This window comes from Mus musculus, chromosome 17 (genome assembly GCF_000001635.26).
Source record: "Mus musculus strain C57BL/6J chromosome 17, GRCm38.p6 C57BL/6J".
NCBI classification, from domain to species: domain Eukaryota; kingdom Metazoa; phylum Chordata; class Mammalia; order Rodentia; family Muridae; genus Mus; species Mus musculus.
The window spans coordinates 15,445,595-15,589,299 of NC_000083.6; the positions used below are offsets into that span (position 1 = coordinate 15,445,595).

Below are 143,705 nucleotides of genomic sequence, written 5' to 3' on the forward strand. Positions count from 1 at the left end.
AGAAGCATCTCTGATGCCCTGGCAGCGGTGGCCAGGTGGTGAAGGGATGGGGGTGGGGGAGGGGGGAGACTCTCAGTATCTTAGTGCTGCTGATGGCTTTGAAGTACATTTGCTCTTTCACAGCATGTATCTTAACTATTCTCACGCTTAGTTCTGAGGCGCCATTTCTTCCCTGACATCATGTCCTTTGGCCAGGCCATGTTTGAATCTCACAGGCAGGATGGTGGTACCACTCGCTGGGTCCAAGTGGCAGCATCTGTATAAACAGCAAGGAAGGTTGGTTATTGACCTTTGTTGTGTTTTTTAAAAAAAATTCAAGGGTATATTTTTTAGAGCCCAGGTATGGTGTGGTGGGTGGGGATACCTCAGTGGGCCAGTACTGAGGTAGCAGCCAAACAACAGGTGGAGTATAGAATAAAGTTTATGTGGGGGCATGAGAAGGAGAGTTGAGAAGGGAGTAGAGACAGAGAGGGGACAGAGAAGGACACACAGAGACAGAGATACAGAGACACAGAGAAGGGAAGGAGGAGAGAAGAGAAGAGAAGAGAAGAGAAGAGAAGAGAAGAGAAGAGAAGAGAAGAGAAGAGAAGAGAAGAGAAGAGAAGAGAGTGTGGTGAGCCAAGGATTAGTTAACAGAGAGCCTCCTCACTCTCCCACAAACTCCTTCAGAGTGCAGCATGAACACTTCAACTTTCCCTCTTTCGTGACAATGGGAGACCTGCCCAACTTGCCTCAGAAGCAAAAGGGGCAAGCCTCGTTAAACCTGCATTCTCCGCACCTATAATGAACAGCCTGTGAAGCTGCCTGCGAATACTTTATGTGAGGGGCAGCAGGTGCTCCTCTATTCTAGATTTCTATGCAGTATGAGCATTCTGTGGGCATTCCCTTTGAAATGCACAGTACAAAGAACTCCCCAGAACTCTCTCAGCTTTGTGAAAAACGACACAAAAATATTTGACCACAATGTTTCAGAACACAACAAAAGGAGGAGACAAGACATTGTGCACATTGTTCCACAAGAGGCAGCACTTGTGTCTCTCATAGATGGGAGAAATGTCAGGACACTGGCCACTCTGTCCACCCCCTACCTCCAGAAAAGCCACCAGAGGATGGAATATATGTCTGGTTTGACTGCTTGTGAGAGCCCTGGCATCTACACACATTTTCTCCAAGCATGGAAACAGGAAATAGTTTTGTGTCCCCCCAGATGCCAAAAGTCAGAAATGGATGTAACCTGGACCACACGGGCTCACAGCTACACTCTAAGCTTGTTCCACGGTTGTGCTGCTCTGTCACTAATAAATTAGTGGCCCCTTGGAGTGCCACCCAGTAAACCAATTTGCTCAGGGGCTTAGCATGTTGTGGACATGTGCTGTCTGCCCACACTCTAAAGAGTACTATTATACTGCCTGTTCCTCCTGTAGAATGGGATGCAACAGCTCAATGACTCCATGACATATTTCATATTAGTGGAGACCCAGCATCCAGTGGCATCTCCATCTCTGAGTGCCACACTCTTTCAAGCTGACGCCGAGCCACGAGCACGTGCATGAATGAATGTGAGTCAGTTTTCAGATAGGTAAAGACTCTGGCGTCCACTACCATATTTAGTGTCCAGATTCATGGTCCTGGTTGAAGCAAAGCACTGAAATACAGAGGCCAAGATACAGTCGTGCCATGGCCAAAGTGCTCATTGGAGAACGAAGGCTGCAGGCTTCGGGAAAGTCTCCTGGATTTTGGACCAGGGCTGGGGGAAGAAGCAGTTCTTGGTGGAGCCTGGTGACTTCAAGTTAAGCGAAAAGTCCTGGAAAGGCCCCTGTTTGCCCATCTGAGTGCCCCAAGCACCAGTGGAGTAGAAGGATCTCCTGTGATAATAAATACCCTCCCTGTTGAGCCTCTGCGTCCTGGGTAGCCCAGCTTTTCTGTGCAGCCCTTGGACAGAACAACAATATAGGGGAAATCTGTGTTTCCTGCTTGGTTTTTTTCCCCCCAGTGTTTTCAGTTTTTCCGTCTCTTGTTGTCTCGCTTGCTTCTTCTTCTTCTTCTTCTTCTTCTTCTTCTTCTTCTTCTTCTTCTTCTTCTTCTTCTTCTTCTTCTTCTTCTTCTTCTTCTTCTTCTTCTTTTTTGGTTTTTTTTTCGAGACAGGGTTTCTCTGTATAGCCCTGGCTGTCCTGGAACTCACTCTGTAGACCAGGCTGGCCTCGAACTCAGAAATCCACCTGCCTCTGCCTCCCGAGTGCTGGGATTAAAGGCGTGCGCCACCACCACCCGGCTTCACTTGCTTCTTAAAGCCAGGAACAGAAGAGGACTGGTGCTACTGTGCTCCTTAGGTGGTAGAGGAAGGTAGAGGAAACTGACTGCAGTTTCCTCTGCCCTCTTGGCACACACAGCTGTGCCTGTGCATTTCTGAAGCACCTGCACAGAGCCTGAGCCCAGGGAGTCCTCTCTTCTGAAGATCATGAACCCCCCTCAGAAGCAAAACTCAGAAATAATTGTCAAAGCATTAGCATTCCTTCTAGGCTCCGCCCCACAGTTTCCCCACAACAGCCGGGTATGCCTGACTCACTATAAAAGGGGCTGCTTGCCCCCTCCTTAAGCTCTTACTCTCTTACCCTCTTCCCTCTCTATCCTTTCTCTCCCCATTCCCCTTTCCCCTCTCCCCATGTGTTCCCCTCCTCCTCCTCTTCATCCTCCTCCTCTTCCTCCTCTTCCTCCTCCTCCTCCTCCTCCTCTCCTCCTCTCCTCCTCCTCCTGTTTCTTCTTCTTCTTCTTCTTCTTCTTCTTCTTCTTCTTCTCTCTCTCTCTCTCTCTCTCTCTCTCCCCCCCTCCCTCCCTCCCTCCCACCTTCCCTCCCTCCTCAACTCCCCTCCTCACGCCTTAAATAAACTCTATTCTATATTATATCTGTCCTATGGCTGGTACTTCGGGGGGAAGGATGGCCCAGCACTCACTCCCTTCCCCCACACCACATGCCACGCCTCCACAAAACATATTCCTGGTTCTTTCTTTCTTATAAAACACAGCAACGGGACCTCCGAATAATACTGTGGAAAGCTTTAGAGAATGAGAGCCCCACACAGCACCCTGCAAACACACCGGCTGCCACCCACTACACCCTGTGTTACCATATGGGCTGGGTCCTCACTGAGGTATAAGGGTGCTGGAATTCAGCCTTCAAGCCGCGCAAACAAAAACAAAGAATGAAAAAAACAAACAAAAAACCAAGTAGGGAGTCTAGCAGTTAAAATTTAAAGTTCAGTTAAAGAAAAAAAAATCTGCTAGGCGTGGTGGCACACGCCTTTAATCCCAGCACTCGGGAGACAGAGGCAGGCAGATTTCTGAGTTTGAGATCAGCCTGGTCTACAAGGTGAGTTCCAGGACAGCCAGGGCTATGCAGAGAAACCCTGTCTCAAACAAACAAACAAAAAACAAAAACAAAAAAAAGAGTAAAAAAGAAAAAAAACTTTACTGTGCATATCTGAATACAATATGTAAAACATGCTTGTCCAAAAAAAAAAAAAAAAAAAAAGATGCTTATTTAAAATTCAAGCTTAGCCGGGCAGTGGTTGCACATGCCTTAATCCCAGCACTTGGGAGGCAGAGGCAGACGGATTTCTGAGTTCAAGGCCAGTCTGGTCTACAGAGTGAGTTCCAGGACAGCCAAGACTACACAGAGAAACCCTGTCTCGAAAAAAAAAAAAAAAAAAAAAAAAAAAAAAGAAGAAGAAGAAGAAGAAAAAAAAAATTCAAGCTTAGCAGGAAATTGGTAGGTGTTTTACCTGGTCCTGCCCTTCCCAGAGCTTGCGGCTGACCCTTGGGATCAGAGGTCCTCTCTAACCCAGACCACAGGGCGCTTTTGACCCCTTCCTCACCCCCAGCCTTGTCTGACTCTATTGAATGCTCATCATTTCCCAGTAATCTACTAACGTCTCTTGTTCCTTCACACTGTATGGGAAGCATTCATGGTAGAATTTAATTCAGGAGCGAGGACTCAGGTTGGGGTGCAGATGGGTCTGTATAATAAGGGTGTCTGGAATTTCTCAAGGCTTTTTCAGAAGGAAAGGTCTTCAGGGCCAGGAAGTAAGGTTACCCTGGCAGCAGCTTCAATAGAGTCAAAATCTCTGGCAGTGGCAAACATACAGAGACCGGATATAAGCAGACACAGCTGTGACATTGTCCCTTATTCCACCCACGCACTGTCCTTGAGGTGAAGGCCACCTTTTGGTTTTTGATGCAAGCTGCAGTGGTGGCAAGCCAGAAGTCACAGCAGCCTGAAGGGTTCATTTAATCCCTTGGTGACTTTGACGCAGATGAAACCAGAGCTGATATTTCTCTTCAGGGAAGAATTTCAAGACAAGCTTCATGAAGCAATAAGCTTTAATTATAATGAAGACAATCACACACATTCTGTCTTTCTTACGTTTTATCTTTCATATTTTTTTGTAATTTCCTTACATCATCTGTAACATGGTTATGTTTTCTAGTTTTGCCCCCACGCCTTCTTATTTCCATTTTGAAACAATCTTTAAAACAAAATTGTCATCTAAAATCTTTTTAAATCTAAAAGCATTCTCTTTAACCTTCTTTACTAAAAAAAAAAAATCTCATTTTTATAACTTTTAATATTCATTTTTCCTATTTGATAGCTATTTTCTTACAAAATTTAAAAATTGTTTTCTTCTTTAAATTTTCTTATTAATTTTACATTTTGCTGTGTGTGTTTGTGTGCATGTGTATTTTTGCTGTGTGTGTTTATGTGCCTGTGTGCGTGTGTATATTACTTGCTTACAACACTGTGCATATAGCGCTCAGAGGACAATTTTGGAAGCTGATTCTCTCCTTCCTCATATGGATTCTGGGAACTGAATTTAAGGCATCAGGCTTAGTGTCATGTGACTTACCTGTACTCAGCCATCTTATTACCCAAAATAAATTTAATCATAATAAAATAATGATATTGTACTATAGACAGAGGTTCTTCCTTTTGCCATGACTTAGACAAAAAAAAATCCTATTTTTGCCACAGTTTGAGGCAAAATCATTTGAGTTTCTAGTAATTTCTAACATTAGGAACAAGGGGCAACGAGTCACAGGGCTGTTTGGCTGTTATATCAGGATCTTAGCTTGCTCTAAAAGCTTCTTACCTTTATTTCAATCCTACAAGGCACCCCCATTTAACAAGTTATGCCAAGGACTGGCAAATTGAGCAGATTAGAGTATGAAAATCCACCTACCAGTACTCCAGGACCCCCATGACTATCTGAAGTTCTTTTACATTTACAGGCATAGGACTGTTGTAAAATATTTTCAATAACTTTGTAAGTTATCATACATGTCTTACCAGACCATAATGCTTTCAAGAATTTTACAGCTGTGTTTGACTCTTGAACCTTGTGTGGACTGATCACCCACCCTTTAGGCATGTTGTATGCCTTTTAGATGCTTTTCCAAATGTGTGAAGACATGCGAGGTTAGTATTATGTTACTTGTGTAATGAAACTTTCCCACAGAAGGTGGCAAGGATATGAAGCAAGAACTCGGGCTACTATCTCATGACAAATGGTGAGACTGTGAAGGTAACCCGGAGGTAGTACTCTGAAGATTCACTGTTGACTATTTCAAGTGACTGAAAATTGGTCTCGAGGTCCAGCAGCCCAAGGGATATGAAAAATGTTCTATCAGAATCTAATGAAGTATAGAAAGTCACCCATTACTTGGATCTGTAGTTCAGTCAAAAGAACATCATTGGGAACAGTGGTATAAATGATCGATCGGCCTGATTGAGCTCTCTAATCCATGATTATTCTTCAAGAGCCACCTGACTTCTTCACAAACTGCACTGGGATTTTGAAAGGGCCTTTGGCTGGGTAAATAATCTCCACTTTTTCTAGCTCTTCAGTAGTTTCACCATAGACTCTGTACTGCTTGATATTCACCACCTACTCAGGCAATTTTACAAGCTGCCATTTTGTTCAACCATTACCTTTACAGTTCAAGCCCTCGGGAGAAAATTAACGTTTCAGGTGTACTCTAGCAATACATCCACTTCCAGAATGCTCTTCACAATGGAGAACCATTGTACTTTATGGTTTATGTTTTGTAATGTGGTGGCATGATGTGGCAGGGGTCTAATATAAAATGAAGTTTATTTTGGGGTGAGAAGGGTGGTTAAGAAGGGAGTAGACACAGAGAAAGAAAAGGGACTGAGAGGGACAGAAAGAGAACACACAAAGACAGAAGAAGAGGACAGAGAGAGTAAGAACACACACACACACACACACACACACACACACAAACTCATAAGAGAGAGAGAGAGAGAGAGAGAGAGAGAGAGAGAGAGAGAGAGAGAGATCAAACAGTCCTTTTATAGCAAGATGCTGTACCTGGCTGTTGCTAGGTAATTGTTGGGTGGAGCCTAGAAGAACTGCTAACAATGTTAGAAGTGCTGACCCTTAAGACAAGCTTGGTCATTTTTGCCTTTACTGTTTTGTCTCCATACGCATTGCAGCTGCCCATTGTCCTAGGTACTCTCTGGGTTGCTATACATTATGATAAACTTGGCTTCAGTATCCACCAAAACCCAAGAAATTTGAACATCAGTAGCAGACCAATTCTTTCATAATTCTAACTGAGGACAATCACCTCCAGGGCTTCATTGAGGGTTGATGGGACGGGGAGAAGGAATTTGGCTCTCCTACTGTCTTGTCACCCTGGACCAGGCAGTTATGTGGATTTGGGGAGTGGGAGGCACCTGGGACCCTTTTAAGAAAGATTTTATGACTCTAGTAAAAATTTATGAAGGCATGGATCAAGCGTGATCCTTGGTCAGCAGCCCAAAGCCTGGATGTCTATAAGGCAGAGGACATGAGCAGGCAGTGGCTTACCCCCAACCCCCATCATCTCATGTTGATCAAATGAAACCTCCTTAAGCAACAATGACTTTGGGTCACTTGTGGTGGCCTTTGGAACCAAGGTTCCCTTTGAGATGGGAGCATGTAGATTTGAAAATCTGTTGTAAATGGGAAGGGCTATGTAGGATTTGTGTTCTAGACACACCTCATGGCCTTTCAGTCTAAACAGATGGCATTCACTGTCTAACCTTAGGGTCTCTTCTGGAATCTTATAGTTCCTGGAGAAGGTCTTCTCTGACCTGGCACAGCAGGGTGTAATGAGAAGGATTGGAAGACTACATATTCTATAGTATCTACTCTTCAAACAGACCAGAAAGCATATTGTCTTCAGAGAGGCCTGTGCTTGTAATGGACAGACCTATTTGGAATATAAGTGCCAGGGAGTGGTATTAAGATGAGCCATGGAACAAGTCTTGCCTGGAATGTTCTGTGCAGACACTGAATTGCTCTGATAGAAGAACACACTTCTCAGTTCAAGAGGCAGGATACATTCTGCTCCCCACTCCCTGGATCCCCTGGGAGTCAAATGTCTCCTGCAGAAGGACCAAAACCAGCAACTGCCACGTGGGTCATAAGAGCACTCCCTAACTTCCAGGATGCTCAGCCTTGGTGAAATGTCTAACAACCCAATGTCTCGTTTGTGTGCTGCAAAGAAAACCAGAAAAGCATGTCTCCAGGCCTGTCAAATAGGAATATGAAGTCGTAGTAAACACTGAAATTTCTTAGACATTCTGCAGGGAAATCCAACCATTAGCCTGTAAAGAGGAAGGCATTCCTACAGGAAGCAGTACATTTTGAATTCTTTCTCATGCCTATCCCCTCCTGGACAAAGCTGCTAGGTTTCCCTGGCCAATTCTTACTTCCAAGAACAGCCACAGGGACCCACCTGAACTTCAAGCCCCTTTGTGAATTCAAGGGTCTGATAAAATTAAACCATTCGCGCTTGCCTGAGAAGTAGAGTTACCTCACCTCCTTTCTTTCCCTCTGCTTACAAACAGCCCTGTGGATAAGATCAAAAGCCTGTTCTCACATAGCCCTAAGGAACTCACAACTGCCCAGGTGTGGAGGATTGTGTGGCTGAGGCATCCCTGAAAGGGGTGAGGAAGGGAGAGGTGCTGGGTAGCCACCACCAGGAGGGCAGCAAGATGCAAGGTAAGAACTTCTTTCCTGATTTAGATGATGGTTTGGGGGGGAGCTAATTTGCAGGAATCCTGTTGTCCTCAAAGTGGCCTTTGTGGGGTATGGGAGTCTTAGAGGTCCCACCATGCTCCCCACTTGACATTTTCCAGCCACAGCCCTAGCAGAGCTTGCAGCTGGGGCTGGTGTGCAGAGCTTTCTTACTAGAGAAAGCCAGGACAATAAGTAAATAATAGAGGAAAATGTGACCGGAAGTCTGTGTGTGAAAACCCTAAATCAGGAGCTGGGGTGGCAAACATGAATTTCCTCAGGCAGCTAGTTCTCCTGGGCTTTTCTCACAGAGTTGTCTTGGTTTTGGTAGGAGCTGATAGAGCAGCTATTTGAGCAAGTAGCTGTGAGGTGAAAGTGTGGTCACTCTGGTTAGTCTCTGAAATGGCCCAGAGGCCGGGCCAGGTACCTGGCTCCCCATGATCTGCCTCTGCACACTCTGATAACTTTTTCTTACTGAGTCTGATTCACAACAGACTGAATCCTATGGCTTTTATACTGTCAACTAATGATTTACTTAAAACTTTTCAAATGATGTCTTGCTAGTTATTTCTACTAATTTGGGATAGATATGATTTTAAGGTAATAATTCCAAAAACCTTGGCCTTTGTTGTGTGTCTACAACTCTTTTGCTTGGTTGTGGGAACTTCTGCTTTGGCTTTTAAATTGCTTTTCTTAAACAAGTAGCTTTCAGGTAACTTTTGGCTACAAAGGCTTGAAACCCACATCCAAAAGGCAATAGGGCTAAGAGTTTGGTTTTCTGATAGTCAGACACATAAGGAAAGGGACCATGGCTAGATAATGAAGATGGTGAACTTTCAAAATGGCTGGCTGCTTCTGCACCCTCCTGACCTGAGACAAAGGCATGTGGGGTCCCCTGCCTGTGGCTTGTAGGGAAAGTGACCTCTTTGCATAAATATACACCAAGAGGATGTAAAAGCATCCGCAGCTCTAAGAGAGCTTCATCCGGAGTCAGACAGATGGCATCCTCATCGGAGACCTCCAGCCTCTCTATCTGGGAAAGAATAAGTTCCCGTGGTTTAAGCTGTCCAGCTGTGGTAACTTGCTGTGGCAGCTTCACTTTTCCTGTCTAGCTACTAGATCCCGAGATTCCACGTAACTGTGGAAATCCCACACAAGAGATGCTGATGCTGCTACCGGCTGACCCTGAGTGAATGCAAAATGGAACCTGTAGTGGCACATAATTCGCCCATTGGTTTCCTCTTAGAGCTCTAAGGACAAGAAACATTCATATAACGGCACAAAGCAAAGACTCACTGTAGTTGGTGTCTAATGACTCACGTGTATGCACTTCAGTGGCTTTGTATTAGTTCAGAGGTGTGCAGACTGACATAGGAACTCAAGCCTGATAGGCTCTGCTCTGCTCTGCTCTAGTTCAACTCTCTGATGTTTCGGAATCAGTGACACCTACTTGACCCAGGCTTCTACTAAGAATTGTGATCTGAGCTGCTGTGGCTCTCAGCTGTCTTTGATGTCATTTAACTGCTGTTGATCACAAAGTGGGAAAACTTCCTACTCAGGGAACTCCCTACACTTGCTGGGTCAAAGGAGAGGGAAGTGCAAGTCATCAGTTCCAGACAAGACCTCCTGTGTATCCGAATAGCATTGATCTTGTTCTTTCCACATATAGGGCCTGCGATTCTTGCTGATGTAGGAAGCCATACATTCCTCCAGCTCAGAGCAGTTACGTGTACCACCATGGACAGCAGCAAATGTCTAGCACAGCAGTCTAAAAGCAAGGACTGAAAGAATGAGTTTCAGGCTCTTTTGGCTTTGTTTAAAGAGTAGTAAATGAAGTCAAAGTGCCTGAAACTTATTCTTTCAGAACTTGCTTAGCGGGTAAGAGCACTGACTGCTCTTCTGAAGGTCCTGAGTTCAAATCCCAGCAACTACATGGTGGTTCTCAACCACCCGTAATGAGATCTGACGCCCTCTTCTGGTGCGTCTGAAGACAGCTACGGTGTATTTATTTACAATTAAAAAAAAAAAAGAGTAGTAAATGACAAGCCTACCTCAAAAGAGTGCTGTGAAATCTTTGTCAGAGATCGTGGACACAGAGCAGACTTCCCAACATGTAATTCCACCACCTTGTGCCCAGGAGCACACAGTCAATGCGGTAGTCATCACTGTCCTCCAGGGACAAAGAAACCCAGGTTCTGGAGAAGGTCTTGTGCCCCTTTCCTATTTCCTGAAGGAGACATGAGCTGCCTTCAGCTTGGTGCTGTAGGAGCCTAGCATTAGCTATGGTCTCTTCTTCCAATAGAATCGTTACATCTACTGAGTGATCAATCACACCCACTGAGCTCCTGCCTCTGCTTTGCACTTGCAATGTCTGTCAGCTTCCTGACTCTTAGGATACATTCTGAGGCCCTACTCTTTCCCTTCCACCAAGCTTCCTGTAGAAAGTAGACCTCAGCGGCCCACACATAGGGCACATGCACTGTTAGAAGGTGTGGTGGTTTGAGTAAGAATGCCCCCCATAGGCTCAGATGTTTCAATGCTTAGTTATAAGGGAGTTGCACCATTTTAAAGGATTAGAAGGCACTGGATGGGGTTTAAGGTGTCAAAAGCTCAAGCCAGGCCTACAGTCTCTGTCTTCCTATAATCTACAGTTCTGCAAGCAGAACCCTCAGCTATTTCTATAGCACCATGTCTGACCTCATGTGGCCATGTTTTCTGACATGATAATAATGAACTAAACTTCAGAAACTATAAGGCAGCCCCCCCCCCCAAAGAAAAAAAACTTTTGCTAAATATCAGGCTTGCACATTGTAAGTCCAAAGCAGGGTTAGGAGGTTTGTAGTTTTGATTGATCACTCAGTAGATGAAACGATTCTGTTGAAAGAAGAGATGATAGCATAAGCTATGCTGAAGGGGAGCCCATGTCTCCTTCAGGAAATAAGAAAGGGACATGAGACTTTCTCCAGAACCTGGACTCCTTTGTTCTTCTATTAAATGGTGTCTCTTCACATTAATAGAACACTGACTAAGAAAGAAGTTGGTACCAGAGAGTGGAGTATTGCTGTAATAGGCCTGGAGAGGCTGCTTGTCAACAGAATGTGGACTTTGGGACTTTAGATTAGGAAAGAAGTTGAATGTGTACAGCAGAGCTAAATGAGCCAGACTCGTAGGAAAATGGAAGACAGTGGTGCTTAGAGCACTGTAGATAATGACAGCTCTGCTCAATGAGAGCTTTCAGAAGAGAGGAATATTAGTAAGTGGCCTAGGGACCACTCGTGTAATATTTTGGTGAGGAATGTACTTTCTGCCCTTGCCCCCCCAAAAATCTGCCTGAGGCTGTATTCAAGAGTTTGGCAAGAGAGATTTCAAGGCAGCCTAAGATTGACTCTGTCATGTGGTTACTAGTGGTCACTCTTTTGCGTATCTATGATGAAAAGAAGGAAGCTGGACAAGAAAAAAATATAATGTACAGTTTGCAGAGAACAGGGGCACAAGGAAGTATAATGGAGCTAAGTCCTGTACTCAAGAAGATATTCAGATTAAAGAAAAATCTAATGCAATAAAGGAAGTGGTGACCTCAGGGCAAAACCCCACCTAGCTAAGCTTCCAACTTGTGGAAAGGAATTAAAGAAAAGTTTAAAGAATGAAGGAAATCCTGGAAAACAGAAGGCTGGATAAGGGGTCCATGATCCACTTCAACAAGCAGAAGAACTTGGTAGCTTTGGCCACGTGGTTCTTCCTTTAGAGTCAAGGATACAAGAAAGAGGTTGTGGGATCTCCCTCCTTGGCCAAGAAATGGCACTTCAGCTAGACATGTGTCAGGGGTATCCCTGATTGGAGGGGCCACTGTATGAAGCTGTAAAGATGAAGCCTGGATTGTGCTGGAGACCCCAAGATAATGGAGATGCCAGAGCTGTGGTATATCTGCTGAGAAAAGCTGCTAACAGGATATGGAATCAGCCCAAGGGAAAGAAGTCTATTTTAGTCAACAAACCTGAAAGGAATTGGAGATATGAAGAGCTCAGACATGGAGTTGCAGAATTAGGAGTTTCCCTGCTGGTTTTTGGTCTTGCTTTAGTCTGGTATTTCCTCAGTATGCTCTCTTTCCTCCAGTTTAGAATGATAAGGTATATTCTGTGCCATTGTGTGTTGGAAGTATGTGATCTGTTTTTGGTTGTTTGTGTGTGTGTGTGTGTGTGTGTGTGTGTGTGTGTGTGTGTGTGTGTCTTTCCTAGGTGGCCCCGGTCTGCGTCTACTAGGACACTGAGCTCCTTAAAGTTTTAATCCCCTATAACTAAGGCTTCACTTTATGTCCCAACTGCAGCAGAACACCCGTATACCTGCCCCCACCAACAGGGGGCAGAGAATGGCACTGCCTGCAGCCCACAGGGAAGCCCAGAACCTCAGATTAGGTTACCCTTGCCATCTTCTTCTTTGTAGATGAATACCTGTGGTATAACATGCTCAAAGCCACAAAGGACTGGGCCCTCCTCTGGTGTACACAATTTTAGGATTATGAAGGGATCAGTGTGCTCCCCAGACCATAATGGTATTCAGCTGGCTTCTGGCGGCTTAGGGGGCTATTAGCTGGGCAGGCATAGTACCGGGTAGACCGAACCCCCTCCTCTTCACTAGAGGACCTACATCCCCAGGGACATGCTCCTCCTCAAGTGAACTAACTCCCAGGAGACTCTGAATGTTTTACAGAAATCTACCTGGAAGGTGAGTTGGGTCTTGGTTTAGCTATAAGCTCCCCAGTTTTTATCTTTCTTAAATTTTATACTCAAGGTCCTAGCTTGTGGGGACTTGGGGTCTTTCCCATGGTGAGACAAAAAAAGGCTAAATGGGACAAGTATAATTATAGAACCATTGTCAGTTTTACCTTTAGGGAACTGGAGGACCTGATGACAACCCATTTGTCCCTACCTTTTGGCAGTGCAGTTGCCACTCCACAGGGTGGCACTGACAACCTTCATGGCTGTAGGGGTGAGGACCACAAAGTATGGGCCATGTTGGCTCTAGGCTCTGGGTTGGGACCCTCTTTACCCATACAAGGTGGCCAGGCTGGAACTTGTGGGCAGGCTCAGACACAGGCAGGGCATGGCCTCTCAAACCATCTGATGAATAGTGCACTGGAACTGTTGCAGGGCCTGTAAGGACTTGAGGAGGGATACACTTGGCCCTTGGGAGAACAAAAGATAGAAGGTTGGCCCAATTTTGCTGGCCTCAAGGACATATTTAATTACCTGTCCTAAGTTTTGTGGCCTCTAGACACAATGTAGTTTCCAATCATATTTAGGATTGTTGCCAGATTTAGGGATAGTTCAGCTGTGAAGTCAGGCCTCACGAAGCTCAACCCAAATCTAGGATTTTTTTTTAACCCTGGACTGTCAGAGCCTGAGTAACTCAGCAGCTTTGGTTGCCTCAAGATGGGTGACCTGGTGGAGTTTGGTTACCATCTGTCTTCCAATAATGGCAGGGAGTACAGGTCTCTTGTCCAGCAAGTATCACTACCCACTTGCCTCCTGTTTGGCGTCTTCTTTTTGTCCACTTGGTTTCTTTGGGCATAGGCTGGGTTCTGAAGAAATTCAGGTTCAGGCAGGGTAACCAGGATTTGGAACGATCCAATTGGTTCTACGGCCTCTTTCTGGGTGGCTAAGTCTGTTTCCCTGTTCCCTTGGGTCTCTGGGATTCCTTTTGATGCCTTTGCAGTAGGTAATGGCTTCCTCTCTTGGCATCCATAGGGGCTCTAGTAGGGCACAATGGACATGTGCTATGGCAAATTCATACCTCCATGTATAGAGTGATGGCTTTGCCCTTCCCCCAGCAAAGTGCCTGAGTTAACCCCAGAAGTTCGGTCCTTTGTGCTGAAGTCCCTTGGCTGAAGGACTGGGCCCACACCATTTTGTCCAAGGTGACAATGAGGGCCCCAGCATACCTAATTTCATCTTATACAAAGCTGCTCTCCTACAGTCCCTCTTCAGGTGTGACAGATTGGACCATATCAATCACCTTCAGGAATTTTCGACTGACTCCTCTGGAGGTGGAGCAGAGGCCAGAGGCTCCTGGCCCACCAGTTCCAGAGAGGAGTGGCGGGTATAGTAGCCACAGCAACAAGGGAAGCAGCAGGCAGGGCCAGAGCCCTGCCTGAGGTGAAAGCTGAAGCTGTTTTAGTCCGTCTTTCACAGTAGCTACAAGGGCTTCTGCATCGCCAGCTCCTGACTGAACCAGATGAGCTGTGAGCTCCATCTGGCTGGATCCAGAGAGGTCTAGCCAAGACAGCACCTGGACCTGGACCAAATTTCCCTCATGGCGTCAGTGCCAGGGGACCTCATCTGCATCCACTGCAACATCATGAACTCATACCCTGCCATACCCCCATCTGGTCAGTGGAGTCTGATGACCCTAACTTGGCTGCTATCTTGGAGAATCTCTAATGTCTGGCAGCAGGCTGGCTGGACTAGTAGCTGAAATTTTACAGAATTGGATATGAAGTTGATCCAAGAGAAGTGTCTGATAATAAATTATTTGGAAATTGTACATTCAGCTCTCTGGAGTCCACCAGAGGAGGGTCTGTAAAGATTAGGAACAGTCCTTTGCCTGTCTTAGTCTGAGTTTCTATGGCTGTGATGAAATACTATGACCGAAGCGACACGGAGGAAAGGATTTACTTGGCTTATACTTTCACATTGCTGTTCATCATGGAAGGAAGTCAGGACAGGAATGCAAACAGGGCAGGAACATGGAAGCAGGAACAGATGCAGAGGCCATGGAGGCATGCTGCTTACTGCCTTGATCCTCATGGTTTGCTTAGCCTTGTTGTTTTTTTTTTTTTTTTGTAGAACCCAGTATCACCAGCCCAGGGATGGCACTACTCACAATGGGCTGAGCCCTTCTCTATTGATCACTAATTAAGAAAATGCCTTGCAGGCTTGCCTACAGCCCAGTCTTGAGGAGGTATTTTCTCAACTGAGGTTTCTTTCAATGTCTTCAGCCTATACAAGTTGACATAAAACTAGGCAAAATACTGTCTAAAGTCAGTTTCTTCAACCCAGTCCTGTAATATATTTAAAAAGGCTTTTCCCACAAAGAAAGCACTCTTCAAGAATCAGACATTTTATAATGATCAGTCTTAGTTTAATTCATACACAAGTTTGAATTAATTACCTAGTATTATTTTTTATTATTATTAATGCAGTATCTTGCTCTAGCTCAGACTGGCCTCGGATTCATGGGGATAGTTTTGCTTCAGTTTCCTGAGTGCTAAGATTATGAATATGAGCCACCATGTCCAATTTAATTATTTAAGTAAATAATTAAGCAAAGAGAGTAGGCATGGAGTTGGAGCCAATGCAGAGTGCTGGGGGCCCTGGCGTTTTAAAGACAGTATTATAGAGTAGACATGGAGTCTTGGAGTCAGCACAGAAGCAGAAGGAAGAAACAAGGATATTTCAAGACTTCATAAAGAAGCACAGTGACACCAGCATTTGAAAGTGACTCTGAGCTGGGCAGTGGTGGTGCACGTCTTTAATCCCAGCACTTGGGAGGCAGAGGCAGGCAGATTTCTGAATTTGAGGCCAGCCTGGTCTTCAGAGTGAGTTCCAGGACAGCCAGTTTTTTCAGAAGAAGAAGGAGGAGGAGGAAGAGGAGGAGGAGGAGGAGGAGGAGGAGGAGGAGGAGGAGGAGGAGGAGGAGGAGGAGGAGGAGGAGGAAAAAGAAAGAAAAAAGAAAAGAGAAGAAAAGGAAAGGAAAGGAAAGCAAAGCGACTCTAAGTTCCAGGTAGATGGCCTGTGGGTTTTGTTCTTTCCAGGGGGCTGAAATAGTGTATGGGACTTCATAGGAACAACTGATTCACACAAGAACTACTGAATGTTGACCCCAAGAAGGCCTCTCCCATATTTCCCTTTGAGCCTTTCACTGTTTATCACAGGCAGGGAGCTCAGGCAGATGAACATCTAGTTGTATGTGTATTAGATCTTAGATCCTGCACTCATAGCCTCTGAGAATATTTGGTCAATAATAAGCAGTAGGGTCAGAAGAGGAGGAAAGGGAATGTGACCAGTCCTGGGTCACATGATCTAAGTTTAACAGTATCCATGACCTGGAGAAACAGAGTACTCTAACCATCAGCAAAGGGGACATCAGAGCCACTTCTGACCCTGGCCATGGTGGTCACAAGTTTAAAGAGAAGGCCCTAGCCAAGACCACCAGCCACAGGGCCGAATGAGTTTCCCTGGGTGGTGTTGCCTTTCCTCGTTGGGTTCCAGCCTGATATCAACACCTGCGGCTCTTCCAGACTCCTAAGCCCACCTGGCTGTGCTTCCATGGCTTCATGTTCCAGGACAAGCTGCTGGCTTGTGCTGCATGCTGGCATGCTGGCTCAGTGTGACATCCCTCCCGGAGGTCTGAGTCACAGACAGGGAGCTAGCCAGGCAAGCAGTGTGTGCAGGAGTCACCGCTCCACATAGCCTGAATCATGGGCTCTTAAAAGGGAGCCTGGACCACCTGAGCCTCCCAGAGATGCCCAAGACACTTTGACCCTGTTGCTGCTATTGGTACCAGGGAAAACTGTGTGCATGAGGTGAACTTTGTGAGCTCAGCTGTGTGAGTTAAATGTAGCCTACAGCTGTTGTGGGTCGATCCAGAAATAGTCCGCAGTAATAAAGATAATGGCAGAGGTGGTAAGGAGACTGTGGGTAGAGCACATGACTGCTGTCCCTCAAAATAGACTCAGAGGGGACTAGCAGAGAGCACAGAAGACAGAATGATAAACTGTAAATGGAATCACAGGACTGAGGAAAGTTATTAGGCCAAGGGTCTAGTTTCTTTTCTGTTGCTGAGATAAACTGTTCTGACAAAAGGCAACTTGTGAGAGATAGGGGAACGGATTTATTTTGACTCACAATTCTGCGGTATAGCCCATCATTTCAGAGAACCCATGGTGGCAGGAAGTTAAAGCAGCATATTATACCACACTCATAGTCAAGAGCCGAGAGATAGCTAAGCAGGTAAAGGCACTTGCTGATAAGCCAAAGGAGCCTAATTCCTCCCCAGGGCCCCACCCGGCAGGAGAGAATCTACTCCTGTTAAGTTCTCTGACTTCCGCACCAGCCCCCAGACCCACAAAAGAAACATACAAATCTAAAAAATACTTTCAAAAACGACCACAGAGAGATGATTGCACGCATGCAGAAAGCACACGAGTCTCCTCTGCTCTTATAGAGCCCAAGCACGCCAAAAACACGGTATGGTGCTGCCTACACTTAGAACAGGTCTTCTCCTATCAACCAAGGAACAAGATAGTCCCCATGGACACACCCAAAGGCCGAACTGAGCCACAATCCCTCACTAGGATGCTCTTCTCCAGTGGTCTCATCTTGTTTCCAGTCGACAAAAGTAACCATCATTGCCATCACCATCAAGAAGTGGCTTAGCAGTTAAAAGCACTAATTTCTCTTGCAGAGTACCTACATCTGTTACTAGCACCTATTCTAGAGGTTTATAAGTGTCTATGGCTAAGTTCCAGGTAATCTAATCCAATATTCTTTTGGCATGCTTGGGTACATAAACATGTAACTAAAAAAAAAAAACAAAAAACAAAAATAGGGCTGATGGGATGGCTTAGTGGGTAAAACAGCTGTCTACAAGCCTAACAACCTGAGTTTGATGCTCAGGGTACACACGGTGGAGAGAAAGGACCAGCTACTATAGGCTGTCTGCTGATCTCCACACACGTGTCATGGCACACTCGTCCTTCACCAAATAAATAAAAAAGAAGGCACAAAACAAAACAACAACAAAAAACCACCACCAAACCCTAAAATAACAAAAATAAATCTTTAAAAACCCTAACCGTCATAACCAATAAGTGTGGAAAACCTGTTACTTGAGAATTTGAGTGACATTTATATTAACACAGACTGAGGTAAGATGCCAAATACAAAAATAAAAATAGAAAAATAAAAGAGAAATGAATATCCTTGTAGAAGCTGAGATGAGATACATGACCCCCTCCAAACCTCACCCAGTACTGCCTAAGTTTATGCCAGGGGCTCTCAAGCCTCTTAGAGTTCCTCTTAGAGTGGGGGCCACCCTCCAGAGGGGCAGGAAGACCCTGTGAGAGAGCAGGCCAAGTGCTAGAAACTGCAGTAATCTCAGCAGAGGCAGGGGGCAGTGGGCAGGAGGGAGGTGGGAGGCGGGAGAGGGGAGGCAAAGGCAGACAGAGGCAGGCAGATCTCTCAGCACTCAGGTTAAGTTCTTAGCGGCCACTTGGTGGAACCATTTATAACTCCAGTTCCCAGGGATCTGATGCCTTCTCTGACCTCTGTGGGCACCAGGCACACATGTGGTACAAATACATACATTTAGGCAAAAGCACTCATGACACATAGAATAAATAAATATAATTTTGTTTTAAAGATTTCCATCCCATTACATTACTGTTCAACTAGTAGAAATGGGTCTAAACTGCTGTTCTAAGCAGTGAGACTTTACATGAATTTAAATTGTTCAGTTGGTGAAAAAAACTGAACAAACGTAATCAAGGCCCCAAATCTAGGCCTTTATAGGAAAAGAAGGACAAGAACTACGAGAATAAATTAGTGATAACCAGAACACGGGAACCTTGCAAGAAAAAACACCTTTTTCCTTAGTAAGTAAATTCCAAGGGCTGGTGAGATGGCTCAGTGGGTAAGAGCACCCGACTGCTCTTCCGAAGGTCCAGAGTTCAAATCCCAGCAACCACATGGTGGCTTACAACCATCCGTAACAAGATCTGACTCCCTCTTCTGGTGTGTCTGAAGACAGCTACAGTGTGTACTTACATATAATAATAAATAAATCTTTAAAAAAAAATTCCAAGTGAGTGAATGACTTGGCAGGGGTGGGGGTGGGATGGGGGGGTGGGGGGTGGGGTGAGGGGAGGGGAGGTGTCGGGGCTTCAAATCTGAACATACTGTTACAAACACTTATGAATCAATCAAGGGAATTTTAACAGATGGGATATTCAATACTGAGGAATTATAGTTAATTTTGGAGGTGTGATTATAACACTTTGATGTTTTTATAAAACATAGTCATGATCTTTTGAGGCATTAAAATGTTTACAAGATAAAATCATAGGTATTCTGAGATTGGTTTCAAAATAGTCTGGTGGGGATACAGTGGATAGTGACCCAAGCCTAGCTACGAGTCGTCAATGACGTGTGAGCGGTACCTGGGGGGTTACTGTGCTGGTCTATGCCATCTGTATGTATCTTATATGTTCCATGATAAAAGACGGTGAACAAATAAAGATTTAGAGAAATTCAAAGGAAAAGTCGCTTGTGCTTAGTGATGATTTAAATCAAGTACAGGGGCATTTTAGTGTTAAAGAGGAGATAATGTTGCTTGAATAACCTTCTAATGAAGGTTATATACCGGTTATATAAGTGGAATACTTATTCTTTAAAATGCATCTCCTATCAAGTCAAGCCAAGTGCCAGCTGTATTTTTCAAGCCGATTAATCGACAATAGCCACAATGATTATAAATATTTTATAAAATTTGGTTGGTTATTTTGGAATCATACAAGTTTGAACTTTTAAATATGAAATTCTAAACTTACGAACTTCTATTTTTTTAAAGATGTATTCATTTATTATATGTAAGTTCACTGTAGCTGTTTTCAAACACACCAGAAGAGGGCATCAGATCTCGTTACTGATGGCTGTGAGCCACCATGTGGTTGCTGGGAATTGAACTCAGGACCTTCGGAAGAGCAGTCAGTGCTCTTAATTGCTGAGCCATCTTACCAGCCCCCACTTATGAACTTCTATACTAAAATTTAAAAATAAGTAATAAAGACCTATCATGCAGTGCCTATAAAAGAAAAATCCATCCAGTATTAGGGCACTCTATTAATTCAAGTGGTCTTTTACTCCTATGTTAACACATTGATGTTTCCATACACTTGTGATCACTATTTACAATTTTGAATATTCTTATTCCTCTTGTGTCTTAATATTCTGTACTGTTGCTTTAAGGCCCTCAGAGCCTCTGCCTCAAATGGCTGCGCAATATTCCATGTAGTGAATATTAGTTACTCAGCCATTTCTATTGCCATTCTATTAGTTAGAGTCTCTAAGGGAACAGAACTGATAAAAGAATGAATATATATATTATTTATTAATAATCATATTACTACATTTATTTATGAGCTGTTCTAAAATTTAAAGACAGATGATATATGGACTATAAAATTGAAAAATTATCCAACATTTGGTCAGTATATCAGGCCTCTGTGTGTGTGTGTGTGTGTGTGTATGTACACCAGTTGTTGTTCTACATATCTTGGTAGTCCTAATCTGGTAGTTTTAACCTAGTCCCTGAGGATTCCTGGAGAGCTGCTGGTTTTCAGTCAGTGTTGGAATCAGGAAGAAGTAGGTGGTAAGCCAGGGAGAGTGGGGGCAAGCCAGGGAGAGTGGGGGCAAGCCTGGGAAAGGTTAAAGTTGCGGCCTTTTATGTGCACTGCCACCAGAAAGTATCGGACGGATTTACCATTGGTCTCCCCACCTCAAATGATCCAATCAAGAGTCTCTCACAGGTGCGCCCAGGAGCTTGGGTTTTAATTGATTCTAGATGCAGTTAACAACCCAAAATTAGCTATCACAAGTATACCCTGGGTCAACTTGACACACAAATTACATATCCTTCTGTTATGCTTAATTCCCAAAGGAAAGCTATAATCAGGTCATAATTCTACCTAATATGATATAACTTTCTCAAATACAACCGAAAATGTATTATGTATTTTAGAAAAGGTATCGCTGTCCCTTGAGGAACACCTGGTCTCTTTGTGACTGTAGGTTACATATGATAATGACCAGTGATGCCATCTCAGTTTATGTTTCATTACACGATAAAGAAATAGAGGAACGAGGGCTGGTGAGATGGCTTGGCGGTTAAGAGCACTGACTGCTCTTCCAGAGGTCCTGAGTTCAATTCCCAGCAACCACATGGTGGCTCACAACCACCTGTAATGAGATCTGAAGACAGCTACAGTGTACTTACATATAATAAATAAATAAATAAAATCTTTTTTAAAAATAAGAAAGAAATAGAGGAACGTTTTTAAAACCCAAGCATCTGCTTTATGTCTATATGCACGAACACATTCTTTACAGAATAGAACAGAAACATCGTGTCAACAGCTTTGCTGTTCACATGCGTTCCACAACCGCTGCTTAGAACCTCCTCCTAGTCTCTCCTTGTGGATCATAGTGGTTCATAGAGTCTCTGCAAACAGTAAGCAATCTTACTGAGAAGCTTTACAAAGAAAGTACAATTTCCAGGGGATGTTGTGCTAAGTCTAAAACATTTGAGCCCCACCTGGAGTGCAAAATGCTAGCAAGTCCTGTGTAGGCTTTGCCATGATGGGAGAAAATTCCAGACTATGAAAGCTGTACTCCCAAGGGCAGAAGAACAGGCTGGTATAGTTGCCACCTGGAGCTAGCCCATGTTTGGGCTCTGTAGATGTGTGTTCCTAATATTCTAAATGACGTGAAAATTTGGTAAGACTACCACAGCCCAGCCATGTCCTTACCTTCTAGGTGTCACAGTTGATTCTCAACAACCTACTCTAAAAAGCAGGTACAATACCAATAGGAGAGTTGAGAATGTAGAAGAAAAATAGGATCTGTCTATTGCTTTAGAAATAATTAAAATAAAAAATAAAAAACAATCACAGGGCCTGATGATACATGCCTTTAATCCCAGAACTTGGGGAGGCAGAAGCAGGAAGATCTCAGAGTTTGAAATTGGTACGTATAGAAAGTTCCAGGTCAGCGGGGGCTATATACCTAGTGAGACCCATCTTTTACAAGTATATAGCTCCAAATAAATCCAGTGTTCTGATATTTGTCTTTTTGTGTCAAAGTCAGTTCCCTTTCTCCTCCTCCTCTGTCTTCTTTTCTCTCCCCTCCAGATCAAACACACACCTCGCATGCATCCAGTACAGTGATGACCAGTTTATCTTCTTCTGTCCTCTGCAGTTTAATATGTACATGAACTGAGATTACAAGTTACCACAAAATGTCCTTTTGCCAAGTTAAGGAAGAACAGTATTTACTACCGGACTCAAGTTCTATTTCCTGCCTACCACAAACTAAACTCTATCCTAGGAAATGCTCGCCACAAAGTGGGGGCACCAGAGGTAAATCCACAGCGCCACCTGGTGGCCTCCTCCAGGAGCGTGACACAGAACCTGGCATTCATGAATGAGGAATAGCCACCATCCTTTGACAGGCCTCAGCCATCTTTGTGGCACATCTCAAAGCAGGAGTCAGGTCAGGGGTCTGCTTGAGGTGACAGTGGAGTCCCAGTTCAAAACAGTGGTGTTTACCAACAATCCGCCTTACAGTCATCAGCCCACACTCCAAATGAAGTTCTAAATACTTGCCTGTCATGGAAGAAAAATTTTCTAAAGATGATTCACAAGTTCTAGAGATCCACCCGAGAACAAATAGCGGTCCTAATAGGAAAGTGCGTATCTCTAAGCGCCCAAAATTTTAAAAATAAAAAAACAGAGAAAACTCAAATAACTTAATGATGCACCTTGAAGCCTTAGAAAAGTCAGAACAAATCAAACTCCAAATCAGTAGATAAGGAGACATACTTAAGGGCAGAAATTCATGAAATAGAAATAGTGAGTACAAGACAAACCAAAGAATCAGATGCAGAGTTCTTTCTTTAAAAAGGCAAATAAACCTTTTAAAAAGACAGACAAACCCTTAGCTAAGTTAACTAAAAGACAGAGAAGACTTGTAAGATCAGAAATGAAAAAAGAAGTTATTACAAGAGATACCAAGAGTAAGAAAAGCATAAAACATACCTTACAAACCTATATTCCACTAAATTTTTAAAATCTAAGAGAAATGGATGAAATTGATAGGTATATGACCTACCAAAATCAAATCAAAATGAAAAAAAATTAAATAGTCCTATATCCAGCAGCAAGACCGACATGGTCATAAAAATCTCCTGACTGAAGAACACCCAGGTTCAGATGTACTCACTGTATAGATCTCTACCCTTCACTCAAGAATGGAGACCAGTATTTTGCAAATCACCCTATAAAGTAGAAAAGGAAGGAAACTTCCAAACCGGTTTTGCTTTTTTTTTTCTTTTGCCAATATCATACTGATACCAAAACCAGGCAGAGACAACATTAAGAAAATTATAGACTGATCTCTCTGATCAATACAGATACAAACGTTCTCAGTAGGATACTAGCAAACTAATTCAAGATCTCGTCATTCAGCACCAAGTTGACTTCATTAAAGAGAAGATTCAACGTATAAATCAATAAATGTAACTTGTCATATAAATAGACTCAAGGACAGAAACCAAATAAATTCAGGAAAGGTCTTTGATTAGTCCAGTATCTCTTCATGAGATATTTGCTACAGAATCTATGGATATAGGGGACATAATTCAAAACATAATAAAGTCAATATACAACGAGGCCACAACAACATTATGGTAAAGGTAAAAAATATTTGAAGCATTTTTACTAAAATAAAAATAAAACTTTCTCCATTCCTGTTCAATACGGTGCTTGAGTCTCAGAGCAGTAAGAAAAAATAGATACAAATAGGAAAGTAAAAATATTCCTGTTTGTAGATGAAATAGTTTTAATATAAGAGATATTATCCACTCCACTCACACTATTTTGGTTGGAATAAACTTAACTAAGTAAACAACAGAACTTCTACAAGAAAACCTTTAAAGACACTGAAGAAAGGAACTAAGGGGGAAGTGAGAAGATAGAAAGACCGTCCATGTATATGGATTAGAAGAATTTAAAATTGTCAAGATAGCCATCTTACAAAAAGCAAAATACAGATGTGTGCTGGCTTGTCTCATGTCAACTTGACACAGAAACTAGATTTCTGAAAAGTGGGAACCTTAGCTAAGGAAATATCTCCATAAGACCCCGATATAAGCCATTTTCTTTCCTTTTCCTTTTCCTTCTTCTTTTTTTTTAAAAGAATTTTTTAAAAAAATGTATTTTATGAATGGAACACTGTAACTGTCTTCAGACAGAAGAGGCCTTCAGGTCCTATTACAGATGGTTGTGAGCTACCATGTGGTTGCTGGGACTTGAACTCAGGATCTCTGGAAGAACAGTCAGTGCTTTTAACCACTGAGCCATCTCTCTAGCCCTAGGCATTTTCTTAATTAGTGATTGATGTAGGAAAACCCAAGTCCTTGTGGGTGGTTCCATGCTTGGGTCGGTGGTCCTGGGTTGTATAAGGAAGCAGGCTGAGCAAGTCTTGAGGAACAAGTCAGTAAGCAGCACTCCCCATGTGGCTTCTGCATCAGTTCCCGCCTTTAGAACCTTGCCTTGTTTAGAGTTCCTGACTTCCTTCAATAATGAACAGTGCTGTAGGAGTGCAAACCGAATTAACTCTTTCCTCCCCAACTTGCTTTTTGGTAATGATGTTTCATGACAGTAATAGAAACTCTAACAACCTAAAACACAGATGCAATACAATTTCAGTAAAAATCCTAGAACGATTATTTAGGGATATAGAGGACAAAAAAAATCTTAAAATTAATATGGAAGCACAGAAGATTGCCAAACAACCAGAACAGTTGATGGCATCACCATACCTGACTTCAAGCTATGCTACAGAGCCACAGTAATAAAAACAGCATGGTACTGGCTCAAAACCAGACATCTAGATGGACAGAATAGAAAGCCCAGATCTAAGAACATGCATCTTCAGCCACCTGGTTTCAACAGTGATGGATGCCAAAAATGTACATTGCAGAAACGACAATCTCTTAGCAAGCACTGCTGGGAAATGTATATAGAATTAACACCTCACCATAGAATCTTGAGACTCTGAAGCATGTAGAGCAAAAAGTAGGCAGCATGGAGTCAGAGATGATTCAGTTGATTCAGATGATTAAGATCACTGACTGCTCTCCCCGAGGCTCTGCGCTCGATTCCCAGGATCCAGAAAGTGTCTCCCAATCTGTGCATATAAAATTCTACAGGGCCTGATGCCTTCTGGCTTCCGTGGTACACGGACAAACATGCAGACAAAATACCCATACACACAAAATAAAAAATTTTAAAGAGAGTACACGTCACCACATAGGCATAGAGAACTTTATGACTAGGACAGCAGTCGTACGGGAAATAAGACTAAATATTAACAAACGAGAGCTTGAGAAAACAAAAGGCTTCCGTACAACAAAGAAAAGTCAACCAAGTGAAGAGCAGCTCACGGTAGAAACTCTCTGCTATACAGTTGACAGAGGGTCATTAACTAGAACACAGTGACAACAAAAACACAGGGGAAGCAGGCAACCTACCATCTCCTCACCATCCAAAGGAAGCCCTCAGTAGACAAGTCCAACTTGGTGAACCAATGAATTTTATTGAGGATATTTACGAGAATATGGGTAAAGAGTTACTTATAGGAGGAGAAATGACTCAAAGACAGCTGCATAACCAAAGCCCACTCCAGCACAGATGACAGCTCATAGAAGCTGGAAACTTGTATCATACTGTACTGTAGAGCCTGCAGGCAGCTCAACAGGTGACTGGTCTAGTCTCACAGTCTTCTTTGTAGCTTGCTTTGTCTGAGAGTAACTCTCAACCGTCTGTATTATTTAATCATGGAGGGGGGATCTTAGTGAATCTGGTCAGTTCCAGGGACTCCCTTCAAGGATTTTAAGTTATTTGTTTACCTTCTGTCTTAAAGTACTTACTTACTTGCAGGGTGGAATGTATCAATAAGGAAATGGCCACACAACCCATGTTCCATCCCCAGGGTCCATCTAGTAGAAAGAGAGAACTGATATATTGTCCTCTGACCTCTACATTTGCACTATGGCGCAGGTGTGTGTGTACACAAACCCATTAAATTTTAAAATAACCCATTTTTTTACTTTTCTTGCTTATGTGTACAGGTGTTTTGCCTCTATGTGTGTCCATATACCACATACATGCCTGTTGCCCACATATCCCAAAAGAAGGTAGTATAGATCCGCTGGGTCTGAAGTTAGAGATGGTCTCGAGTTGCCATGCAGGGGCTGAGAACTAAACTCGGGTCTTCTGGAAAAGCAGGTGTTAACTGCTGATAAGTGTTCTTAACACCTCTTCAGCCCCATATCCTAATTTTAAAAAGTTGGTTATGGAAGTGTTTTAGTTTCATTCTGTTGCTTTCCTAAACATCACGACCAAAGGCTTGTGGAGGAAAGAACTTATCTGGCTTATACCTCCCGGTCAGTCTCTTGGAAGAAGTTAGGGCAGGAACTCAAGGAAGACCTGAAGGTAGGAATCATGGAAGAGTACTCCTTACTGGTTTGTTCTAAAGCTTGTTCTGGGCCTTATAGTTAGCTACGTTTCCTATATAGCTCAGGCCTACATACTTAGGGATGCTGCTGCCCACAGTGGGCTGAGCCCTTACATATGGATCTCTTACAGACATAGCCACAGCCCAGTCTGATCCAGGCAACTCTTCAGCTGGGAGTCCCTCTTCCCAGATGAGTCAGGCTGCTTCCCTCCTTGCCAACTTAGCACACAAACCAACCACTGCTAAACCATAACCTTCTACTTGTTTGTCACCATTTCCTCGTGTTAGTAAAATGCAATTTATAAAATGCAATTTTAAAAACCTGTCTAAAGTTTTTAACTGAGCTGCTTCAGCAGGTAAGAGCATTTCCAGAGGAACTGAGTTCAGTTCCTAGCACCCATGTCAGATGGAACTCCAGATCCAGGGAAGCTGATGCTTCCGGTCTCCAAGGGCACCTGGACTCATGTGCACACACCTCCCCCGCCTCCCTCTTACAAGTAAAACTAAAGTTTAAAATTCCAATGCTTTAAAAGTACAAAGTCTCAGGCTGGACGTGGTGGCGCACACCTTTAATCCCAGCACTCGGGAGGCAGAGGCAGGCGGATTTCTGAGTTCGAGGCCAGCCTGGTCTACAAAGTGAGCTCCAGGACAACCAGGGATACACAGAGAAACCCTGTCTCGAAAAACAAACAAACAAACAAAAACAAAAACAAAAACAGTACAAAGTCTCAGGCTTGAGAGATCGCTCAGTAGTTGAGAGCACTGACTGCTCTTCCAGAGGTCCTGAGTTCAATTCCCAGCAACCACACGGTGGCTCACAGCTATCCATAATGGGATCTGATGCCCTCTTCTGGTGAGTCAGTGACAGTGTACTCGTATACATTAAAAATAAATAACTCTTTAAAAAGTACAAGGTCTCTTTTAAATTTAAATCTAGTCTTGCTGGGAATGGCAGCACATGCCTTTAATCTCAACACTCAAGAGGCAGAGGCAGGTGGATCTCTGTGAGTTTGAGCCCAGCCTGGTCTACATAGTGAATTCCAGGTCAACTAAAGCTTCATAGAGAGACCTTGTCACAAAATTCATTCATTCATTCATAAACCCAAAGACCCTTAAATATGGGCTTCAGTGGAAAAAGATAAATTACATAAACAACACACTTAAGCAAAACCGAAGTCTAGCTGTATAGATCAATGTCTATCATGTCCACTTGTCCTTTTACAATACACTCTTCTGGGCTCTAAAGGGCTCTCCAACTCTGCTGTCCCCAGCACACATGGTGGTAGTACAGGCTCAGGTCAGATTCATCCCACACTTACCACTGTTCTTAGCAGATATCCCAGGTCCGAGCTGCTCCAATATCTGCTACAACTCATGTTCTGCCTTCACCAATAGCTTCTTGGGCCTCTCTGCAGGTACCCCAACCCTGCAACAGGGTGCCAGTCCTCAGCTTCTCTTTATGACCCCTTCAATCAAGAGCTTTCCTGCCTTTAAAACCAGTAACAGGTGGGTGACTCTTACAGATATTTTGCCAAATTCAGCTAACAGCTTGAGATAGACTTGACCCCACTAGATCAGTTTGTGTGCTTATCCTTAATAGATACTTTCCAGATTTTATTTCAATGATAACGATTTCTTATTAACCACAGCTGATTTTCAGCCCCAGATGACCAGAATCCAAGTCCTAGTAAAACTCAAAGCTTTCATCTAACGGGTGCTGCTTATCTTGTTAATCACAAATGATTCCTAACTAAAAAGCAACCACAGATTCTTAATCCAAATGGCCCCGATCATCTTTCTTCCTTCGAAGGCATCACAATCCACCTTCATAGCCTCCATGTTTTTCATAGCACTATCTTCCAAGTTACTACTGAACAACTCACCAAGTTCCTAGGACTCAATGGCTTTTCCAGCTCTAAGTTCCAAACATTTCCCCACTCCTCCAAATGAACACAGGTTCATCACAACGACGCTACTCTTGGTGCGAGTTTCTGTTCTACTTTCATTACAGTGCTGTGATACCGCAGCACCACAGGAAAGAACCCGTTGGCTTACACTCCAAGGTTACAACGCATCACTGAGAAAAGACCAGGTGGCAAGAGCCTGGGACAAGAATCCTGGAAAAATTCCACTTACTGCCTTGCTCACAGGCTCAAGCTCAGCTAGCTTTCTTTCCCTTTCTTTGCTGCAAGCACTTTTCAAAAATATTTTTTTAACTTATGTGTGCATGCATGTTCCTCTGTGTGTGCCATGTGTGTGCAGATTCTCACGGAAGCCAGAAAAGTGTTGCATCCACTGGAACTGACTGTTGTGAGCCACCTAATACGGGCTCTGAAAATCAAGTATAGAAACAGACTCTTAACAGTCAGACATTTCTCCAGCCCCAGATAGCTTTCTTATACAGACCAAGCCTCACCTCCCTAATGTTAGTGCTGTCCACAGTGGGCTAGGGCCTCCTCTATCAATCAAGATGATTTCTTACAGATATGACCACAGACCAATCTGGTTGCATAAAGTCTGTCATAATGGTTTCTTCTTCCCATGTTACTCCAGGCTGTTAATGTGACAAAACAAAACAAACAAAACAAAACAAAACTAACCAGGACAGAAATAAGCAAAGTTTCTCAAAAGAAATATAAACAGGTAGTAATCACTTTAAAAATTAGCATCCTTAGCATTCAGAGAAATACAGGTTAAAACCACTTTGAGATTCCATCTCCCACCAGTCAGAATGAACATCATCAAGAAGATAAAAGGACAGTGGCGGCACACATCTCTAATCCCAGCACTCGAAGGGAGACAGAGGGAAACAGATCTGGGTTTGAGGCCAACCTGGTCTACTGAATGAGTTCTAGGACTGCCAGAGGTTGTTACAAAGAGGAACCCTGTCTCAAAAAACCCAAACAAACAAAATGATCAAGAATACAAATGACAAGTACTGACACTGACTTGGGTAAAGTCACACATTGTTGGTGTGTCAACTAGTGCAGCCACTATGGAAATCAGAACAGAAGTTTATTAAAAAAAAGCAAAAACAGGTTTTATAGGACCCAGCTATACCATTCCTGGACACATACCCAAAGAAACTTATATCCCAGTAGAGATACTTGCATGTCCACATGTATTCAAAATAGTGTATGTAAGTGTGGATGTAAATGATATGTAAATGTATGTAAAATCCTAATGCTGAAGACATCCATATAGGGTTTCTCATTCCAATCCAGGAGTCAACACCATCCTCTGGCTTCTGTGTGCATACGGACACATGATTACACACATACACACACACACACACAAATCTTAAAAAACAAGATGTGTATGTATTAGCCAGAAAACAAATTAACCACAGAGATCCAAGGGTCAGAACTCAAGCTGTCAGGCTTGGTGGCAAACACCTTCACCCACTGAGCCACCTCCTTAGTCCCACTTTCCTTATTCTTAAAATACAAAAATATAGGGCTGGAGGGATGGCTCAATAGTTAAGTGTGTGGCTCTTCTAGATGACCCATTTGACAGCTCATAGCTCCTGTAACTCCAGCTCTAAGGGAACTGACGCCTGCTTCTGGCTTCCCTGGGCACCTGCATACCCTGTTCACATAAATATGCATGCACGTGGCACATGCTCACGGAAACACACACATGATGAAAAGTAAATCTCAAAATAAATAAATATATCCAGATAAAGAAAAAGAAATTATATTAGTGGTTTTATTTTTCATTACATACATTTGTATGTGGGTATTTGCATGTGCCTGTCGAGGCCAGAAGAGGACACTGTAGCCCCTGGAACTGGAGTTACAGGTGGGTGCTAGGAATCAAACTTAGGTCCTCTGCAAGAGCCATACTTTTTAAACTGAGAGTTGTCTCTCCGACCCCTAAGGAAGAAATTCTTCCCAATTTGCCATGCTTAGAGAAGACACAGTGTAAGAAAATGAGTACTTTACATTCTTTTTAATAAAACAAACTTGTGCCACAGCTCCAATATATGACCCGCATGTCAGTCTTTCCGCAGGGGAACAGTTTCCTCCCTGATGCCCTCTTTGGTCACGATGCAGATCCTGAGAGCATCTCCAGTATACACATCCCTCTCGGCTGCAGAAATGAAGACATCTTTCACCAGCCTCATGGCTCTGTCCAGCGTCAGGGGGACGTGCTCTACATTCTGCATATTTTTGAAGCCAACCTGGAGAGACAGAAACTCACATGGAGCATCACGTGTCCCCAAGACCTAAGGCCCCAACCTCCCACAGCATACAACATCCCCATGTCCCAGGATTTGAATTGGATGTATCAAGTCACATCAGGATGTCTTCCAGTTTAAGGATATTCTAGTCCCAGCTTAAATACAACAGAAATGGGGCAATGCTCCCAATTTCTCAAAAGCACAAACACATGGAGGCAGATACAGATAATGTAAAAAATTTAACAAGGAGGAAGAAGGGGCCTAGGCAGCTCCATCAGAAAAATTTAGGCAGGGTTATCTAGGAGCTGAGAACATGTCTCCACAAGACTGGCCTGCAGGCAAGTCTGTGGGATGTTTTCCAGATTAATGCTTGATGTAGGAGGCCCCAGCCCACTGTGGGCAGGTGAGTAAGGAAGCAGTTTGAGCCAGTTATTACAAGCTAGTAAGCAGCATTCCTTCAGGGTCTCTGCTTCAGTTCCTGCCTCAACTTCCCTCCATTACAGAGTACAAGCTCTTAAACTGAAATGAACTGAGTTTCTTCCCCAAGTTGCTTTTGGTCATGGTACTCTTATAATGGCAGTAGGATCAAAACTAGGAGAAGGCACTGAACTACAAGAGCATCAAACATTGCTAACTAAAGCGCGAGATCAGATAGGAGAAGGCAGAGTGTGGCACAGGTGAGATGAACACACAGCAGCAGAAAGCAAGGCACAGGAACCACAGGCAGCACGGATTGGGTTACTGAGCTTGGAGGCTGAAGGCCTCTGAGAAAACCCAATAAACGCAGGTCTGGATCAAGGTGGTATTAAAAAAAGGGGGGGGGGAGACAAATTAAAAGTTTGGGGAATCGACTATAACCCAGAAACAGTAAGGGTAATGAAGGAGGCATTGTGTGATGTAAGGTAAGATGGCATGGGATAAGCGAGACATGACCAATGGCTGCAGACAGAGCCTATAGAGCCATGGGCAGCTGAGGACTGAAGGGCACTGACAGAGCAGAGAAAAGAGCGGCGTCAGAAGACCTCAGCAGCATCTCAGCAGAATGAGAAACTGGAGGCTACCACAGCTGCCCACGCTGCCACAGGCAGAGCTCTGCTCAAGCACATTACCTGGTTGTCGAGCAGAGGCTGCAGCATGGCACTTGCTGAGCCTCCCGCCTTGAAAGAGTCTCTCTGGTAAGAGCCCACTGGGTCAAAGCTGTACACAGCTCCCTTTCCTTAAAGAAGAAAGAGTACAACAACACTGTCAAAAGGAAGTCAAAACATGATGCAGAGTGTTATCTAGCCACTTAGCTAAACTTCTGACAAAGGTCAGAACCCAGTTACTGTGGTGCAGTGGACCCCAGCAGACTATTCTTTATGGAATGAGGTCAGAGACAAGAGGTTCACATCTTAGTGACCTAACCCTGTGGTCAACTTGTCTAAAACTAATGTCATTGACAACTGTCCCATGGCCCTGGGCAGGCAGGCCATTCAGACACATTGGGTAATGATCACAGGCCTTACTTGAAGTTCTAACCAAAAGCTTCATGCTATCCCTAACAAATAAGCTTGTGGAGTTTTAGCATAAACCCAATAGTTTAAATTCTTCTTAGAGCTAAATCTAAGTAATAAAACCACAGACTTATTGTCTATCATTTTAGTATTCGATGAACATACCTTTTAACAATATACTGTAAAAAACCACCTGCATCAGCTAGTTTTATGTTGACCTGACACAAGCTAGAGTCATCAGAGAGGAGACAACTTCAACTGAAAAACTGCCTCCATAACACTAGGCTGAAGCCTGACCTGTAGTGCACTTTCTTACTTAGTGATTGATGCAGGAGGGCCCAGCCACTGTGGGTGATGCCGTCTCTGGGCCAGTGGTCCTGGGTTCTATGAGAAAGCAGGCTGATCAAGTTATGAGGAGCAAGCCAGTAAGCAGTGCTCCTCCATGGCTTCCAGGTTCCTACTGTTTCATCTTGACTTTCTTCAATGATGAACAACAGTATGAAAATGTAAGCCAAATAAACTTTCTTCCCAACTTGCTTTTTGGTCATGGTGTTTCATTGCAGCAATAGAAACCCGAACTAAGACACCATATTCTAGGCTAAGGCAGGAGGATAGTGAATCCTTGGTAGACTCAGGTAAAGAGCGAGAACCATCCCTGCCAAATACCACCAATTTCTAATTAATGGCAATATTTAATTTTTTATTTAATATTTAATAAAGAGTTTTAGCAAAACACAAATGCGTACTATTAAGCGCTTTGTTTTGCCCAAAATGTTACAGCTTGCCTTGAATTACTGGAATAAGGAATAACTTAAAAAATAGAGATTACTTTTATTTATGTGTATATCTATGTGAATGTCTACATCATATGTATAGGTATCCATGAGGGCCAAGAGATTTCCTGGGACTGAGTCACGGGCAACTGTAAGTTGCCCAGTGTGTGTGCTGGAATCCAAACGGGTCCTCTGAGGGCATGAAAGACTCTAAATGCTAAACCATCTCTCTAGGCCAAGAGTAATTTTTTTTTCCTGTAAGAGAAACATAACTCAATACAACAAACCAACCAGCAGTCCTTACAGACTCCACTGAAATCAAACTATGCCTTTTGGCAGGATTTATCCTAAAAGATAATTGTAAATATATACATTTATTACACATTTATAAGAAAAAGATGTAAATCAAAGCAGCCTGGTAAGGAATCACTTTTCTTGAATTTTCATGCCCATTAGCCAATTGTGCCAGTTAGTGACCCGGAGTTTTCACTAATGGGATGAGGTACTATCACCAAGGATGAAAAAAAAATCAGGATAACAACCCTGGTGTGTTGCCAGCCTGGTTTGATACTTTGACTTTGTGAATTCTTTGTGAAACACTGAAATTATTGTTTGTTTCTAACATAGGTAGATATTTCTGCAGTATTCAAAATAGAAAAAAAAGGCATCTTAAAAGTTATTAGAAAGGTGGCACTCATTCATAAAACCACATCACTGTCTAAAAGGTAAAGCAAGCAAACCTTGGAGCCAGCTGCTGCACTCTGCTGCACCTTGTGTGGTCAGGGTGTTGGTCACAGTTACTGAAGAGGTTAATATACTTAACCTCCTCAGAGCCTCAGAGTGCTCAGCATGAGTTAGCACACTGATGAGACTGGGCCAGGGCACTTGGTAATGGCACTTGCTGCAAAGCCTGTTGACTTGAACTTGATCCCCAGAACCTACCTTGTGACAGGCCAGAACCAGCTTTGGAAGGTTGTCCTCTGACTTTCATATCTGCACCAGGGCAAACACACCCCATCCAAGGAACTGACTTTAAAACAGAACTTTTAAAATTTCTACTATTGAGAAAAACTGGAAGGTACAAGTGATGGTTTGTATATTCTTGGGCCAGGGAGTGGCACCATTTAGAGGTGTGGCCTTGTTGGAATAGATGTGACCTGGTTGGAGTAGTTGTGTCACTGTGGGTGTGGGCTTAAGATCCTCACCCTAGTTGCCTGGAAGTCAGTCTTCCACTAGCAGCCTTTGGATGAAGATGTAGAAATCTCAGCTCTGCCTGTACCATGCCTGCCTGGATAATGCCATGCTCCCACCTTGATGATGATGGACTGAACCTCTGAACCTGTGAGCCAGCCCCAATTAAATAATGTTTTTATAAGACTTGCCTTGGTCATGGTGTCTGTTCACAGCAGTAAAACCCTAACTAAGACAGTACCATATGCGTATATAGACCTGGAATTTTTATCAAAGAACACATCACTACAATTTTAGACAGTCTTTAACAACTGTGTCTGAGTGTTTTGCCTGCCCGCCTGCCTGCCTGTAGGTATATGATGTGCATAGTGAGGCCAGAGGAGGGCGGGGTTCCCTTGGAACTTAAGTTACAGACCTTTGTGAGAAGCCATATGGGTCCTGGGAACTTAACCCCTGCAGTCTCTGAAAGAGTAGCAAGTACTAAGCCATCCCTCCGGCCCCTAGAAGAGGTCTTTTAAAAACAACTGTGCTAACAACAACAAAAAAGAAGAAAGAAAGAAAAAGAGAGAGGGGGGGAGAAAGAAAGAAAGAAGGAAGGAAGGAAGGAAGGAAGGAAGGAAGGAAGGAAAGAAGAAAGAAAGAAAGAAAAAAGAAGAAAAGAAAAGAAAAGAAAGGAAAGGAAAGGAAAGGAAAGGAAAGGAAAGGAAAAGAAAAGAAAAGAAAAGAAAAGAAAAGAAAAGAAAAGAAAAGAAAAGAAAAGGCTGGGCAGTGGTGGCGCACGCCTTTAATCCAAGCACTCGGGAGGCAGAGGCAGGCAGATTTTTGAGTTCGAGGCCAGCCTGGTCTACAGAGTGAGTTCCAGGACTGCCAGGACTACACAGAAAAACCCTGTCTCGAAAAACAAAAAAGAAAAAACAAAACAAAACAAAACCAACTGTGGAGTGTCTGTAATACTGTCAGTTGAGAAGCTGGAATAAGAGGATAATAGCAAACCTGGGCTATAGACTGAGACCTTAAAAAAAAAAAAACAAAAAAAAACCAAACAAACAAAAAACCAAACAAACAAAAAAACCTCAAACCCAAACCACAAGAAACTATGGATCAAGATCCCTGGTGAAACCAGAGATGACCACAGAAGCAGGCCTCTAGCTTCAACAGCCCCAGATAACCCCCGAGAACACAGACTACAGGGAAAATGTGTCCCAGTCTCCCTTCCAGCACACCAGGGTGTTTTGAGCACCCCACTTTCAAGTCAGCACAGATGTGCCAGCAATTAATTTTACAAATATTCCCTTTATCTCTTATTCTCTATTATTTAATTTCTTATTATTATTTTCTTTCTTGCATATGTTTCATAATGGTTTTGCTTTTGTTTGTATATAATTTAGGAGTTTTTGTTTGTTTGGGTTTTTGAAGACAGGGTTTCTCTGTCTAGTCCTAGCAGTCAGACACTTCCTCTGTAGACTAGGCTGGCCCCAAAGGCAATTTTTTACTCTTTAGCCACACCTCATACACCCTCCCCCTTTAATTCCTACATCTTCCTGTCCTTGATCTTTCCTCTTTTTATGTAATTATATATTTCCAAGGACAGGAAGATGTTTCTAGTCTCCAGGCTACACCCACAACAAGACCAGTATCTCCAGGTTACACCCTCAACCAGACCAGTGTCTCCAGGTTATTCCCCCAACAAACCTGCACCCCAGGTTACAAGCCCACCCCCTGGTAATGACCACCAATGCAGAGGGGAGCCGAAGTTAAGTCTATGATAGACTTCCAGCACCAGCCAATCATGTTAAAGGCCACAGGAGCTTTCTAATTAGATGCTTGCACACATGCTCCCTGCTTGCTGTTTACTACAAAGCCTTGCCCTGATAGACATTCAGGGCTCTCCCATCACCAAACCCGTCCTGAGGTGGGTTGCGGGGGAGCCCCAAGCTAGCTCAAATAGAATAAAGACCCTGCTGTGAGCTGCATCAAACTGGCTCCTTTGGGGCTGGCTCAGTGGTTAAGAGTGCCGACTGCTCTTCCAAAGGTCCTGAGTTCAAATCCCAGCAACCACATGGTGGCTCACAGCCACCGTAACAAAATCTGATGCTCTCTTTTGGAGTGTCTGAAGACACACTACAGTGTACTTACATATAATAAATAAATAAATAAATAAATAAATAGATAGATTTAAAAAAAAAAAATTGGCTCCTCTGTGTGTTTTTGGGGATCACTAACATTTCCCTGGCACAGCAGTATAAAGAACAAAGAGCACAGTGAAAGTAGTAAGAGAAAAACAGGTAGACCCATCAGACAAACATCGGATTATTCAACTGAAAATTTGAAAGTCAGTAAGACTTATTTCAAATCCCAAAAAAGGTAAGAAAACTATACTTAACACCCATCCTACTGCCTAAAAGCCAGTAAGTCTTTTGAGATTTTAGTTCACTTGGTGACCTTGGCTGAGTGGACAGGAAAGATCAGAAGCATAAAACAGAGACAGAAAACTGACTTACAAAAAGCTCCAGCTGTAAGCCTAGAAGACTAAAGATCACTCATCATGAGGTATATGGGAACTGTAATGTACTATATGTATGTATGAAATCATCAAAGAACTAAATGTTTAGAAGTTATAGTAGTAATAATGTATACTAGAATACTGCTTAGGACTGCTAATCAGACTTTTCATCACTTTTCATGATGAAGGAAGAGCCCTAAATTAACACCCCATTATAATTAAGAGCCCCAGTATAAAATACAGAATACAAGAATTAAAAAAAAAATGTAGAGAACGCAGAACTCCTAATAAAGTAACAAAAGTATAATTCTTAAAAACTTAAAAGACACTAGAAATAAAAGTAACAACAGAATTTAAAAAATAAAGGAGGGAATTTTCAAAAATCAGAACAAGATTTTTGCAGGAAATCTGATCACAATGCAAATCCCATGATTGTGTTGTTTACTGGGAAAACCTATTTCTAGTTGTAGTGTGGCTCAGCCTTAGCGTACATCTTTAATCTCAAACAATAAAGGTAAAGTTAGTTTTAGAAGAAGCACCCATATTTGAAAATGATGTCAGTGAGCGGCAGAAAAGGACGAATAAGATTTGACAGAACAGGCTATCCCAACTCTCATGAGACGAGGGGGAAGAGAGGAGACTTAAGATAGTTTTACTGGGTACAGAGACAGGCTGCAGAGAACAAGCCAGACACAGGTGAGGACAGAACAAGCCAGAGACTGAGAAGGAGCCAGAAGATTACAACATATTACCAAAGTTAATATGAGGCCAAGCAGAGCAATTCAGTCAGAAGCTGAGAAAAGCCAGTTTCAATCAGTCAGCGTAGAGAGGCCAGTGTTGGGCCAGAACAGCTGAGATGAATCAGCCAGCCCAAGTTCAGAAACAACTAGAAAGGATGAGCAACAAGTCTCAGAGGCTGAAAAAATCTAGGCCTAAGCCACAAGCTTCCAGGACTAAGCCCAGGTTAGCAGACAGAGGAAGCAACCCTCTGACATCAAGAGAATAAAAGTTACTTTTACATAAGACAAAAAGATGGACTATCCACAGGCAACAAGAATGAGGAACAAATAAGCTGCAGTTGTGGAGAAAATCAGGACAGGCAAGCAAGGACGGCAAGGACGACAAGAGCGAGGAAACAGTGAAGAGGAACAACCTGGAGGGCCACTGTGAAGTGTCAGAACCAAGCAAAAGGACTTAGCAAAGATCCAAAAACCATACTCAACCCCTCCACTAGACCAGGGGAAAGACATACACCACCAAAGCAGACAGAAAAAGAAAGCTTAACAAACGAACTCAAGGCAGCTGGAGAGATGGCTCAGTGGTTAAGAACACTGACTGCTCTTCCAGAGGTCCTGAGTTCAATTCCCAGCAGCCACATGGTAGCTCACAACCATCTGTAGTGTGTCTGAAGACAGTGATAGTGTACTCATATACATTAAAAATAAACAAATCGTAAAAAAAAGGGGGGGGGAGGAGCCAGATTCAAAGCAAGGGGCAAGGTAAAGGACTTCTTTGTGATGGTCAGAAACAATCCAGGAGGCACCATGTACCAGGCTCAGAGGAGCCATCCACCATGGAGAGAGGAAAGGCAGGGGTGAAATGTACTAGCCCTGAGGCAAAGCCCTCAGTTTCACCTACATTCCATCATAGGAGCTCCCTGCTGTGATCCAGGTAGAAAAAGATCCAGGTAGAAAACCAGTCACACAGACTGGTTTCTCTTTAAAGTTGCTATTTTAAAAAAGTTATTGTAGATACTGGTTGTATAATTTTTATAAATTACTTCTTTGATAATTTTATACATGCATATAATGCATTGTTTTTATACCACCACTCCTAAAGACTGATTTTTTTTTCTTACGTCTTAGATTCAATCCTAAAACAACGAATATCTGGGCTGGAGAGATGGCTCAGTAGTTAAGATTTGTACTTAGTGCTGGATTCCCAGCACCTGCTGGGTAGCTCACAACAGCTTCTAATAAACAGCAGCTCTGACACATCTGGTCTCACACACTTAAGGCACACACACTTACTTACATGCATATCACATCTCCACACACAATGAAAAAGTCAATCTTCTACAGTGGTTTCTTTTTTCTCTTTCTTTCTTCCTTCCTTTCTTTCTAAGATTTATTTATTGGGCATCAGATCTCTTAACGGATGGTTGTGAGCCACCATGTGGTTGCTGGGATTTGAACTCAGGACCTTCGGAAGAGCAGTCAGTGCTCTTAACCACTGAGCCATCTCTCCAGCCCCTACAACGGTTTCTTGAGATTTAGTTATCATTATACATTATTTATTTATTTATTATATGTAAGTACACTGTAGCTGTCTTCAGACACACCAGAAGAGGGCATCAGATCTCATTACAGATGGTTGTGAGCCACCATGTGGTTGCTGGGATTTGAACTCAGGACCTTCGGAAGAGCAGTCGGTGCTCTTTAACACTGAGCCATCTCTCCAGCCCCCATTATACATATTTATGTGAGTGAAAAGATTGCGCGAGGTGGTGTTAACTACAAAGAAACTCTTTTCTGGACACTGAGGGACACTTGCACACAAGAACTCACAGCAGTTGTGATTTGTATACAAGACCCAAGCAAGCTCAAGCCAGACAAACATGCCAGCATAGAGAAGTAGACAAGAAGTACCACCCTAGCCAAGGAGCTTTAGGCAACTGACAGGGATTGGTAGAGGGAGTCAGTTTTAAGGGTGAGTCCCCTAACAGGCTGACCACATTTTAGTGGAAGACCACACATCCGAGAATATGAGTAACAACAACTGTACCTGATGGTTTAAAGATGAAAACAAAGAGGCTAGGAAGTTGGATGGTAAGGAAACTAGAGAGTGGTGTATCTGGGAGGAACGGGAGATGGGTGACCATGATTAAAATACACTGCACAAAATTCTCCAGGAACTAAAAAAAAATGAGACTGGGGAGCAAAAACACACAGACACGCAAAAATCTTTTGTTGTTGTTTTGTTTTTTTGAGATGGGATCTCTCTACACAGTCCTAGCTGTTCTAAAACTGGCTATGTAGACCAGACTAGCCTCAAACTCAAGAGGCTCTTCTGCCTATCTGAGTGCTGTGATTCCATGTGCCACCAGATCCAGCTGAAGTCTTAAAAAATATATCCTATCTTACTCTGACAGAAAAAAAAATAAAAAAAGATACATACACTGAGAGCACTAGAGGTACTAACTCACTCAAATCACCTTTGTTTTTGAAGACAGGGTCTTGAATAGTCCATGAATGATACAACCCTTCCACTTCAGCTGCCAAGTTATAGGCACGGATTACAATATTATGTTTTAAACAACAACAAAACAGATTTATTTCTCCTTAAGGAGTCTGTCTTTTGCCTAAATGTACGAATGTGCTGTGTAGCAGTTTCCTTCCTGATTAAAGCATTTTATCCTGCAGGGAAGGAAGCTAAGACAGAAGTCAACAACTTAGAACAGCTTCAGGAAGCCCCTGAAACAGACCAGATTTATAAGACCCACCCCCCTCTATCAAGAGTAAATAAATATTACCACCAGTCATGTTCATGAAAAGCCAAGCTGCAAAAAAGGAGGAGAGATGCAGCCTGGGAATGTGTCGCTCAACTAAACCACCTAACTAGAAGGGACACTGTCCACCCTGCAGGCTGTAAGTGTGCTGCAAGTTTCCAGCTTTGGTGATGCAGCTGCCTTTGAGTCATCTCTGTCCCTGTAAGTAACCCGTCACCCACAGTCCTGTAAGGAACCCCTCAGCCACAGTCCTGTAAGGAACCCCTCACCCACAGTCCTGCAAGGAACCCCAAACCCACAGTCCTATAAGGAACCCCTCACCCACAGTCCTGCAAGGAACCCCTCACCCACAGTCCTGCAAGGAACCCCAAACCCACAGTCCTGTAAGGAACCCCTCACCCGCAGTACTGCAAGGAACCCGTCACCCACAGTCCTGCAAGGAACCCCTCACCCACAGTCCTGCAAGGAACCCCTCACCCACAGTCCTGTAAGGAACCCCTCACCCACAGTCCTGCAAGGAACCCCTCACCCACAGTCCTGCAAGGAACCCCTCACCCACAGTCCTGCAAGGAACCCGTCACCCAGTCCTGCAAGGAACCCCTCACCCACAGTCCTGCAAGGAACCCGTCACCCACAGTCCTGCAAGGAACCCCTCACCCACAGTCCTGCAAGGAACCCGTCACCCACAGTCCTGTAAGGAACCCCTCACCCACAGTACTGCAAGGAACCCGTCACCCACAGTCCTGCAAGGAACCCCTCACCCACAGTCCTGCAAGGAACCCCTCACCCACAGTCCTGCAAGGAACCCCTCACCCACAGTCCTGCAAGGAACCCCTCACCCACAGTCCTGCAAGGAACCCCTCACCCACAGTCCTGCAAGGAACCCCTCACCCACAGTCCTGCAAGGAACCCCTCACCCACAGTCCTGCAAGGAACCCGTCACCCACAGTCCTGCAAGGAACCCGTCACCCACAGTCCTGCAAGGAACCCCTCACCCACAGTCCTGCAAGGAACCCCTCACCCACAGTCCTGCAAGGAACCCCTATACCCACAGTCCTGCAAGGAACCCCTCACCCACAGTCCTGCAAGGAACCCCTGACCCACAGTCCTGCAAGGAACCCCTGACCCACAGTCCTGTAAGGAACCCCTGACCCACAGTCCTGCAAGGAACCCCTGACCCACAATCCTGTAATGAACCCCTGACCCACAGTCCTATGATGAACCCCTGACCCACTGTCCTGCTAGGAACCCGTCACCCACAGTCCTGCTGGGAACCCTTCATCCACAGTCCTGTATGGAACCCCTGACCCACAGTCCTGTAATGAACCCCTGACCCACTGTCCCTGCAAGGAAACCCTCATCCACAGTCCTGCTAGGAACCCCTAACCCACAGTCCTGCAGTGATGCCTTGAACCACTCACCCACATTGCTGCATTGAACCCGTGACCCTCACTCTTGCATTGAAGCCCTAACCCACAGTCCTGCAAGGAACCCGTCACCCACAGTCCTGTAAGAACCCCTCACCCACAGTACTGCAAGGAACCCGTCACCCACAGTCCTGCAAGGAACCCCTCACCCACAGTCCTGCAAGGAACCCCTCACCCACAGTCCTGCAAGGAACCCCTCACCCACAGTCCTGCAAGGAACCCCTCACCCACAGTCCTGCAAGGAACCCCTCACCCACAGTCCTGCAAGGAACCCGTCACCCACAGTCCTGCAAGGAACCCGTCACCCACAGTCCTGCAAGGAACCCCTCACCCACAGTCCTGCAAGGAACCCCTCACCCACAGTCCTGCAAGGAACCCCTCACCCACAGTCCTGCAAGGAACCCCTCACCCACAGTCCTGCAAGGAACCCCTCACCCACAGTCCTGCAAGGAACCCCTCACCCACAGTCCTGTAAGGAACCCCTCACCCACAGTCCTGCAAGGAACCCCTCACCCACAGTCCTGTAAGGAACCCCAAACCCACAGTCCTATAAGGAACCCCTCACCCACAGTCCTGCAAGGAACCCGTCACCCACAGTCCTGCAAGGAACCCGTCACCCACAGTCCTGCAAGGAACCCCTCACCCACAGTCCTGTAAGGAACCCCTCACCCACAGTCCTGCAAGGAACCCCTCACCCACAGTCCTGCAAGGAACCCGTCACCCACGAACCCCTCACCCACAGTACTGCAAGGAACCCGTCACCCACAGTCCTGCAAGGAACCCCTCACCCACAGTCCTGCAAGGAACCCCTCACCCACAGTCCTGCAAGGAACCCCTCACCCACAGTCCTGCAAGGAACCCCTCACCCACAGTCCTGCAAGGAACCCCTCACCCACAGTCCTGCAAGGAACCCGTCACCCACAGTCCTGCAAGGAACCCGTCACCCACAGTCCTGCAAGGAACCCCTCACCCACAGTCCTGCAAGGAACCCCTCACCCACAGTCCTGCAAGGAACCCCTCACCCACAGTCCTGCAAGGAACCCCTCACCCACAGTCCTGCAAGGAACCCCTCACCCACAGTCCTGCAAGGAACCCCTCACCCACAGTCCTGTAAGGAACCCCTCACCCACAGTCCTGCAAGGAACCCCTCACCCACAGTCCTGTAAGGAACCCCAAACCCACAGTCCTATAAGGAACCCCTCACCCACAGTCCTGCAAGGAACCCGTCACCCACAGTCCTGCAAGGAACCCGTCACCCACAGTCCTGCAAGGAACCCCTCACCCACAGTCCTGTAAGGAACCCCTCACCCACAGTCCTGCAAGGAACCCCTCACCCACAGTCCTGCAAGGAACCCGTCACCCACAGTCCTGCAGTGCTGCAAGGAACCCCTCACCCACAGTCCTGCAAGGAACCCGTCACCCACAGTGCTGCAAGGAACCCCTCACCCACAGTCCTGCAAGGAACCCGTCACCCACAGTCCTGCAAGGAACCCCTCACCCACAGTCCTGCAAGGAACCCCTCACCCACAGTCCTGCAAGGAACCCCTCACCCACAGTCCTGTAAGGAACCCCTCACCCACAGTCCTGCAAGGAACCCCTCACCCACAGTCCTGTAAGGAACCCCAAACCCACAGTCCTATAAGGAACCCCTCACCCACAGTCCTGCAAGGAACCCGTCACCCACAGTCCTGCAAGGAACCCGTCACCCACAGTCCTGCAAGGAACCCCTCACCCACAGTCCTGTAAGGAACCCCTCACCCACAGTCCTGCAAGGAACCCCTCACCCACAGTCCTGCAAGGAACCCGTCACCCACAGTCCTGCAGTCCTGCAAGGAACCCCTCACCCACAGTGCTGCAAGGAACCCGTCACCCACAGTCCTGCAAGGAACCCCTCACCCACAGTCCTGCAAGGAACCCGTCACCCACAGTCCTGCAAGGAACCCGTCACCCACAGTCCTGCAAGGAACCCCTCACCCACAGTCCTGCAAGGAACCCCTCACCCACAGTCCTGTAAGGAACCCCTCACCCACAGTCCTGCAAGGAACCCCTCACCCACAGTCCTGTAAGGAACCCGTCACCCACAGTCCTGCAAGGAACCCCTCACCCACAGTCCTGCAAGGAATCCCTCACCCACAGTCCTGTAAGGAACCCCTCACCCACAGTCCTGTAAGGAACCCCTCACCCACAGTCCTGCAAGGAACCCCTCACCCACAGTCCTGCAAGGAACCCCTCACCCACAGTCCTGTAAGGAACCCCTCACCCACAGTCCTGTAAGGAACCCCTCACCCACTGTCCTGTAAGGAACCCCAATAAGACTCCTTGGTTCACTATGCTGGACTTTGGTCTGTTGTGGGCTACCTTTGTGGGTGTCTGTATGAGCACCACGTGCACACCTGACATCCCCAGAGAGAGGTCAGATCAGATCTCCAGAGGGCATCAGACCCCTTGGAACCGGACTGGAGTTACAAATGGTTGAGAGCCACCATGTTGGTGCTGGGAACTAAATTCAAGCCTTTGTGTAGGAGCAGAATTGCTCTTAACCACGAGTTCGTCCAGCCCCTGAAATTCCTTTTCAAGAACTGTTTGAGGGGGCTGGAGAGATAGCTTGGCAGTTAAGAGCAGTGGCTACTCTTCTTCCAGAGGATTTGGGTATAATTCCCAGAAGCCACATGGCAGCCCAAAACTGCCTGTAACTCTATCTCCACGGGATCTCACACCCTCACAGACATACATGCAGGCAAAACACCAATGCATATAAAATAAAAATATGTTTTTAAAAAGGACTATTTGAATTAACTATGTTATGTAATCTGTAAGATGAAAGAAAATAGCTATCAATACCAGATCCTGAAAAAACAAATAACTATCAGGTCACCAGGCACCAGATACCATCCTTGCTGTATGTCACTGAGTGGTATTTATCTCTTTTAGCTTCAGTTTGTTGTACTTTCGTGATCAAAGAGCAAAGCTGCTGGGCTAGATAGCACAACTCCAGGCAGAAGCACACACATTTATGAAATAACACTTTTGTATTTGCCAGAAAGCAAGCTGTTACCTTCTTCATCAAGTCCTCCAATGATGTTGTAAACATAGTAAGGGAAGAAGCGCCGTGAGTACAGGATGGTAGACAGCATTGCAGCAATCGCCCCCGTTGTCATGGCCTTGTTATTGGAATGCTTGTACATCTTCATGGGTTATTTTTAGTAGGATTGGGGGGCGGGGAGGGGGAGACAACAGAGAGATTCAGTAGAGTAGAAACAGAATCTGTCAAGCTTCAGTAACAACCAGTACACACTATAGGTATTCCTTAGTGAAACACAAAAGCTTATTTCTTTCATGATCAAATAATACAATGGTACTAACATAAAATAATATTTCATTACATATATTTGAGATGCTCAGTAGCTTGTTTTTCAGATCACAAACATTTCCTGGAAAAGAAGAGCAAAACTCGGAATGTGACTAAACCTGACACATGCCAGGAAAGCTGAAACCAACAAAATTCAAGAGGGTCTTCCTCAAGGTTATACAACATGAACAACTGCTGAGAAAAGAAAACTATCACTCTGATGGGAGGGACTCAGGGGAAGGCTGCTTCCTGAACTGTCGTCTATGCTGGATGGGCACAGGATGATGCAACTGTGCGCAGGAGCTCAGGCTCGGGAAGTAGGCCCTCACCATGCTCCTCTAAATAACCAGTGAACTCATTGTTTGTCGAGTTGTTGTTCTGTTCTATAGTGGTTACAGTGAGTACACGGTTGTCTCAGCATTCAAGGAATGAGTTTGTGACCAGCCCGGTCTACACATCAAACTCCAGGACAGCCATGACTACATAGAGACCCGGTCTTAAAACCAACCAACAAAAAGAGTTTTAGGAGGAAGAATGACAAGAAGGTGGGGTTAAAGAGCCTTTCTACTCTCCCCTCTTCCTTTCAGACACTACTAATTCCACAACAATTTAAGACGCAGGGCATGTAAGGTGAGCCCGGGGAAGGTGTTCCAAATGTATCTCTTTCTGCACTATGCACTACAATGGTATCAGCACCAGGAGCTTGACCTGCTGCTACCTGCTTCTACAAGTAAAATTCTCCTCAAGTATAACCAAGTTGTTTATGCTGCCTTCTTAATCCAACTGGGCAGCTGTGACAGAAATGAAATGGCCCTTGAGTTTTAAAATATTTATGATCTAGTATCTTACAAACAGAAATCAGTTGACTGCATCATTTGGGGTCCACATTATCAAGGGGAAGCAGTCTTACTTCTCAAATTGTCTACCAAGGAAAACAGTATAAAAAGAATGACCCTGGGGACTAGAGGGACTGCTCAGAAGAGTTAAGAACACTTGCTTTGCAAACCTAGGTTTGGTTCTGCACCTCCATGGCAGCTTACAACCATTCACGGCCTATTCCAAGTCATCTGGAACCATTTCCTAACCTCCCAGTACCAGGCACACCCATGGTGTACAAGTGTGTAGTCAAACCCCCATACGAATAAAATAAATGAAATTATATAATCAGGATAAAAATTTCCACAAAAATTTGAGTATAAAATGAATTAAGTTCATCATTTTCGTTGTTTGCTTTTTGAGGCAGGGTTTTTCTGTGTAACAACCCCTTCCTGGCTGCATTAGAACTCACTTTATAGACCAGACTGGCCTCAAACTCACAAAGATCTGCCTGCCTGTCTCTTGACTGGGGTTAAAGGGATTCCACGACACGCATTTCTTTTTATCTGACTTCATATTTTATTTTATTAAATATTTTCTTTACTTACATTTCAAATGCTATCCTGAAAGTTCCCTATACCCTCCCCCTGCCCTACTCCCCTACCCACCCACTCCCACTTCTTGGCCTTGGCATTCCCCTGTACTGAGGCATATAAAGTTTGCAAGACCAAGGGGCCTTTCTTCCTACTACATATGCAGCTAGAGATGTGAGCTTGGGGGGGGGGTGTAACTGGTTAGTTCATATTGTTGTTCCACCTATAGGGGTGCAGACCCCTTCAGCTCCTTGGATAGATATGAGCCCAAAAACATAGACCACCAAGATACAATTTGCAAAACACAAGAAAATCAAGAGGAGGGAACAGCAACGGGTGGATATTTTATTCCTACTTAGAATAGGGAACAAAATACCCATGAAAGGAGTTACAGAGACAAAGTTTGGAGCTAAGATGAAAGGATGGACTATCCAAAGACTACCCTACCCGGGGATCCATCCCATAATCAGCCAACAAGCATTTCTAAAGCAAAACCTAAGAATTGTAAGTCAAGGTCAGAACACTGAAAAATTACAAAAAGCTATATGACTAGAAGCAGACAAATACAGGATAATTTCTAAGATAACTTATAGTAAAATATGAACTACTACTAGAAGGCATGATATATCTGCTAATAAATGTAAATTTCTGAAGCTTTCTATGCAAAACGTTCTAAAATACTGTGAAATAATTTCTCCACAGCCCCACAGGAAATGTAAGTGAACTTTCCATGACTATGAGATTATGTTCCCTTAAGTGAACTCAGTAGGCAACAGAGAATGTGGTCACCCCTACCCCCAAAAACATCCCTATCACATCATACCTACCACCGAAGCCTGCCAAGTGATGGGCTACCACCATTCACCACGTTCCAGAATTATTTTTTCCTCCTTTTGTGCTGTCTACTAGAGTGGAAGGCTGTGGAGGAGGAGAACGGTGAGCAGAGAGTTCCAAATCCTGCTCCTAGCTATACGCTGCCCAGGCTGTCTTTTGCCACAGCCAGATCTGACACACTTCAGAAGAGCCCTCTATACAGTAGACAGCCCTGCCAAGGCACAGAGACTTTAGCAGACCTCTAACCTGTGCTGCAGTTTCCTGTTACCTGAATGACCTCCACAGCCAGGGTTGGCTCTGCTTTATTTCTAGGATATGCTAACTGCACCTGCTAACTTGCTGTCTCTCTAAATGCAGCTGTGCTGTGAATTGTTGCAACAGAGCGACATGTTCAAAAGCACCTACCTTTAATCTTGCTTCAATAATCTTTGTCAAAGTGAGACAATCTCCATGGAAACCACTGCAGCCAATTACTGTCTTGTCTGTCCTGTAAAAGCCAGTTTCGGGAGAATGAGTTGATAAAGCAAGGCTCATAAACTGACAACCAGCCAGGGCTTTTGCGGCATGGGAGCAGACATACCAACATCTCCTTACACCAAATTAATTTTAGGTGGGCCGAAGATATACTATGATTAGGCTAAGGAAAATAAGGGTTACTACTTATAATCTAGTACTAGAGAAGGTGAAGTATGATGTAATCTGTTAGGAGCGACCCTGTTTGAATGTTAACTGCCTTGTCAGCCATAAGTGCTTATTTACCAAGCCTTGGCCTTAGTGGAAAAGTATTAGCTTAGTTGAGATTTCTGTGAGAAATTTCTGTGAGTTGAGGCCTCTGTGGGAAAGTACTACCCCCACTTAAGAACAAATAACTACAGATCTTGTGGACAGGTATCTAGCAACCCATTCTGTTCTGTTCCTCCTGCTGAACTTTTTACCTAGCCAATATCCTGCTTTTGGGAACTGGTGCGTTCCCCCAGAAACGAAGCGATTCTGCGTCACCCCCTCCCCATAGCCTGCTTCTATGGGTATAAAACCTGCCTGGGAAAAAGAAAATCTGTCAGCTTGATCAGGGTTTTTTGACTTGCTGTCCGTTCTTTGTGTTTCTCGCGCCCCCCACCCCCTTTTCTCCACAGGTGTTCCTCAGACCCTGTTCGGCTGTCCCGCAGGTCGGGGCAGTAACCCAAGGATCATATAGATGTTTCATAAATCTGACTACTTCTACAGAAAAAAATATGAAATTAAAACTATATGAACATATGACTAGTAAAGTCTAATTCTAATTTCCTTATGAAAGAACTGTTAATGAGTTAGAAAAATTGGGTAGCCAGGAACAAGGAAGACAAAACTTCACTGCTTTTTATGGCAGATGTAGACCATGCCTAGGACCAACACACAGCAAAGCTGCCTTCCTTATTCTCTATTCCTTATCACCTTAACCTTCTTTGCAAAAAAACTCAAGCCCTGTTGGTTCCACTTCCACTTCGTTTTGTGATTAGCTACATGGATAATCTTCCCAGCTGCCACCAAGAAAGCAAGTGAAATGTCTTTATGAATATTTACTTGTGAGCTGGAGAGATAGCTCAATGGTTAAGAGTACTAGCTATTCTTCCAAAGGACCCAGGTGGGTTCAATTCCCAGTATCCAAACATATGTACAAACACAACAAACATATACTTAAAATAAAAGTAAATCTCTAACAAAAAACAAAGAAAGATTTACTTACAGTTTGTAGCATTTGGGGCTATCTCGGGTATGAATTGAAAATCCTTCACTCAATCGAGTGTCTGAAGCGACGATGGAAAAATCTTCTCCAGCAATTGCCAATACAGTACTAACGAATTAAGGAAAGAAAGAACAAACATTAACTCTTCAGGGTTGCAATTCTGTCCCTTCAAATGGTAGCGTGTCCTACAGGCCATTCCTGGGTAAATGTACTAACATAAAAGCAGAATTCAAATGAAAGACAAAAGACTGGAGAAACGGATTCCTGACTACATGTCATCCTGGAAGAGCCCTAACCTAGAGCCTAATGGAGCCCTCCCCATTAAGCAGCTATAAGCCAGTGCGCAAATAAACCCCTGAAGGCCTCAGGTTTCTCAGCTACGGAACACAGAAGGTAAAATGGGACATATTGTCCCAGTACCTCACTGAGAAGAGGTAATAGGAAAGACACTGAATAAAACCTTCATCATTAAAGCACAAAAACATTCACGTATAGCTAACGCAGTATTACAAAGCAACCTGTCTGTGGTCTTGAAGACCAAGTATAGTTAACAGTCCTATAAGCAAGCTGAGTTCAGAAGATCTCTATCTTCTTACCCAAGAGCTGCTAGAATATGTCATTACGTGAACTGTCAGTGTCTACAGCAGTCTCCTCTGAACTGAAACATCCCTTGTGGGGTAGAAGGCTTGAGAGAAACCAAGTTATATCTAGGGGACACTCCTGAGATACTTGGAGCAGCCCCTTCCACCCCCACCAACAGCAACACAGGCCTATACACACCTTGAATTCCAGTATTTGAGAGGGAAAGGCAGGCTTTGTGAGTTCTAGGTCAGCTAAGGTTACATAGTGAGACATTGTCTTAACTGTTGGGGGTGGAGACTGACTGGCCAAGCTGTAAGAAGAGATTTTCCAAATTGTGAGCTACCTACTAGTGCACAGAAATCCAGAGCCACGGCTTTTATACGTTGTCAACTGTTCTGGAGTGGACTTTTTTATGATACAGTTGATTCTGGGTCATCCTTGCGTCTCTAAGTATCTCCCGACACTCCTGACATAGTAATCCCAATAAAAATCCATTGTTCTCCAATCAAATTTTAACCAACTGCAGAGCAATTGCAGTAACCCAAGGGTCACGTAGATGTTTCATAAATCGTGTAGGGGTATGTATGTATGTGTGTGTGGGTGTGTGTGCCTTCCCAGGAAAAGTTGTCATACCATAGTCAAAAAGCAAGCTTTTCTTTTCTTCCTGTACAATTTCTGATAACTTACTGAAGGGCACCAGAGAAAAAACACAAAAGTAGAACCTAGATACTACTGTTGCTTTCTCAAGCAAAGTACTTCTTAAAAACTTCAATTTCTTTAAAATATGAGATTACTTAGAAACTATCTCATATTAGTGTGCTGTATATAAGGATTAAATTAGTTAACTATAAAATCCACCTGACACTTTCCAGTTCTTCTAGCAAGTGAACAATAACCATTGTAGAATACAGTAAGACAGCACTATGTGTACACAGTAGGACGGCACTATGTGATGACTAAGCACCTGGGCACTGGAATTATTCATGCCACTTATTAGTTGTGTGACTTTGGATAAATTTCTCATGTTCAAATTGATGGTACTACAGTCCCTGTTCTGTTATAGAGTGTGAGAATTAAACACATAATTCATGTAAGTGCCTATTTCCTAGTAGAAAATAAACATCCAGAAAACATTACCTACTATTTTTACTGAAGCAAGTTTTGCACTAAAACTCCAAAGCAAAAAAGAATGGCATTACAAATACCATGAACAGCAACAGAAGGGAAAAAATATTACCACAGGCCACTCAAGCAACTTAATTAAGGTTACCAGAGACATACAAACTCCTCATGTGATGGGCTGCTGTAGAAGACCCCAAGCACCAAGCTGGAGTTTAGAATTCTAGCAGAGTTACACAGAACAAAAAAGAGAATGTTCCACTTGCAAAGTGAGGTTTTAATACAATTCTCCCAATAGTACTACGTGAAATGGGACATAATACTGCTCCAGTAAGAGTGCTGTGACAGAAGGAACGCAGGATGACAGGAGGAAGAAGGGCAAATTCAAATACGACACCAATGTATGCAACCAAGGTTTTACAACTCCCTAGATGTGTCTGCTGAGGAAAACAACATATCCCCACCCCTTTAAACTGAGCCAAGACTTCCAAGGAGCAGCAGTAACTGAAAGGAACAATTACCCTGCTTGTTTTGTTTACTAACATGGGTTATGGAGAGATCAGAAAACTCGGTTAGATACGGTTTCCCAAAGAGGCCGGAATTTCAGGGACTTTTGAGAAATAGTTACAGAAACAGACTTAGGAATTATAAAAGATTAGTAATTATATAAAGGCCTCAAGTGACAAAAACCTGGAAGCTACAAAGAGAAATTTATATATTGTAGAATCTGAGGCTGCTTGCAGGGCTAGTTGCAATAAATGCTAAAAGGCACAAAAGAGAAAAGTGATTTAATGGATAGGTGTAAGTAACTATGAACAAAGTGATGGATAAGAAGAAGTAAAGGAGGTTAAAAAAAGTGACTCATGAGTACTGCATTCGGAACACCTTGAAATTAACACATCTTACAAAGTAAGTACTTAGTGTTCACGTGCAGCATTAAGCAGCATACTGGAAAAGCAAACTGAAACTGGACTCGGCTGAGAACGCTATGAATTTAAATCCGGTTCTAATTCACACCAGCTCTATAGCCTGGGCTGTTTAGATGCCAAGAGTCAAGAAGTAAAACTATGAAATTATTCACTTAACTGCTTGAAATTAAAACAAACAAACAAACAAACAAAAAAACCTACCTTGAGTCTTCCCCAATCTATAAGTAACTGAAAGGAGCCCACATAGTACATTCACAATTGCTCTTCAAAAGGTACAACCAAGACTAAAATCAACCTTTCACTATCTGTATGATCAACGCTCAACATTCATAAAGCCATATTTAACGTTTTTGCTTTTCTTTCTTGAGACAAAGATTCTCCGTGTAGCCCAGGCTGTCCTGGAACTTGCTCTGTAGACCAGACTGGCCACGAACTTAAGAGACCCACTTGCCTTTGCTAGCAGTAAAGGCGTGCTCCACCACCGCCTGGCTGGTTTTGCTTTTCTTAAACAAGCCCCCCCCCCGCCCCCCTTTTTTGGATAATTAGCTGTTTCAACTTCTAATTTGATGAAGAATACCCCTGTATTGTCAACGGTCCTAAATACAAAGGAAAAATATCTTCGAATAAAGCGGATAATTAAAATGCTAAAGTAATTTGAGAGTAAAAATAAACACACACAAGGGTCCGACTGCCTAAGGCTGTGGATGCAGCTCAGTAGACCTTGCCCAGCAGGCTACGTCTCAAGAGCAGAACAAAACAACCTTCACTTTCATCCCTGAAATTAAGTCTGGTTAATCATGTTAGTTTCCTCTTAAAACAACAAGTGATCAGGCGGCCCAGCGACAGAAACAGCTACTCGTCTAACAACCAAGACAAATCATAACTTCATGTTCGCCCGTTGGCTTTAGAAACGTGTTCAAGCCCTACCAAACAACAGGCCATAGGGCGGAAGATTGAGGTGGGAGCCCGGTTGCTGGAGCAAACGGCACCGAGGGCGTCCATGCACAACTGAGTGCTGGGCTGCAGGCTACATCCCTGCCATTCCCACACCCGCCCGTCGCGACCCCAGGCTCGACCCAGGTGAGGGCAGCAGGCCCAGGCTTTTACCCTCCGTTGAAGGCATAAGGCGAAAACCGCAGCTGCACAGGGCCGGCGGAGCCGTGAGGCCCCATTCCCAGCTCTCGTTCCACGTCTCGGTAAGCAGCAGTGGAAAGCATCGCGCCTAACTCCTGCTGTCTCACGGCAAAATGGCCGCCGGGACCGGTCCACTTCCGCCTCCCTCGCCCCGCCCCCCTAGGCTCCTCTAGCCTGCACTCGTCGTTGCTCTTGGAGGTCTACGCCTGCGTCCGGCTAGCGCACAACCTGGATCCGCCAATCCTGCCAACAGAGAAACCTGTTTTATAACCCTAAGAAAACGTTTGGATTTACTCATGGCGGATAGAAAATTAAAAGTCTGACCATACCAAAAAAATTAACCCAATTACAGAGCAACGACAACTCGGATGTCACATTGGCGAAGTGGCACAGCGTTTGAGACGGGTTAGTAGTTCATGCTGCATTCAAGGCCAATCAGGACGCATGTCAACTGTGTGGTGTACGCAGCCACGAGACCCAGGAAGCAATACCAGATTTCTTTAGCCAGAATATGATGGTTAATATTGTTAATTTCACAGAACTTAGCATCATGTAGGTAAAACCCATGGATGCGTCTATGCGGGTGTTTCAAGGTTTAATTGAGGAGCGAAGACCCAACTAAAATATAAGCGGCGCCACCTCATTGCCTGGATTTCCCGACTAAATAAAGAAGAAGCGAACTAACATTTATCTATTTATGTTTCTGGTCTGTGGATGCAATCCAGTTGGCATGCTTCCCCCTGGGTTGTATCTCCTCAAACAGTAAGACAACATAAAACCCGCTTCCCTTATATTGCCTCTTGACAAGCCTTTGTTAAGTTTTCTCAATTCCCCAGTCTTCTGAGGTTTCCTGTACTTTCAAGAGAAAATGTTTCCTTTAGGGGAAAATAGATACACAGTACTATTGTACTTATTAGAGTCTGTGTAAATAGACAACCTATACAACACCTACACACATAACACACAGATACTGTCCATCACACACACAGACACACACACAGAGAGAAAGAGAGAGAGAGAGAGCGCTAACCTTAACCTAAAGGAGCTCATTACCTCGTTGATAATGCAAAATACAAGGGAAAGGAAGTACGCAGAACAACACATGTATATGCCTTAGATGAACTTCAGAAGGAAAAAAAAATTAAGATATGTTGGAATCAATCAAGCATTATGAAGCAGCCTAAGAAACAGCTGACGTTTTCTTGTGGCAGCAAGGAAGAGAGCTGGTAGTGACCGAGCTAAAAATAGAAATGAATCTGTGACTACAAAGTCGCTTGTTTTGTTGTTCTTCCTTGAACGTAAGTTAACATCTACTGAGAACATGATGAGGAGCGTTTGCTTGACATTTTCCTTAGCCACCTCACAAATCTCAAAGGGGAGGAGCCAGTAAGCTTGCCAAGCAATCTCTGGAGTTCGAAGCCAGCCAGTTCTACAGAGTGAGTCCCAAGAAAGTCGGGGCTACACAGAGAAACTCTTTCTCACAAAAACAAATCATGGAAGACTGAGGATGTAGTTCAGTGGTAGAACGCTTGCTTGGGCTTGATCGCCATTGCCACATCCCCAACTGTTTCCGCTACACACTCAATAGATCTCTCTTTGACAGCTAGAAAGGGCCGTCGGAGGCCCCGCCCCGGAACTGCTGGTACCCGGCCCGCTCGTTTCCTTCCCAGTGTCTCACAGCTTAAGCACAACAAATCGGACTGCAGTCAAGAGCGCAACTGGCGGAAGTGACGGCATCAGATGTGCGTCAGGCGTTCGGTGGATCGAGTCCGGTAGCGGTGGCGGGTATCTGCTGGCGGTTTGGCTAGGTTTCTGCGGTCGCGTCATTTTCTCCGCAGTGCCCAGGTAACGGTCCTTTCATCCTTTTCTCTGCTTGGAGGCCTTAATAAAGGCGACTTCTGCAGCGGGTCCCCGGAGTTTGCCGGAGGAGACGCGAGTGGGCGCGCGGCCGGGCTGGGAACGGTCCTCCGCGCGCGCTGCGGCGGCTCCGCGAGTAACCAGTCTCTGGACCATCGCCTCGGCGGGGTCCTGAAACCCAGTACCAAGGGTGAGCGTCTCCGAGGGGCTGGCACCGGACAGCCCCGCGCACCGCACGTCTCAGCCGCTTCCCCCGGTGGGAGAGTTTTACCCAGGCCTGCAGCCGCCCGTTTTGTCCCCAGTAAGAATAATTCTGTTAGGAAGCGGTTCTCGAGACTCAGCATCTCGCCAGAAGCCTGAGAGTCAAGCTAATCGAGATTAACATAAAAACGCATGCTGCTTTATTTACACACTGTCGGTCTTTAGCCTCAAGTTAAGGTGGTTTTCCAAAACTCCGGGTAGGCTTCTCTGGAAAAAGATGCCGGACCGGTTAGGCAGACGCTTGAAGACTGTGCGGAATCGGTTTCCCAAATACTCAGTTTGATGGCTCAGTTTCCAAAAGATGAAAACCCAGAAAACAGCCTAAAAATAAGTTTGTGCAGCGATTATTGCGATTTTAAGATTGCAGACGAGAAAAGGTGGTTTATATCGTCTGCAGGTGTGAAATGACTTCTGCGAAGCGTACAACAAATTCCCCAGTCTATATAATCAAGCGTTCAGTAAACTTCGTTTGCAGAAAGAGATCTGGATAAATAACTGGTTATACTTTGGACATGAAATCCAACTTTTTTTTTTTTCCTCAACCAAAGCAGTGATTGAAATTGAATTTTCAGTCTTCAATTTTCTCAGATTTATCTGCTCTTTGACACAGGAGATACTCAAACTGCACCTTAAAATCCTTAACTGTTTCCATTGCCTGTGTAATGACATCTTACATTCTGAATTATGCAACCCCACCTACAGCTGCTTTGTCATCTTTTGTAGTGACTTTACATACTGAGCCTGTCACACACTGCATGCTCTTCCAAGGCTTTGTCCCCCCCTTTCCCTTCTGTGATTTGTGCTGCACCTAGAGTGCTGATTTGTGTTGTTTTGTTCCTTTTGCTCCTTTTGCTAGACCTGTGTTACATTGCCCCTGCTTTGTGCGAGTTCCGGCCTCTCAGAAGGTACTTGACTTTAGTTATGTCTTTCTTAACTTTTTAAAAGATTTACATATGTGAATGTTTTGCTTATCTGTCTATATGTGCACCACATGCTTGTCCGGGCCCATGGAAGACAAAAGAGAGCATTGGACTCCCCAGGACTGGATTTACAGCTAGTTGTGAGTAGCCATGTGGGTGCTAAGATAATCAAACCCAGTCCCTCTGAAGAGCAACAGTGCTCTTAATCGCAGAACAGCTCTCTAGCCCCTTGACTTTAGTTTGTATTCTCTCTTCCATAGCATCCATTCATGAGCACAAATGCCAAGTCCTGTCCTAGGTTTCAGCTTTTCAACATTTTGCCTTGCTTAGTAAATGCCTGCAGTTTTTTTTTTTTTTTTTTTTTTTTAAGCATCTTTAAAAAATTGAGGGTGGGCCTTTGCCTACCATTTAGGAGGATCTGGGTTCTATCACTACTACCATTACAAAGGAAAAACAACACATTTCATAGTCTCTTAGTCTTTATTCATATTTCATGTCCATGACCTCGAAAGAGATGATGATTAAAGAAACCCAGTTCTAGGCATAGTTTTCATTAATATGCTCTGATGAGATAATGTTTCATCTTTTGTTTAGTCTGCCTTTAATTGAAACACAAACAACTACCTAAAGCATATTGTGTCCAGTTCAATATGTATGGCGCTTTATGCTTGAGGTATTGTGAATGGTATAAAACTGAGCAGCATATTTAAAATCAAGAAGTGACCTAATAGACTGTGCAAATCATGCCGATAAGTGTTCTCTTCTAACAGTATAGTTTGTTTAGGAATTCTTTCCCCCAACCTCAAGTCCTTTGCTGGGGGGTGGGGGGTGGGAAGTGAGGGTGGAGGTTGTACAAAGGGCTGGCCCCTGATGCTGTGAGAGATGGCTCAGAGGTTACGAGCACTGCCAACTCTTCTAGAGAACCAGGTTGGAGCCATCTCTCACACCCTAAATTTGATTTTTGTTTGTTTGTTTGTTTGTTTTGTTTTTTTGAGACAGGGTGTCTCTGTGTAGCCCTGGCCTTCCTGGAACTCACTCTGTAGATCAGGCTGGCCTTGAACTCAGAAATCCGCCTGACTCTGCCTCCCAAGTGCTGAGATTAAAGGCCACCACTGCCTGGCTACAATTTTATCTTAATCTAAATATTTATTGTCTAAATTCACAAAGAACACACAGGTTTCAAAGTTACAAGTTGTATATCCAAAGACCCATGTTTATTTTAAGGATACATATGACCCCATGGTAGCTCAATTCCAGGGCATCTGACCTTCTCTTCTGGCCTCGGAAGGCACCAAGGCATGAAAGTGATGTACAGGCATATATGTAGACAAAATACACATATAAAATGAATTACATTTATGTGAAGAATTGGCTGTGAGAGTTTGTTCTCTCCTTTCACCATTTGGATAAATGCACAATATTAGGATTAGCAGCAAACGCCTTTGCCTGATGCACCGTTTCTTGCCAGCCCTTTCTCCAATAGTTTTTATTACTGGTCTTGACACCTTAATTTTCAGTACTATTAGAATATTTAAGCACACAGCAACAAAGGTTTTGTCTTTGTTGGTGATTTTACATGAGTCACAGGAAACATGGACTAGGCTTTGAGAGTAAAAGATACATATATTCATATGTTTGTGTGTGTGTATGTATTTACACACACACTCCAAAATAGTTCTGTGTTTATTTTGTGTGAACATGAAACCTATGTCCATCTATTAAACTTAAAACATATTTTTCCAAGCAGCATCACTATTTCATGGTGTGTGAAGATAACCCAGAACATTGAAGACGTTTCTAAGGAGATATTCAGAGGATGCTCTAGGGAAGATCTGAGTACTGAAGAAAGGGAGAATCATGGACCAGAACAACAGCCTTCCACCTTATGCTCAGGGCTTGGCCTCCCCACAGGTAATAGAGCAAGAGGGAGGGGCAGAGAGGGCTCATATTCCCTTTAAGAGAAAGCAAAAGACAGTGACATTTACCATGCAGTAGTGAACGTGGATTTTTAGGTTTTTAAGCTTGTTTTACTTTGTGAAGATTTCTGAGTTAGATAGCTGTGATGTTCTTTTGTTTGGGAAGTTTAGTTGGAACCTAATTAATTAGAAGACTCTCTATGAGCTGTAGAGCATTTATCTTATTTACTCCAATAAATAAATTTATTGCTCCTGTTGCAGTCACTTTCCTATCCTGATTACTACCAAATCTGCTTTCAAAATTAAACATTGGTTTTGATGCTAAACATGTGCACGTATGTGTGTATGTGTTTGCAATAGAATTAGACCTAGATTGTTACCAATTCCATATACATTTTACCATCTCCAGTGTTCTTCTGCCTCCACATAAATAATTAGTTCTACTTTATTTTTATAAATAAAATGTTTAATTATAATTAAATATATGTAAGACATAGAAGCATTATAGAAAAGGCAGTTGACAGTATTTTACAGACTTTGTTGATTTTTGTTTTTAGTAGAATAAATTACTTTTTATTAAATAGTATGATAGAGGCATCCATGAGTCTGTCATCCATCATCCATGTGATCCGTCGTCCAAAACTGACACGTGCTTAGTCAGTGGATAATCATCATATATTAAATAGTACTTTGTGGGTGGGGGTGGGGTTGAGACAGGGTTTCTCTATGTAACAACATCCCTCAAACTTGCGTTGTAAATCAGGCTAGCTTCAAACTCACAGAGATCCACTTGCCTCTGCCTCCAGAGCTAGGATTAAAGACGTGCCACCATGCCTGGGTACTGGGCAGTACTTTAAATTGGGACATAGGCTTTTTTCTTTATGGTCTAGATACACATGAGAGGCTAAACATCTTCCTTGCATATCATAAATAACATTTTCAAATCCTAAGTGTTCATCTTCTATGGTCAGTACTACAGAAGATAGTTGTGCATCTCAGGATACAAATTCTTCCCTAGTATTTAATGACCTATTATATTCAGAAAACATTAGTCTTTTTACTTTACTTGGGTTTCACTAGGGAAAAACCTAAATTACTCACCATCAGTATCTTAATCATTGCTCTCTTTGCTTTCCACAGGGCGCCATGACTCCTGGAATTCCCATCTTTAGTCCAATGATGCCTTACGGCACAGGACTTACTCCACAGCCTATTCAGAACACCAACAGTCTCTCTATTTTGGAAGAGCAACAAAGACAGCAGCAGCAACAGCAACAGCAGCAGCAACAACAGCAGGCAGTAGCAACTGCAGCAGCCTCAGTACAGCAATCAACATCTCAGCAACCCACACAGGGTGCCTCAGGCCAGACCCCACAACTCTTCCATTCTCAAACTCTGACCACTGCACCGTTGCCAGGCACCACCCCCTTGTACCCTTCACCAATGACTCCTATGACCCCTATCACTCCTGCCACACCAGCTTCTGAGAGCTCTGGAATTGTACCGCAGCTTCAGTGAGTACCTCTCACACCACCCCAGCCCCTGTGCGTAACAGTGAGTGCATGCGCGTATGTATTCATGCGTTTTCTGTTGTGTTCCTTGTCCTCTGTCCCCTGCCCTTTGTCTCTGCACCAAAGGAGGCGCTCAGTGTTATTGTACTGTTTGCTTCCAGACACTGGATTTACTTAAGGAAGTGGCCCAGTGGTAATTCTGTTATACTGTGACTTTATCTGTTCTTGTAGGAATTGAAGCTACAGAGTGGGTCAGTACTCTCAGCAGAGACTTTCCCTTAGAAATGGAGTTGCTTGTGTTTGTGTATTCGGGCCACAGAAATGCAAACTGAGCTTCAGTGATACTGTGGACATTTCCTTGTAGCTAATTGGCTGAGTCACTGGCCAGTTGGATCACAGCTTTGACTGTATCAGCACAGGTCTTAGGGGTCCAGGATTTTCTTCAGTTTTGGCTGTGAGGGCTGTATTTATATCTTTGGAGATCTATGTCACTCTCAGAGTAGGGATAGCAGTTCTTATCTTGATGAATTTTTCTGCCTAAGTAAAGTATTTCCCACATGTAAAAAAGGTGGGAGATTCAGGCTTTTTTCTTCCTCAAACAGCCCAAACTTTCCAGATACCATTTAGTAACAAGAATCTAGCTTTACTTTAAGAAAGCTTAAAGGCTGATTAAAGAGTTCTTTGCAGACAACACTATTTGGGTTTTGTGTTTAGTAACTCCACCTTCCTACTTTCAGCGTTGTTTCCTATTTACACTTAGCTTTCTGCATATATATCGTCATTTGTAAGCCATGCCACCTCATTTTTAAGCTAAGTGGCATAACCTGATTCTACCTTGGCTGTACACAATTTTAAGGTGACTTTTGAGTTTAAAGAGATAAGCCCTATAAGCACTCCTTTTGTTTGTACTGTTGTAAACTATTTCTTTATGCCTGTTTGACGTCCACAGGCATTCAGGCTCATACTTCTGATTAAAATCATTTGTGAGAGTCAGCTTAGGACATACACTTTTTTCCATATCCACAGAGCATGCAATCAACCACATTACTGTTTCCATTATCTAAAAACATTCCTTATTAGGTGTCAGTTCAGCAGCCTTATAAAGAATTCAGGTAAATATTTAACTTTTTTTTAAATTTATTATTTTATTATCTACATTCCAAATGTTACCCCCTTCCCAATATTTAACTTTCTAAAATAACACATTTATCATTTGCATGGCTAAATTTGTGACAGGCGCACCAAAGTGTACCTGAAAATTCACTTCACGTATGGGCATGCTGAGTCAAACCCATTTTTAAGTAAAACAAGAATTTTTCTTAGTATTTCTTAGGTTGGGGGGAAATAGATATTGGAAAATTGAAAACATTTGATCTACCTCACTTTCTGATTATGTACTAGAGAAAACTAGTCCAGTAAAATTTAATTTTTAAATTAAATTTTTGGGGGTTTTTTTGAGACTGTCTCACGTGATAAAGCTGGCTAGGGTGGTGCTGTCTATGGAATATAAGCTAGCTGCTTTGAATTCTTGAGAATACTCCTGCCTAAGCCTCCCACCGTGTTGCCTTGCTGTTCAGCAAGACTTTGAGTCACAAGATTTCAAAAGTATTCTTTGTAGAGAGTAAAAAGAGAGCAGGGAGCAACAATGAACTAGAGCTGGTTGTCTGGAGTTCTTGTGTAACAGTTGATGGTCTATTAATTGCATTTGATGGCATTGTTCATTTCAGGTCTGTCTACTTTGAAAGACCTAGAAAACTACAGAAAAAGTTGAGTTTGCTATGTTTCAGTTTTTATTAAAAGTTCTAGGCCAGGTGGTGGAAGCACATGCCTTTAATCCCAGCACTGAAGAAGCAGGGGCAGGCAGACCTCTGTGTGTTCCAGGACAACCTGGTCTACAGAGCAAGTTCCAGTATGGCCAGGGCTACATAGAGAAACCTGGTCTCAAGATGGAAAACAAAGTATTTCATAGACAACTTGAAGAGCGGGATATAGTGTCATGAAACAGTCCTTTAGACCTGGGTGGAAAATGGTGATGTTTGTGTGTGTGTACATGCACCCTCTGTGTGTCAGTAGAGAGTCTGAAGTGTTCTTTCTCAGGACACTACCCACCCTGGTTTTTATTTTTTAATTTTTTTCTTTTGTTTGTTTTTGTTTTTTGAGTCAGGTATAGCTCTGGCTAGCCTGGAACTCACTCTGTAGACCAGGCTGGCCTCGAACTCAGAAATTTGCCTGTCTCTGCCTCGGGATTAAAGGCGTGCGCCACCACTGCCCGGCTTCACACCCTGGTTTTTAAGATGGGATTTGTCACTAGCATGAAATGTGCTGGTTTGGCTAAGCTGGCTAGTTATCATGTGCATCCCAAGCCAAAGCTAGTACATTCCCTCGAGGCTCAGCCGCTTTGTCTGAATATGGGAGGAGTAGTTAACACCTCATAGGACATTTTGAGTATAAGTGAGAATATCTGGTATGGAGCACTTTTTGGACTAAAGTCAGCAGAGTTTTATTATGTTTTTTTAAATTAAAGCTTGGTGAAAAAACAATGAATTATCAATTAATCTTAATCATATTTTCTTTTCAAATTTCTTGCAGAAATATTATATTCATAGAAAATCTTGGTTGTAAATTTTACCTAAAGACATTGCCTTCGTTGTTTAAAAGTTATGTATTTTCAGTAATCATGTTTTCAAATTTCTTGCAGAAATATTGTATCTACCGTGAATCTTGGCTGTAAACTTGACCTAAAGACCATTGCACTTCGTGCAAGAAATGCTGAATATAATCCCAAGGTCAGACCCATTTTCATGCATTTCATACTGTATGAGATAAACAGAAAATATTTCCTAAATGTTGGTGAGAAAACTTATATTGTGCTTGTTTCTCAATATCAACAAGATGGGTATATACCATGCGTATCTTGAATGTTAAATGCATAGAAAAAGTTTATTCTGGGATGTTTTCATTTTGTTTGATTTTCCTGTTTTTGCAGTATTGGTATTGGAGTTTGAACCTAGGACCCTAACCACTCTAGGGAAGAGCTGCCCACTAAGCTGTGTCCTCAGCTCTGTGACTTGTATTTTATTAAATACCTACTATATATGTGGCCCTCTAAATGTAGAAATCCATATAATAAACTAAGTTTATATACACTCACATTGTAGTGAACACCCAGCATGAAGTTGGAAAACAGAATATCCCATTTGGATCCTGAAGCATACCTAGTGACATACTTGTATCTACTTCAATAATGCAGTGGAAGAGTTGGGATGGGTGGTAAAAGATGGGTCAGAAATAATTGTTGGCTATAAGTACAAAAAGTTTATTACATGTTTTCCTACCTCTGTATAACTTAAGGTTTTTTGATAGACAAGATTGATTAGTTAGGGTTTTATTGTTGTAAACAGATACCATGACCAAGGCGAGTCTTATAAAGGGCAACATATATTTGGGACTGGCTTACAGGTTCAGAGGTCCATTATCATCAAGGTGGGAGCATGGCAACATGTAGACAGGCATGGTGCACATAAAGCTGAAAGTTCTACATCGTCATCTGAAGACTCGATTCCAGACAGATAGGATGAGGGTCTTAAGCCTGTGCACACAGTGACACACCTATTCCAACAAGGCCACGCCTCCTAATAGTGCCACTCCCTGGCCCAAGCATATACAAACCATCACTTTCCACTCCCTGGCCCCCATAGGCCTATTCAAACACATGAGTTTATGGGGGCCATATCTAGCCATAGCATAATAATAAAGTACATTTAGTCTAACTTCCAAAGTCCTGATACTCTATAGCAGTCTCAACAATGTTAAAAGTTCATTGTTGAAAGTTTCTTGAAATCCATCCAGTCACTTAACTGTAATCCCCAAATCAAGACAGGAAGCAAGCTGGGCAAACTCCAAGCTGCATCTCCATATCTGATGTCAAAGCGGTCTTCAGATCTCCAAGTCCTTTTTCATCTTTGTTGACTACAAAAAACTTCTTTCTTCTGGGTTGGTTCCACTCCCTGTTAGCAGCTTTCCTCAACAGATATCCGATGACTCTGGCATCTCAGACATCTTGGGGTCTCCAAGGCAACTTCAGTGTCTGGAATCCATACATAATCTTTTGGGCTCCTTCAAAGGGCTAATATCACTTCTCCAGCACTGCCCTCTGTAGCACTCTAAGCTCAGGTTGATCTGTTCTTGGTGATCAACCCATGATACCGGTATCTACAATAAACTGGGTCTTCTGATGCAACTAGGCTTCACCAATAGCAAGGTTCTCTTCATAGTGCCAAGCTTCAACTCCTTTGCATGACCCTTTCAGTCCTGGGCTGTCAGCTACAACTGAGGCTGCACCTTCACCAATGGCCTTCTATGGCTTCTCACAGTGCCAAGCCTCAGCTGCTCTTCTTGACCCCTTCATGCCTTCAAAACCAGTACCATCTGGGTGACTCTTACACATTAACAAGTACAGCTGCAGGGCGAGGTACAACCTTGGCTATCTCTTGAACACAGCTTCTTTATGCTCTCAGAAAACACTTTCCAGAAGACTCTCCTCAGTGATGCTGGTCTCTTAATTACCACTGATTTCTTAGCTGAAGCTAACCAGCATCAATTATCCCAGTAGTCCCTTCTATTTTTCACTCTAAAGCCAAAGCCACGTGGCCAACGCTGCCGTCTTCTACTGCTTGCTGGGACTGGAACATGGCCCCCTATTCTATTACCAGCTTTCTGTTTTCAGACTCCCTCTCAGCCTAAGCTTGGCCTTCCTGGAACTGGCTCTGTAGATTGACCTTGAACTCAGAAATCTACATGGCTCTGTCTCCTGTGATGCTGAAATTAAAGGCATGTACCATCAAGCCTGCGTTTAAGCTTTTTTTTAGCTAGAACCTGCTTTGTCCCAGGCTGGCCTTGAACTCAGAGATCTGTTTGGCTTTGTCTCCTGGGATTAAAGGTGTGTACCACCATGCCTGGATCTAAATTTAGTTGGGTAGGCTCTTGCCCCCAAATCCCTTAACCTGTTATTTCCTAGAATATAGGATCCAGCTCCATTTCACTTCCTGGTGCCTCTTTAATACTTGAACCATATATTTTATATTTTTCCTTTCTAAGCTTGCTACACTTGTTCAAAACGTTCTTCATGAGACTTAGCCAGAGAACAAAGTCTCTGTTGAGCTTCTTTTAAGACTTCCTTTGTCAGTGCAATTAATACAAATCTCTTTACTTTAGACTCAGGTAGACTCTTTAGACAAGGGTAAAAAGTAGCTACGTTCTTCACCAAAATACCACAAAAACAGTATCTAGGCCACATTCTGAAGTTCTCCACTGAAACCTCTTGGGCCAGGTCTGCACAGCTCAAATCATACTCAGCAACTAAGTCTTCCATATTCCTACTAGGATAGCCCATTGAGCCCAACTTAAAGCATTCCACTGATTTCCAAAGTCCCAAAATCCACATTCCTCCAAACAAAAACATGGTCAGGCCTATCACAGCAATGCCCGACTCCTATTACTAACTTCTGTCTTAGGGTTTTATTGCTGTGAACAGACACCATGACCAAGACAAGTCTTATAAAGGAATATATATATATATATATATGTATGTGTGTATGTATGTATGTATATATATATTTGAGGCTGGCTTACATGTTCTTAACATCAAGAAGAGAACATGGCAGTATCTAGTCCTAGGCATGGTGTAGGAGGATCTGAGAGTTCTACATCTTCATCTGAAGCCTGCTAGTGGAAGAAGACTTGCTTCCAGACATAGGATGAGAGTCTTAAGCCCACACCCACAGTGGCACACCTACTCCAACAAGACCACACCTCTTAATAGTGCCACTCACTGACCCAAGCATATACAAACCATCACTAAGACCAAGTGTGTTCTGGGTGGAATGGCCACAGACGGCTTTTCTAATACAGAACCTGCAGGACCTGTATGGCTTGTGGTAGAGCACTGCCTAGCAAGGTCAAAGACTTGATTCTGTCACCATGTGTCTTAGTTACTGTTGTATTGCTGTGAACCATCACAACCAAAGCAACTCTTACAAAAGAAAACATTTGCTTGTTGGGGGCTCACTTACAGTTTTAGAGGGTTAGCCCATGGACACCATGGCCAGACCCAGCTAGGCATAGTGCTAGAGCATTAACTGAGTGCCTTACTTTCTGAGCTGAAGGCAGCAGGCAGAGACACACTGTGCCTGGAGTGGGCTTTTGTGGTTTTAGAGTCTGACTCAGCAACACAACAAAGCCACACTTCTTAATCCTTCATTCTTAAACAATTCCGTTCTCTAGTGACTAAGCATCCAAATATATGAGCCTGTGGGCTCCATTGTTCAAGGCACAACATTGGAATTTAAAAGAAAAAAAGAAGTACGAGGGAGAAAGCACCAGTTTCCAAGATGACAGCCTAGGGTGTGTTAAAAGGCTTTTCTTTTTTTCTCTTTTCTTTCTTTTTTTCTTTTTTAACCTGCACCAGTAGGAAAGGTTTTTTCCTCTTTTTTTCTGTAGGGAGCATCTGCACTGATAGATGAGCAGACAGTTGAGAGGTGTAGATAGAGAGCTGCCTGGGTGCCTGCATGGGGAAGGAGAAGGCTAGGCTGGGAACATTTGTAGAAACAGTTTCCTGAAGTGGGAAGCGTTCACCCAAGGGTACTGTAAACCTGTACTGTGGAAACCAGTACCTCATAGATTCCCTTTAATAAAGGAAAAGAAGATGTTTGTGGGTGTGCGCACACGTATACATGTATATAAGTTTTATTAGTGAAAAAGAAAAGGCAACAAGAGAACTCAGGACAGCTACTGCTGGCTGGTGGCCAGGAAGAGGGTAATCAGGCTTTTGTCCTTTTACAACTTGATGGGTCGTTAAGGAACACACTATTCTAGTTACTTGTAAATTCTTCAGACACCTTGAAATTTTCTGTACCATAACCTGGCTGTTAGTCTCACTACCGTATTTTAGTTTTGCTGGGTTAGCCCCATTTCCTTCACTAGTTAATCTCAGTCCCTCACCTTGCCCCTTTTTGTATATTTTTAGTTAGTATTGGCCATGAGAGCCGCTACTTTCTTCTGTTGGAGTGCCTTATGCATTCTCCTGTGAGCTCCTTGGCTTTTTTATTTAACAGTTCCTTTATAGGCATTAGTACAGATCAGAAAGAAATACACTGTTAGAAATGAGGGTGTGCTACGTGAATGAGAAAGGACTCAAGGGCCCCTGATTGCTGGGCAACTATAGAACTAAAGGAGAGAGGCATCTGGGTACTAGGGGTATGGTTTTCTCTTTGACAAACAGATTTAGGTTATATAACCTGTCTATTGTGAAGTCTGTCTATGGTGAAACTGATTTTAGTGATATGCATACCCAGTTTTGCATGGTAATAGGATATTCTCCTTAAAAGTTTACTCAGAGGGCATAGTTTGCCTTTTGCATCCAAAACAATCAGAATTAAGCAATCAGTCTCCCCCAACACACTCAACTATACTTGGACATAACTGGATATCTGTGCTTGATGATCATCAAAGGAAGGTGACACTTAGTCCATTGTGTTTAAGTGCCGTGTGTGTGTGTGTGTGTGTGTGTGTGTGTGTGTGTGTGTGTGTGTGTGTCTATCTGTGTAGGTTGGATCCTGGTTTGTGGGTCCTGGGTTTCTGGGTTTGGAGAGGGCTGTATGTGTATTGTGCATGCAGGTCAGGCTCTCAGGCTGCCAGCTTCATTATTAGCAGAAGGGTATATTCCTAGCCCAAACCAAGTGGAGTCCTACCGTATAGACATTGCCTGCCTTATGTTTCTGTCCGTAATAGGGCTGCATACTTTATAGTATGATTTTTTTTCATTTTTTATGGCCTCAAACTCATTCTGTCTCTGCCTTCTGAATGCTGAATTAAAATGTATGTCATTGTTCCCAGCTTTGTACTATAATTTCATTAGTTGTGTGTCATCCTGAAACTGGCAATAGAGCAGTATCTAGAGACTGAGGGAAAGAATGGTCTTAAATATAGGAAATGTGGGATCTATTTCATGTTGTTTTTAGTTGAGTAGAAGGGTAATTGGATATCTTACTTGGTGGACATTCACCCTTGTTAAGATGTTATAGCATCATCACATGTTTGTTTGAAGCCTGCTTTCTTAGATATGAGTGTAGTTACCCCGCTTGTTTTCTGTGTCTGTTTGCTTTATTATTTTCATTTGCATTCACTTTCAGTTTGTACATGTCTTTGCCATTGAGGTGTGTTTCTTACAGTCAGCAGATGTTGGGATTAGAAAAACCAACTAGACTCTGTCTTTTGATTAGATAGTTGAGACAATTTACATTTAGAACTATTATTGGAAAACATCTGATTCCTGAAATTTGATTGATTGATTTTTCTGGTTGGCTTTCTCTCCTATCCTTATTAGGAGTTAGTTGGTTTACTGAGTCTGACAGGATTGATTCTTTCTTGGTTCTCATTTACTCATCTGTTCCTCATAAGATTATTATTCTTTCCTGAGCTTTCATGTCTGACTGTCTTTTTTCCTTTGTGTGTAGCATAAGTATTTTCTGCAGTGCTGACTTCAGTACTCGTGGGTTGCTTTAGTTCGACAAACTTGCACAGTTCAAAAGAGAAGAAAGGAGGAAAAGGTTAGAAAATGGTAGAAAAAAGATCAAGTCTTCTAAAAATAAATTTTAGAAATTTATAAAGAAATGCAAAAAAGTAGATAAATGTAAGAAAAAGAATTTTTAAAAAACCACTTTAAGTGATACTTTTTAAGTTCATTGGTAAGAATATCTGATGTAGCAAAGATAGTCTGACCTGGGACCTACAGCACCACAGCTCTGTTTCCTCAGTCATCATGAAGACAGCTTTTCTTTTTACCCTTTCGTTCACACCTTTTTAATGCCTCTTTCTGACCATTTTAGCGATTTGCTGCAGTCATCATGAGAATAAGAGAGCCACGGACAACTGCGTTGATTTTCAGTTCTGGAAAAATGGTGTGCACAGGAGCCAAGAGGTATCCTTAAGGAATGCTTTGTTTCTAGTGGGTGTATTATGAAAGAAAAAAGGCTCTAGCGTCCTTCTGTTATCAGGCTAGCACTTTTCATGTTATTTTTGAATGGTTTGCTCTGATTACTCTGCATAGCTTTGGTGCCCCACACTGTTACTCCTGATCTCCTGGGCTCTGGTTGTAGCACTGCCATTCGCATTCTGATATTCAAATGAAAACTCTTGAGTTGGAAAATCATAGCTTTATCCAATAGTGGTGTCCTAAAAATGGATAGAGATTTGATGTAAAGGAAGATAGAATTTGTATTTCCCAATAATACATTTTACTAATTTTTTTTATAAAGATGAAGTTTTCATTTCAGTAGAGATTTATAGGTCATAATGAGGTGATGACGGTGGCCATGCTAATTGAACCACACACTACATCGAGTCCTTTAAATCTGAGGGCTTGACAGTAATGTGCCACATAGAAGGCTTATGTTTTGGTAGGTTTATGGTTTCTGTTGAGGACACGGAGATAGTTTAATTACTTTCCTAATTTAGACTCTGTTTGTTATTCATCTAAATTACTCTATTAGGCTTCCATATATAACTCACTGATTTTCCTTTCTGTAGTGAAGAACAATCCAGACTAGCAGCAAGAAAATATGCTAGAGTTGTGCAGAAGTTGGGCTTCCCAGCTAAGTTCTTAGACTTCAAGATCCAGAACATGGTGGGGAGCTGTGATGTGAAGTTCCCTATAAGGCTGGAAGGCCTTGTGCTGACCCACCAGCAGTTCAGTAGGTAGGTCTAAGTAGTATGGGGAGTAGTTTTCCAACAGTCCATTTATAACCCACTCAGGCATCATTTCAGATGACGTACATATAAGATGTGCAGTTTCTAAGCATGTATGACATAACTGCAAGTTAAGTTAAGGTATTGCTACATTTGAGCTACTGCACTCTCCACTGTCTTTACAATCCCTATTTCCTTAGTCACATGACACCCAGACTCTCTCACTGGAATGATTTAGCTCACCTCTGTATGTATGCCTCACCATTTTGTTAGTCAGTAAGTAGATGTAAATACATGAATTTGTAGTTTCTTCTATCACTTTTCTCCTAGTTTGAATCTTTTTTTGTCAGCATACCAACACAGTGTAAAGATGAGCAGCAGAGGTAGACTGCCCAGTATTATTTCTTGCCTTTCTCTGCCTGAATATTGGTGGAGCATCCCTACTCACATCCTTATAACATCTGTTTTCTCTTTGCAGCCACACCACTGAGCTTACCAGTTCTCTCGTACTCACCAGGTTCCTCTTGCTCCATGGCCTCTGCACATGTCACTTTTAACCCTGACATATTGGGTACAATTTTCATCATAGAAACTCCTGTTTGAGTTTCAGGAATTCACTCATGTTGTCTTCCTCATATAGACCTGTCCTGAGTTTATCTCTGGATCACTCACAAGAAAGGCAGATCCTTTTGTAGACTGAACTAAGAAACCTGAAATCGCTGTGTTAGAGTATGTTAACTAATGTCCGTTCGAATAGATGGTATGACCAGGGAGTCGGTTCATGGCCAAGCTCATGTCTGGTTTCTCACTCTAGTTAAGGCACCTGTTAGAAAAGCAGGCATCTCCAGGAGAGTTCTGTTCAGGAAGGTGAGATGATTACAGGGCTGACTGCCACTCTTAGCTTAGGAGTGAATGGTGAGATTTTGATAAGGTGCTATAACTAGACTAGCTTTAACTGCATCTAAATAAGGCTCAGACCGTGTGTATACAACTCTTGTTTTTATCACAGAACCTCTAGAGTCTGAAGATAGCATTAAGTGATAGGAGGACATGTAGCTAGTAGTTGGTGGCTATGTCCATGACTCATGGCTCCTGGCTGGTTTCTTCCTGTGTGTCCTACTTGTGACACCTGGATTCTTTACTCAGGACTTTCTGGCACAAAGCCTCTTGTATTCAGAAACACAAAGAACTGGTGATTTCTAAACTGTATTCCCATTTTCTTTCTAGCTATGAGCCAGAATTATTTCCTGGATTAATCTACAGAATGATCAAACCCAGAATTGTTCTCCTTATTTTTGTTTCTGGAAAAGTTGTATTAACAGGTAAGTTGAAAGGAAGTGGATGAAACTGCAAAGGATGTTGGGGTGGCATTTTCTGTGTTAGAACAGTTGTCTAGCCATGTGTAAGGATGCTTTTTAAGTTTTGCACACCATTCTAACCTTCTTGAGAAGGGTAGAAGAATGAGAAGAACTGCAGAGGCCTGCTGCTGATGTAGCCGTCAGCTAGATTAAGCTTGACTGTGGGAGCAGGCAGGGATGGGACACTGACTGTTTTCAGTTGGCCCTTGCACCTTGGGGGTTAGTAGAGTATGATTACAAGACTGAGAAGAGCTCAATTGAATACCAACAGTTGGGAGAATAAGATTTCAGTCCTCAGTGCTTGTCAGATACCATGTCACTCAGGTCCAAGTATGGGAAGGAACTAGAGTAGGAAGTAGATATTGTCTTGCTGACTTGTGGATCCTGATCTCAGACCAACTATATAGTGAGGAAATGATGGTCTAGGGTGTTTAAAAGTCGCTAAGTGTATCACTTTTTTTTTTTTTTAAAGATTTATTTATTTATTATATGTAAGTACACTGTAGCTGTCTTCAGACACTCCAGAAGAGGGCGTCAGATCTTGTTACAGATGGTTGTGAGCCACCATGTGGTTGCTGGGATTTGAACTCCGGACCTTCGGAAGAGCAGTCGGGTGCTCTTACCCACTGAGCCATCTCACCAGCCCGTGTATCACTTTTTAAAACACTTAGAAAATACTGTTCTAAAAACATAGCTGGAGAGCTAGCTGGGCATGGCCCTTAATCCTAGTAATTCATAGGCAGAGGCATGGTCTATGCAAGTTCCAGGAGAGCCAGAGCTACATAGAGAAACCCTGTCTCAAAAAAAGGGGGTAGAATAGTGGGTACAGCTAGGATGGTGATAAGGGGATTCCACCATTTGTTTGTCTTAACTAGGTATAGAGAGAACTGTATTTATGTTTTAAGGTAATGATGCTACTTCTTAACCATCTCATTTCTGTTCCATGTGTCTTTGTAGGTGCTAAAGTTAGAGCAGAGATTTATGAAGCATTTGAAAACATCTACCCCATCTTAAAGGGATTCAGGAAGACCACATAGTTGTCTGCCATGTTCTCCTGCCTTCCCTATCCACGTGTTTTTTAAAACCAGTCAGTTTTGGTACCACTGATGGTACAGTTGGTGAGGACACTCAGTTACAGGTGGCAGCATGAAGTGACACTGTGTGTCCTACTGCAGGATACTAGAAAGGTTCCCCCTCTGCACTGAAATCACCCTGCAGCACTACTGTGAGTTGCTTGCTCTGTGCTGCTACTTGGGCGGCACTGCCCATTTATTTATATTTAGATTTTAAACACTGCTGTTGGTGATTGTTGGTTTAAGGGACAGAACTTTAAGTGTTCAAGCCACCTGTACAATTGGACTTTTCATTTTAATCTTTCCCACACAAGCCAGTTTTTATATTTCTACCAGAAAAGTAAAAATCTTTTTTAAAAGTGTTGTTTTTCTAGTTTGTAACTCTTAGGAGTTATTTTTGTGCCAGATACATTCCGCCTTCCCAGTATTGCAGGACTGAATAGTTGTATTAATCAAAACAATGGCTGTACATACTTTTCTTTCTTCAGAGTACTCTGCACAAAAACGCAGCTTGTAAATTGTTAGATTTTTGTTATAAATGATACCTTGTAAGTCATGTGATCATACTGTCAAAGAAATTTATTTTAGATATAATGCCTGAGACCATTGTTTTGTTTGCTTGTCTGTTTGATTTTTGGTTAACATTTATTGTCTGTCGCAGTAAGAATGGACACGCCGCTGATTTTATGACTCCCATTGAACACCCTCTTGTCTCCTAGATTGCCCACCGTGTCTGGGATTTTTAACAAATTAGTTGTTTTGTTCCTTTTTCAGCCTTTGCCAAAGCCTTGTCCAAGGTTCCATAGCTAGTAAGAGACAGAGGGTAAGTTAGTAATTCAAGTATACAAGTTGATGCCCTATCCACAGATAGCTAATTCTCTCGTATTATATTTTTGTCATGGCTGTTTTCTCTTGAAATACCAGGTGGACACTTCTAAAGCCTTGAGTTGTTTTGGAGAGCATTCTGTCCTTTTAAATTCTAAAAGTACATTTTGCACAGTTCCAAGTATGTGTAATCAGAAGGAAGTCTTTTTCTTCCCAGCCTTTCCTGTTTCCCCAGGGTAACGTCCAGATTAGTGAGTGGGTGTCTTCATCTTCCGCTATATTATGCCTGCACTCTCCAGTATGCCTGATGGTGGCAGCAGGCCTTTAGGGTTACTAGGGTCCTGTCTGAGATAACAAGACTGAGAAGAGCGCCACTGAGTGCCAGCAGCCGGGAGGATAAGGTTTTGTCCTTAGTACTACTATCTGTCACCTAGCCAACTATCCTGTCACTCAGGACAAAGTGTGGGAAGGAACCGTGGACTGGGTGAGTGGGGGGTGGGTCTCACCTTGCTGACTTGTGAAGTGTGGTGAGGTGGTGGACTAGGATGTTAAAGTTACCAGCTGTTTTGCTTCTCTAATTTTTAACGTGCAAATCCGTCCTTTGGGGCTGCTGTATTTTGGAAAAATACCGAAACATACGTTTTCTTGTGACTTTTGCAGTCAGTGTATCAGCTATACTTACATTGCATTATAAGACATTGCATCTGCAATGTCCTAGATACCTTGATTTGAACAGCTCCCCTAGTGATGGCAGTGCACAGTGCTGTACAGTGTTGGACCAGGTATTCTTGTATGTGTGTTTTGAATACGTACATAGATTCCTATAGTATACTTTTACAAGAGGGATTTCTGTATTATAGACAGTTTATGTGACTTAAATTTTGACAAATCAATACTAGACTTCAATAGCCCCCCCAAAAGTGTACAAAGTACCCTTTTTTTTTTTTTTAAGATTTATTTATTTTATGTGAGTACACTGTTACTCTTCAGAGACACCAGAAGAGGGCATTGGATGTCATTACAGATGGTTGTGAGCCACCAAGTAGTTGCTGGGAATTGAACTCAGGACCTCTGGAAGAGCAGTCAGTGCTTTTAACCACTGAGCCATCTCTCCAGCCCTATTTGTTTAACTACTATTAAGAGTTGATTGCATTTGAACACTAAGTTCTAGGCATGTAATGGTTGATAAGTAGTAATTCTGTTTTTTCTTTCTGGTATTTTCAGTATTTCAATGGCCGGGGCTTTAATGTATGTACCTTGCTTGTTTTCTTTCTTTCTGTTTTTTGTTTGAGACAGGATGTTGTGGTTTGGGTTGTATAACCCAGGTGGCCATGAACTCAGTGATTCTGCCTTACTCTTTCAAGTAGCTGGAATTATAAGCCACTAGAGCTCACCAAGGTCTCCATTAAACTGGTTCTGTATTATGCATATCCTTTTATCCTTACTGGGGATAGAACACAGGATCTCATGCTTGCCTACATCCAGAGTAAAGCCCTTAGCATGTACTAGAATGTTATGTGTACTGTACCTAGATTACACATGAAGCAGACTTTTCGAGAATGTGATTATCTTAGAGTTTCTTTTATTGTGATAAAATACCATGACCAAAAGCAACTTTTGTGGAGGAAAGGGCTTATTTCAGCATATAGTTATAGTGTATGAGAGAATGCTGCTTACTGGCCTGCTCAGCCTGCTTTCTTATACTCCCAGGGGTGGCACCACCCACACATTGATTTGGGCTTGCCAACATCAGTCAATAGCCCCCACCCCCACCCCCCAGACTTGCTTACAGGCCAGTCTTACAGAGCCTGTTCTCAAGATTCCCTCTCCCCGTTTATGTCTAGCTCTGTCGAGTTGACAAAACAAACCAAGACAGTGGTTTAAAGTGAGAAGGGATCTTGCAACCACTTAGCCCAGACTGATCAGGCACTTAGCCTTGAATCTGTGGACTTCCAAGATTGACCCAGATGTAATCAAGTGAGTGCCTAGCTGGGTACATTCACGTCCACACTGCCTAGAGATATCCTCAAATAGCCCTTGCCGTTTATAAATGCCTTAGTGCATTTACTTTTAAAGCCCTTGGCATTTAGAACTTTCTGTAATACATTCTGAGCAGACAGCATTGCTGGTCATTTGGGATGTGAAGCCACACTCACACCTCTGTCTGAGTCTTTTTCCTGAGTCAGTTTCTACATGTTTGCCACTAATTGCTGTAAATTCCTTCCACAGCTATGGACTATGATACTAGTTCTACGTGGTTCTTACTGATTTAGCTTCAAGTTAAAATGAACAGCATTTCCCCCTTAAAAGTAGCCTGGTTCCTCATAGGAATCTCTAAATGATCCCATATATCTTAATGTACACGTAGGTGGTATGAACTCATAGGCCAGGACTTTGTGTAATGTGCTGTAGTCAGAAAGTCAATGGTAGTAGAGTGTGATGTGGCCTCTTAAAATTCAGAGTGAACAAGAATGCTAGGGTAACATGATACAACAGCTCTGTTCAGGTTTGTCTTGGTGTAGATCTCTGATGTTGAGAATTCACTTTTGAGTGACAACTGGAAAGACCATTAACCTTTTAAGATTTAGTCATTGCTTGGCAGTGTATCCTATGGAATACCCCACACCTGAAAGATGGCTCAGGCCCACTCTACTCAGGTTACTGCTTCCAGGGCCAGTTTCTTCTCTCTTCACTTTCCTCTGTCAACCTGTGAAGACAGTCTGTACAAAGGGAAGACAAGGGTCTAGTTTATCAATCTTCTATAAGCAGGTTCCCTAGCTTTTCAAAGTCAGTGCTGAAGTCGGGCCTCAAATCCAGGCTCCGGCCATCCCTGGTACTTCTACTTTACTGGCTTCTCCTTTATCCTACTTAGTCTAACAAAGCTCAGTGTCTCTTTGTTCTGTACCAGACAGAATTTGTCTACTTCAGTTTTACCTACATACCTCTTTAACTGTGTAAATGTAGAGGTGGGGAAATGCTGTGCAGGTTTATAGGAAACATATCTGTAAAGCTTCCCTTTCCAGATACTCTTAAGACTTTATTTTCTGTTTGTGTATCTGGGGGTTATGCCACATATGCATGCATGCCCACAGGGGCCAGAAAAAGGGCATCAGATCCTCTGGAGCTGGCTATTACAGGTAGTTGTGCGCTTCCTGATGTGAATGCTAGGAACTGGACTTGGGTCCTTCGGAAGAGTAGCAAGCACTATTACCTAGCTGAGCTAGAGCTGGCTGGGAGATTAACTGAGCCCAAGCTATTTTTGCAGAAGACCCAGGTTTGATTCTCAGTATTCACCCAGCTGCTCACAAGTATCTAACTTCCACAGAACCCAGCATCATCTGGCCTCTGAAAGTACCAGGTACTTTGTGGTGCTCACACATTCAGGCAAAACATAAATAGACTTAAAGTGACAGTAATAATATCAAACAGCTGAGCCATCTCTCTGGCAGATTTTTTTCTTCACACACATGAGTATTTCTATAAAACTAACATGCCATGAAAATCAATAAATAACGTTAGTTTACCCCCTCTTGGTGTCTATGTACTATTCATACCATTGCCCTGGTACTTCTACTTTACTGGCTTCTCCTTTATTCTACTTAGTCTAACAAAGCTCAGTGTCTCTTTGTTCTGTACCAGACAAAGCGAGTTTGATCCTTGGGACCCACACAGTGGAAGAAGTTGACTTCCACACGAGTGCTGCCATGTGCATGTGTGTACACAATAATTTTTATTGTTTTAGAAGATTCTGACATTTTAGGAATGTCAGAATCTACCTATCGCTGTGGAGATACCTCAGTTTAATTCCCTGTCACTGGGTACTTGTCTTAGTAATGCAAACACTGTAAATCAACATCTTCATACTTATGTCTTTGGTAACTGTTTACTTAGGATAAAGTCCTAGAGATGGAATTATGAGGTACTGAGGCATAAGTTTTTAGTTTTTATTTAAGTTTTTATTTTATATCTTTTGCAAGAATTTAACCCCTTTTAAGGTGTATCTGTCACATCCTGCTTCCACACAAATTCTTCTGTGTAGCCGCTACCCAGGCTACAGCTCTCAGCACAGGTGAAGACAGCCAAGACACCCCAGTCGATGCTTCTGCCGAGTCTGTCTGCCTTCAGGTGGTTCAACAGCTGAGGCATGACCTGGGAAGAGGACAACATAAGAAGGGCACTTCTGTCTGCTCTGACTTTATAGCCCCTCTGTTCTGGCATGTTGAGCCACCTAGATCAATTTTTCTAAAAATAGTAATTATTTAAGGCCATACCTGGAATTCAAATATTCTCTTGGCACCACACGGGCAATCTGGAATATCTTTTTCTTGAGGAATATTTTCACCAGAAATCCAGATGGGTTTAATCCCTCTTCCATACCTGAGAATCTAAAAATCAATATATCTCATCTAAGAATGTCCAATAGAACCCTGATCTGAGGACTGTCTGGAAAAGATCTACATGGGCTCCTATACGCTGCCAACACCCCGAAACCTCAAAGGCCATTATTTCACCTGATTTCCTTAATAGTGATATTCCTTTCCTAAAATGTCAGAATCTTCTAAAACAATAAAAATTATTGTGTACACACATGCACATGGCAGCACTCATGTTGAAGTGTAAGTGTGGAAGTCAACTTCTTCTACTGTGTGGGTCCCAAGGATCAAACTCAGGTTATCAGGTCCAGCCACAGGCACTGACCCCACACTGGAATGTCAGCCCTATCACTACTCTGTACTAACTCATTACTGGAGTCTGCATACAAAATGTGGCATAAGGTAGCTAATTAGCACTTGTCTTCATATATAGCCACCAACATGGGGTTGGTTCAATTGTTTTAAAAAGTAAATTCACTATAATTGGCTTCAGAGTGTTTTTCCTGTCTTTCATTTAAGACTTATCACCATTTCCAGAAACCACCATCAAAGCTTCCTGTTATCCTGGACACTTAGTTGAGCCCGTGTTTTTGGGAAGCTGCCTTTAGTAATTTTTGTTTACAATAAAGCAACTTAGGAAAACTTGACATTAACATGTCATGGTTTTTTTTTTTTTAATATTTGTGTAGACATTTATGTGTGTACAGTGTGTAAACGTGAATCATATAGGTTTGATAAGGTGGCTGTCATTTTGAGAACACAATGAAGTATAAATACCATTTTACCTGCTCTGGTTCAAGGGCTATTTTAGATTTAAACTTTTGGAATATGTGATCTTCCTTGGATTCGTGCTTTGCCATGGAATCTAGTTCTTCCTCAGGAATTCCCCCTGAAAAAAAAAACACAACACAATAATTATGGGATGATCCCATAATTTCACAACTCAAACGTCTGTGGAAGCTAGTTCTAATTAGATAGCTTCCTCTAGTCAAGTAACATTAGTGCTTATTTTGGGGTAACATGTAATCAATATAAATCTAGTCTTTAAGGTTTCAAAACAAAATATGGTTGATGGCTCAGGACTATAGCAGTCTGTCTGTGAGGCGGCACTAACTAATGGCACTTAACTGCCATATAGAGCCAGGATGCACAGAGACTGAGGTTCTCTCAAGTGTGAAAGCAATGCATTAATAATTTAGGGAACCTTAGGAAACTCCCAGAGGCAAAAAACCTCCTGTGTCCTCCCTCTTAACCTCTTTCTCCTTGCAGTCCAAACAAGTTCTCAGCTACAACACAGTAACCTCAGGGAAGCATTTTAAAAATTTTATCTTGTAAATGTTGAACATATACTATAGTTAATTGTCAAATACCAAGAATCAGCTTCAAATCAAATTCAAGACCTCCAAGTCCCTTTATTTTATCTACAAGTAATTTTTGATGATCAATGAGATTTCTGTTTTTCAGAACCAGAAATTGAATCAATTCCTGGTACACATTAGGCAAAATGCTCTATGCTGGGTTCAACCCTCATCGCCTTTATTCTTCTAGGTAGGGTCTCACAAATTTGTTCAGGCTTGACTTGAATTCAAAACTGAACTTCAAACCTGCCTTTAACCTCCTGAGTCGCTGGGATTATATGTCTATCACTGGACCCAATAATAACTCAATTCTTTTATTTTTTGAGACAGGATTTCAATGTGTGTAGCCCTCCTGGAACTCACTCTGTAGACCCACTGGCCTTCAACTCAGAGATCCTGCCTCTACCTCCCTATTGCTGAGAAAACCATGATAACTGAATTCTTAACTATTAACTTCTTCAAGTTCTTATAATAACTACTTCCTCCCTAGTTCTAGAGTCAATCACCTCTCTAAATACAACATTTTATAGATATGGAGTCTAACTACAAATAAGACGGTCATTATTTCTAAATCTTTGTTGTAGATAAATGTAGTTGCCGGCATCTTCCAATATAAATTCAGACCTTCATCTTTTTGCAAATCTGTACTACTCTTTTCCCAGACCCAATACATAAATTTACTCAGTAAAATAACAGCAGTCAGGTATAAAATGATGTAACTAAGACCTGTAATATTTGCACTCTGGAAGTGGAAGCAGAAGACAGTTCAAGGCCAGCTTGGCCTCCATGAGAATCTGTCTCAAACTGAAAGAAAAACATGTGCATTTAACTTTTTCAGCTTTTTTCTTCATTCATGGAATATATTTTACTAGGAATCTACTGTCAAGTCACTGGCTTGGATTAAGTAGTTCTGTAATTCAAACACTTTTAGGGTTGCGTCTTATATAATGATTACTTATATAGATGATTGCTGAGTCTTACACTCAACTCTTGAGTACACCAGCCCTCCCAATAACATCCTTTCTGAAGGAAAACACTTTCATGACTACCAATTGTAAAAACATGAGCAACAGTACACGCGTGAGCAGACAGTGTAGTTACGTCCAGGTAGTTCCTATGGCACATGTGTTCTGAGAGAATATTTTGCAGAAATGTATGTAAGTATGTATGTGCACGTCAAGGCCGGAAGAGAGCACTTGGATCTGGAGTTAGAAAAGTGCCATGTAGGTTTTAGGGACCAAACCTAGGTCCTCTGCAAGACTAGTAATTGCTTGTAACCTCTGATCTATCTCTCCAGTCCTTCATTATTGTGTCAGTCACAAGACGTTTTACTTGGCTAAGCTTTCTATGGTCTCCCTTCTGAGAATAAGCCCTCCCCCTGATGACTGGGTACCATTCTTCCTGCAAATGAGGCCATAAACTGAGACTCTAATTTAGTTCTATAAACCTGACTTTATGGTTTAAAAGTTCAGATTCTAGAGTAAGATCTAAGTTCTTTGTTCAAACACAGGATACCTAGAACTTCAGTTTGTTCACTGGAAGCATGAGGCAAAGTGTGTCGCTGGGTGTTTGAGCCCATGAATAAGCAATCTTGAGGCAGGGTGAATGCTGGACTGATGATCAGCACCTGTGTGGGCCAACAAAGACACAGCCCCAAAGCATGGACTCTAGAGGAAGTAGCCAAAGGATGTATGTGAAAGTGGAGCTAAAAGACTACATTACAAAGGACCTCTCTTGTCAGACGTTCTGTAGTGACTTAGGCTCTATAATCTTCTACCAAGACGTTCTCTGCCTCACCACAGATACACACTGATGGTGCCTTTCCTCCCTGCCGTTTTCCCCCTAAGGTATATTTGGTCATAGTACTGTAAAATTGATGCACAGACTCCTTACCCATGCTTCCTGTAACTTCAGAATAATCCTCCATTTCCACAACCTCAGGCAAAATTTCATCTTCTGTTTCTGTTACAATTTCAAATTCTGGAAACAGGAAGTTGTGGTCTGGAACCATATGGTCTATTTTGTCTACAATAAAGTTATTAGCATCATTAATAAACATTGAGTTTTGAGGACCTAAAATTTTCCCATTTCTAAGACGTTAAGTTCTGAGACCTGTGTTGTTGAGTGAATTCATCACAGTTGAACATCAGAGCTGCTATGGAATAGGGCAATCACTATGTAACCTCATACAAGCCATCACATGAAGTAATAGACAGTAAATGTGTGTGTGACACTGCTACATATATAACATGGCTTATTGTCAGTAGACAGGCTCTTACTATGTTGCCTAGATTGCCCTCTAACTCCAAATCCTCCTGCAGCTGGCACTCGAGTGCCAGGACCACAGATAGGCACCACCACTACGAGCTGAGTAACAACTGTTAGCACTTGCTTGTTCTTAAGTATTAGATATTATACACAATACCTAACACTAAAGATCTGTTTACACCAACAAAAGCATGAATAAAGTGGAGAGATACAGTCTACAAAGACACTGAACAATTAAGAATTCATTATTCGGATCAGGGATGCATGAATGTGATTGTAACGCTTTTTGCATGACCACGGTTAACTACTCTTAATAATACTACCTGTTAATAAAGCTGGTTGTACTAACCAGTACCCCAGAGCTCGTGTCTCTAGCTGCATATGTAGCAGAAGATGGCCTAGTCGGCCATTACTGGGAAGAGAGGCCCCTTGGTCTTGCAAACTTTATATGCCCCAGTACAGGGGAACACCAGGGCCAAGAATCAGGAGTGGGTGGGTAAGGGAGCAGGGCTGGGGGGGGGGGGGGGGGTATAGGGAACTTTCGGGATAGCATTTGAAATGTATATAAAGAAAATATCTAATAAAAAAATAAAGCTGGTTGTGTTTTAGATTAGCGAAGTGTTCATGTTACCAGTTCCTAAAACTTTTAAAGTATGTTTTCTAATTTCAAGTTTAACCAGAAACTGGAGTACCTCAGTTGACAGAGACGGTAAGGCTAAGTTGTCTTACCTGACTGTGTACAAGCCTGCTTGTGTCCCAGCCGCCAGTCTAATGTCTGATGCTCCTTGCTGCAGTAATGTGCCTGTTTGCACCTAGAGCATGTCATAGGGGCCAAGCAACCACAAACCCGACAGAGATGGGCTCCAGACTTGAGCTGGAGGCACACACATTCCGTACCCAAAGCTTCTGTTTCAGAAGGGGGCTCATAGGAGTAGAATGCGTTGTTCCTTGGTAGCTGATTACGAAAAACTGAAATGAAGAGGAGAAAGGGGTACGTGAGATTATCTTTCCGTGAAACAAAATAATTGAAACATTTGAACCGTTTTCGGTGCTTCACCTCATAAAACCTCATTTAAGGAAAACCTAAGGTTTTTGCTTTCGGGGTGGGGGGGCGGTTTTTATATGAAAGGGAATAAAAATAAAAGCTAAAGAGCTTTTAAACCCGGGAAGAGTTCCGTCTGACAAGAGAAATTGGCTTTAAGGAGTCCGTGCCCAGGATGAAAGGGACACGATTCTAAGACAATTCCGGTACCTGAATACAACCACTCGCGCCAACCGATCGTCCTACGTCCAGGGTTCAGCCCCCGTGGCAACCCTCGCCCGGGTCCTGTCCCGGCGGCCGCTCACCTCGCAGGCCGGCGCAGCACGGCGGCTCGCGACAGCAGAAGAGAAAGAGGCTGCGGTGGAAGGCGTCGTCCCGGCCCGGCAGCGGTGCGTACACCTGCAGCAGGAAGGCGAGCGGGCGGCCGCAGCGCGCACACGCCAGCGCCCCGGGCCCCGGCAGCTCCGCCAAGCCCAACCACGCGGGCCGCCCGCCCACTTTGCTGGGAAACTGCTCGCTGCGCAGCCTCCAGGCCGGTGCCTCCTCGGCGAAGCCCAACTCCACAGGACCAGGGGCGGCTGCAGCCATGCTCGCAGCAGGACTCTGCCACCAGGCCGGAAGAGGGCGGTCACGTGTTAGGCCGGAAGGCGGGAGGCGGGGTCAGATCTCGAGCTGGGACCGGACTGGAGGTAACCCTATAGGCAGGAAGCAAAAGTGAATAAAGGACGCTGGTGAGCAAGACTACCTCCATCGAACTGTCACTGTTTCTGGGGATCCGAAGGCCGGAAGCTCTTCAGACCTCTGAGATTAGGGTGTCGGTTGTAGATCCTCAGGTTGGAGTGAGGGAAGTGGGGGCATTCTCAGCACTCGGGGACAAAAGACAAACTTTAATTAGTTCGCAGCTGTAGCCTTTCGCTATTGGGTAAGAGACTCAGCCCGGATCAGAAACATTTCATGGTTTATGCCGTTAGATATTGTCATAATCTTTGTGATTATCTTAGAGTGGTCTTTTAAAATCTCTGCTTCAAAAGAGGTTTTTCCCGGAGCTGAGCAAGTTTTACAGAAGCTGAATTTTCAGATTTTTATTATGACAGTTTCTCTAGCAAATGGAACTTGCTAAGTGGATATTGGTGGTGGTCACTTCTTAAGGGAGAACAAATGCGTGCTTCCTTTGGAAGAGAAAGGGGCAAGTAGGCTTCCCAAAGCAGAAGTTAGCAGTTTAGGTTATTCTGTTATCTCAGAACAGAGAGTTTCTTATTCTCTTATCTTAGTTTTATGAAACTGAATACATCCTAAGTAATGTCGCCAATCATAATTAATGTTGAAGTTTGCTATTTTTATCTTCTCTTTCAAAGGGAGGCTCTGTTCTCCTGTGGAAGAATTGAGGTTGGGGGCGAACCCACACAGACCCTTGAAACCTGTCCTCATGCAGTTAAAGGATGTTCAAAACTGGGGTGGAGGAGAAAGATGACCGGATACAGTTGAGGAGGAGCACTCGAAACAAACGTAAATCATAGCGCTCTGCTTCACACAGTTGGGTGCTCCCATACTCGCTGCCCTGTGTGTTGGATTTAGACAGGAAGCAAGATGTAAAGACAAAACAACAGTGGGTTTTTTGGCTAGTGTAAACAAGAATTCCTGGAAAGGAGCTGTCTACAAAGTCTGGTTAACTAATAAAACTTTTTGACTTTGAAGAGTTTAGAATCTTTAGAAATGGTACTATTTCTCTTGGGTTGTCTTTAGCCCCTTAAAGATACCTTAGTGGCCGCTTTTGTGTCAGACCTAACACCTTGATAAACAGATAAAGACTATTGGACTGTATTAACAAAATGCTATTCTCCACCAATCAAAAGGCTAACAATGCTATCAGATGGTGTCTCAGGTCTGTACTGAGATTCCTCTGTAACTACTTAATGTTTCCACAAATGCATTCATTGTTAAAATACCTTGATTTCAAATTTCCTTTTTGTTCTGTTACTATAAAAACTCCATGAAAGTGCTTCCACACTGGAACATATAGTACTTGGGAAGACATGAATATATGTTCCCGGGCTACGATCATTCAAATTTGGCTCCGAATGAACTTTTAACTCCCTTTGAGGTGAGAGCTGTAGTTTTTGCGTCAATATTCGTAATGGAACTGAATGAAGTGGGTTCCCATCTTGGTTCGTGCAGAGCCAAATAAAGCCCACCCAAGACAGAAGAGTGAGCACATCAGTGGCCTTGCTGAACAACACAATCAAGTAGATTTTATTTATGTGAAATAGGAGGCTTCATTCCTGAGGAGTTTAGAGGGGTCAGCCTATTTCTGAACTTGCTGAGTTAAAGAGCATGCTTGTGATCTTGCTCAATTTAAGGTAACTTTAAATCCTCCTCCACTTCCCTTTTTCTTTCAGACACAGTGTTTCCACGTGTTGTATAAGTCAGACCTTGAGACCAAACTACATCGGAAAGTTGGAGAATTTGTCTTTATTATGTTGGCAAGCCTACTTGGCAGACACATAAATCTACTGCTCTGAGGAGTTCAGCCCTGGTGCAGAGTTTACATTTATAGATAGCCCAGCATTATTTTCTACCTTCTGAGTTATGGGTGAGTTTAGCCTGTGAGTAAAGGCAATGGGTGAGGTGAGATGGGATTGAATTTTAGCTACATAAATAAGGCCCATGAGCAACCATATTTACAGAAGCAGAAACTATGAGGTTAGAACAGTTATTTTGTAATTGTCTGTTTCTTACCAAGAGGGAGGTGTTCTGCTGACACGAGTGTATAGAAGCAAAAAATACATAAACAGGACATAAAGACATGGCCACGATGCCCTGCCTTTAAAAAGAAAAGCTGGGAGCCGAAGAGATGGTTCAGCAGTTAAGAGCACTAGCTGTTTTGGAGGACCTGGTTCAACCTGCATGGTGCCTCACAACCTCTAATTTGTTCCAGGAGATGCAACACCCTCTTCTGGCCTTCTTGGGCACCAGGTATACAAGTAACATACAAACATGCATGCAGACAAAACATCTATTTATATAAAAATTTAAAAGAAAGGTATAAATACCTTTGACCTCGGTGGGAGGGTGGAGGGAGGGGTGCCATGCTTAGCTCAAAGTCCTGGAGCACAGGTGTAAAGTAAAAGATTAAGAGGTGTGGGGATGCACACCTTTAATGCCAGCACCCGAGAGGCAGAGGGAGCGGATATGTGAGTTCAAAGCCTGAGCTACAGACTGAGTTCCAGGACAGCCAGACAACAAAGAGAAACCCTGTCTCAAAAACAAAAAAAGGTGATGTCTTGTAATGCTTCTGAGGGATTGCAAGTTAGACAAACACCCTGGTAGGCAGGCAGATACGGAGAGGGACCATAGCTAACCAATAAATGTTTCAAACTTCAAGAAGGCCAGCTTCACCCTCCTGACCTGAGTCAAAAGCCTGGCAGCTTAAAGCAAGGGCTTTGTAAGCACTTTTTCTTCTGCTAGTAGGCTCCCTGCTGAGGGCTGGTTTAACAAATTTGAAGCCAGATCAAGATTAGTCCACGCAACAATTGTTTGTGGGTGTGGGGAAGCTCCAAAGGACAGAGAGACAGGGAGCGGGGGAGGGAGTAGGAGGAGGAGAAGGAGAAGCAGCAGCAGCAGCAGACTTCAAAAAGATACTGGGGGGCTCTAGAGATGGCTTAGCAGTGACTGCTCTTACAGAGATCCTGAATTCAAGTCCCAGCAACCACTAGGTGGCTCACAACCGTCTGTAATAGGATATGATGTTCTCGGCTGGTGAGTCTGACGACAGTTACAGTATATTCACATACATAAAATAAATAAATCTTAGAAGAAGAAGAAGAAGAAGAAGAAGAAGAAGAAGAAGAAGAAGAAGAAGGAGGAGGAGGAGGAGGAGGAGGAGGAGGAGGAAGAAGAAAGAAGAAGAAAGAAGAAGAAGGAAGAAGAAGAAGGAGGAGACTGGGTTGTTTGGTTCCTAAAGTCCCCCTCTCTACGTTTTACAGAGTTTGTCCTCTGTGTACCCACTGTATGTGTGTGTTTCCTCACCCATAACAAAACTGCTTTCTTCAACTGCTGATTCTTCTGTCTACTGTCCTGATTGAGGTTCATTACACATGAGATTCTTCCTGCCTTTTCATTCTTTACTAGCAGAGAAAACAGGCCTGATCAAGATTTCTAGACTGTATGTATAACTCCTGGTATGCTCAGCTTACATCTTAAAATCTTAGCTGAAGACAAAGGAGACCTTGTGTTATACATTAGGCACTCTCCCACCCAGCCTTCAGCAACTCAGGGCCAGCAGCTTGTCATCAGCTGCCACCAGGTTCGGCGCATTTCCCACTGTTGCTGAGTTGCATATTTTCCTATGCAACATGTGCTTTCTTTTGTGGGGTGGGGGTCGAGGCAGGGTTTCTCTGTGTAGCCCTGGCTGTTCTGGAACTCACTCTGTAGACCAGGCTGGCCTCAAACTCAGAAATCCATCTGCCTCTGCCTCCCAAGTGCTGGGATTAAAGGTGTGCGCCACCACTGCCCAGCTCAATATGTGCTTTTTAAAGATCCGTCTTGACACCATGGCCCAATACACACCATGACCATGGCAACTCTTACAAAGGAAAACATTTAATTGGGGCGTGCTCACAGTTCAGAGATTTAGTTCATTGTCATCATAGCAGGAAGCATGGCGGCATTCAGGCAGACATGGTGCTGAAAAGGTAGCTGAGAGTTCTACATCTGGATCTTTAGGCAGCAGGAAGAGACAGCCACTAGGCCTAGCTAGGGCTTTAAAAATCTCAAATTTCTCACTCCAGTGATACACTTCCTTCAACAAGGCCACACCCACTCCAACAATGCCAAACCTCCAATCATGTCACTCCCTCTGAATATGTGGGGGCTATTTTCATTCAGACCACCACACTACCTGAGACCAAAGGTAAATAAATACCTTTGTCCCAGTAAATAAAGCATTTGCACTGTCTTATAAGTCCCTGCATTTTTCAACCTGTAGGTTTCCAGTGACCCTATTTCCATGGCTTCACAGTCTGGACCTCACAGAAGGAGAAAGAGAAAGAGAAAACTTCAAAGGCTGTACACAAGCTTTTGTGTCATAACCATCTGAGATCCTCCGAACCTGGTGGCAGCTGATGACAAGCTGCTGGCCCTGAGTTGCTGAAGGCTGGGTGGGAGAGTGCCTAATGTATAACACAAGGTCTCCTTTGTCTTCAGCTAAGATTTTAAGATGTAAGCTGAGCATACCAGGAGTTATACATACAGTCTAGAAATCTTGATCAGGCCTGTTTTCTCTGCTAGTAAAGAATGAAAAGGCAGGAAGAATCTCACGTGTAATTACTCTCCATCAGGACAGTAATTCATGCTGGACTGTCTTTTGTAAAAGCAGTAACTCATACAACACTTGCCACAACAATTTCATCCAAGTGGGGACCATAGCCGCATTCATCTGAAGAACATTGTCCATGAAGGCAGTGAATTTTGCCATTTCATCCACCTGACAGTATTTCAGTATAGCCATTTTAACTTCCTCTTATTCTCCTTAGTAGTATACAACTTCTTTCCTCTCTCAGCACCACCACAAAGTCTCACCACAAGATGAAGAGTGAGCTCCTTTTGAAAGGTGTAGTCAGACAAAGTGTATTCATTTTCCAGTTACAAAGATCAACTTTACCAATTAGGAAGAACTCCTTCCTTATCCAACATCTTGGCCCTTATATTTTCCTGTAGTGTTTCAAGATTCTATCCCAAGCATGCTGATCTTCCATATACAAGTATTTAACGAAACTGCATTTTGGCAGTAGTTCCACTGTGGGTGGCAGACCAGAAGCAACACAAAAGAACTTGAATCCCCTCCCCACCAAGCTACTTTGTAGCCCTGAGTGGCCTGAAACTCACTATAGTCCAGACTGGCCTTGAACTTACAGAGATCAGCCAGCCTCTGCCTTCTAAGTGCTAGGATCAAATGCATGCACCACCTAAGCCTAAGGTTTCTACCTCATCTTTGCTATTTAAGTTCCTGGATGAAAGACACACACAACCTTTATATTTACAGTAAGCCTTAAACAACACGAGCTGGGCAGACACTACATTCTATGTTGTTAGAATCTACTTTCCTATAGATAACCCCGAGTTAGCTTTACTTACTATGGTACATCTGGGCTGCTGCTAAGTCCAGTTGGGCAGCCCTCCAGGCCATGTTCTAACCCATGGCAGTTTCCCCTTCCTCTTCCTGCATTCCCCTTCTCCTCCTCATGGTTCTCTCTCTCTGACACCGAAGGCCCAGAAACCTAAACCCCACCTATACCTCTTCCACCTAGCTATTGGCTGTTGACATCTTTATTTACCAATCAGAAACAACTTGAGGCCAAGGTGTATGTGCAGACTCTCTCATTTCTGAGACAACCAAGTCTTGGGGGGCACACACTGTGCATTACAATAGACCAAACCTAACCATCTCCATATGAATATATACAGGCTTCCTAACTAAATTGCTTGCCCTTTCTTTGTTCAGGGAGAGCGTGTCATCTTTTTTTTCTAAAGATTTATTTATTATTATATGTAAGTATACTGTAGCTGTCCTCAGACACTCCAGAAGAGGGCGCCAGATCTCATAACAGATGGTTGTGAGCCACCATGTGGTTGCTGGGACTTGAACTCTGGACCTTCAGAAGAGCAGTCAGTGCTCTTAACGGCTGAGCCATCTCTCCAGCCCCACGTGTCATCTTTGAAAGCTCTATGTTCCTGCTTGGAGGCAATGCAAATCTTCATGGACTTACGATTTTTGGCTTTGCACTCAGCAAGCTCAGACTGTGAACCACTGGGCTCCATGACATCTACTTGAACAATGTGGTCAAGATGTATCACTCTCAGAGTTATGTGGCCTTGGCATGTCACCCTTGAACTTGCTGTTCATGAAGTTTCAGTCCCGAGGCTGAATGGTTGGCTGCTCTTATAACCATCAAGTTGTTGATATGCACTAGAATGGAAGCAGGGAGTGGGCCATAGTTCTTCCATTGTCCATGTAGAAGCGTTTTCTTGTTGGGCTGCAATTGGCCGGTTGACCCAATAAACACGGGATCTGCTCTTTGAGGAGCTTCAAGGTCTTGTTGCAAAGAGGTGAGGGAAGGGAGGAGGAACTCTTGGTTATATTTATAGTCTACCATAAGAGCGCATGGGAAAGATGGCCACAGGACGAGGACGATCACCAAGGATACTCTCTCTCTCTGTCTCTCTCTCTCTCTCTCTCTCTCTCTCTCTCTCTCTCTCTCTCTTTCAAGATAGGGTGTCTCTGTATAGCCCTGGCTGTCCTGGAACTCACTCTGTAGACCAGGCTGGCCTTGAACTCAGAAATCCACCTGCCTCTGCCTCCCAAGTTCTGGGATTAAAGGCATGTGCCACCACTGCCCGGCACCAAGGATATTTTCAACCTTATGTTATTTCTAACTTGCCGTTGATTTGTGGGGAAGAGATATAATGAAGGACATGAGAGTTTTTTTATGCAGTCCAAATGACAAAGTTATGCAACAAATGTTTGATTGTGATTATTTGCTTAACCAAGGGTTAGGAAAACAAAATCAGGGAGAATTGGAGATCATTATAGTTATCCCTAGAAAAAGAAAACCAGGTCTAGGGTATTTTTAATGGAGACCATTGACAAGCCTGCACTCCATACAGATAAGATTACTTGGAAAAGTCTTGTTCCTGTATGGGTGGATCAGTGGTCTCTTACTTCAGAAAGAATTCTGGCCCCTCAACAGCTAGTGCAGGAACAACAGCAAGCAGGACACATTGAACCTTCTAGATCCCGCTGAAACTCATCTATATTCATAATTAAGAAAAAATCAGTCAACAGGAGGTTATTGCAAGATTTACAAAAGTTTCATTTCATTTCATAGTTTCATTTTCGAAACTATGGAACTTATGGGAACATTACAACCTGGCTTAACTACTCCACCTGCCATTCCAAAAAATAGGTATAAAGTTATCATAGGGTTTTTTTTCTTTTTGCCCTTCAGTTATTTTACTAGATTTTTAATGCTTTAATTTTTTTTTTGTCCACTATAGGTGGAACAACAATATGAACTAACCAGTACCCCCAGAGCTCGTGTCTCTAGCTGCATATGTAGCAGAGGATGCCTAGTCAGCCAGCATTGGGAAGAGAGGCCCCTTGGTCTTGCAAACTTTATATGCCCCAGTACAGGGGAACGCCAGGGCCAAGAAGTGGGAGTGGGTGCGTAGGGGAACAGGGTGGGGGGGGAGGGTATAGGGGACCTTCGGGATAGCATTTGAAATGAAAATGAAGAAAATATCTAATAAAAAAGATTTTTTTGTCCTTTTTATCTTTTAATTAGAAAGCCTGCACTATCCCAGTGCCCAAAGTCTTCCTTTGCACTAGGGTCCAGTAGAGTCTGTATCTTCAATCAGAACCTCTATGGTAGCACCAAGTATATCCGAGTTCATGACCAGCCCTTCAGTGCCCCCACTGCTGCCACTTCCCACAGAGATCTTCCCGTCAGCCATAAGGCTCACCCGTTCTGTCCCACTGCAGTGTGACTTTGACATCCCTTCAGCTTCTAGCAGTAGGCACTCTCCAGCTGTTGAGTTTCCCAAGGGCTCAGGAAGAAGAGGAAGCCCCTGACCATCTTCAGGTTGTGTCAGGGCCTCTGGGTTAGTGCCCAAGATATCTGTGCTGGTGATGAGAGCGCCCGCATTGGCTGCCAGAACTTGTGCAATCAGCACCTTAGGGTGGCATTTTGCTTTGTATGCCACTACACTGTCCTTCTCATTTTTTTCCCCCCACAGATATTGCAAGAAAACTGGTAGCAAGGAGTCTGCATCACGTTTCTTCATGTGCCAACTAAGAGATGCTTTTTGTCGACAAGTAAATGCACAGATCTCACATAGTAATGGCTTCTCGCCAGTATGAATCATCCGGTGTACTGCCAGATTGTGGGAACTCTTGAAGGCCCAAGCACAGTATTCACAAATATAATTCCTCAGGTCTGGTCTGTCTGACATGGCTTTGCAAGTCGCAAATGTTGTTTCTGGAGCTTAAAGAGTCGTCCATAGGAGAGATGGGGACATTTTCCCGCCCCCCAGCAACTGCTAGTATTTAATGTGGTGCTGCAAACAGCGAGGGTGAGCAAGAACAGTCCCACATCCTCCCATCTCACAACAGACATACTGAATTGGCTTTTTTCTTCTTTTGGGTAACCGTGGACTTTTGTCATCTTTTCGCCTTCTTCCTCTCTTCCTAAGAGGCTCCTCATCTTCCCTAATTTCGTCCTCTTCTTCTTTCACTTCTACTTCTACTTCCACTTAAATTTCTTTCTTTCCTTTCTCTTCTTTCACGTTCCCCGATTTGCTCTGTGGCTGTGGGGTTTCCCTTTCAAGGTGGGGCTTGTAAGTCTCATCTCTTGGGTCGTCTTCGAATGATATTTCCTCTTCCCTGATTAACATTTCTTCTACCTCCTCCTCTTTCTCATCACTACTAACGCCACCGGGAGACTGGTGCTCTTCTGGAACGTCATTAGAAAGTTGATCTGTAATTGGTTCTGTCTTGCAGATAAGTTACAAAGAACCAGTCTTGGACTTAGAGTTCTGAGTGTTCTCACTGTCTTGAAAGAAAGAGATAGAGGTGCTGCTTCTACTGTGCCAGCTCCTGCTAGGTCTAGTTGCATTAATGGGAGCTTCCTGAGGGAGGACAGAATCATCTTTCGCTTCCTCCGGATTTTTATCTGTTGTTATTTTTTTTTTTTTTTTCTATACACTGGAGTCACCGACTCTTCTTGTCCTGAGCAGGAGACGAGCAAGCTGAGTATCCCGGCCGGGGCTGCTCCTCCGCGAGGATACTCAGCCTTTCTCTGTCGGGACACAGCGGCTGCGGCTGCGGCGCGGCCACAGTGGTCCAGTCGAGGTCCCGACCTCCCCACAACGTGCTGCTGCTCGCGGTCTCTGACAGAGCAACTCCGAAGCCAAGTCCGCCGCTACAGCCAGCCCCCTTCCTGGTCCTGCTGCTCCCGGAATCCCGGGTCCTCCTCCCACGTCCCCAACGCCACCCCACCCCCCACCCCCATCATCCGGGCTTGTCCGTCCCACCTGCGTCCCAGGCGGTGGAACTGGCTCCCCCGTCCCCCTTGACTCCTGAGCGCCTCTTCTCTCCCTTCCCCCGTTCCGCCCGTTCTGAGACGCCCCCTCCCCATCAGTCCCCTGCCATTCAAGCCAGAGACCAACTGTGCGCATCTGTACCTTATCGGTAGATTTAAAAGATTGTTTTTATACTATTCCTTTGCATCCAGATAACTGCAAAAGTTTTGCATTCGGTGTACGAATTTGTAATTTTAAAGAATCCATGAAGTGATACCTTTGGAAAGTTTTGCCTCAAGGAATGGCTAAATAGCCTTACATTATGTCAAAAAAATTGTTGCTGCTTCAAACAAGAGGTTAGGACTTTGAATCCTTCTGTGTATATTATTTATTATGTGGATATTTTATTAGCTGGTCTCTCTGAAGGAGTTTTACCACAAGCCTTTGCTCTTATAGTAAAAGCTTTAAAATCTTGGGGATTAATTGTTGCTCCAGAAAAGATTCAAAGACAATATCCTTTTCAGAATTTGGGACATCGGCTATATCCTAAACAAATTGTGGCACAGAAAATTCAAATAAAAAGATAATTTACTTACTTTAAATGATTTTCAAAAGCTGTTAGGGGGTGTTAATTGGCTAAGGCCTCATCTTAAGCTTACCACAGAACTTAAACCTCTGTTTGATATTCTCAAGGGGATGCAAATCCTAATTCCCCTCCACAATTAACTAATGAGGGACAAATAGCTTTGCAGAAAGTAGAGGAAGCTGTTAGTCAACAACAGATACATTATATATGCCATTATCAATTGCTGGCTGTTTGCATTCTTGCTACTTTTCATGCACCCACAGAAGTTCTTTGGCAAAAGGGACCATTACTGTAAATTCATCTTTCTTCATCTCCAAACAAAGCTCTAACACCCTATTATGAAGCTGTTGCTGTGTTAATGCAGACTGTAGGGCCAGGCGGTGGTGGCGCACGTCTTTAATCCCAGCACTCGGGAGGCAGAGGCAGGCAAATCTCTGAGTTCGAGGCCAGCCTGGTCTACAAAGTGAGTTCCACGACAGCCAGGGCTATGCAGAGAAACCCTGTCTCGAAAAACCAAAAAAGAAAGAAAGAAAGAAAGAAAGAAAGAAAGAAAGAAAGAAAGAAAGAAAGAAAGAAAGAAAAAAAATACAGATTATAGGATAAAATCACGAAAGTATTTGGGGAAAGAACCTGATAAAATGTTTATTCCTTATTCCAAACAGCCATTAAATTGGTTATTGCAGAACACTGATATTTGGCCTATTGCATGTGCAAATTTTCCAGGCAAAATTGATAATCATTTTCTGAAAGACAAGTTGTTACAATTTGCCTCTGTGCATGCTTTTATATTTCCTGTAAATTTATGCACGCAGCCCATAGAAGATGCACTTACTGTATTTACAGATGGTTCATCTAATGGCAGGCTATGTAACTGAATCACATGTTCATTCTCTTGAGTGTTCCTCTGCTTCAGCACAAATAATTAAACTATGTGCTGTAGCTGTTGTTTTTGAAATGCTAAAAAATCAAACTTTTAATTTGTATACTGATAGCCAATATATAACTCACGGGTTACAATTGTTTGAAACTGTTCCTTTTTTAGATACTGCTAATTCTCAATTTTTGCAATTATTTATGCAAATACAACTCACTTTAAGAGAACATACTGTTCCTTACTTTATAGGACATTTAAGAGCTCATCCTGGATTGCCCAGACCACTTAGTGAAGGCAATGCCACACAGATTTGTTTACCAGGCAGATTATTCTCCTTTTACAGGAACAATTGGCCAAACAATCTCATTCTTTACATTATCAAATTAGTAATAGCTTGAAACAACAATTTGGTATTTCTAGAGAATATGCATGTCAAATTGTAAAGACTTGGCCTGAATGTCTTCAATTTCTACTTGTACACATAATGGTGTTAATCCTCAAGGATTTATACCTAATCAATTATGGCAAATGGATGTTACTCATATTTCTGATTTTGGAAAATTAAAATATGTACATGTGACTATTGACACCTTTTCAGGCTTTATAGTAGCAACTGTTTTAAAAGGAGAAGCAACTAAAAATATAATTAGTCATTGCATGCATTGTTTTTCTATGCTGGGTATTCCAAATCAGATTAAAACAGACAATGGAACTGGCTATTGCAGTCAAGCATTTGAGACTCCTTGTCAACAATTTAATAATACCCATATGTCTTAGAGTTTCTATTCCTGCACAAACATCATGACCAAGAAGCAAGTTGGAGAGGAAAGGGTTTATTCATCTTACACTTTCCACATTGCTGTTGATCACCAAAGGAAGTCTGAATGGCCCAAGAAATAAAGCTCACCTATCTGCTGCCTACCAGAAACACATATTAGTTTTAAAGATTGGTACTGCCTTAGAGTAAAAGGATAAACAAATGTTTACCCAGTCAAATAAGACCAGGAAGCAAGCAAGCAAGCATCACTATCTGAATATCTGACAAAGTAAATTTCAATCTAAAACTACTGGAATTTAAAACACAGATTAAGCCGGGGGTGGTGGCGCACACCTTTAATCCCAGCACTTGGGAGGCAGAGGCAGGTGGATTTCTGAGTTCGAAACCATCTATAAAGTGAGTGCCAGGACAGCCAGGGCTATACAGAGAAACCCTGTCTCGAAAAACCAAAAAACAACAACAACAAAACCAAACACAGATTAACATTGATCCACTAATAATAAATGATTTGAAAACCCCACTTTCTCCAATAGACAGTTTATCTGGATACAAACAGGAAAACATCAGAATTAATTGACATCATACATCAAATATACTGAACAAATCTGAACAAATATTTACAGAACATTCTATCCAAACACCAAAGAATACACATTCTACTTAGAATCATATGGAAGCTTTTCTAAAACAGTCCACATCTTGGGATATAAAAAAAAATCTTTAAAAATTCAAAAAGTTTGAAATTACTTCTTATATACTATCTGACCACAATGTAATCTAACAAAATTGACAGCAAAAACCACCTCTAGTAAATACAAAAACTTATTGAGATTAAACAACTCATTACTGAATGATGAATGGATCAAAAAAGAAATCAAGAAAAAAAATACTCCCTGGAACTAATTTAAGTGGAAAATACAACACAACAATACTTCTAAGACACACTGAAATCATCCCTATCGGAGAAATTTACTGCTCTAACTATCTACATTAAAAATCTGTGAGTAAGGGTCCCTGATTTGCTGAGAATGCCACTCCAGACTCAACTAGTATGCAATAGTTGCAGGGTCAACTTAAAATCTGTCCTAGGGTAGGAGTGGGTAACTTTTTCTTTTCCCTTGATTTGTTGGTTCTATCTCAGGGGTATAGGTTCTTTTGTGATTGGTTAAGGCTCTGGGGAATTTGGGGGACTTTTGCTAACTATAGTTGCCTTAAACTAAATGGCAGGCAGATTCTGTAGCTCCTGATTGGCTCCCCATAAGGTTGGCTCAGGCTAGGTGGTGGGGCAGCTTCCTGGTTGGCTGCCTGTGAGGATTGCTTTTTTTCTGGAGTTGACTGTTTTTGCCTTTTCCAGTTCTCGGAAACATAAACGTAGGCCTAGTCTCCTAAACAGCCAGTTTGCAGCCTGTCATGGAGTCAGTCCGGTTCTGGCTAACTCTCTTCTCTCATGGACACAGCATATGGGATCTTGAGGAAACCCAGAGGCCAGCTACAAGTGCAGATGGCCAGCCTAGGCTGGAGTAATGGCTGTGGGACCCAGGCCAGATCTGGCTGGTTGCATGGGTTGGATTGGCAGCAGAATGACAAGTATGGGGTGGTAGTGGAAAGTCTCCAGGCTGGACCCTGGAGGGGGATGTGGAAAGTCTAGGTTTGGGTGGTGGAGGCAGTGCCTCAATAGTCTTTTTTGTTTGTTCGTTTTTCAGGACAGAGTTTCCTTGTGTAAGAGTCCTGGCTGTCCTGGAACTCACTTTGTAGACCAGGCTGGCCTCAAACTCACAGAGATCTACCTGTCTCTGCTTCCTGTGTAGTGGGATTAAAGGCTTGTGCCACCACCACCTGTCTTCAATAGTCTTTTTAAAGGTGGCATTTTTCTACATTAGTGTATGTAGTGGGCTTCATTGTGATAGTTTCACACCTGTGTGTAAGGTATTTTTATTTTCCTTACTACCCACACTTGTTCCAGCTCACTAATTTCCTAATCCTATTCTGTAATAGATCCTCCTCCTACATTTATGTCTTTTGTTTGTTTAGATTTCCACACATGAAAGATAAACTATAGTACTTATGTTTCTGAGTCTGGCATACTTTGCTAAACATACCTAATTGTATCAGCTTTCTTGGAAATGATGTTCATCTGTTCTTAATGGCTAAGTAATTCTCTACTATCTGTCTATCTACCTATCTATCTATCTATCTATCTATCTATCTATCTATTTATCTATCTATCTTTTATAGTCTACTTGTCTACACACATACACACACACACACACACACACACACACAGATGAGCTCTAGGATTACTCTAGAGGAATGGAATACATTATTTCTCTGATTAGCAGCCCTAAATAAACACACACACATATGCACATACAAATAAAGTGTACATGTGTATAGGTGTACCTACATAACCATCAGACACACAATAATGCCCATACCTAGGCCACATCCATAAACGCTTTCATAAATGTATGTAAGGTACATAAAATATAGCCACACATGTACTTGTTTATATATGTGCACAGTCTGGATGCCATATCTTTGTTTTCAGAGGCTGGAAGATTCCCAGAGCCCAGGAGCCTGGCAGGAGAATAGAAAAAAGAATAGGTAATTGTGAAATACTCTTCCCTAATCCAATGCGCTGGATAGTTTTATGTCAAACTTATACAAGCTAGAGTCCCTTTAGAAGAGGATCTCTCAGCCGGGCGGTGGTGGCACACGCCTTTAATCCCAGCACTTGGGAGGCAGAGGCAGGCGGATTTCTGAGTTTCTGAGGGCTATACAGAGAAACTCTGTCTTGAAAAACCAAAAAAAAGAAAGAAAGAAAGAAAGAAAGAAAGAAAGAAAGAAAGAAAGAAAGAAAGAAAGAAAGAGGAAAAGAAAAAGAGAAAGAGAAAGAAAAAAAAGGATCTCTCAACTGCGAAAATGTCTGCACTAGATTCACCTATGGTGATTTTCTCAAGTAAGGATTGATATGGGCTGGAGAGATGATTCAGAGGTTAAGAGCACACTGCTCTTCCAGAGGTCCTGAGTTCAATTCCCAGCAATCACATGGTGACTCACAACCAGATCCGATGTCCTCTCAGGGTGTGTCTGAAGACAGTGACAATGTACTCATATACATAAATAAATAAAATATTTTTTTAAAGAAAGTATTTAAAAAGAAGAAGAAGGAGGATTGGTGTGGGAGGTGCCAGCTCATTGTGGGTAGTCCACATCTGGGCTGGTGGTCTTGGGTGCTATAAGAAAGCAGGTTGTGCAAGCCACGAAGAACAAATCAGTAAAGCAGCACTTCTCTGTGGCTTCTGAATTACCTCCTGCTTCCAAATTCCTGCCCTGCTTGAGTTTCTGCCATCACTTCCTTCGGTGATGTACTGTAACCTGGAAGTATATGATACAATAAACCCTTTTCTTGCCAAGCTGCTTTTGGTCATGGTGTCTCATCACACAGTAGAAACCATAACTAAGACACCCAATTATGCTTCAAATCTCAAATAGTTCTCCGTGGATCCTAGACTTAATTCTTTAATACTTTTTTTTTGTTTTAAGATAGGTTCTCTCTGTGTAGCTCTGGATGTCCTAGACATTCACTATGTAGTACAGGCAGGCTTACCTTGAATTCATAGAAATCCATCTACTTATGTCTCCTAAATGCTGGGTTTAAAAGTATGCATGAGTCACTAATACTTTATTCACTGTAGTGACCTCAGAATTATACCTTTCCAGGGACTGAAATTCCACAAAGACCTGAACTCAGAATATGAGTTCTATAAGGTCCTCCTGATTTTCTCTCTTCAAGTGATTAATGGGGTATTAATGAAATAGTTGGGCTTCAGATTTGTATGGAGACAAATTTTATCAGACCATGAAGCTAACTAAGTAAAATAAAAACAGAAAACACGAGGGGATTTGTGGGAGAAAGAACTGAGAGATGTCCTTGAGTACCCAAGGAACCTTCTTCTGTTTTGTTTGTCTATTGTTTGTTTGTGTCCTGGCCCGCGGGACAGTCGAACAGGGTCTGGGGAACCACCTGGGGAGAGAATGAAAGGCGAGAAACACAAGGACGGACAGCAAGTCTGACTGATCAAGCTGTCACATTTTTATTATTCCCAGGCAGGTTTTATGCCCACAGAAGCAGAGTATGGGTAGGGGGATGACGCAGAATCGCTTTGTTTCTGGGGGAACGTACATGTTCCCCAAAGCAGGATATTGGCTAGGTAAAAAGTTCAGCAGGAGGAACAGAACTCTATGTAGTACTTTCCCACAGAGGCCTCAACTTTTTCCCACAGAAATCTCAACTAAGCTAATACTTTTCCACTAAGGCCAAGACTTTGTAAGTAAGCACTTATGGCTGACAAGGCAGCTAACATTCAAACAGGGTCGCTCCTAACAGTTTGTTTTTGTTTGTTTTGTTTTTGAGGAGGGGTTGTTCGTTTGTTTTTCTTTCTAACTTATCTCACTTGAAAATGAGAATTTGTAGCCAGGTGCCTTTAATCCCAGCACTCGGGAGGCAGAGGCAGGCAGATTTCAGAGTTCGAGGCCAGCCTGGTCTATAGCGTGAGTTCCAGGACAGCCAGGGCTATACAGAGAAACCCTGTCTCGAAAAACCAAAAAAAAAAAAAAAAAAAAAGAAAGAAAAGAAAGAAAAGAAAGAAAATGAGAATTTGCAATGGGGCTTTACTCCTAGTATTGGGGAGGCAGAAGCTAGCAACTCTGATTTTGAGGCCAACCTGGTCTACAGAAACAGTTCTAGGACAACCAGACTGCACAGAGAAATCTGTCTTTAAAAACCGAAAAAGAAAAGAAAAAGAAGGGGATTTAATTCCCTTTTCTAGTCATTTTATATTCTAGTTTTAAAAATCAGTAGACTCCTTAGAAGTTTTAGCAGAACAGATGTTTAGTGACTACATTTGTCTTCCTGTAATTGTTGAGATGTGGTTTTATTGCTGTTGGCTTTCTCATTCTTTTCGAAAATATATTACTTCTCTCTTGTATGTGTCCTCTGGTGCTGGATGAGGTCTGACTTCTGTGTAAAGCCCCACCCACACTCCCTGCAAACATAGGGCTTCTCCCCTGTGTGTGTCCTCTGGTGCTTGATGAGGTTTGACTTCTGTGTAAAGCCCCGCCCACACTCCCTGCAAACATAGGGCTTCTCCCCTGTGTGTGTCCTCTGGTGCTGGATGAGGACTGACTTCGCTGTAAAGCCCCGCCCACACTCCCTGCAAACATAGGGCTTCTCCCCTGTGTGTGTCCTCTGGTGCTGGATGAGGACTGACTTCGCTGTAAAGCCCCGCCCACACTCCCTGCAAACATAGGGCTTCTCCCCTGTGTGTGTCCTCTGGTGCTGGATGAGGTTTGACTTCGCTGTAAAGCCCCGCCCACACTCCCTGCAAACATAGGGCTTCTCCCCTGTGTGTGTCCTCTGGTGCTGGATGAGGACTGACTTCGCTGTAAAGCCCCGCCCACACTCCCTGCAAACATAGGGCTTCTCCCCTGTGTGTGTCCTCTGGTGCTTGATGAGGACTGACTTCTGTGTAAAGCCCCGCCCACACTCCCTGCAAACATAGGGCTTCTCCCCTGTGTGTGTCCTCTGGTGCTTGATGAGGACTGACTTCTGTGTAAAGCCCCGCCCACACTCCCTGCAAACATAGGGCTTCTCCCCTGTGTGTGTCCTCTGGTGCTTGATGAGGTCTGACTTCTGTGTAAAGCCCCGCCCACACTCCCTGCAAACATAGGGCTTCTCCCCTGTGTGTGTCCTCTGGTGCTTGATGAGGTCTGACTTCTGTGTAAAGCCCCGCCCACACTCCCTGCAAACATAGGGCTTCTCCCCTGTGTGTGTCCTCTGGTGCTGGATGAGGTGTGAGTTCTGTGTAAAGCCCCGCCCACACTCCCTGCAAACATAGGGCTTCTCCCCTGTGTGTGTCTTCTGGTGCTCATTGACATTTGACTTATCACTGAAATATTGCCCACATTGTCTTTCAATACTTGAGATTTCTGATGCAATAAATGATTTGACTGTGTCCTCTGTATTTGTTGTCTGGCCTGTTCTGAGCTCTTCCACAGTTCTCTTACTTTCCTCAGATCTCATTTGTTCTTTGAGTGTGCTGGGAAAGGTTGTTGAAATCCTCTGCCTGGGTTTGGATTTTCTTTTTACTTCATTGCTGGCCTTGTCATTTTTGTTCTGTGAATCAACATGTTGTTCCTGAAGCTGATCTGAACAGGGATCTCCTGGTTTAGGATTTATTCTTGCAGATGTTCCTGGGAAGATTTCAGTGCGATGATTCCATTCCATATGTTGAGTGAGGAATTTCTGACTTGAGAAGGCCAAAGAGCACAAAAGACAAGGATGAATTTCTGTCCTTAGTTCTGTGGAAAGATAAAGTTTTTGATGAGACTGAATATAATAAATTGCTTAGGCATCTGATTTTCTATGTGGTCAGGCCTACCCCATTACTTAGTCTTCATGAGTTAAGGCACACCCAGCTAGGTTTGATGGTTCAAAGACAATCTGGTCAATGAGGTAGGATTCTATAGCCAACACAAGTTGTCTGTCTCCTATCAAGTGCAGTGAGTGCATTCCATCATCCTTTGGGTTTTTTTTTTTTTTTGTCATTTTTGTTTGTTTGGGGTTTTTGTTGTTGTTGTTTTGTTTTTTTTGAGACAGGGTTTCTCTGTGTATTCCTGGCCATGCTAGAATTTGCTTTGTAGACTAGAGTGGCCTTGAACTCACAGAGATTCTCCTGCCTCTGCCTCCTGAGTGCTAGAATTAAAGGTGTGCACCACCTTTATTTTAATTTTTTTATTCTGTTATTTTATTGGATTTTTCTTTATTTACATTTCAAATATTTTTATTCTGTTTTTATTTTAACTACATGTCCTCCAAGTAGGATCAGAAGCAACCTTATTCTTGGTGTAAACTGCAACGGCAAGCAAGCCCTACAAACTATAAGCATCTTTTTGGTTTTTATATCCTACCTTACCCAACAACCCTACCTCACCCAGTTCCACTTAGTCAGGTGTCTGGTCACCTTTCCCTATGCACTCTCTGCACCTATTTCATACTATGGAGACATAACAACACTTCCTTAGGTGGAATTTCCCTTACTGGATTTTCCTAAAAAAGGAAAATTAAATGTAATTGGAGCCCATCCAGCTAGAAGATCAACAACTATGAGTACCTGGGTAGAGTTGTTGATAAAAGCAGCATATGAGTTTGAAATTGTCTTCTCATTCTAAGACATAGTCAGTTGGGGGTTCTCCTTTAGGTTAAAGAAGACAGGATGTTCTGGGTCCTGCTGACTAAAAGTGTGCTCCTGCTGCCACACCTTGGCTATAAAGTACCTTTCTCAATGATCCACAAATTGTAAAATGAAAGTTAATTTTCTCCTCATACCAAGTACTCATGCTTATTTCATTTACATTTAGCCCATTTCAAATATAACAAAAACCCTGTTTCAAAACACATCTTACTCAGATGTCTTCTCTCTGTGGCCCACTAGTCCTTTGCATGCAATCCTTTCCCCCTGGAAACTGAAGCAATCTCTGAGGTGGTTGCACACTGCACTATATTTTTGAAAATTCGCCAAAGCATCATTGTAGAACAAAGAACTGAAACCCCGCTATGCCTCACTCTCACTCTCCTGGGACCTTCACAGGCTCTACATTAACAGGCTCACATGCATTTCTCTGGCATCTGCTTCCTTCCATGAAATGACTTCAACCTGTTCTCAAAAGTGCAGCCCTTTCATGCCTTGAGACAGTTACAACAGCTATCTCCTCTGAGACCATCTGCTTGCCCCTCCCAAATCTTCCTTCAATAGCCTTTATATTTACGTCTACTCCACGGGTCTCTAAACACTTTTCCTGACTCTGCATAGGTCTGTACAAGTATGCATGCTTCCCTAGTCCATGAGTCAGCTAAAGAGCAGGCATTTCAATATTTTTGTTTATTTTATATATTTTTTCTCTCCTGGCACAGAGCCACAATTTACCTGACATCTAACTGACATAGTGCCAGATGACATATTTATATTATTTACATATATGAAAGAAATTAAAAAGAAACCAAAAGGAAGGACCAGAATAAACTAATTCAGTAAAAAAGTTGATGGGTACGTGAAAACTTTTTTCTTGTTTTTTTTTTTTCTGGACTCTAACCTTATAGCACTTATATGTTGTTATATATTTTGTTCATAAAGTACTTGAAATAAATTTAGGGGTAGAGAGATGGTTCAGATGTTAAGAGTATTTGCTGTTCTTACAGAGTACCTGGGTTTGATTTTGGCACCTACATGGTAGCTCAAAACTATCTATAACTCCAGTTCCAGGAGATCCATCACTGTCTTCTGGCTTCAGCAGGCACTGCACGCATATATATATACATGCAAGCAAAAATTTATACATACAAAATAAATATAACAATCCTTTTAAAATTAGAATATTTAGCCGGGTGGTGGTGGCACATGCCTTTAATCTCAGCTCTTAGGAGGCAGAGGCAGGTGGATTTCTGAGTTCGAGGCCAGCCTGGTCTTCAAAGTGAGTTCCAGGACAGCCAGGGCTACACAGAGAAACCTGTCTCGAAAAACCAAAAAAAAAAAAAAAAAAAAGAAAAGAAAAAGAATATTTAAAAGCATAAAAATTTTATAACACTTTAAAGCACACAAAATGATCTTTAATTTCAGAAGTTCTCAAAAATTCACTGAATTTATATTGTATTTCACTTAGCTTAAGAATTGAAACACAAGATGTCTTGAGGGCTCTGAAACTCCACACAACGGTGTTCTACTGCCTGAGTGTACCCATCTGAGGTGATTCTTGCAGCCCAGGGTCTGCTTCAGGAAAAAGTCTCCTCCCGGTTCATGCAGGCCATGAAGCCGGCTACCTAGAGCTCCTAGGTACATATCCGCGCAGTACTTGCACTCCTGTAGAGGCTACTGCTCCTACTGCTCTAATATTCTGAAGGAGCCCGTGCATTTAGAAGGGTGTGGACATGTCTTCTGTAATGACTGTACAAGTGACTGTTTTGGAACAGGATGTGTTACACTCTAGCTTGGAACCTAGACTTCAAGATAAACGGGCAATTGGACAGTATGGCCCAGCTTTACAGTACGCGTCAAAACTTGATACATGATAATAAACTTTTAGATCCAAAAGATGACACCTCTGGACAATTTTATTTGGTTATGAAAAAAGGAAGAATAATTTAATAAAAATGTAGTTTAGCCCTCAAAGTAAGAAGGTCAGATATGCTGTGAGTAAATTGTACAAACACAGTACAGACCCAGCCACAAAAGACAAAAAGATGACAAACCCTGGCATGCTTCGGTATATATGAATTTGTTTCTACAAGTCCTCATGAAGTTGTTTCTAAGAAGGCTAAAGCAGTTTCCTAGAACATCTGCAAAAAAGCAGTAGAAGAAATCTTTACCTGAGATCAACCTGGAGTGGAATTTAAAGTCAGGGAAGAAGATAGTAGATTTGAGTCCAAAGAGGAATTAGAAGGCCTCCCTCTGCAGCCAACCACCAGTAAATAGTGACATAAACTAATTAGCCAGTAGCTCTGTTACAGAATTTGAATGGTCTGAAAGCTTGACTGAAGTCTCTATAACCACTGAGCATATAGTGTCTCCAGACACTGTGAACAAGAGTGAAGAGGAAAGTCTGTATAAAATATTTTCATTCAGTAGGGCATAATAGAAATCCCAAAGGTTACAGCTGGTCTCCCAATCCTATTTCTAAAAGATGTGAGAGCCAACATTCCAACATTTGTTAGGCCAATGTTGCTTGTAGAAAACATACTTGTGACTGTTCTTCACTTTCTATGGTTGTACTTCACACTCAAGAGAAATATTAACATATCAGATGGCTCCCTTAGCCTTTCACCAGGCACATTCTCACTTCTGAGGAATAGCTCGGCTCACACACAAAGATGTCAAATCCCTCCACAGTGAAGCTGTCACCCAATAATATGAATAGAGGGAAAAATCACAGAGGGGAAATTTTTGCTTCATATTGCTTCTATTAAGGGTAATATGCCCTCTGTTGAATACTTCATACAAAATGAAAATGACTCAAATGTTCAAGACCATGCTGAATGGACACCATTGTATGAAGCCTGCAATCTTGGGCACCTGAAGGTAACCAGCATAATGCTTTGCTGAACACCACTGGCTATCAGAAAAACTCATGACTTCATCATGCAAAAGAATGGGAACATGGATCTAGTCATGGTATTACTGTCCTATGGTTCCTCCAGGAATGCTGCTAATGTATTTGGTGTATAACCTCATGGGTTATATAGACTGTCCTAGTCACTGTTCTGATGTTGTGAAGAGACACCATTACCAAGGTAACTCTTATAAAAGAAAGCATTTAATTAGAGGACTTGCTTACAGTTTTAGAGGTTAGTACATTATCATCCTGTCAAGGAGCATGGCAGTAAGCATGGTGCTGGAGAAGTAGTTGAGAGCTACATCCTGATCATCAGACAAAGTAAGAGATACTAGGTCTCGGGGGCTGGTGAGATGGCTCAGTGGGTAAGAGCACCCGACTGTTCTTCCAAAGGTCCAGAGTTCAAATCCCAGCAACCACATGGTGGCTCACAACCATCCGTAACAAGATCTGACTCCCTCTTCTGGTGTGTCTGAAGACAGCTACAGTGTACTTACATATAATAATAAATAAATCTAAAAAAAAAAAAGAGAGAGAGAGATACTAGGTCTCACATGGGCTTTTGAAAGCTTAAACCCCAACCCCTGTGACACACTTTCTCTAACAAGGCCACACCTCCTAATCCTATCAGAGAGTTCCTCCACTCCCTGATGCTTAGCATTCAAATATGAGCTTAAGAGCTCACTCTTATTCAAACCACCACCCACAGAGATTATTGTTGCTGCTACCAGAGAAGAATGAATCATTTTCAACTAACAACTGCTTGGTCATGAATGCGGGGCAACAGAAGAATGGGCTGCTGATACTTATAGGCAGTAGGCTTTCTTCAGAACAAGAGAAACATGCTCAGCAAACTTGAGGTAGTTCTGAAGGTCTAAAAATGTGCTGAGTTTGACAGTACAGTAACTCACATCATTGTTCCTGTTGGTGAAGCTCAAAGTACTTGTATGCTTGGGATTCCCAAATGGATGATAGCTATTGAAGTTTGATTGGATGAAAGCTTTGCTGCAAAGCAAAGTTACATGAACAGGAAGTACAAAATTCCACAGAGGTTCACTGAGGAGCAGGCTTAACAGAGAGCAGCTGTTACAAAAGCCTTTTAATGGATGTTACTTCTTTTGTGGGGAGAAATGTCAAAATTCATTCAAAGGACCTTAAGTTCATTGATGTAGCAGAGGTCTTGTAGAAAGTCCTAGCCATACTGACATGACTCAAAACATCAACACAATTGTGTGCTGTTGGGGTATGCTGTGTGAAAATGTGTCTCTGTCCTTCCTCACCTACCCAAGGCAATATCTGGCTTTAATAAAAATCTGATGGCCAATTAGCTGGAAGGTGGGACTTCCTGGGAGGGAGAAAGGAACTCTGAGAAGAAAAAAAGAAGAAGAAGAAGGAGGAGGAGAAGGAGAAGAAGAAGAGAAGGAGGAAGAGGAGGAGGAAGAGGAGGGAGGAGGAGGAGGAGGAAGAAGAGGAGGAGGAGGAGGAGGAAGAAGAAGAGGAGGAGGAGGAGGAGGAAGAAGAAGAGGAGGAGGAGGAAGAGGAAGAAGAAGAGGAGAAAGAGGAGGAAGAGGAGGAAGAGGAGGAGGAAGAAGAAGAGGAGGAGGAAGGAGGAAGAAGGAGGAGGAGGAGGGGAAAGAAGAAGAGGAGGAGGAGGAAAAGGAGGAAGAGGAGGAGGAGGAGGAGGAGGAGCTTTTGCCAGGAGATATGAGAGGAGACAAACATGACTATGGGTCTATAAGGTATAGCTGTAGCTAGCCAGGTGGCTAGATGGGGTTAACTTACATGAACTAGTTGAGAGTCTGCCCAGCTAAGGCCTATGGCTTTAAAATATTAACAGTTCTCTGTGTGGTTATTTGGGGGAAAGCTGGTTAAGGACTGATTGTTACTGTATTGATTTCCAGCATTAATATACAAAATATTATTAACCTTTTAATTTATCATGTCAAACCTAATTCTCGTCAGTACCTCTCTATGTACAATCCATCATCTATGAAGATCTGTTTCACTGTTGTCCAGAAAGGGTTCACCAGGGCGAAGTCTGGATGTTTGTGATAAATCTTTCTGGGCTTTATATATTATTAAAATATGTAAGCATTGACTCCCCTCACCATTTCTTTTCCCCTTTCTTCTTTCCCTCTTTTTCTCTTGTCTTCTTTTTAGTTTGTGATTCTGGTTATGAAAGTCAGGGTCTTGTGCATGCTAGGCAGTTATCTACCCCAGAACTATATCTCTAGCCCAGTTTTGATTCTTTTTTTCTTTGTGAGTGAGAGGTGGGGGTCTTGCACATGCCAGGCAACTGAGCTACACTCATAACCTTGAATTTATTTTGAGCCAGCCTTGCTAATTTAACTGGATTGGCCTTGAATTCGCCCAGTTTTAATATTTTTATAAAGTTTTTATGTTGGTGGGTAGGCAAAAGTTGGAGATTGCTTGATCCACATTTTTACCACATCCTACATAAAGACCATCACACGAAATAGAGATGTAACTGAGAAGGGCTTTCTCTTGATGCTGAGATGGTTGAGGCAGAGTATTGAGGGCACCACCCAAGGGTGCACATACTGGCAACTCACCCTGTATGTCCTACATGGTCTCATTGTGAATGGACAGAATCTCTGCTTTTAAATGGTTTTAAGGAAGAGGATTTTTCAGTGTATCTTCCCAGAAGTGTTTGTAGCATTAAGATTTGTAGAAAGAGGTACTGAGAGAACCACCAGTTTTATTGTCTCAGAACAGGGCTGCTTGACAACCACTGGGTAGAATTGCCCCATGTCAGAATTGCCCACAAGGAGGCTGTGAAGTGTGAAATTCTGTTGATCATTTTGAAAATATAGCCTCCATAAGTTCTCCTTTGACATACTACTTTTCATGTCAACAGGTCTATTCTGTGAACAAAATATTTTCCTGACAGGGTAAACAGTTCTAAAAGTCTATAGTTGTATTAGTAGTCAGGTTACTCTAGAGTCACAGAACTTATAGAATAAATTAATTTCTCTCTCTTTCTCTCTCTTTCTCTCTCTCTCTCTCTCTCTCTCTCTCTCTCTTTATATATATTTGTGTGTATAGATAGATGCATACATATATATGTATACATATGTAAATATACATATATATAATTTATGTGCATATATAAATTTATTGGAATGACTTATAGGCTGCAATCCAGCTAATCTAACAATGGCTGGCTGGGAATGGAAATTTCAAGAATCTAGTAGTTGTTCAGTCCCCACAAGCCTGGGTGTCTCAGCTGGTCTTCTGTATATGCTAGAATCCCAAAGAAGTTGACTCCAATGCCAATGAGGGAATGGATGTTCTAGCAAGGTGAGAGCAAGCAAGCAAAGAGCAAAAGCATCCTTCTTCTATGTCCTTACATAGACTTCCAGCAAAAAAAAAAAAAATATATATATATATATATATCATGTACATTAAAGATATGTCTTCCCTCTACAAGATTTGGATTCAAGGCATATCACATGTCTTCCTACCTCAACATCCCAATTAAAGGCCTGTGTCTTCCAGTCTTAAGATCTGGATCAAAGGTTTGTGTCTTTCTAACTCAAACTTCTGCATTAGAAGTGAATTCACCCACTTCAAACCAAGCAGAAAAAACTCACATGTATGCCCTGCATTTCTGGATTGTAGTTTGTCCCAGACACAGCTAAGCTGACAACCACTAATAGCCACCACAATAGCTCTTACCTGTGTTTGACTCATTCTGAATCTGGAGTGGGATGGGGCAGGGCGGTAGGATCTGGAGTAAGCAATCTAGGGTTTTGATTTGTTTTTCATTTATCCCACTTCTGAGTAGCTTTCAGTTGCATCCAGCATCTCATTCCTGGCCAGTATTGTGCCTGTTCCTTGGTGCGAAATCCTATCTCTAAAATTGCCTTTGAGGGTTCCTAATCATGGTCCATTTTCTTGCTTCACCCTCGCTCTCATTTTTCTTCCTTTCCCTATTAGTAGGATGATTTTTGAATGCTCTCGATGCTTATTTTTATGCAGTTAATATGGTAAGCTTTGGCACTTGACATTGTACTCTTATAGAAATGCTTGTTTTCATTTTTCCCTAATGAATTTAAACATTTTTATTTACCATAAATCATTTTTTAAAAGGAGTTAGAAAATGAAAATTCTCAAGGAGAATTCCCTCTTCTCTTTCTTTTTTAAGGAATCATAATAGTGCCCACCTCTTCCTGCTGTGAATCCTTTCTTCATCTTGCTTCCCCACTTAATGCCCAGTTCCTGGCCGTACTCATCCCCATACCAGACCAGAAGCTCACAACCTGGTCTGATAACCCGGCAGGTTCGATAGAAGATTTTCCTGTGATATTGAAAGGCTACCAGGTTCTGCTCTTCATCATCCCGGGCACAGTTCACATACCTAGAGTGGAAGGAAAAGGAAGAAAATATCAGGCAGGCAGCTCCATGTCTGCACTAGCCCCTTACTGGTGTCCAGTGCCCCCATGATTGATGTTTCCAACCCCCTCCCACATTTCAAAGAACCTTCTGTTCTCATCTGTCCGTTAGATGTTACGGATATCCTAGCTCCAAGCCCTGTTCATCTATCCCAAAGGCCTTTCTTTCCCCCAAGAGCCCAGTTTTCAAAGCTCTACTTCAGTCTTCTATCTTTACTAGTGACAAAACAATGACTTCTTGTTTCTCTAAACTCTAAATCTGCCCATGCATACCTTAGAGCTTGGTACTTTTCATACACTCTGCTTCTAGAAGAGTATATTTCGTCCTACACTGATCCCAGCTTTGTTTGAAAGTTCTTCTCATTACCTGCCCAGGCTACCATAAAAGCTTAAGAGATCTCTTAGTAAGACAACACAAAAGACAAGGCTGAAGATAAAGCTGGGTTGGAGGGCTTCACCTCTGTATACAGAAGCCTGGACTCCATTGCCAACACCACATAATACTAGGTATGATGCCTGCATATAATCAAGAAATGAGATCAGGAGGATAAGAAATTTAAGTTAATCCTCATAGAAAATGGCTAGAGTACACAGCATCCAAACCTACATCCTTCTAGAATCTAGTATGGTTATTTCTGAAGCTAAGGAAATTTCCTGCCCTCACAGACTAAAGGTCCTCTGTTGTAGGTTGTTTTAGCACTGTGTACTTCTCAAAACACATGAGACTTTTAGTCAAACTTTCTTTTAATAAAATATCTGTAACGACTCTTATAAGGACACAAGTTGTATGATCTGCTCAAGTAATGAAATCTATTTTCTGAACTAGGACTCAAAATAAATGTTTCATAAATATTGAATAAATTGTAAGCCCAGTGTTTTCAGTGAATATAGGCTCCTTAAGGTTTCCCTCAGTATTCCAATTTTGCTGAGTAGATTTGTACTTTTATAAAAGCTAATGATAATGTTAATTTATTTTTCCTTAATTTCCACAATATAAAAGAAGTACTTTTCAGAGAAAAAAAATGAGCAGAGCATATGGGAACCATTGAAGGAGTCATGTCTTATGAGTAACAGTCTTTCTTGGAACCCAGAGACCTAGTGGTCTTACCTCATCCAGTTGGCTTGGGACTCGTCCTGTCCATCCACATACTCATAGCAGTTTCTTCCCTTGGTAATCTGAGTGTCAGAAAGAAATACATTAAAGCTCCAGGATGACAATGAAATCATGCCACCTCACACTCACCAGTGCTGAGCTATGAACTCAGCCACTCACAGCGACCGCACATGAGGCTTCTGAGTCATCATGTACATATGTGTTTTCTTTGTCTCTGTACCATTCCACCCCTACTCACCTTCAGACCTTGAAGCCGGACTTCCATGTTGAACAAAGACCATTCAGTACACTAAATTAATCATGTTGTCCCTGTCCATATTCTACTTTGTCACACCAGAAATACAGAAAGGATATGGGGAGACAGAAGATGAAGGAAAAGGAGGCATTTCTCACCAGCCAGGAGTAACCACTGTTGGCTGCCTCTTCATCCTCTGTGATCTGACCCTCATAGGGGCCAAAGTGCAGACCGACTGGTAGATCAGATGCTTCATTCCATACTCCAAGTCCAGCTTCAGGGATGCCCGATGGACTAATTCTTAGCCCAGGGGGCAGACTGAGGACTGAGTGGTTGGGATGCCCCCTGTCCACCATACTGTCTTTTACAAATAAAGGAGGCCCATGGTTGGGACAACTGTCGATGAAGAAATTCTGGCACTTCTCACAATCTAAGGTAAAAACAGCAGGGATTGGGGAAGGTATGTGAACATCCCCACATCTAAAGGTCTTCAGAAAGAGCAAAGCACTCTTGTCACTCTCATAATCTGCACCCAAAGTCACTAGAGTAGACATGATCTAGGTTCCACATGACCAAATGAATCACTAGACTAAGGCATTCCTACCTTCTACATCAGATAGCCTTGATGGACACTTACAGAGATAGTCATCATCCTGAGGCTCGCTGACCTCCTCATAGGCAAGGCCCTTTCTCTCTCGCAGCCTGTACATTTTCACTTCAACGTTCTTTTTCCTAAGTTCTGGAGTGGAGAACAAAGGGGACTTAAAGTGTGTGAATCTCAAGCATTTATCCCCATTTCTTCATAAAAATCTAAAATCTGGGCCTGGGAATATAGCCCAGCAGTTAAAGTGTATGTTTAGAGGACCTGGGTTTGGTTCTTAGCACTCACACCATGGCTTTAAACCATCTGTAACTCCAGTTTTAGCTAATCAAATACTCTCATTCCATCTCTGCAGGCATCAGGCATGTACATGGTACACATACATACATGGAGGCAGACATTCATATGCATATAAAAATAAATCTTTAAAAAACTAAAAAATTGCCAGGCGTGGTGGCTCATGCCTTTAATCCCAGCACTTGGGAGGCAGAGGCAGGCGGATTTCTGAGTTCGAGGCCAGCCTGGTCTACAAAGTGAGTTCCAGGACAGCCAGGGCTACACAGAGAAATCCTGTCTCGAAAAACAAACAAACAAACAAACAAAAAAATAAAAAATTTACTTTAAAATGTTTTAAAACAAAATGTGAAATTTACTGCCATATGCTCTCCTTTTAACTTTTTGTTTAAAGAAGCTAAGATCCCATATTCAACTGACAACAGATGTCTAATCTAATTTTAATTTCTGACTCTTCAGGTTTAATTTCTACTTGCTCACATTTTCTACTTAAAAATAGTTCATTGACATGTTGATCCATTTATAAAATATTAATTAAGGGCCCACTGCAATTAGGCATTGAACAAAGACCTGGGCAAACAGCATTGAGAGTATTTGGTTTCTATTGCCACAGAGATTTATTGGATCAGTTGCTTTATGCTTCACTTGCTGTTTGAAAGCAACATTAGAGGCCAGGCATGGTGGCACACGCCTTTAATCCCAGCACTCTGGAGGCAGGGGCAGGTGGATTTCTGAGTTCGAGGCAGCCTGGTCTACAAAGTGAGCTCCAGGGCAGCCAGGGCTATACAGAGAAACCCTGTCTCGAAAAATCAAAGAAAGAAAGAAAGAAAGAAAGAAAGAAAGAAAGAAAGAAAGAAAGAAAGAAAGAAAGAAAGAAAGAAAGGGAAAGGGAAAGGGAAAGGGAAAGGGAAAGGGAAAGGGAAAGGGAAAGGGAAAGGGAAAGGGAAAGGGAAAGGGAAAGGGAAAGGGAAAGGGAAAGGGAAAGGGAAAGGGAAAGGGAAAGGGAAAGAAGGGAAAGGGAAAGGGAAAGAAGGGAAAGGGAAAGGGAAAGGGAAAGAAGGGAAAGGGAAAGGGAAAGGGAAAGGGAAAGGGAAAGGGAAAGGGAAAGGGAAAGGGAAAGGGAAAGGGAAAGGGAAAGGGAAAGGGAAAGGGAAAGGAAAGAAAAGAAAAGAAAAGAAAAGAAAAGAAAGCAACATTAGAGCTACCTACCATATCCTTATTTCCACATATTAATGTTCACAAGGTTGCAGAGTTTGTAAGATTGCCCAAGTCCCAGTACCTCCATGTGAGTAACAACCCAAATTTATGCATTTAAAGTAGGTGTTCTGACATATTACTTAATAGCATGCCCACTATCAATGCCACAGCTTAGACAAGACCAAGTTCAGAACTTTCTGAAGTTACTACACTGACCATCCCAGACTATTCTCATTAACCTTCCGAGAGGGATTAAAGTTCCCAAATTATTTACTCTTACTCAGTTTTTTCCCAGAGTGCTGTCCAGAGGTATTTCCTTCTTCAAGGGAGGACACTGGTTTCTGGACGTGTTCTGAGCCACTTGTATTCAGCAAATTTTCTATTCCAGACCCTTCCTTCACATTAGATTCACCACTAAATGGCATTCTAGATGATTCCTTTAATTAGAGTCACATATTAAAAAAAACAAAAAAAAAAAAAAACAGGCATTTCAAGTAGTTCTTTAAGGCTTTTTATAAAACTTCACCTGTGACTTTAGTTAATGTGTAGAGTATCTGAATAAGGAAGAGACAAGGAAGAACTTAAATGAATCCAGGGCAAGAGGCCATCTGCTAGGCTTTCTCCCTTCAGGCTTCTTTCAGGCTTGAGGAAGGTAGATACTTGGGAAGGCTAGCTGGAAGGTCAACAAAGTTTGCAATGAAGAAGATAGGGCTTACAGAGAGAAAGAGGGTATATCCGTAAAGTAGGAAATATTGATCAGATGAGAAATGTAGAAAACAAAGTTGATAAAACACATCTGTAAAGGGAAGTGAGAGCAGAGCAGTGTCTCTGGGAAGAAAATGAAGAGATGGCGGCAGAAATGTACCTCTACAACTAACGAAGTAATGATAAAATTGTAAATTGGCATTCTGGAAATAGTTGATTCTAGAATTAGGTTGCTTGTTTGAGATGGGGGTCTCATGATAGAGGCTGGCCTCAAACTCACAGGATTCCTCCTACCTCAGCCTTTCAAGTGCTCAAACTACAGATCTGAGCATAATGCTTAGGATGACTCTGGAATTAGATTAATTCTTGTACTAATTTTCCAGAAAAATTCAATAATTTTTTCACTCATAAGTTTGTATACATGCTAATTGTTCATTTTTAAAAGATTTATTTTCATTTCTATTTGTGTGTGTGAGGGGGTGGTGCACAGGTTCTGTCAGAGTAAGACAAGGGCATTCAATCTCTTGGAGTTGGAGTTAAAGGGTAGTTTTGAACTGTACAGCTCAGGACCTTTGGAAGAACAAGAAATGCTATTAACCACTGAGCCCTCTCTCCAACCACCCAGACATAATAATTCTATTTAGAATACCCACAACTGAATATAATACTAGTGTGAGATTACTAGCTTCTCTCAGTCTTTCCGACAGATGATATTTCTATGGAAATTATTTGCCTATATGAACGCTTACATCCTTTTCTTTTTCCCATTCCAAAACTCATTATATCATTGTATACCTGTGGTAGACCTGGAACTCCTTAAGTAGACTAGGCTGGCCTCAAACTCACAGTATTCCTTGGGACTCTGCTTCTCATGTAATTACAGGCAAGCACTACCATGCCTGATTAAGTCATGTCTCATTTGTGGATCCCTTGCTATTAAACTTGAATCTTCTAAGTGACGAGAGTTGCTGTTTCTTATCAGAGTGAGTCTTTATGAAGGAGAGGATCATATCTCCTTTATGTGTGCCATTCAAAGTAAAATCCTCTGTATTTGTAAACTATCCTTAGAGTACATTAGTGAATTTCTCACTTTCACATAGCAGAAAAAAACTGAGGTAGGAACACTCAAGTGAGTGATGTTCTTATTAATTCAAATGACCGGGAGGCTGAGAGACACTGTGTAGATGAGACCGGGAAGGTAGCAATTCCCAGGGTACTCTAAGCCTTCTCCTTTCCTTACCTGTGTTTGGATCTATGAGGAAGGTTTCCTTGTCTGTAGGATTTGGAAAGCACTTACCTTCTGCTGTTTACTGTGCTTCACCCGGAAAGGCACCCAAGGAGGACTGACTGAAAGGGATAGGAAATCAGGGTTTGGGTTGGTATATAGTTTTACACTTGGGATTCTTACCAGGAACAGAGAATTCTGAATAACTGAGTGAAGACTTCAAGGATGACCCAAGAGTGATATGGAAATTATTTCTTATTTATATATATATTTATTAGATATTTTCTTCATTTACATTTCAAATGCTATCCCAAAGGTCCCTATACCCTCCCCCCGCCGGAAATTATTTCTAAAATATTAACTCTATCATTCTATTGGGGGGCATTGGTGTTTTTATTTAAGCTTATCCAATTAGACAAAACTCATCTTATCTTTGTTTTATGTTTATACGCTATCCAATACATTTATTTTTAAGTAAATAAGTAAATCAGCCTGTGACAAAGAAAACACTGAATAAAACAGGAACAAGGAGATATTATATACATATACACACAAAAAGGTCATTCGGTAAGAGGTAATTTTCAGTGTCAGTTTTAATAGTGAAATATTGGAATTCTTTCCTCTAGGATCACAAGAGACATGCAAGGATTCTCATTCTTGCTATTTCTACTCAACATAATACCTGAAGCCCTGGTTAGAATAAGTAGGCATATATATACATATATATACACACACACACAAACACGCATACATACACATACAAATCATCTAACTTGGAAATAAAGAAATAAATTATTCTTTTTACAAATTACATTGTCTTATACACAGAAATCCCTTAAGATTCCACTAAAAGAGCTGGGTGTGTTGGTGTACACCTTTAATCCCAGCACTTGGGAGGCAGAGGCAGGTGAATTTCTGAGTTCGAGGCCAGCCTGGTTTACAGAGTGAGCTCCAGGACAGCCAGGGCTACACAGAGAAACCCTGTCTAGAAAAACCAAAAACAAACAAATAAATAAATAAATAATAAAAATAAATAAAAAGATTATACTAAAAATTGCAGGATATAAAATTAATTTTAAAAATCAGTGTGGGGCTGGCAAGATGGCTCAGCGGGTAAGAGCACTGACTGCTCTTCTGAAGATTCTATGTTCAAATCCCAGCAACCACATGGTGGTGGCTTATAACCACCTGTAGTGAGATCAGATGCCCTCTTCTGGTGCATCTAAAGACAGCTACAGTGTACTTATTTATAATAATAATAAATCTTTGGGCCTGAGAGAGCATGGACTGAGCGAGCAGGGTTGACCAGAGCAATCAGAAGTCCTAAATTCAATTCCCAACAACCTTATGAAGGCTCACAACCATCTGTACAGCTACAGTGTACTCATATACATAAAATAAATAAATAAATAAATAAATAAATAAATAAATAAATAAATATTTTTTTAAAAAGTTAAAAAAAAAATCAGTTGTGTTTTTATACACCCACAATAAACAATCCAGGAAGGAAATTTAAAAAAAAAATCACATCTACAATGATTAAAATAATAAAATATTTAGTAGGAAAGTAAAGGACGCAAAAGATTTGTTCATGGTTTATAAGACAAAGTTATAAAAGTTTATATTACCTCAAATGATGTATAGATTAAACATGTTCCCTATCAAAATGCCAATGCTGTGTTTTACTGCATTAAAAATAATTAATAAAGGATTAATATAGGATATAGATTAATATAGGATCTTAAGGGAATCAGAATAGCCAAGAGAATCTTGAAAAAGAACAAAATCTAAGATAACAACATGTTTTAAGTTGTTATATCCAAGGCACGGAACTATGAAACATTAGAAGAAAGACTAAAATCTGCATAACATTGCAAACATAATTAATTTTCTTGGTATAACACCAAAAAATTAAGCAAAAACTGCCGGGCGTGGTGGCGCATGCCTTTAATCCCAGCACTCGGGAGGCAGAGTCAGGCGGATTTCTGAGTTCGAGGCCAGCCTGGTCTACAAAGTGAGTTCCAGGACAGCCAGGGCTATACAGAGAGACCCTGTCTCGAAAAACCAAAAAAAAAAAAAAAAAAAAAAAAGGCAAAAACAGAGAAGTAGGATTACATTAATCTTAAAAACGTCAAACAAAACAATGGAATGAAAAGGGTAACCTAAATAATAGAAGAAAATATCTGCAAAGTGTATATATATTAAGGGGTTGGTATCTAGAATACTCAACAACCACAACATCAATATAAAGTAAGTCAAAAATAGGTGATTAGACTCAAGTTCGTTTTTATCAAATCAACTTATATTTTTGTATTCAAGTTCTATTTCCTAACATATTTGGAGATGAAGCTATTAGAAGCTAATCATAACAAGATGACACCTGAAGAGTGTGGCCCCATAATTGAATTAGTTCTTTCATAGGTAGAGATCCTATGAAAGGCTAAATGTGTTCTACACATGAACACACATAGTTCATGTGAATACACAGTGGAGATCTCTTATACACAAAGGAGAAGCCATTGTTGAAACCTGACAAGGCAGCACTCCCATTTTGGATTTCTAGCCTCTAGAACTGTAAGAAATATATTTCTGCTTAAAAATTTAGCACATGATATTTTGTTGACAGCTCTTTAGCTACCTAATTAATGCAACGAGCACACATTTCTCCAGATATTTAAGTGGCCAACAAGCATAGAAAAAAGTGTTCAACACAATTAGTTATCAGGGAAATGAAAATTAAAGTCCCAGTGATATATCATAAGAAGTAATGGCAAGGATGAGGACAAATTGGAATGCTTGAATGACCACCTTTGATGGGAATATAAAATGGCACAGCTACCAGAAATAGTAAGTCCCTCAAAAATTAAAATAGAGCTGGGCGTGGTGGCCCATGCCTTTAATCCCAGCACTTGGGGGGCAGAGACAGGCAGATTTCTGAGTTCAAGGCCAGCCTGGTCTACAGAGTGAGTTCCAGGAAAGCCAGGGCTACACAGAGAAACCCTGTCTCAAAAAAAAAAATTAAAATAGAATTACTTTATGATTTAGATTTCTTTATGTACATATAAAGAGTGAAAATAAGATCTTGAAGAGACATTTGCACAACCATGGTCATATTTACATGATTAATAATAAGCACGCAGGCTACAGACTAGGTAAGGTGCTTATCCTAGCTACTTTGGGTTTGATATTTCTTGTTCATGCCCAGATTTGTATATATTTCATATTTATTATATTTATAAATAGCATATAGTTTTCACATATTTTAAAATGTACAGGAATAGATTCTTACTATTAATTTTGCATTGCATCTTGTTTGTTTGCTGACCCTTGATTCTGAAACACCCAGTTTTCAGAAGTTGGTTCTGAGACATTATGGAACCTAAATCTGGCTTGGTTTCCGATGGGTACTTCTAAATTCTCCTGCCCCCTCACCTCACTTCTAAACTCTCCTAGCCTCTCCTCACCTTGTTGCTTAGGTGTCCACTCTTCATCAGAATCCTCACTGTCATTTATTTGGGGTTTCATTGCTTGCCTTTGGTAACACATGAAAGCTGGTCTAGGGGCTCTGAGACCTGAAAAGCAGCAAAATATTCCTCTTAAAAAGGCCCTAGAGGATGGAACAAATGTATCACAAGGCCAGGTAGGCTCTGGGTGTGGAGATGAGATCTCTACAGGGCCAGTGCTAACATTTAGTCCTGGACACACAGACACACACACACACACACACGTTTCCTCTAAACTTGTCTCCATTGGGAACTGTACCACTGTAGATACCTGGGAAGACCCTAACATAACATGGGAACATGGGAACTGAGATTTTATTTTTTTAATCTAGACTGGTTCAACCGAAGACTTCTTGTTACCTATTGAAATCAGCATTTTATAGTTCCTTTTCACATTTCTATAGCGAATTTTCTCCCACTCTCCCATCTCTGCCCATTCTTCTTTGGAGAAGTATATGGAAATGTCTTTGAATTCATCTTTGACCTGGGGGAAAAAAAATAAAAACAAAAAACGGAACATGCTGGGCCGGGCTTGGGACCCTGGAATGTGGTCTCAGTGACCAAGGTTATCCTCCCATTCCCAGAACCTTCTTTAAGCAAACACTGGATGTTCATGCTGACAGAGCAGTTGCTAATGAGCCTTTCCTCTCTCACATATCGGGACCCACCTTCTTGTCATAGGAAAAATCAATATGGTATTGGTACTCAAGGCTGTTTGCCTCTGCCCACCCCATGATCCTCCTGACTCAAGGATAACTTCGTACTACCTTGGGTTTCCACTCGAATTTCCCTGTATCTTCTTCAGGACTATTTTCTTCCAGCTTGTTGGTGTTCATGGTGCAGGACATTTCACTGGAGAGGTCCAGGGTCCTATGGTCCTATGGATGAAGAGGTAACTAAGGGCCTTAGGCGATCAGAGATGCCCACCAGCACATGGGAAGGAGCTAGGGGCTGGGAATCCATGCAGCCAACACAGGCAGCTTCTTCGGACTCCGAGGTCTAGTACTCTGGTGCAGGAGCAAGGATTCTGGACTGAGCCCTAAACCTAGGCACCGACCCTCCGTCCGGGTCAGGACCTGCGACAGCAAGGAAGGAAGATTCCTCCCGCCAACCGGTGTCCCCCCCCACCCCATTCCCACTTGCTCTTCATCTGGACCAAGGAGTCAGCCAGGGTCTGAAAGATGTTTTCAGGTAAATGGATTCGGGAATCCCGAGTACAAGGGATTGAAGTCCCTCTGGTGAAAATGTAGGAACGCTCTGGCTGAGATTTTAACTTTGGGGACCTCGGGCTGAGGAGTGGGGTGCATCAGATTGAAGGAATTGGGTTCGTAGGCTAGAGGAGTCTTTCAGGCTGTGAAATAAGGTTTGGAGACTCGCAGTCTGACGAGATTTGACGATTATGTCACGAAGAGTTGGGATTTGTCACGTCGGAGGTATTTAGGGTCCTGCGGGACGAGAGCATTTAGGATCTCTGGAAGCCAATCTGGAGTGACAGACAGGTCCTCGAGACCGAGGGCGTCTGGGGTCTTTGGGGCTTAGGAGAGTCTCTACGCTGAGAGTCCAGGTTTCCTGTCTGGAAACTTAGTCTCTCTGAGGCGAGCTACCCAGGTTCCTCAGGCAGAGGCTGGGTTGGTTCCGCACAAGTGCATTTGGGACCTCACTCAGCCAAAGGGCGTTTGGAGTTCCCGAGAAGCTGAGGTGACCGGGTGTGTGCGTGTGAGCGCGCGCGCGCGTGTCACGCTGAGGGGGTCCGAATCTAATTTAGGGGATATGGGGTCTCACGGGCTGAGCCTAGAAAGCCTCGCTGGTCCTGAAGGTTTCGCCTGCACTCATGGTCCAGAATCCCGCGGCTCTGAGGCCACCGCCGGCGTTCGTCCCTCTGAGGAGTTCCGAGGCTGACTGACAGGAGAATCCGCCAATTGACAGACAGCTGGCTGAGGGGCGGGAACAAGAAAAGCGGAGGGCGGAGCTCTGCCTGTCAGTCAGGGTGCAATTCCTGCCCGTGGCTTTCTCCAGGCTGCCCCTCCCCTCGCTGGGATTGCCAGGCCCCTGCACGAATCAGGTAGTGGCCAGCGCGCAGGCGCACACTTGTTCTCTGTGCGGCGTCCGTTCCTTCAGACTCCTCTTTTTCAATGTGGCAGGCTGTGTTACCTGACCTGTGTCCTGTCTACTAAAGGTCTTAAAACCATGGAGCAGAGCTTTAAGTGCTTAGGTCTGCTCTAGAGTGGGGTTTCAGTCAATCTCCAATTGGAGCTGGGCACCGGGAAGCCGGGGATGAGGGTGGGACCGGAAGTCCAGCTTTGGCAGGCATACCCTGAGCTCACGTCTCGCCTGAGATAAGTAGCTTAATCAAATAGATAGACAAAATCAAAACAAATAAGGCTCTCCGGAAAAGAACCTAAAAATTAGGCTATGAAAGAGTTTAAAAAAAAAAAATTTAAAAGCCTCTAATTTAACAATAACTTTAATAAATAAGCACATAGGTTTACTAAAATGTTCGTGGCGTAATAATAGAGTGCCTTGGCTAATATAAATCGTTATTACTGAATAGAAATTAGCTTATAAGAGGGGTGGAGAGATGGCTCAGTGGTTAAGAGCACTTACCGCTCTTGCAGAGTACACACATTCTCTTCCATCACCATCGCGGGGGCAGCTCACAACCCCTCACCCCGTAACTCTAGTTCATGGGATCTGATGACTTTGATGACTTACGTGGTGCACTTACGTACACTTAGACCTACGAAAATACACATAAATAAATAGATCTTTTAAAAAGAAATTAATTTAAAATGTCTAGTGATAAGAATACGAACTACCCGCTGCTAGTGCAAAATAAACAGGCACAGGTGCGATACCCCAACTCTAGTTTGACTTTCCCTTCAATTCTGCTACCTAAGCAATATTAGACTTTTAAATATATATATGTATATATTATTATATATATTATATATGTGTATATATATATATACATATGTATATATATGAGATTTAAGAACTTTTGATAGTGCTGTGAACGCACTGTTTATTGGCTGCCCTAAGTTTGAAATATGTAGACACAATCAGCTTAAATCTATGACTGACTTCTTTTTTTTGTTTGTTGGTTTGTGAAAGAAAGATGAAATTTCAAGACCTGTAAGTCATATAAAGTACTCAGAAATTGCTGGTTGTTTGTGAGCCTAGAGGCTGCCTGGGGCTGAGAAAAAAGAAAAACAAACCTGGGTATGCCCCGTAGTTAAAACATTCCTGGGAACAGCTTAACCATAAGATAAAGGGGAATGTGAGGACATAACAGGGCTATCTGAACTGAGTCAACAACTCACAGAACTCTGACATCCTACAAGTACATGTAATTTTTCTGCTGATGTTTGAATAAGCCAATAGTGTATCGCTATGCTGAATTCCACACACCTAAGCCCCTTACCCCATAAAAACCCCTAGCTTTCGAGCCTCGTGGCTATCTCCTATGTGGGATGCATGTTGGTCCGGAGCTCCGTAATTAAACGACCTCGTGTAATTACATCAAGGTGGTCCTTCGTGATTTTTTGGGTGCACACCAAATCGGGAATTGAGTGGGGGTTTCCCCTCTAGGTTCTAACATTTTTTTTTTCACCTGTGATGGAGTTTATTGTGGAGAAAAGTAACAGAACTTGGCTGGATAAAGAAAGGAATTTGGACATATAACTAGTGTGGGTGCTTAGCCCCAAGCCTCAGCAGCCCAGCCATGGGTCTGCACGGTTCTTTCGCATCAAGAAGTTAATCTTTCGAGTCATTTCCATGTTGTAGATCCTCCAGCATGTTTCATAGCTCTCCCACTGGTGGCAGCAAGGCTTCTCATAGTAGCGTCGTCGCTTTATGACTTCCGTAAGCCCATCCGTGGTAAGGATTCTGTTTAGGGTCCTGCAGGCACCTTCCACGTTCCCCTCCTGAACCATCACAGTCCTGGCAATGAACTTCAGATGTTTAGCCATGGCCTTGTATTTAAATCTTCATTCTTCCGGGACTATAGACTGGGGGCTCCGAATTTGGACTCCGGACTCTCTATGACTGACTTCTTAGTTTGTCTCTCACTTGCCGAGATTGTCTGGGATGAATTTATTTAAAGAACTGTAACGGTAGATGTAAAATCTGAACAAATTAGGAGCTTGATGACCCACATAATAGTGGCAGGAGAAAGTGGACTGCACAAAGTTGTTCTCTGACCTCCACTGGGCCATGCAGGAGAACCATGCACGCACGCATGCAGGCACACATGCATGCACGTCCTCTACCAAAACATAGCAGTTCAGACTTTGAAATATTGATAGGCAATGAACTGAGAACAGCAATGGAAAGAAGTAGATTATGAATTCGTAGATGCCTGTTCAGATATATATAAAAAAAAATAGTAAGTACATTACACGGGAATTAGGCAATCCTAAAACTCAAATGAAGCTCCACAAAAGACAGAAATCTGAGACTGATTGTTAATAAAAGCAAAATTGAGGAACTCTAATTTCCTGTGGTGGGGAGACAAAGCTACAGATAAGGCTTGGAGATTCATTTTAAGAATAGGCAAGGGGCTGGAGAGATGGCTCAGAGGTCAAGAGCACGGACTGCTCTTTCAGAGATCCTGAGTTCAATTCTCAGCAACCACATGGTGGCTCACAACCACCTGTAATGAGATCTGATGCCCTCTTCTGGCACGTAGGCATACATGCAGGCAGAATACTATATATAATAAATAAATCTTAGAAAAACAAAACAGTCAAGTTCAGTTGGGACTGGTGGCATAAGTCTGTACTACCAGCCTCTTGGGAGCTCAGAGAAAGAGAAGGCTTGAAGATACAAGGGCGTTACGTACCACTTAGTGAGACGTGGTCCCAAAATGAAGGAAGAGGACTGGGAATATAGGTCAGTGATAGAGAGGTTGGTAGCATGCATGGAGCTCCAAGTGCAATCCCTAGTACCACACACACAAAGATCTAAATTCCAGTAAACTCTCTGCTGAAATAAGTCTACTATACTAAGGAAAGGTATACTAAGGTTCTGGTTGGAAGGTAGAGTTAGATGAAGTATTCACTGAGAATTCATTGTGAAAGGACTCTATGCTGTCCCATTTTTCATGATGATCCCCCAAATATTCCTCAGTTAATGCCATACACATTAATCTTCCTCTCATAAAGACTCAATGATCAGTACATACTGATGTAGAAGAAACTCACTGTAATAGAAGTGATTTAATGAAGCAATTGCTAATAGATTTGCTTAGAAGACATTAAAGCAGAAAAAGTCGGCCGGGTGTGGTGGCACACACCTTTAATCTCAGCACTTGGGAGGCAGAGGCAGGCAGATTTCTGAGTTCAAGGCCAGCCTGGTCTACAGAGTGAGTTTCAGGACAGTCAGGGCTACACAGAGAAACCCTGACTCAAAAAAAAAAATCTTAAAAAAATAAATAAATATGGGACTCTTACTTCTCACTCTCTTACCTCTTACCCCTCACTCTCACGTCTTCTCTCCTCTCTGTCTTCTTTCCTCTCTCCTCTCTTCTCCTCTCTTCTCTTACTCTTTCTCTCTAGCCTTTCCTCTCTCTCTCTTCCTCTCTCTCTTTCTACCTTCTCTTTCTCCCTGCCTTTCTATAATAAAGCTCTAAAACCACAATAAATAAATAAATAAATAAATAAATAAATAAATAAATAAATATGGGCTGGAGAGATGGCTCAGTGGTTAAGAGCACTGACTGCTCTTCCGAAGGTCCTGAGTTCAAATCCCAGCAACCACAAGGTGGCTCATAACCATCCATAATGAGATCTGACTCCCTCTTCTGGTGTGTCTGAAGATAGCTACAAGGTACTTAGATATAATTATATATATATATATATATATATATATATATATATAGTCGAACTTAGCCAAGTGAGAGCTAATAAAACACCCCAAAGATAAGTAACGCTACCCAGGTGTGTTAAAGATAAACAAAATTAACAATGCTAGAATGTTTGTTCACCAAGATTGCCAGCTATTGGGCCCATCCCCAAAGAACATGTTCAAACAGGCAGCTCAAGGTTCACAGCCATCATTAAGTTCGGGTCTTCCAGTAAGCCCTCTTATTAAGAAAAACATAGTTCTTCTATGTGGGCAAGATGACCCTGGGTATCAAACGATTTGAAAAAGAACAATACTGATATACTTAAGAAATAATCCTGACAATATTTTAGCTGTGTAAATTTTCCATCTGTCCAAGTAGCCAGACTTGAATTCTCCTGTCTCCATTCAAATTGTTTACAATGTAACCTCAGTCTGAGATTTAAGGATGACAACATACATAAAATGCAAATGCCTAAGGTATTTATACGTTAGTGAAACGTTCTATTCAAGGCCGGCTCTTCCTTGAGCATTAGCCAATGGACAAGTATCATTAAAGAGCTTTCTTTGTCTCTAAGTGTTCAAAGTTGTTAGGGCAGGTGAAACCATGTTGTGTGACTTGGAATAATGTAATGCGTCCGAGACGTGCTAAGGAGCCACTCACAAGGTAGCTCCTATCTGAGCCAAGTTTAAGGCAGGCTGTGATATGCTAACGAATCAACCCTAAGCTTCGAGCCCTGACAGTGCAATGGGAACGCCTACGGTAACAATTCAAAAGCCCCAGGATCTCACTGCTGTGCTCTCAAAACATTCCATCTCAAACTCATGGCTTATTTCCAATGGCAGAGGAACTCTGAGACTGGCCACTCTGGTGATCATTGCATTTCTGGCACTGTAAAGGTGTGAGAATCTCGGAAGGAAGACCCCAGGCTCAAATCGGATGCAAAAGCAAAGACTGTTTATTCTGCAGAAAGAACACTATTGGGGGTTGGGGGGAGGTCAACCATTCATACAAAATGGTGGCCCTAAGAGGAGCTTGCAAATTCCTTTTATGCCAAGCTAGGGGAATTTTCCGGAAGAGTTAGGTAATCTCTAACATGATTGGCTAGGTAAGTAGCAGTTACATTAGCTCATTCCTGATTGGTTGCTATCTCAGTTTTATACATTAGTTTTATCATTTTGGTGAGGCCTTAAAAAAAATCCAGGACTTAGCTCCAGGCTTCTCTTCCCCTTTAGCCAAATGCCAGGGCCATCCTCTATTAAAGACCCATTGTCTGTGACTCTCAAGAAGAGCCTTGTTTGCTTCCCTGGGAAACCGAAATGTTTTCATCCCCAAGGTTTTAGAGGTCTCACCACCATTGCCAAGTTCACACACACCTGCTTTGTCAGAACTCACACGATACTCTCAAGGGTCTTCTGGAACAGTACAGTCCTCCTAGCCTGCCACAGCCAAAGGACTTCCCTGAGGATGCAGGTTAGGTCCTGAAGCACACTCACCAATGAGGATTCCCAGTGGCAGCCGAGAGCATTCCCTATCAGACGTCTTCCCATGTTGCGAGAAGGCTGTTTACATGAGATTGCTGTCATGTTTATAATGGCACAGCATTATAAGGAACATTTGTATGTGGCCTTGTTGAAGTAGGTATAGCCTTGTTCAAGGAAGTGTGTCACTGTGGGGTGGGCTCAAGCTACACTCAGTGTGGCACAAGTCTCCTTCTGCTGCCTAACGACCAAGAACTCTCAGCGCCTGCTCCAGCACACAGATCTCCACTGACCAGTAGTCACATTTTACCATCATGACCACTTAGCTCACAACCAAACAGCTTGCTTTATCACAGCAAGAGAGTGAGGAGAGCCAAAAATGTCACAGAAGGTAGGTATCAGTTACAACAGAGCAGTCTTAGCTCATTTGGTGAATCTCATGTCCACAGAGAAAAGCCAATGGATCTAGTACACAAGTATAACACATAAGGGGGGGGGGGGACCAGGAAGTGAGGATTATTAACCACTATTCCATAAGCTGCACACCATATGTAAATGCTATGACAAAATTCTAAGTGTTTTCTGAGTTGAAGTCTCCCTTCCCAAAGCGAGGTGTGACTTTAATTTGGAAGCAAGGCCATGCTGATAGAATTAACTCCATTAAAGCTAAGTTTTGTAGGAATACTAAATGTTCTTACTCAGGTGTGGCTACCATGCATATAAGACTACCAGGTCTGATGGTGCATGTTATGCACCATCTGAGGCATCTTCGAGAGATGGAAGACAGGAAAAGAGACAGCACCACGGTCTTCGATAGATAGGACCATGTTTATTGGCGCATATAATGAATGGTGGGTATACTCAGATGTGTAGGAGATTGATTGCCTTCAGAAAAAGATGGCCACTAGCAATAATGGGGTAGAAATGCTTGTAGCTCGTAGCTTACATGTCTTCCTGTAGGCCCTCTCTTCTAGAGTTTCCAGCCAAAGTCTAGACAGGTATCTCAGCAGATAACAACACTATGTGTAATCTTGTAGGAACCCTGTTTTATAGGGTTCCTAAATTGTTCCAAACTTAAGGGGATATAAAAACAACAGGGAATCAGGGGCAGGGTTGTAGATTCTTCCTAACTGTTTCCTGCTGAGGAATGTCATTGCTGGAGGTGGGTAGTTTTGGGTCTGTGGAAGAGGGGTCCTCTGACCACTTAGCCGAGGAGAATTTTAACTTGATTGGCTGTGATGGATCATATCGTTGCCGTCCTGTATTCCTGGGGTGAGAGACAGGAGGAAGAATTGGATGGCTTGTGGCTCATTAGTTTCTTTTTCAGGGGTCACCAAACTACTTTCAGGTATTTGAGGGCACCAATCTCTGTTTAACTCTTTCAAGCTGACAAAAGATTGATGCGGGGACAGAGGAGCAGTAGTTAGGGTGCCTCAGAAAAGGGCCCATCCCAGGGACCACAGTAACTGGCAAAGATCCAGAACATAAGTTATGAGGTAATAACTGTACAACTGTGTAGAGAACATTAAGAGACAAAGTTAATGAAGAAAATTTTTATGTCAAGATCAACAGAAGTTGATTTGATATCAGGTTAAATACAAACTTACCACAAAGTTAAATGTAATTGTACAAATGGCTGGACCATGTACTAGCCTTCTGTAGAGGTAACTGTAATAGCTGTTAGTTTACGTCAGACTCCTGCATAAGGAACAAGTACCTGGAAGCTGTGTAAAAGGAAGTCAGTTACATCCAGCATTTAGTTGGTAATTTAAAAGAGAAGGAGAGGGCTGGTGAGATGGCTCAGCGGCTAACAGCACCGACTGCTCTTCTGAAGGTCCTGAGTTCAAATCCCAGCAACCACATGGTGGCTCTCAACCATCCGTAATGAGATCTGATGCCTTTTTCTGGTGTGTCTGAAGACAGCTACAGTGTACTTACATATAATAATAAATAAATCTTAAAAAAAAAAGAGAGAGAGAAGGAGAATGCTGCTGAGCCATTTTTGTAGGATTGTCTAGCAAAGTCCTGAAGATACTGCTTGGAACTCTGACTAAGTTTCCAAAACTGTGAGCTTGGTGATTGTATCTCACAACCTCTTTCAGCCAGGGTGTGGATCATAGAATTAGCTTTTGCTAAGATGTGCCAGGGTCAAGGGAATGACCAATTGAACCAGTTTGCAGGTCACATACCTACCAGTCAGGTGATGGGCCTATATACAATGTTGCCCTGCTCACAGATGGCATCCTCATACATCAGCACTGGAGACACCCAGAGCAGAGGACTTGCTATTTGTCCCTCTCTTGTTTTAGACATTTAGGATGTGGATACAGACTTTGAGATCTTCCTTCGGGCAAGAGAATCCATCTCCCTGTCATGAGAGACATGAGGAGTAATTCATCTTTTCTATTGATAAGGAGGAGGTTCTCCTCGGTTGGCCAACACAGCCAGAGCTGGTCAGGTCTCACAACTGTGGGCAGAAGTAGCAGGCTTCTGGTAGGTCGTATCTCCCTTTGTATCTGTCCTGTAATGCAACTTACTCTGGAGGGACTATGCTTCATCCAAGATAGGTACTGGGGTCTTGGGGACATCTAGCCTGTAAGTGCATTATAAATTTAAACCGTTTTACTCATTTATCCAATTCTTCATATCCAGTTTTTCAAAAAAAAGTATTTGATTTTGAATATTATTTAACCTTAAACTTTAAGTTTACTTTAAATTTGTTTTTGACTTGTTTTAGGCTTAATTTTAACTACATGTACAAAAATACTGTATAATAGGAGATATAAATTGGTCTCTCCCTCCAGGCTTGTCTCTTTAAATGGATTACATTTGTACTTCCCATGCCTACAAACATAGCTCTGAGCCATTAAAGAATTTGATCATTTATAAGGTAACTGACCATTAACTTGTACGTTTTAGCTATCTTTAACAGATTACAATAAGTTAGTAACCCCACCAAAGCCCCACAGACAGGGTTTCTTGCCAGGGTCCTGCTTCTGGCTATTTCTAGCTGTTTATCAATACCCCCCCCCCCCAAAGGAGATAAGGAGTTAGGCAGTGGAAGGAATGAGTCAGGCACAGGTGATCTGAGGGAACCTCCCAGCTCTGACTAACTAGCAATCCGGCGTTTCTTCGTTTATATAGATTTCACAGAACAAAGACAGACCAAAGAAGTACAGATTATGTGTTTGATTTTACATTACATGTTCAGGGTTACAAGTTCAGTTACAATTAGAAAATACAAATAGAACAGATTTTATTTGTATTATCAGCCCTATAACTCCAATTTAAAGAATCTAAAGAATGTTTCCTTCAAAGCACACACATTTATTATGTGACAGCCTGCTTTTAGGCTGGCAGTGTTTGGAGTTTGAAAGCACTCCAGACAAACAGAAAATATCCCGAACTCGTCTTTTTATGTATAGCAAATTCTAATACCCAACTTCTTTTTTTTTTTTAAGATTTATTTATTTATTATATGTAAGTACACTGTAGTTGCCTTCAGACACACCAGAAGAGGGCCTCAGATCTCATTATGGATGGTTGTGAGCCACCATGTGGTTGCTGGAATTTGAACTCAGGACCTTTGGAAGAGCAGTCAGTGCTCTTAACCGCTGAGCCATCTCACCAGTGCCCCCCCCCTTTTTAAAGATTTGTTTATTTATTATACCAACTTCTTTTGCTATATGTTTCATCATCTATGCTATAAAGTAGGAAAAGTTTATTTTAGTCAATCTATTATATTTACTGAGTTCTATTCCTCCAGGAGTATACCCTGTATGGCCCCCTATCTTTAAACTCCATTTTCAGAGATCTCTAAGAATATAATAAAAAGAGGCCCTGAATCTGTAAGCTATTCTCCTGACCAGTCAGAGTTTGTCAGTTGTCTCTGCTTACCCTTCATCAATTATACCGTTTGAGCTAGCTCAGGGGCAGATACCCCAAGAAGATTCCTGGAGAAACGGCCTCACTTAGCTCTGTGCTTGTCTGTGTCTAATGTTCTCCAGAAGATAAAGAAGACTCCAAATAGGGCCAGATAAAGTTAATTTTAGGGTTTTCCTAGAAAGACTCAGACATAGTTTTCTTAGGAAAAGACATTAAAATGAATCATAATGCAGAAAGTCCCCAGGAGTGCAACACACAGAGACCAAGCCCACAAAGGGAGAGACAGACAGACAGCACTTGCAGCTCGTTTGGCCCAGCTCCACTGTAATAGTGGTGTAATAGTGTGTAATAGCACAATGGTGCTGGCTTCAGGATTCTCCCTGATTCCAGTCAATATGAATCACTTTTCCTTCCTTCCTTCCTTCCTTCCTTCCTTCCTTCCTTCCTTCCTTCCTTCCTTCCTTCCTTTCCTTTCCTTTCCTTTCCTTTCCCTCCCTCCCTCCCTCCCTCCCTCCCTCCCTCCCTCCCTCCCTCCCTCCCTCCCTCCCTTCTTTCTTTCTTTCTTTCCTTCCTTCCTTCTTTCTTTTTGGTGTGTGTGTGTGTGTGTGTGCTGGCCTAGAGCTCAGAGATTCTCCTGCTTCTGCCTTCCGAGTACTAGGATTAAAGGAATATGCCACCATCAATTGGCAGGTTAGTAACTTTTATAAGATTAGGGTTTGATTTTATTATAAGGAGTCTACCAGAGATGACAACTCAGAGTTTTTAGCCAGTTGTAAGTCTTTATTCCAGCTGGCCATAACTACACTCAGGTATTAAGGGACCTAGGTGTAGCTGAGTATCCAGAACACAGGGGTTTTTAAAGGCAGAAACCACACCCTGGCGTCTTGCTCTGCAGCTTCGGGGAAGGGTGAAGGGCATTTCATGTAAGCAAGCAATTTGACAGAAGTCAGCTAAGACATCCTGATCTTGGGTTCTTAGAACAGAATTGGGCAACTTTCTATGGGACTTTCTGTCAAGGAGAACAAATTCTAATTACACCTTAAATGGCCTCAGGAACTTTTTTTTTTTTTTTTTTTTGGTTTTTCAAGACAGGGTTTCTCTGTGTAGCCCTGGCTGTCCTGGAACTCACTCTGTAGACCAGGCTGGTCTCGAACTCAGAAATCCGCCTGCCTCTGCCTCCCGAGTGCTGGGATTAAAGGCGTATGCCACCACACCCGGCTTTTAAAACCAAGGAACTTTTGCACCGTCTTATCCTGTTACAATTTTATCCCTGTTAAGTTTGAGGCTTAGAATTCTAATTTTTGAATTGAAGATGCTTCAGTATAAAAATAAACTTTAAACTATAAATACAGTCCACAGAGAGACTGGGAACTCTGGGAACTTCATTTTCCTGACCCTTTTATGGTGTACTTTTACAAGATATCACAGTTTGTTTTGTTTTGTTTTGTTTTTTGCTATTGTTGAATTTATTACAGGAAGTTGACTGCCAAATGCTCTATGATACTTCCAGCTGTTACTAGGTGGTGATGCAGTTGAAGTCAAGGGTTTAGGAAACAGTCAGGGTTTCTGCAGGCAAAGTTCAAAGAACCTCAGATGACCTCCCTAGGAAGTGGCCATGCCAACTGGTCACTAGGCAGATGACATTCCTCGCCAACAGACTCTGGGCACCAAAGTTCTTAGCCAACTGCACACACTTGGGATAGGCTAAGCAGACTGATGCTGTACAGAGAGGGCACAGCCTTGTGCCATCCACCTCTCCTCTGTGCTGTGCTGGGCTAGACTCCCTGCTGGAATACAGCAGCCTGTGCAGATGTTTGTGCCTTCGTTAAGGGATACTTGCAAACATTCCCTGATGCCCAATCATTTCAAGATACTTTATTTTCACAATGGGTCACAACATAAGCTTCTAGCCCATTCTGCCAATGTACAAGCTACAAACGCTTGCTCAGCAGCTGAGGGGCACACGTTAGTATCATGTCTGAAAAGTGAATAAAAATCCATATAAAACAAATATTCAAAGTTTCCATAGGAACACAGTAAGTGTGACCCCCATCTCCTAGCCTTCCATACTGCATTGGTGCCAACCCTACTCTTACAAAGACATCCCAAACTAGCAGTAATTAAGTTAAATGGTCCCCCAAAATTCAAGCTAAACTTGCAGGCAAGAGTTACAAGAATGGCATCTACACATTGATCCTAGCAGAGGCATAGGCTGCAGGGTGACGGTCCATCCCGCTCTCCTGGGCACAAGACATGGGCAGCGTGCCATCATCCTGCTCCTCCACCTCCAGCGGGAAGCCATGGCTCTGGATCTGTTTCATGAGTTGCCACATTGGCCGTGACATTACATAGCAGATGTTTGGCCTTTGGAACCCATTGAAAGTAGAAGCAGCAGCAATGGTGTATGCACCCATGTTCTCAAACGGCATCCAATCACCCACATGCATTTCAGGCAGGTTACAGAGCTCCACGATCCGATCAAGGCCATCACATGTTGGTCCCTAGATGCTGGATGAGTAATACTTCTCATCTGGCTTGGGTCTCTTCTGCAGCAGGGCCTTCACATGGGCATGATCATAAAGAGTGCAGTTAAATGGTCCATATACTCCATCATTCACATAATACATGAAGGTTTGCTCATTTGACTCATCTTCATCGTCAGAGCTGGGCTGCTCCTTCCACACGTCTTTTTTTTTTTTTTTTTTTTTTTTTTGCAATGATGTTGACTGCAAGCGTGAAAGCTGACAGGACATAGTATCTGCCTGGCTCGGCTATGATTCTCACTCCAGAGTCTGATGGGAAGTACTTGTCCAGAGCTGGGTTGATTACACTGGTGATCTCTTCAGATTTAAGCTTTGTATCTTCAGATCCAGGAAAGCCACCACCAATATCAAGCAGATACATGCTGAAACCGACTTCTGTTCCCATGTCAAACACACAGCGGGCATCCGACACTGCCTGCACGAAGGTCTCGGGGTCAGTACATCCACTGCCCACATGGAAGCTCACGCCAATGACGTCAATATTTAGCTCTTTTGCCCGTTCCAAGTGAAGCCTGCTGGTTTTGAGTGTGGCACCAAACTTAACACTGAGGCGACAAACTGCTTTGGGATCATCAGTGGCAATATGCAGAACCAACTTTGCCTTTGGATGTGCTCTGGCGACTTTCATCAATTCAATTTCACTGTCAAAAGTCATCTGGACTCGGTTACTGGCAGCATACTCGATTTGTGAGACTTGTTTACAAGGATTTGCATAGATAATCCTCTCTGGAGACACCCCAGGCCCCTGTACCAACTGTTTTTCAGTCTTGCTTGCACAGTCAAATCCTGTCCCAATGGCAGCTAGGGTGCTCACTCTATGGCTCTGCTATCGTTACACTTGATTGCGTAAAAGGGAGTAACGCGGGGAAGAGCTTTTAGCCACCTCTGCTGCTTCTTTAGAATGTCTCCGAGGTCCGCAACATAGAACGCATCCTTATCGTCAGAGGAAAAGACTTCATTGATTTTCTGGTCCAGAATGTCCTTAGCGCCTTCATCAAGGATGTGGCAGTCAAACTCGTCCTTAGTAAAGCTGCTCATGGTTCTCGATGTGCCTACAGAAAACCTGGAGATGCAATTAAATTATCGCCAGCTCCTCACAAGGCCGACTTATCCAAGAACTCTGAATGCTGTCTCCTTGGAGTGGTGGAAACACTCATAGCACGGTTGCGCAGCTGGCCGGACCCACGGAGATGCCTTCGCCGCCAAACCCCCAGGAGCGCCCGCCCGCCCGCCCGCCCGCCCGTCTGTCCGGCTGCCCGCCGCCGCCCCGTCAGCCGCCTCGTCGAGTCTGCCGCAGACGCAGACGCCGACCAGAGGTGGCGCCGAGCTGCTGGCTGAGGGCGGCCGGAGGCGGTGGCTGCAGGGACTGACCGATATCACAGTTTTTTATATGACTCATTTTCTCCAAATAGCTAAAGCTTAATCAAGTTAGCAAAGACCTAAGTATTTAGATAGACATCTTTAAGTGAGTTTCTGTTAGCCTGAACAGACCTTTAAAACCTTTTTTGTTTGTTCGTTTGTTTGTTTGCTTGCTTTTTGAGACAGGGTTTCTCTGTGTAGCCCTGGCTGTCCTGGAACTTACTCTGTAGACCAGGCTGGCCTTGAACTCAGAAATCCACCTGCTTCTAGCCCTAACCCTAACCCTGATTAAAGGCCAGACCTTTAAAACCTTAGGAATTTATAAAGCTTAATCATCAAACATATGTTGTTCATAAATCCTGTTTTCCTTATTTATATCTTGTTCATGGTTTTGTCCTTATATATTCTTTTTCACTTTTTGGGCAAAACCATCATACAAAAAATAACTATTATTATTGAAAAATATGTTAGAGGCTTGGTATTTTCTCCTTAGTCTAGGGAAAATAAGATGACAAATTATCTTGGAGGTCTTAGTCTAATTTAAGAAGGGAGGAGAGAGAGAGAGAGAGAGAGAGAGAGAGAGAGAGAGAGAGAGAGAGGATGATAACCAGTAACCAGATGGGTCAGTAGGACTAGGAAGTTCTATAGTTGCTATATGCCATGTGGTCACATTAACTAAGATGTCAGTAAAGCCACATGGCATTTACCTTTATAACAGTAGCAAAGATGGCAGCTAACCGCATGGTTGCTTCCATTCTGATGACATCAGCAGTTAAGATGGCAATTTGCGGGCTGGAGAGATGGCTCAGCAGTTAAGAGCACTGACTGTTCTTCTGAAGGTCCTGAGTTCATATCCCAGCAACCACATGGTGGCTCACAACCACCCGTAATGAGATCTGGTGCCCTCTTCTGGTGTGTTCGAAGACAGCTACAGTGTACTTATGTGTGATATTAAATAAATCTTAAAAAAAAAAAAAAGATGGCAATTTGCTTAAAGTGAGCCCATCAGACACACCCAACCCCCCCCCCCTTTTTTAAACATCTATTTCCCCCAAATAGTCATCTTAGTTAGGGTTTCTATTGCTGCAATGAAACACCATGACCAAAAGTAAGTTGGGGAAGAAATGGTTTATTCAGCTTACACTTCCACATTGCTGTTCACAGGAACTCAAGCAGGGCAGGAACCTGGAGGCAGGGGCTGATGCAGAGGCCATGGAATGGTGGGAGGAGTGTTGGTTACTGGCTGGCTTCCCCAGGCTTTCTCATCTTGCTTTCTTATAGAACCCAGGACTACCAGCCCAGGGATGGCACACCCTCAAAGGGTTGTCCTCCCTTCCCCATCACTAATGGGCATTTCCTCAACTAATCCTTTCTCTGTGATGACTCGAGCTTGTGTCAGATTGACACACAACCAGCCAGTATAACTTTATATATTATTCATACCCAGAATATATTTGAATCTCTATAAGACTAAATCCAGTGATCTCATATCTATAACCAATTCGAGTGTATGTGTAACTGGGCTTTTCTATGACCGACCCAGTTACCAAATAATGACACAGAGGTATATTTACTTATAAATTAATTCCTAGGCCTTAAGCTTGGCTTGCTCCCCACCTAGCTGGTAACTCAATTAACCCGTTTACTATTTACAATTCTTATAGAACCCAGGACTACCAACCCAGGGATGGCACCACCCTCTGACCCTTGATCACTAATTAAGAAAATGCCTTACAGCTAGATTTCATGGAGGCATTTCCTCAAGGGAGGCTCTTTTCTCTGTGATAACTCCAGCTTGTGTCAAGTTGACACACAAAACCAGCCAGCACAGTCACCTTGCCCTGGTGTTTTCACTATATGTGTGGTCTGCGAAATGAAGTGTGCTCTCCCACATAGAAGGTCAGTCTGTGTCAGAGCTGTACTGAGGTAAGTGAGAGATGGAAGAAATGGAGAATAAAGAGAAATTGCTGCCTCAGGGAAATGGTGGCCCTACCAGCCCACTTGTCCCAGGATCCTCAAACATATGAGAGCCAGGGAGCATGTGGGTGACTAATGGGTTCAAATTCCTTTCCTGGGTCTTGGCACCATACATTAGATTTCTAAGGCAGGTTAAAGAGACAGAAGACAGAAAAAGGGACAGCTGCCTGACCTCTGATAGGCCAGCCTGAGTCGATGGAGACACACCTGGCTGCTTGAGACTACCTGTGGAAAGAAATAGCCATGACCTTTTACAGGGGTAGAAGGGACTGCCGAATGTAGCATACGTTTCCTCCCATAGTCCCTCCCTACCGGAGTTGCCTGCCCAAGGTGAGATACGCTGTCTCAGCAAATAACCAACTCAGATTGCCTGTAATCTTGCAGGAAACCTGCTTAACAGGAGAGACACTCTATCAGTACACACCCTTAATCCTTACTCGGGAGGCAAAGGCAGGTGACTATCTGTGAAGTCCAGCCAGGGCTACATAGTAAAATCCTGTCAGGGAGAAAAAAACAAAACAAAAACCCCTGCCCTGTACCCATCAGGAGAGGTAAGAATGCTAGGATGAATGTGTTCCTCTTTCCATAATCTATTGCAACCTTGAATAACCAAAGCTTTGGGTTGAAAATACATTGACACGTTACTTTTACATCCCTGTTTGACTGGGTGGTTCTGTTCCAAGGAGTGTTAAGTGAGATAGCTCCTAAAGATACATTCAATGAGAAACTTGACTGGCGCACTTTGATCTTCCATGTGACCTCCCTCTCCACACAACTTTCCACACCACAAGCTGTTCTACATGATTTTTTTTTCTTTTCTCAAGCAGTAGGGATCTAGAACTTTTTTTTTTTTAAACTAAATGTTTTTTTTTTAATTTTATTTTTATTTATTATTATATGTAAGTACATTGTAGCTGACAGACCAGAAGAGGGTGTCATATCTCACTACGGATGGTTGTGAGCCACCATGTGGTTGCTGGGACTTGAACTCAGGACCTTTGGAAGAGCAGTCAGTGCTCTTACCCGCTGAGCCATCTCACCAGCCCCGATCTAGAACTTTTTACAGTGTCGTTTCTGGATTGACACATGGAGTTTCTCAAGAAAAGTACCTTGGATGTGTAAGCCCTTGAGAAGCCTTATCACATGACCAGTTCCATCATCATAAAATAATTAGTATTGAGAGGCAAAGTTTGGGAGTAGCAGAATGCATCAGCCAACCACAGGGTCTGATTCATAGCCATGTATAAACCTTCTTTAAAATAAGTAAGATGGTGCCAAAGAACTGGCTCAATAGGGAGCATGCTCAGTCCGGGAAAGCAGAATGGAGCCTGACTCCCGTCCCATGCCAAGTCAGCTCTCATTACAGTGAGAGTTTAGAAACAACAGCAGCCATTTTAGCTAACAAAGGAAGCACAGATAAGGCCTGATCTCAGAAGTACCAATATCAGTCAAACTCGAAGCCCTAGAAAACCGTGTCATAGATTAAGACAATCATTCCTTTAACAACACACAGGCAGCAGCGCCACTGGAACAAGTGCATTCGAATCTCATTTTATTGTCATTTGACCCATGAAAACACCATTTGAAAGCCAATGGTAGGGTCTGGACAAATGGCTCAGCAGTTAAGAGAGAGCACTGACTACTCTTCTGAAGGTCCTGAGTTCAAATCCCAGCAACCACATGGCAGCTTACAACCATCTGTAATGAGATCTGACATGTGTCTGAAGACAGCTACAGTGTACTTACATATAAGTAAAACCTTAGAAAAAGAAAAAAAAAGTCAGCGATAACTTTATTTTTAGACCAGTTCTAACTACAAATGACTCAACTCTGCGCATTTGTTTTCTGAAGAGCGTTCTTCTGAGGAGACCTACCAGTTTTACTTTTTATCTTTTCAGACAGGATCGCAACCTGTATCCCCAACTAGCCTGAAACTCACTATGTAGTCCAAGTTGGCCTGAAACTCACAAGATATCCTCTTGTTTCTGCCTCCTGGGAGCAGATATTAAAGCCGCACACCACTAAGTTCAGTTTCCATTTTTCTGTAGCTTTCACCCTTCCTTCTTGAGATAAAAAAGAATGGTCATTTTGAAATGAAGTGCTACCATTGTATGACAGCCAAATTATACACAATTCTCAATTACACTACAATCTAAAATCTTTATTGTAAGTCATGGACAGTTTACATCTGTGCAATGTAAATATTTACAATTAAATTTGGAAATTTTTATAATTAACTATATTAGTATGAAAACACATTAATACATTTACATTTGTAGTACAAATTACAGAGTAGTTTTTAAAGATTTATCTGTTTTTATTTTGTAAGTATGAGTAGTTTTCCTGCATGGAGACACATGTACCGATTGCATGCCCTGTGCCCTCAGAGGCTCAAAGAGGGTGCCAGCCGCCTAGGAACTGTGGTTATGGGTGGCTATAAGTCACCGTGTGTGTACTAGGATTGAACCTGAGTCCTCTGCAAGAGCACAACTGTTCTAAACCATGGAGACATCTTTCTAGTTCCCTAAAACATAATTTTTAAGTGGGCAAAGGGAAGAATGCTATATCACTGTGGTAGCCAGAAGCTTGCAGTTAGGGGTTTCCTCTATCTATATATCTTGCATATACTATATAATTGTACTACTTGCACAGAGAGTGACATGTGAGTAGCTATGGCATTTTCAGAATCTGGTAAGAAAGAGTTAACTCAAAGATACATTTATTTTTGAGCTTTATTGGGGGTGGGGGTGGGGGCTCCTGTTTGTGAGAGTTGCATTCACCTTAATCTATTGAGGTTATTGTCAGTCATCCAGCAGAAGAATGGCTTTCAGAAATGCATCTTTGAGCCAGGTGTGGCAGTATTTTCAGCACTTGAGAGCTGAGGCAAAAGAATCACCAAGAGTTTGAGGTCAGATTACACTGTGAACCCTGAGTTTATATCAAAACCAAAACTGAATCTTGATGGTGTGGTGGTGTACCCTATGATGTCAGCACTCAAAAGGCTGAGGCAGGAGGATCTTGAGTTTAAATCCAACTCAGTTGGCACAGCAAGGTCCCATCTCAAAACAAAAACAACAAAAGCTAATAATATTTAAAATATCTGCAAAAGAAACAATAAGCCTGGTTTATGTAGCTGAGGAGCTATTGATAGTTGATGGTTTCGGGGGGAAGGAAAGACAGTTTTCTTTAAAAGTGTGGCCTTGGTATGTTAACCATGCTCCAGTGAATGGCCCCACACCCTTGAATATCAGAAGTGGAACCCAGGGCTACAAAAAAAAAAAAAAAAAAAAAAGACAGAAGGTGGGAAGAGGCATGATAGATCAGGGAGTTTGAGCGAGGAGTGGAGTGTAAATATAATAACAATACACAGTATGTACATATAAAATTCTCAAAACACAATAAAAATATTAAAATTAATATTAAATATTTTAAGACACACTGCCTAGATTCTGTGGCCAAACCAAGTTGAACACAAAGTTACCCATCGCCTTGATTAACACGCCACATGCTCCATCCTAGTCATCTGTACAAGATGAATCTTATGACGTCATGCCAAAATTAATAAAGAACTGGGAGATGAAAACTTTATCGAATGGGAGGAGATTGAACCAGGGCTTGATTCTAGACACAGAACATTGAGAATTTACCTCTGCCGTTTCCCTCTTTCAACAAGGAACTGGAAGGACGGCCATGTTCTGAAGTCATAGACGGGACCACAGTTTCACAATGAGCAACACAGGAAAACCTTTTAACCACAGCCCAGAACGCCCCACCCTCTCTGTGTGGAAAGGGAATTGTGCTAGAAAATGCAGGAATTGGGCTGAAGATGTAACTCATCAATAGAGCGCTTGCCCAGCATGCATGAAGCCTTAGGTTCAATTCCAACTTGAGAGGAAGAGGAGGGGAGGGGAGGAACAGGGAAGAGATTGAAACCAAACAGTCAAATCCTGCCAGCGGGAATGTGTTGTGGTCCAGCTGATCAACAATCCTGAGAAAATCCAGACCTCTATATCCTGTCTGCTTTTGGTTGTCAAAGAAGCCAATGTCTCTCCTTCTCCTATGTAAAGGTATGCAAAAGCAAGTACAGTCCAAGACCATAAATCTTAATGGTGAATACACAGCGGTAATAAATTTCATATGCATGAAAAGGGATAGTGAGATTTCAGGCTATTAAAAAAAAAACCCAAAAGATTATTTTCAACCCTATTTTCCCAAGTCGTTAGAAAATTCCAGAAAAGCAGTTATCACAACCACGCTAGTCTGTTCCCTGATAGTCCTATATTCCATAGCCTCATTTTATGCCATTAGGTGAGATTTCGAGAAAGGTCATGAAATATGACTTTGGTAAATCTTAGTGAGCAACAAATTGTAATTAGCATCTCTGCAAAAGATATTATTACTAAGTAATAACGATTACTCCAAACCCCAATGCTGTTGCTGAAATAACCATGGGCTGCTAGTTTAGGTTTCCTCTGACAAACCTTTCTCCTGTGATTGGGGAGTGAGAGAGATTCTCCAGCCAGCGTTGCCTCCTGCTAGACTTGATCCCCACCCCCACCCCCGTTGACGTGACTGTGTACACACCGCTTTCTCCTGTTTACTTGCCCCCCCCCATTTATGTCTCATTGACGAATTCCAAACTACAACTAATAACCTCATTCAAACACCAATCAACGCCCAAGCCTTTGAGAATAAGAGTATAGCCACCAAGATTGTACGAAAACATTCCACATTTGTGCCAGTCGTTTTCAAACCATGCTCCTTCAAAACGTTCTTCTGAAGCTGATATCTGAACTGTATCTGAACTACTAAAATTTGGCGTTAGAACTGATTTTCCAGCCTATATATTTAAAAGTGTATTAGGTGGGCTGGCAAGCTGGCTCAGTGATAACGGCTGCTTGTTACTAAGCCTGACAACCTGAGTTCAAGTCCCAGGACCCCCCACAGACTGAAAGAACAGAATGAGCTCCACGTCATTCACTGTGTCACGGTGGATATCCAAACACATACTACACATACAAATTAACTAATTAATTGAAATATTTTAAAATTTAATAGTAGAAAATGTTTACATTCCAGTACCCACTAGATGATAAAAATGAATGCCAAAAAATGAATATTAATTAAAAATTTAAACTTGAGCTTAAGTTTTAGCAAGCACTAGCTGTCACTAAGTTTTAGACAAGCATTCTTGTCTGTTCAGAAGATAATAAATTAGTGTTTCAACAATGAATACTCAGGATGTTGCTTAAAGATAAGTTTGTAATACCTCTATTGGCTAATGTATGTTCACAAATGGAGTTTCCTTTTTTAAAAAAGATTTTATTTATTTTAATTATGTGGAGGGTGGGTGCATGCACATGTGTGGATTTATTTTAATTTAATTTTAAATATTTATTTTATTTTTATTATGTAAAGGGTGGATGCATGGACTTGTGTGTGTGTGTGTGGGTGGGTGGGTGGGGGTTCGTGGCCAGGCTTAGAGGGCACCAAATACCCTGTTCCAGGAGGTCATGAGCCAAACTCTGCTTCTCTTCAAAACTAGCAAGCACTCTTAACTGCTGGGCCATCTCTTAAGCCCCTGCAAATGGACTTTCTTTAGTATCAATCCTGAGTTTTGACATTCGCACCAAAGCATTGCCATCTTATGTGTCACACAGACACAATTAGCTTTCCAAATTCACTGTCCTTACTCTTTTAGAAATGCAATTAGTTCCAAGTAAATAAAATTAGAGTATTTCTGTGTGTATGAGTAATAATATCACCTCTATATTTTAGGGAGGAACAAACGCAAGGGCTGAAGAGATGGCTCAGTGGGAAATGACACCTGCCACCAAGCATCATAATGTGAGCTTAAGGAGCCTTGGGCTAAGAAAGAATGACCAAGACATCTTTTCCTCTCAATAAAAATATTCTGTGTAAAAAGGAAGAGTCAAAATACAAATCAAATGTGCTTGCCCTGTGATGCTGTCCCCTTCTGTGTCTCCCATCTCCCTCCAGGAGATCTTCTGGAACCTGAATTATTGGAGTAAATTAGGTCCCTTAATACTCACACTCCAGTTTGTTGTGAGGGAATAATGCAAAGGCATCAAAAATAAAAAAGTGTCATAGTCAAAGTTATGTTCCTTGAGACTCAGTATCCTATTACCAAAGTCAAGGAATGCCTAGATTTTCTCCTTATCCTTCCCCACAATAAAAATATATCTCCGTTCTTTAGTTCTGCAGCTGAGCAAGAGGTGAGTCACAGTGGCACAGAAATTCAAATCATCCTAAATAAACACACGGGGAAATGATTGTTTCCGATCTCCCTAATCCCTAAACAAGCAGCCACCAGCAAATTTAAGCACCCATAGTATTTATCCATCAGAGGGCGCTAGAAGCTAACTTTGTAAAACAACCATGTGTGGGGACTTCCTTCTTTCCCTCCCTCCCTCCCTCCCTCCCTCCCTCCCTCCCTCCCTCCCTCCCTCCCTCCCTCCCTCCCTCCCTCCCTCTTCCTTCCTTCCTTCCTTGCTCTTTTTCCCTTTCCCTTTCCCTTTCCCTTTCCCTTTCCCTTTCCCTTTCCCTTTCCCTTTTTCCCTTTCCCTTTTTCCCTTTCCCTTTCCCTTTCCCTTTCCCTTTCCCTTTCCCTTTCCCTTTCCCTTTCCCTTTCCCTTTCCCTTTCCCTTTCCCTTTCCCTTTCCCTTTCCCTTTCCCTTTCCCTTTCCCTTTCCCTTTCCCTTTCCCTTTCCCTTTCCCTTTCCCTTTCCCTTTCCCTTTCCCTTTCCCTTTCCCTTTCCCTTTCCCTTTCCCTTTCCCTTTCCCTTTCTTTCTTTCTTTCTTTCTTTCTTTCTTTCTTTCTTTCTTTCTTTCTTTCTTTCTTTTTTTTGAGACAAAGTTTCTCTTTTTATCCCAGACTGTCCTAGAACTAGCTCTGTACACCTGTCTGCCCTTGAATGCAGAGGTCTGCCTGCCTCTGCCTCCTGAGTACTGGGATTAAAGGCCTGTGCTACCACTGCCTATTGATGCTTTTTCCTTCTTTCTTTCTTTCTTTCTTTCTTTCTTTCTTTCTTTCTTTCTTTCTTTCTTTCTTTCTTTCTTTCCTTCCTTCCTTCCTTCCTTCCTTCCTTCCTTCCTTTCTTTCTTTCTTTCTTTCTTTCTTTGAGACAGGGTTTCTCTGTATAGCCCTGGCTGTCCTGGAACTCACTTTGTAGACCAGGCTGGCCTCGAACTCAGAGATCCACCTGCCTTTGCCTCCCAAGTGCTGGGATTAAAGGCATGCGCCACCACACCCAGCTTCGATGCTTTTTTCTTTTTTTTTTTTAATTTTTATTTGTTTTTTTATTAGATATTTTCTTTATATACATTTCAAATGCTATCTCGAAAGTTCCCTATCCCTCCCCCCACCAGCCCTGCTCCCCTACCCACCCACTCCTGCTTCTTGGCCCTGGCATCCCCCCTGTACTGGGGCATATAAAGTTTGCAATACCAAGGGGCCTCTCTTCCCAGTGATGGTCGACTAGGCCATCTTCTCCTACATATGCAGCTAGAGATATGAGCTCTGGGGGTACTGGTTAGTTCATATTATTGTTCCACCTATAGGGTTGCAGACCCCTTCAGCTCCTTGGGTGCTTTCTCTAGCTTCTCCATTGGGGGCCCTGTGTTCCATCTTATAGATGACTGTGAGCATCCACTTCTGTATTTGCCAGGCACTGGCATAGCCTCATTCGAGACAGCTATACCAGGGTCCCTTCATCAAAATCTTTCTGTCATATACAATAGTGTCTGGGTTTGGTGGCTGATTATGGGATGGATCCCCGGGTGGGGTGGTCTCTGAATAGTCCATCCTTTCGACTTAGCTCCAAACTTTGTCTCTCTAACTCCTTTCATGGGTATTTTGTTCCCTAATCTAAGGAGGAATGAAGTATCCACCCAATGGTCTTCCCTCTTCTTGATTTTTTTGTGTTTTGCAAATTGTATCTCGGATGTGCTTTTTTTCTTAATGAATTATTTTTTATAGATTTTCCTTCACTTAAAAAGAAAATCAGAAGATATTTCATTATTAGAATCATTCATTGATATGTGTTGTTTTTCAAAATTGTCTATAAAACTATGGTATGCTAATCAACTAAGCAATAATTTTAAGGATTTGTGTTTGAAATGAACTGTAGTGTGGAATACAAAGAGGTCTTAGAACACTGTTATGAAAAGAAGTTTTTCTCAATGTGCTGTGGGGGGAAGGGAGGGAGGGAGGGAGGGAGGGAGGGAGGGAGAGAGAGAGAGAGAGAGAGAGAGAGAGAGAGAGAGAGAGAACGTGAGTTGATTGTTTCAAGCACACTTATGCCACAGCACACAGGTCAGATGATAACTCTCATGGTTAATTCTCTCTCTCTCATCTAGGGGGATGGGTTTTCAAACTCAGGTTGTCATGACTGTGCACAAACATCTCTGTCCACTGAGCCATTTCACCAGCCTTATGAACAGAGCTTTAAAAAATTGCTTTCAAAGGAGGCAAAATATGATGGCAAATTACAGTATAATTGGATTTAAATAAAGTTCTTTAGCAATAAAAGAAAGTGCCAGTGTGGTTGGGAAGTGTTTCCAGCAGAACTGGTGGTTCTTACAGCAAATGGGTGGAGTATACTCTTATTCAGAGTTTTCAGTCTCTGGTAACTGTATCTAGTTGTGTGTGTATGGAAATGGTGCTGATGAGTTACAATAGACCTTTGTTACAATAGACCGTTGTATCTTGCATTCCTTCTTTCTACACATAAAATTGTAACCAGAACACCACACCCCTTGTAATAGACAGGTGAGGTAATAAAGTCCAGAGTCTTAAAGTCTTACCTTGAAAAAGCCAACCAGGTGCATGGAACTGGAAACATTAAACAAGTTGCTCAGCTTAGAGCACGGTGTTCAGTGGCTGCAAATTCCTCAGAGTCAGGAAATCTTGAAGAGTTTCTTTTTAATTAATTTTCCATTGCTATAATACATTACCTCAACACACAGTGACTTAAAACAACAAAGATGAATTATCTCATAGTTTGTTTGGGGTCAGATATTCAGGAGAATCTTGGTGGTGTCTGGCTTAAGGTCTCTCATAAGACATTCAGGACCATTCAGGCACAGGTTTGGCTGAGGCTAGACAACAACCCACCTTCAAGCTTTTTTGTTTGTTTGTTTGTTTGTTTTTTGAGACAGGGTTTCTCTGTGTAGCCCTGGCTGTCCTGGAACTCACTTTGTACACCAGGCTGGCCTCGAATTCAGAAATCCACCTGCCTCTGCCTCCCGAGTGCTGAGATTAAAGGCATGCGCCACCACACTCAGCAAGCTTTTTTTTTTTTTTTTTTTAAACATGGATATTGGAAAAAGATCTGAGCTGCTTGTTTCTTGACTTGTAGGGTAGTTTGAAGATCCCCACACCATAGCAACAGCCTGCCCCAGATATGAAGGACAAATGGTGCCAAGGCAGAAGCTCATAGTATAAAACTTACCATTTTCACAATACCTGTTTGGCTACCCAGGGCAGCACTTTCTAGTGTTGGAGACTACATAAGAAGCATGAACCACTGAGAGACTCCCCGACTCCAAAGAAACATGTGCCACATCAAACTTCTTCAGTGTTCAAGATATTTATAGCATTTCCAAAGGGCCGACTGAAACACAGGCAGAAAAACTCTCTCATAAGCTCCTGTACCTCCTCTCTCTCACAGCCTCTGCAGCCTTCTGTATATTCTCATCCTAGGCTTTTCGTGTTGCTGTGATGAAGTGCCCAGTGGA

The 143,705-nt window shown here is 42.7% G+C and overlaps 4 protein-coding genes and 4 pseudogenes across 12 annotated transcripts; 2 read left to right on the forward strand and 6 right to left on the reverse strand.

Moving 5' to 3' along the window:
- Positions 1–30,126: 30,126 nt before the first annotated feature.
- On the reverse strand, positions 30,127–52,682 carry Psmb1 (proteasome (prosome, macropain) subunit, beta type 1). Its single transcript, NM_011185.3, has 6 exons — positions 52,559–52,682; positions 48,822–48,929; positions 47,504–47,585; positions 44,562–44,691; positions 31,721–31,827; positions 30,127–30,611 (listed from the first exon to the last, which is right to left on the reverse strand). Exons 1-6 carry the CDS (start codon positions 52,666–52,668, stop codon positions 30,426–30,428), a joined length of 723 nt encoding a protein of 240 aa, NP_035315.1. The 5' UTR covers positions 52,669–52,682; the 3' UTR covers positions 30,127–30,425.
- Positions 52,683–54,293: 1,611 nt separating this feature from the next.
- On the forward strand, positions 54,294–71,833 carry Tbp (TATA box binding protein). Its single transcript, NM_013684.3, has 8 exons — positions 54,294–54,430; positions 57,371–57,534; positions 58,680–59,053; positions 61,749–61,836; positions 67,936–68,027; positions 68,636–68,803; positions 70,022–70,116; positions 71,110–71,833. Exons 2-8 carry the CDS (start codon positions 57,481–57,483, stop codon positions 71,187–71,189), a joined length of 951 nt encoding a protein of 316 aa, NP_038712.3. The 5' UTR covers positions 54,294–54,430; positions 57,371–57,480; the 3' UTR covers positions 71,190–71,833.
- Positions 71,834–75,980: 4,147 nt separating this feature from the next.
- Positions 75,981–81,725, reverse strand: Pdcd2 (programmed cell death 2). Of its 2 annotated transcripts, none has more exons than XM_030249571.1 (6): positions 81,302–81,725; positions 80,779–81,018; positions 79,675–79,806; positions 77,209–77,312; positions 76,322–76,435; positions 75,981–76,199 (listed from the first exon to the last, which is right to left on the reverse strand). In XM_030249571.1, exons 2-6 carry the CDS (start codon positions 80,873–80,875, stop codon positions 76,041–76,043), a joined length of 606 nt encoding a protein of 201 aa, XP_030105431.1. In that variant the 5' UTR covers positions 80,876–81,018; positions 81,302–81,725; the 3' UTR covers positions 75,981–76,040. The 2 variants fall into 2 exon arrangements, with proteins under 2 accessions (XP_030105431.1, NP_032825.2); NM_008799.2 differs by having other exon boundaries at positions 81,397–81,707.
- On the reverse strand, positions 89,431–90,886 carry Gm7177 (predicted gene 7177; annotated as a pseudogene).
- Prdm9 (PR domain containing 9) lies at positions 97,478–118,780 on the reverse strand. Of its 8 annotated transcripts, none has more exons than XM_006523988.4 (11): positions 118,642–118,780; positions 117,627–117,737; positions 117,220–117,343; positions 116,821–116,928; positions 113,429–113,478; positions 111,707–111,863; positions 109,972–110,073; positions 109,493–109,764; positions 109,094–109,161; positions 107,758–107,951; positions 97,478–99,766 (listed from the first exon to the last, which is right to left on the reverse strand). In XM_006523988.4, exons 2-11 carry the CDS (start codon positions 117,705–117,707, stop codon positions 98,379–98,381), a joined length of 2,544 nt encoding a protein of 847 aa, XP_006524051.1. In that variant the 5' UTR covers positions 117,708–117,737; positions 118,642–118,780; the 3' UTR covers positions 97,478–98,378. The 8 variants fall into 8 exon arrangements, with proteins under 8 accessions (XP_006524051.1, XP_006524053.1, NP_659058.3 ...); XM_006523990.4 differs by having other exon boundaries at positions 111,953–113,478; positions 118,642–118,779; NM_001361436.1 differs by lacking the exon at positions 97,478–99,766 and adding an exon at positions 111,953–111,980 and having other exon boundaries at positions 107,641–107,951; positions 118,642–118,760.
- On the forward strand, positions 102,251–104,800 carry Gm18564 (predicted gene, 18564; annotated as a pseudogene).
- A 1,771-nt stretch (positions 118,781–120,551) lies between the features above and the next one.
- On the reverse strand, positions 120,552–120,869 carry Gm6686 (annotated as a pseudogene).
- Positions 120,870–130,053: 9,184 nt separating this feature from the next.
- Gm7450 (predicted gene 7450) lies at positions 130,054–131,848 on the reverse strand (annotated as a pseudogene).
- Positions 131,849–143,705: the final 11,857 nt, after the last annotated feature.

Bases quoted from the DNA above. Each gene is read 5' to 3' on its own strand.
- Psmb1 (NM_011185.3), bottom strand. From the start codon at position 52,668: ATGCTTTCCACTGCTGCTTACCGAGACGTGGAACGAGAGCTGGGAATG. The intron at 48,930-52,558 runs GTAAAAGCCTGG...TTAATTCGTTAG, and splicing joins CCTTATGCCTTCAACGGAGG to TACTGTATTGGCAATTGCTG. The intron at 44,692-47,503 runs GTAGGTGCTTTT...TAACCCATGAAG, and splicing joins TTATTGAAGCAAGATTAAAG to ATGTACAAGCATTCCAATAA.
- Prdm9 (XM_017317380.2), bottom strand. From the start codon at position 117,148: ATGTTAGGGTCTTCCCAGGTATCTACAGTGGTACAGTTCCCAATGGAG. The intron at 109,765-109,971 runs GTAAGTGTCCAT...TTTTTACCTTAG, and splicing joins TCAGGATGATGACTATCTCT to ATTGTGAGAAGTGCCAGAAT. The intron at 99,767-107,757 runs GTGGGCACTATT...ATCTTTCCACAG, and splicing joins AGGATTCACAGCAGGAAGAG to AACTAAGGACAGAAATTCAT.
- Tbp (NM_013684.3), top strand. From the start codon at position 57,481: ATGGACCAGAACAACAGCCTTCCACCTTATGCTCAGGGCTTGGCCTCC. The intron at 57,535-58,679 runs GTAATAGAGCAA...TGCTTTCCACAG, and splicing joins AGGGCTTGGCCTCCCCACAG to GGCGCCATGACTCCTGGAAT. The intron at 70,117-71,109 runs GTAAGTTGAAAG...GTGTCTTTGTAG, and splicing joins TGGAAAAGTTGTATTAACAG to GTGCTAAAGTTAGAGCAGAG.
- Pdcd2 (NM_008799.2), bottom strand. From the start codon at position 81,679: ATGGCTGCAGCCGCCCCTGGTCCTGTGGAGTTGGGCTTCGCCGAGGAG. The intron at 79,807-80,778 runs GTAAGACAACTT...ACTTTATTGTAG, and splicing joins GCAGGCTTGTACACAGTCAG to ACAAAATAGACCATATGGTT. The intron at 76,436-77,208 runs GTAAAATGGTAT...ATTGATTTTTAG, and splicing joins TAGCCCTTGAACCAGAGCAG to ATTCTCAGGTATGGAAGAGG.